Raw genomic sequence first — 112,608 nt, forward strand, 5'->3', positions numbered from 1 at the left:
GCGTTGCATCCACCCATCCCTGTCTGTGGACGACGGCCTGTCCGTTTGGCTACGATCGCCTTGCTGAAGTTTACAAAGCGCTGGAAGGTCTAGAACCGCCTCCTCGCCGAGGCCGCGCCGCCCTCCGCAGGGTGCACGCCCAACGCTGACCGACCACCTGGGCGCACCGGCGCTCACCGCCAGCCGCACACTGTCCAGCTGCGCGAAGCCAGACGGCGGTGCCGCGACCCCGACCGGCCCACCCGCGCCCGCAGCCCTGCCCCGGGCTCCCGCCTTCCCGCCCTCCCGCGCCGCCGCCGCGCCCGCCGCCGGAGGAAGCGTGTCCCGCGCCGCCCGCCGCCCGGGGAAGCGTGTCCCGCGCCGCCCGCCGCCCGCGGAAGCGTGTCCCTCGCCGACCGCCGTAGCCCGGCGCTGGCCGGCCGCCGTCTCCAAGATGGCCGCGGCGCGAGCGGCTCCCGCGGCGGGCTAGCGCGGCGGGGGCGGAGCCGAGCCCCTCCCGCACCCCCGGGGCGCCCCGGGCCCCCCGCGCCCGCCTGCCGCTCGCTGCCCGCCGCGGCCATGCGGGGCCCCGCGCACGGATGAGAGAAGCCGCCGCCGCGCCGGTGCCGCCGCCCGCCTGCGCCGTCACCTCAGCCGCCATGGAGGAGCCGCCGCCGCCGCCGCCGCCAGAGCCCGAGCCCGAGCGCTGCCGGGCGGCGAGGTGAGCGCGGCGGGCCCGGCGCCCAGAGCGGGGCGCGCCCTGGCCCGAGGGGGCGTGGGGTGTCGGGGTGTTTTTTAGGGGGTCCTCCGCTTCCCGCCAGGTGCTGCAGGAGCATCCAAGGGGCCGCCGGCGCGCAGCCCGGGGCGGTACCCCGGGCGGCCGAGTCGCGCGGCCGCGGCGCCGCGGGGTCCGCGGGAGCGCCCAGCCCGCCGGCCTCGCTGCGGCTTCCCATGCTCGCGGGGGGCGCCCTGGGAGACCCCCACCCCCTGCCCCGCGCTGCAGCCGCGACCCTCGTCTCCAGCGAAAACGCTGCCTCCCCTGCGCCCCTCTCCGAGGCAGGGTGGACGCGAAGCATATACACGCTGCTCGTGTCCGTTCTCCTCCTGCCGTCCGTTTTTGTCCACCGCCCCCTCCTATCCCCGAGGGTGCCTGCTGAGAAACTGCACTTAAGCTCTGCAAACAGGTTGCTTTCTTTTTCCGAGGGTACCCCCCCCGCCTTTCCCGGCCGTCGGTAGGAGCCCGGTGCAGACGGTTGCTCGCACGTGCATATCAAGTAAAGGACCGATTTGTGCACAACTTGGCTCCCCCCTCACCACCCCCGCGGGAAAGCTCTAAGATGGAACTTTGGTACCCAAAGCGTGCATGTGGCGTTCGGTTCCCCTAGAGACTGTTCCGCAATGATTATGCCGTTTTAGTGACTGGGAGACGGAAACGCACCATAACCCTGGAGCACTCCGCTCCTCTTGCGTGCCTCTGTTTGTCTATTCAAATGCCCTCTTACCCCTGTCCTCTGCATCGCCCCGTATAAACTTGCAGACTGCTGCCCCCTGTCCCCGTAAGGAAAATAACTTCCACATCTGCTCCTGCATCTTAACTGTCTTGCTGTGTAGTTGCAGGAATAAGGGAGTTAAGTGTCCTTTTTCCTCCTTAAAGAAGTTTTAAAAGTTGGTAGCTGTAGTTTGAACCGAATACAGGAACCACATTCGTGCCTGTTACGACCCAGTCGGCCCAGATTTGTTTTTTAATAAGCTGTGAAGAAAGTCGTTCTTCATTTTCCTTCATTCCAAACTCCTGAGATCCTCTGGTGAACTTTTAGGAAACAGCTTCTCTAAGTCATGGTACGTGGTGCAATGAGAATTCGTTTTGGTCCTTTGGAATGTAACTAACATTTTTAGAGCTTTTGTCAGGAAGTTTGTGGATTTGTTAGTAGAGTCATTCTTGATTATTTTGACCCCTGTAAGGTTCTCTTTAAAAATAATAATAGTGAGCACTTATCCCTTAAAACGTGCCGTTTATTTTGCTTATGTTAACTGTTTAATCTTGACCAACAGCATTATAGGTATGTCCTATTACTGTCTCTTTTCAAGATGAGGAAACTGAGGCACAGTGTTAATTGTTTTATCCAGGCTTTCACAGCTAGTGCTGAGCTCAGGTCTGGCTGCACTTTCCCTGTGTCTGATCCCCATAAAAAAGAGATGTGATTTCATGATACAAATGAGCAGATCAGAAGTTGTAAGTCTGTACAGCTGTACTCTGGGAAAAAATGGATATGAGCATTCTTAGGTAAAAGTAAAAGGAACAGAGAGAATTGAAAGTGTGCTGTTAAAAATGACTTTCGCTAATGATGAAACCTTGCGTTTTCAGCCAGGTCTCTGTCTCTGTTATAGTAGAAATAGGTCAGGATAATGGGCTTCATCCAACTTCAAGTGAGCAGCAGTGCACGGAACAAGCAGATCTTAGAAATATTTTTCTTAGCAACATCGCAGTTCATTTTACAATAGCAGGTCTGTAGAACACTGCTTGACAGAGCTGGTATTTTCTCTTCTGTGCATCCTCACTGTTACCACCGCCTCTTCACTGTGCAGAGCTGACCTCTGACCAGTTGACTGTACATCATTAGAAGAAGATGTTTCAGGGCTTCTGCAGTTGTGTGTTTGAATCTCTCCTGTTTGTGTTTTTAACCATTTCAGAGAAGCTTGGTGTGCATTTTCAAATAATGCTGGATGCCACACTTGGCCACACTGGGGACCAGTATCGTGCCTTGTGCTACTAGGTTAACTGGTTTGGGGGCAGACCAGAGTGAAGCTCCCCGTCTGCCATCTTTGTTCACGTCCTTCATGGCGATGTGTCATTGATCAGGAAGGCTGATCTAATGCACAGGTCTTTGGTGGAAAGCAGGCCTGCACACGTTGGCCAGGGCTGCAGGGTGGCAGGTGCCAGCCCAGCACATCTGCTCAGCGGCTGCTGACGTGAGAGTTATGCAATGACCGGGGAGCACAGGACAGGTTGAGAGGCAATCTTGCACTTAGAGTCTCACTGCCTGTTGTCATTCGTGGATGCCTCTTGTCCTTGTTTTTGATAAATAATTCACGATAAGGATAGAGCACTTGTTATTGTTAGTGATTAAACTTAGGAATAAATAAGCATTTCTTAACAATTTCTTTTTTAAGCTTCTGGGTCAGTTGTAGGAGGATCCCGAAACTATCAGGAGAGCTATTAAAACTGATCTGGAACAGTTTACTTTTGTGATTTCTTGAATCGGCACTTTAAAAAGCACTGATCTTAGCTGCTAAAGCTGATTGGAGACTGTGCCTATCTTCTGTAAGCTTTCATAAAAATATTTATGTTAAAAATAGCCCCATTGTTCTTGTTTATTGACTGTGTAAAGTACAGGTTACTTCAAATAACTTTTTGAAACCACTGACTTTATTATTTACTGTAATATAGTTCTTACAAGTTTATTTGAAGAAAATAGGTCGCGCTGCTAAAAAAGAAGTTCTTGGCTATCCTGTCGCTCCTAGGTGATTTGACCCCTGTCTCTCTACCTCACTGTGCCCTTGCAGCCTGCTTGTCTCAGTCCTGACATGGGATGTCTCTCCCTATGTATTCTCCCTGGTGGAACCCACCTTGTTTAGCTGCAGGCTCTCCGGGCCACATCAGTGATGGGCGTGGCGTGAGACCCTTAAGGGGGCGCTAACCACTGACCGGGGTGGCTTTGGGCAGAGAAGCAGTGACCACAAGCAGTTAACAAAGGGCTCCAGGGATGCAGAAGCTCCCCCTTCATGTTCTAAAATGGGGACGGCTGTCTCTCAGGAAGGACTTTGTGGTTCCCTTTAATTGTTATGTTGTCAGAAGTCGCTTCTGCTTCATTCATCTGTGTTCTCTGGGTGTCTTGTAAATCTAGTTCTGAGCCCTGCTGAAATGCCGGTATATAAAGCCTTGGTTGCTTACTGGATGCATTTGCCTTAATAACTTCCTGTTACTTCATAATTCCTCATTCCTCAGAGATTATCCTTTTTCACTCATAGCAGTCTGTTGTTCAGCCTTCTCGTTTGACCAGGTGGTTTGTATTCTTTCTAAAGACACTTTGATGCCACCAGTGGGTAGGCCATTGGAAATGATTTCTTTAAGGAGTGGAGGAGATGTTAGAAAGGGAGGTTGGCCAGAGACTGCTGTGGGTCTTTATGTGTTTTTTTTATTTTTTTATTTTTGGCTGTGCTGGGTCTTCGTCGCTGCATGTTGGGCTTTCTCTAGTGCTTGGCCTTCTCATTGTGGTGGCTTCTCTCATTGTGAAGCACAGACTCTAGGCTCTCGGGCTTTAGCAGTTGCAGCTCCCGGGTTCTAGAGCTCGGGCTCAGAACTTGCGGTACAGAGGTTTAGTTGCCCCAAGTCATGTGGAATCTTCCCAGATCGGGTTGAACCCATGTTCCCTGCATTGCAGGGCAGATTCTTAAACCACTGGACCACCGGGGAAGTCCCTGCTGTGGGTCTTTAAAAGGTGGCATTCCCTGGGCAGGATAAGGTAAGCAAGGTCCAGGCATGGAGCTTCAGCTCTCACTTGGCTTCTTCTGTGGCTGGTGGGTCAGTGTACCCTCTTGCCAAAGTAGAGTTGAGATTGATTGGTCAGCGTGATGTCAGCAAGGGAGATTAGTGGAATGATCTTAGACTGATGTTGGCTTGCACCCCTGTTGGGCATTCCCCCTGCTCCCAGGATGAGAGGCGTGTGACAGAGTCTTACTCTCAGGCTTTCGTTTCCCTAGACTTCACACGCGCTGCTTATTTCCCCCCATCGGTCACTTGTTACTCAGTCACTGAGTTGTGTCCGACCCTGCGACCCCATGGACTGCAGCACTCCAGGCTCCTCTGTGCTCCACTGTCTCCTGGAGTTTGCTAAACTCATGTCCATTGAGTCTGTGATGCTATCCGACCATCTCATCCTCTGTCGTCCCCTTCTCCTGCCTTCAATCTTTCCCAGCATCAGGGTCTTTTCCAGTGAGTCGGCTCTTCACATCAGGTGGCCAAAGTATTGGAGATTCAGCATCAGCATCAGTCCTTCCAATGAATATTCAGGGGTGATTTCCTTTAGAATTGACTGGTTTGATCTCATTGCAGTCCAGGGGACTCATTGATCACTAACTTCCCTCAGTTGGTTAAGTTATAGTGTGTTTATTTTTAACCTTTAATCTTCCTTTAATTAGATCATGACAAACCTTGCTTTTCCTGCTTTACTTTGAGGTATATTGTATCCTTGTCCCTTAAAGACAACGGTTTTAAAAAACCGTCAGTGGTAGATTTTTGCTAATGGTAAGCCTCAGAGGATCACCTACCTTTTCCACCCCCCCCCATAATCCACTCCTCTGACACCGCCCCCCCACAAAGAGTCCTTTGGCTGGTTTCTGAAAAGGTGTGGCAAAGATGTTGGTGATTGTTGGTACTTTCTTAAAATGCTTTTTGTCTCTTGTGAGTATTGTGTTCAAAAAAGATCATGATGGCATGTGGTTTTTCTGGATTTAAGCCATAAAATTAAATGTAAAAAACTTAGACCCACATAAAAAAATTCTGTGTAGCTATTACTAAAAAACCATGCTTTTAAGGTGTATTCAGTGAGATGGGCAAATGCTTGTGATCTATTTCCTCCTAGATAAGTCTACACACCAGTGGGACCTGTTGTTAAAAAGATTCCCTGGGCACTTCTGGTTTATCCATAGCCACCGCTGTGCTCACTGAGAGGGCAGAGCACACAGCCCCATGCGTGGGGTGTGGCAGCCAGCCCATGAGGTGTCTGCTCGGGTCACACGCATTGCCCCGCCAGCTCGGCCTGTCCGCCCTGTCTGGCCTCCCCGTGTGGCCGCCCCTCTCGTGACCCCGTGGCAGAGACGGAGCTGCCCTTGTTCTCCACTTGCCTGGCTGTAGGGGTGGCACTTGAGGAGGGCGAGGCCCCTGGAGCTCTTTCTTAGGATCTTTCAGATGGGAGCCGCAGGACAGAAAAGCGCTTTATAGTAACTGAAACGTATTCTGTGCGGTCCTGAGCCTAGAGGTAGCTCCCTGGGACTCTAGTCACCATCTCACAGAGAGAAGCAGTGTGGTTTCAGACAGTGACCAAGAGAAGTCATTGGCCGCTGTCCGCTTCTGCTGCATTCATTCCCATTTTTCTCGACTCAACATGTGAAATAATAAATCCCTTTATTTTTGTTTAAACTGTTAATAATTTGAATTAAAACGCTTATACTTAGTGTGATCCTATTAAAACAAAAAAGTGTGTATGTGTTTAGAAAATAGGTCGAAGGGATACATGCTACTTTTTTCTAAAATTTTTCATAAGGAATGTTTCATGCTTTTATTTTACAATAAAAAGAAAACCTAACCTATTGTACATTTAGAATTTTAAGTCTCTCTACTTTGCATTGTCCCTAAAATTGAAATTGATGAGATTCTATTTGCTATACAAAGGGAGTGCTGTTGCCAGACTTTAAATTAATTTAAATGTTCTTTTTAAGAATTTTGAATGTATGAACTATCTGAGCTGACTGTATCCAGTTGATTTTCTTTAAGTATTAATGGCATAGGCAGTATGAAAATTTGTTTTTGACCTCTAAGATCATTTGGTGTATTTTGCAGACATTGATAGACTTAGTAGTCTCATGGATCATGTGGATGCCAAATGTTTATAAGGTAGCAGGGAAAGCTATTAAGAATATATTAGGCATTCTTTTAAAAGCATTTTATAAGTGGAGTTCATTTCAGCATAATTTCAGAAGAACTAAGCCTTCTGTGGAAAAAAGTGGCTACTAACCTTTGTTTTCAGTGGAACTTTTTTTTTTTTCCTTTTTGTATATGAGCAGGCTATTTGAGGATACTGCTGACCTGTAGAATGTTCTGAACAGGGCTTATTAGAGGACAGCTAGTTTAGAGATGTAAAATTAACAAATTGTCAACCTTTTCAGTCTTTCAGAAATATTTTGGAAGAAAATTGAATACATGCGTTATTTTTATTGTACCATTAAACATTCTGAAGTCTTTTTATGTGGGAACATAAAAATGTAGGTATAACTTGGTTTTCTCACTAAGTGGTTAGAGTTAGTGTTTTGAATGTTTAAGTGTTTAGTTCTTATTCCAATGCGGAATTGAGCACTTAGTGTTTTATTGCAAGTCTTACAGATGGTGGGACTCTTAGTGTGCGTTTAGTCTTGCTTTGCATTGCTTGTAGACTTTCAGGAGGTCGGAGCCGGAAGGGAGCTTGGGGATCATCTGGGCAGCGCCCCTTGTTTTAGAGGTGGGAAAGCCAGCCCGGAGAGGCTGCGGCTTCCCCGAGGTCTCCGGCTCTTGCTCCCCTTTCCTTCTGTCATACTGTGCTCCCTTTCAGGTCCAAAGCTCAAGGTGCTGTTCAGCTCAGACCCACACACCAAACAGTGGAATACCGTGTTTTCTGGATTAACTGGACTTTACAGGATGGAACAGTGATGAAGGATTTTTAGGGAAAAAAAGCAAAAAAAAAAAAAAAAGAAACAAACCCTACCCTGAAATCTCCCCCAGACTCACTGTACACAACTTTTTTTTTACCCCATGAAACTTTCCTTCAGTCTTTCAGGCACCCAGAATAAAGAGCAGCCAGTGCTCAGGCCTTTCTAGAGATCTCGTTCTTCTTTCCAGTACTCGTCTTTAGGCCAAGGCGGCGGTAAGATTGTAGTTTCTGTCTTGGGGTGGTGATACTGAAATTCTGGCTGCAGTTGTGACCTGTAGGAGGAAATATATTTTACAACAGTGTGTGGATGCTGTGTAACTGAAATAAGAATTTATGGAACAGCTCTTGGCCTTACACAGTATACTCCAGTAACTCTTGTTTTTGTTCTCTTCTGTTAAAAAAGACTGTTCATCATGACTCATTAAATTGATTTTATCATCCACAAGTGGGTTGTGACTCTCCCTTTGAAAAGCATGGCTCCACCGAAATTAAGGGAAGATGCTGTTATACCTTGTCCCTTGAGACTGAGTCAGGAGAACAGCACAGTGTTTGCCCACTAAATGATCTGAAGGCATTTTGAAGAAGCCAGGCATGATTAGGATCTGGCTGTTTTCTTCCTTGGAAACAGTGTTGTTTCCCACGGGCAAGAATAAGAATTCATCTTAATCTTTGTCTCCCAAGGTCGTTCTCTTGGTTGGTTATCCTTAAACATAAGACTTGTAAAGATGAGTTTAAAATTTAGTATAAATTTTGGAGTAATATTGGGATTGGAATATATGAATACTTTAGATAATTTGTTCATTTTTCTCTGAAACACTAATATTTATTTATTTTCCAATGGAGTAGTCTTCAAGGAAAGGTAAAAAAGAAACTCATTCTCTCCTGGTGTGTGTGTGTGTGTGTGTGCGTGCGTGCGTGCGTGCGTGCGTGCGTTAGGGTACAGCAGTTTTCACTAGTGAAGCATATTCTCTCCGTGTGTGTGTGTGTGTGTGCGTGCGTGCATGTGTGCGTGCGTGCGTGCGTTAGGGTACAGCAGTTTTCACTGCAGTGAAGCATATTTTTAAGAAAATGATGACCTGGGGTGTTATCTCTACCCAGTTAAGTCTTCCTCCTGTTCTTGGTCTTCTCTGAGGCATTGCTCACCTCAGGGTCAGGCTTTCCTTGACCTTGTACCCTTTCACCAGTGCCTGTGTGCCTGCCCAGGCCTGTCCGACTCTTTGTGACCCTTTGAAGTGTAGCCTGCCGGACTCCTCTGTCTCTTTGAGATTTTCCAGGCAAGAAAACTGGAGTGGGTTGCCATTTCTTTCTCCAGGGGATCTTCCCAACCCAGGGATCGAACCCAGGTCTCCTGTGTCTCCTGCATTGCAGACAGGATTGTTGGCCTCTTGAGGCATTGGTTAGATTAAGTCCTTCGGTTAAAAGTCTTCCTGGTCTCCATGGTTTTCCGCCACGTTCTTGTGTCTCAGCATTGGTGATTATCCATTTGTGTGAATGTTTTTTTATTGTCTGTCAGCCTCAGTAGACATCAGACTCCAGAAGGGCAGAGGCATGGTTGTTTGGCTCACTCTCGGGTCCCAGTTCCTGGCATAGTGTCATAGTGATCAGTGGCCCCTCTTTTCGGGGGGAGGAGGCTGTGGCTATAGTGGGGAGAGCACATGGGTGTTGGTACTAGAGTGAGTGCCTGTTAGTCTAGACAGACAGGCTTTGAATCTTACCTTCTGAGTACCAGCCTGTTAAATACTGGGGAATTATTTAACTTCTTTCTGACTCAGTTTCCTTATTTGAAAAGCAGATAATAATAGCACCTACTTCCTAGGTTGTTACTAAATTAGATGAGCCAATCACCTTTTACAAAAAGTACCCTGTAATTTTTAGCTATCATTATTACATTTCTTTTCTTCTTTTAATTTTTTTCTTTTAAAGTGATAAGGGGGGGAAGTCCATTGTAATTAATTTTCATAAAAGGCCATCAAGTATGCTTTGAGTCTACATACATTTTAAAACAGTTGGAATAATCTTTATCCAAGAAACATTTGTTTTTCTGTGTCTGTGGAAGTCATAAACGAGGATTTGGGGACCCGGCTTTTCCAAATTCCCTCCTTTGCTTCAGCTATAATTATTTTGCATATCATTCCCAAAGGTATTTAGAATTCTGACCCAAGGATCATAAATCACTCTACTAAAATCAGAAGTGTAATACTGTAGGTTGAATGACTCCTTTAGGTCGTTAGGTATAGCTCAGTCTTTTTTCTCTAGCACTTCTTTTTAGTTTTTTGGTTTAACTTGACATGTCTTTACGACTTAGGTTAGTACTGTTTTCATTTTTTAAAATGTTGTGCATTATGTTTAAAAGTATTGCTTTCCAGATTGGTCTAGCTGTTATTGCCTTAGAAAAGTGAGTGAGATTACTTTTCTTAATCAGTTAGAAATCTCTGATTATAAAAGCAACACATGTCAATTGTAGAAAAGTCTGAGAAGTATAAAGAAGAAAATAGTCATAATCCTACTGTCTAAAAATAGTCACCGTTAACATTTTGGCCTATTTCTTTCCTGGGCTTTATGTCTTATCTGTGTGTGTGTGTGTGAGAGAGAGAGATTTATACATATAAGCTTATACGTGTAAGTTCTTGCTCCATACAGTTTATCTTGGCGTGCTTAGTTGCTTAGGTGTGTATGACTCTCTGCGACCCTGTGGACTGTATGTAGCCCACCAGGCTCCTCTGTCCATGGGATTCTCCAGGCAAGAATACTGGAGTGGGTCGCCCTTGCCTTTTCCAGGGGATCTTCCCAACCCAGGGGTCAAACCCAGGTCTCCTGGATGGCAGGTAGATTCTTTACCATCTGAGCCACCATTAGTAGCTAGCATATCATGAACACTTTCCCATGTTGTGAACTATTTAATAACAAACACTATTCCTTATTTATCAGTATGCTGTAATTTAATTGCTTTTGAATTACTTTCTCAACAGTTTTGTCAGTCCTGACTCAACCCACTGGTATGATCTCAGAGTGGTTTAAACAGGCCATCGGGAGCCTGTCCCTGAAAGTACATGGGAGAGTCCTTCTCCTCAGGCCCAGAGGTGGCCCTTCTTGGCAGGAGACAGGCACCATGGCCTGGAGCTGATGCCCTGCTCTCGAGGAAGCAGCTCAGTGAAAGAAGCCCCTCTCTGTGGATGATGGAAAACTTAAGAGAAGGACGCAGCGATCCTTACTACAGGGAGCTTGGTGTGGTCTTGGTCTGCCAGGGGCAACCCCTGTTGCTGCCGCCTGACTCCCCTCAAGGGTTCCGGCACGGCTCTGTTCCCGGAAGTGCTTGTGACCTCAGTTAATCTAACCAGTCTCTTGTCCGGCTTTTTGAGGTGTTTCCATTTCTTTTGCTGTTATAAGCAGCAATATTATGAATGCTCTTTTGGGCTCAGTCTTTGTCTATACCCAAGATACTTTATTAGAATAAAATCCTGGAAATGGAATCGTATTACTAAAGAGTATGCATATATTTATGTTAGGTATAATCTGTTCCTAAGTACAGAATTTTACATATTGAATTTTATATAAAATAGAGGCAACTATATAGGCTGTTGGCAGAATTTTATAATACAAGGATAAAAGAGAAAGAGAGGCTAGTGACCAATTAGGTTCCCTCGGGTTTTTTTTTTTTTAATTTTAGATTTTTGTGCAATGTTTGTTTTTATATTGTGTAAGGCAGACGTTTGATACATACGACACGTGTAGCAGGATTTGGCATCTAGAAGTGAGTGTGCTTGTGGAGATGAGCTCTGTGAAGAGAGTAGCACCTACAGACCCCTTCTGCCCGGCCGCTGCCCCTCCTCTCCTCATCGCCCTGACACCTAGCAACGTTTTACATCTTTCAAGAGACGTGATGTTCGTGAGAGTCATCTGTGTTTTCTGGGTGCTGTGCTGTGCTCAGTCACTCAGTCGTGTCTGACTCTTTGTGACATTGTGTCTGACTGTAGCCTGCCAACTCCTCTGTCCATGGGATCCTCTAGGCAAGAATACGTGAGTGGGTTGCCATGTCCTTCTCCAGGGGATCTTTGCAACCCAGGGATTGAACCCAGGTCTCCCGCATTGCAGACAGATTCTTTATGGTCTGAGCCATCAGGGAAGCCAAAGAATACTGGATTGGGTAGCCTATCCCTTCTCCAGGGGGTCTTCCTGACACAGGAGTGGAACCAGGGTCTCCTGCATTGCAGGTGGATTCTGAGCTACTGTATTTTTGTTGCTTTAAAGTATTTCATTGTGTAAATGTGTCACAGTGTATTTTATTCACTCAGGGTTTTGGGGAGGGTTGTTTTTGTTTTTGTTTTTTTTCCCCCACCATTGTAATCATTTCTAAGTGTTCAGCTCAGTAGTGTTTAAGTATATTCATTCAGGCTGTTGCGTGGCAAGTCTCTAGAACTGTTCCTCTTTGAAAGGAGACTCTGTGCCCAGTAATTAACAACTCCCATCTCCTCTGCCCCAAGCCCTGATGCAGGAAGCTTTCTGAGGTGGACAACTCCCCAGACTCAGATTTGGCTACAATGAGGGAGGCCCTGAATTTCAATTCAAGTCACTTTGTGAGAAGACCTGTGAATATATCCCTGCACAAAGTTGCCACTCAGGGGTAGCTAAATTTGAGACTCCTTTTAACCTGAGGTGCAGGCGTCCCTGGTGGGTCAGTGGTAAAGAACCTGTCGGCTAATGGAGGAGACTGGAGTTCAATCCCTGGGTCGGGAAGATCCCCTGGAGAAGGAAATGGCAACCCATTCCAGTATTCTTGCCTGGAGAATCCCACGGTCAGAGGAGCCTGGTGGGTTACAGTTCTTGGGGTCGCAAAGAGTCAGAGACAACTTAGTGACTAAACAACTACTAATAATAGACCCCGGGAGACACTTGCATCTTAGAATTTAGTCTCCACTCACAATGGACATTTTCCCATTCCCGAACATGACGTCTTTCTCAGCTTCTCGCCTGTGAGTGGACTGGTCTCTGGGAGCTTCTCGCCTGTGAGTGGACTGGTCTCTGGGAGCTTCTCGCCTGTGAGTGGACTGGTCTCTGGGAGCTTCTCGCCTGTGAGTGGACTGGTCTCTGGGAGCTTCTCGCCTGTGAGTGGACTGGTCTCTGGGAGCTTCTCGCCTGTGAGTGGACTGGTCTCTGGGAGCTTCTCGCCTGTGAGTGGACTGGTCTCTGGGAGCTTCTCGCCTGTGAGTGGACTGGTCTCTGGGCATCGGCTGCCCTTTTTGTCTCTTTTCTCCTGCAGTGTTCTCTCACTCCCCTGCTGCTAAGTCGCTTCAGTCGTGTCTGACTCTGTGCGACCCCATGGATGGCAGCCCACCAGGCTCTGCCGTCCCTGGGATTCTCCAGGCAAGAATACTGGAATGGGGTGCCATTGCCTTCTCCAGTGCATGAAAGTGAAAAGGGAAAGTGAAGTCGCTCAGTCGTGTCCGACTCTTCGCGACCCTATGGACTGCAGCCCACCAGGCTCCTCCGTCTGTGGGATTTTCCAGGCAAGAGTCCTGGAGTGGGGTGCCATCGCCCTCTCCTCTCACTTCCTTAGGCCGGTAATACTTGTATTGTGTAGGAGTGTAACATAAAACATGCCCTGTCTTCAGGGAATTTATAATCTAGTTGAGAGAGATAAGGTAAATGGAAACTTTATAATTCATGGTTTGCTGTGGAAATGGTAATAAACTTGCATCTGTCATCTGCCTGTGTGCCATCATTCAAGTAGTATCACATGTTTTCTGTAATGAGGCTGCAAACTAGAAGTGTATTTTTCAGATGGAGAAAGTGAGCCTTTAAGAGACGTGTCAATGTGAGTTCAGAATCCCTGGACTCAGGGCTCATTCAGCTTCGTTATACTTCAGAGCCTGTGGTCCTCTGTTTTATGTACTGTCTCTTTAGTCATCAATGTGAAAGGATGTGATGAATGATTTAAATAGTGGTTTGCTGTAGCAATAAGAGTTCTCACAAAAATGAATAATTCCCAAGTAAACTATACAGGGGTGATAGGAGGTCCCTCTCGACAGAGGTGGGCATGATATATTGTCCGAACATACTGTGAGCATTTGCCATCTTAGTAACAATATTTAACTGTCATTTAAAACTGGCTCTCTCATTCCATTTTGTGGTTCTGCCATAAACCATTTAAGTTATTACCAGTTTCTTTCTGTTCCAGAGAGCACTGTAGTGAACCTCCTGATAATGCACCTCTGTTGGCTCTTCTGGGGGCTTTTGTGAAATCATTTTCTGAATGCAGAATTAGAAAGGAGTTTGAACACATTTAAGAGTTGTAATATCTATCGTTAAATATTTTCTTCTGAAAGATTATAAAAATGTACAGGCCACAAATAGTGGTTAACTTACGAGCTTTCTAGTTTTGAGGATTTTTTAAAGCCTTTGCTAATTTATGTAGCCCAGAAAGAGCTATCTTGTTTAAAGTGTCTGGTAACTAATAATAGGTGGAGCTGCTTTCATGTTTTATTGGTAATTAAGCTTATTTTGTGAATTATCTTTTTTTGTATTTTTTCATTATTTTCCTGTTGGTATCAGGATTTTTCTTTCCAGTTTTAATGAATCTTTTATAAATTAAGGACAGTGTTTTTTTTTTTCTCCAGGTTAACTTTTTAAGTGACTGTTATTATTTTTTATATTTTTAAATGTTCACATAGTTAAATATTTTCTTTTTAGTTTCCTTCCATTTCTTTAAAGCTAGGAAGACCAACACATGTCACTAAGGGAAAATAATTTCAGACCCATTTTTCTGGAAAAATGCAATAAGTACCATTTTCTATGATATTTTGTGGGGAAAAAACACCATAAGCTATAAAAGAGCTTATAATACTGGTTTCTGTATTTTTACATCACTGTAAATCTTGTTCTAATAGCCATGTGCCTAGTATTACTGAATAAGTATCTGTTGATGGAATAAGAGTTAATTCAATGAATTATCGCTGGCAAGACTTTAATAGTGTACTGATTCTTGGCACCTCTTCCTTTGCACTCTCTTTGTGTTCTGGTTTCCTGAGAACTGTGAATAAAAGACAAAGGCGTGTCCTTGCTTTCATACTCCTTATGCAGGATGTCGACTCCTCTCTGCATCTCTAGGTTCTGCATCTTACATACCTGGGAAGAGCTCTCCTCTTGGAATTGCTCTCTGAGCGAGAGCTGACCTAGAACCTATCATAAGATCCCCATTCCCATGTTTTAGTAAAAGTAAGGTTGCGTTCTGTTCAAATCCTGCTTGTCCCTGGTTCATATTGAGGTGTCCCGTTGGAAAAAAAAGTAAAACAACCTTTGTGGTTCAGTCGCTCAGTCATATCTGACTCTTTGCAACACCCATAGACTGCACCACATCAGACTTTCCTGTGCTTCACCATCTCCCCGAGTTTGCTCAAACTCATGTGCATCAAATCGGTGGTGCCATCCAGCCATCTCATCCTCTGTTGCCACCTTCACCTCCCGCCGTCACATCTTTCCCAGCATCAGGGTCTTTTCCAATGAGTTGGCCCTTCACATCAGGTGGTCAAACTAGTGGAGCTCCAGCTTCAGCATCAGTCCTTCCAATGAATGTTCGGGACTGATTTCCTTTAGGATGGACTGGTTTGATCTCCTGTTAGTCCAGGGGACTGTCAAGAGTGTTCTCTAGCACCACAGTTTGAAAGCATCACTTCTTAGGTGCTCTGCCTTCTTTATGGTCCATCTCTCACAGTTGTACATGACTACTGGAAAAAGCATAGCTTTGACTCAACCTTTGTCGGCAAAGTGATGTTTCTGCTTTTTAGTATCATGTCTAGGATTGTCATAGATTTTCTTCCAAGGAGCAAGCGTCTTTTAATTTCATGGCCGCAGTCACCATCTGCAGTGATTTTGGAGCCCAAGAAAATAAAGTCTGACACTTACTGTTGTTTCCCCATTTTTTGCCATGAAGTGATGGGACTGGAGGCCATGATCTTCCTTTTTTGCATGTTGAGTTTTAAGCCAGCTTTTTCACTCTCCTCTTTCACCTTCATCAAGAGGCTCTTTAGTTTCTCTCTGCCGCTAGTGTGGTATCACCTGCATATCTGAGGTTATTGATATTTCTCCCCTTGAAAGTAAAAGTGGCTCAGTTATGTTCGACTTTGCGACCCCATGGACTATACAGTCCATGGAATTCTCCAGGCCAGAATACTGGAGTGGATAGCCTTTCTCTTCTCCAGAGGATCTTCCCAACTCAGGGATCGAACCCAGGTCTCCCACATTGCAGGCAGATGGATTCTTTACCAGCTGAGTCACCAGGGAAGCCCATTTTTCCCCTTATTGAGATACAATTCATGTATCATACAATTCACCCATTTAAAGTAGAAATCAGTTGTTTTAGTGTGTGCAAAGATATGTGTAGCCATCACCAGGTCAATTTTAGAACACTGTGATCACCTCGGGAAGATCCCCTGTGCCTGTTAGCTGCTTCTGTCTGCAAGCCTCATGCCTCCCAGTTCTAAGTGACCATTAATCTACTTTTGTCTCTGTTCTGAGCATGTTATACAAATCGAATCATGTGATATGTGGTCTGTTAGGACTGACTTCTTTCATTTAACCTAATGTTAGCAAGTTTCATTCCTCTTGTACGATGTATCAGTCCTTCATTCCTTTCTTTGGCTGAATAGTGGTCCACTGAATGCACGTGTCAATACTGCACTCTGCTTATCCACTTGTCACTTGATAGACATCGGCTTGTTTCCACCTTCTGACTGTTTTAAGTAGTGATGCTGTAAGTGTTCAAATATGTATAGAGGTGTTTGTCTGGACATATGTTTTCATTTTTCTTGCATATATACTTAGGAGTCTAATTGCTGGATCATAGATTTTTCAACTTGGCTGTACCATTTGACATTCCCACCAGCTATGTATGAGAGTTTTGATTTCTTCACATCCTTGCTCATGCTTATTATTATCTGCCTTTGTGAGGATAGCCATCCTTTTGGATGTAAAGTCCTGTCTCATGGTTGGGATGTGCATTTTCCTAGTGATGGTAAGCATCTTTTCAGATGCTTGTTGGCCCTTTGTATATCTTCTTTGGAGAACTGTGTATTCAGATCCTTTGTCCATTTTTAATTGGCTTGTCTTTTTATTATTGAATTATGTTCAGGTATTTAAATGAGAACATGAACATTGAAGAAAAAATAGAAGACATTAAAAAAAACCCTCAAATTGACCATCTGAAGATGAAAAAATACAGTATCTGAAATGACAAATATATTGGGTGGGATTATCAACAGAGTAGACACAAGAAAAACGTGACCGTAAAGAAACAGCCTGCCAGTGCAAAGGATGCCAGAGATGCGAGTTCAGTCCCTGGGTTGGAAGATCTCCTGGAGAAGGAAATGACGACGCACTCCAGTTTTCTTGCCTGGAAAATACCATGGACAGAGGAGCCTGACAGGCTACTGGACTGAGCAACTGATCAACTTACACACAGGCACTGTAGGGAAAAAAATTGGACTTGTGAACATAGCAATAGAAAGCACGCACAGTTCAGTCCAGGGAGTGTGCAGGCCAGAAAAACCGTGTAGAAGAGCAGCGACAGGCGATCCTGTCCAGCGCTCAGCCGATCTGTGAGTGGAGCTCTTGGAAGAGGAAAACCAGAAAAAAGATTTTAAGAAATAAGGCTTAAAATGAACAGACACTGTAAGCCTGTAGATTCAAACAGTTCATTGAACCCCAAGAAAGGTAAACACAAAGTTATCACTGGAAAATCACTTATTAAATCCCTTGTTCTTCCATGGTCTCTAGTCTTGTGTGTCAGTCTTACAAATAACTATTCTTGTAATATTTTTTTCTTCTGCTTTCACATTTCTGTTACTGTATTATGTGGAACATTCTCCATTTATCTCTTTCACCAAATCATTGTGTTCCATATTTGCTTGATTTTACCCTGCAAAGGCTTTGGCTTTATTGTATTCAGTTGTAGCCTTGATTATGAACCGTTTAAGGATTTCTCTAATTATTCCTAAATTAACTGTGCTATTCAGTTTAATGTTAATTTATTTTAATTGACCGCTTTTACAAGGAGTATGGAGAATAGTGTCCTTCTAAACAGAAAACAACAGAGCGTCACAAAAGATTGAAAACCGCTGCTTTATTTGGTTAACTTCTTGACATGTATGTGATTTAAAAGTCAGCTTTGTGCAAAGCCGGCTTGTGTGGTCGGGAAGGCATTGTTCTTACCTAATGTGGAAGCACCCTTGTAGCTCAAATACTGATTTGAATTCGTTAATGCATCTGATACCTTTATCCTTTGAGTGTCTGTCTAATATATGTCGGAATGAGACATTTTGAAAGAAGAACCCTGCTAAATGTTTGGTAAATATTGTCTAGGTCAGTGCATCTTAACCCTTTTGGGTGAGAGACTCCATCTGACAATCTGATAAAACTATGGACTCTTGACTCCAAAAATGCGTGTAAATTAAAATCTACATTCAGTTTCAGGGGACTCGTAGTCCCCACAATTGAGACACAAAGTATAATAACATAGTTCTGATACTTTATTTTTTACATTCACTATATTTCGTACATGTTGCATGTAATTACACACTGTGAGATCGGTTTCCTTTCTGAAACTGTGAGTGGTGTTTATCTTTGGAATACACTGGACTTCAGGCCTCACATTTCCAGCAAATTTCACATTAGCCTACGTATTCAACCACAGTTACCAATTATGTTCTCCTTAGTGAAGGGAGCTATAAAATTAGAAATAGCTTTTTTCTAAAAGTTTTTAGATCCAATAAAAGTTTTCTCCCAGTTTACATCGTTCTTAATTAGAAGGTAGTTATATTTTTCACAAGACAGACTTTTTGTTTATCTCTAAGTGCATCTTTGATGTTGCATAGTGTTTTATTTCTTAGCTGTTAACTTGCCATTTTTAAGAATTTCACAACTCCTACAGGCATCGTGCCTCTCAAGTGAACAATTGTTTTTTTCTCTATTGACTCCTTGCAGGTGAACTGTTCTTGTTTGTTCGACTAGTGTAGACAGAATAGCTGTTTAGGTTGACTTTAAGACTGAATAGTTGAACTTTATGTGTGGAAAAGTCAAAGTAGTGTTAGAAAAATGGGTGTATCTTGGTTCCTGTCTGCTCGTGTAAGGAGACGAGGGAAATATTTTGAAGAAAAAGGTAGGTTCACCCCTGCCTTGCCCCTGCTTAGTGCCCTCTGCAGCTGCGCCTTTCTGTTAGGTCTGATGCCTGCCGGCTCCTTTGTGTGCTCTGCTTGCTTTGCCCTCAGCCCAGGCTCGCGTGGCCTGTGGCTTTCTCGGAGGAGCTGTGGGCTCTTCTGTCTTGGCCGCTTTCCCCCTCCCTCTCCTGGTCAGTGCCTTCAGCCGTCCTTCTTTGGAGATGTCTTCCTTGTTATCACCCTAAGGGATCTCCAGGCTAGATCCTGTCTGCTGGTATGCTTTGTAGTTTTCCTTCACAACATAATGAGGAACTGTTCTTGAAGCACTTTGTGTGTAGTTAAGCTATAGGCAAAGGAGAAAAGGAAAGATAAACCTATCTGAATGCAGAGTTCCAAAGAATAGCAAGGAGAGATAAAAAAGCCTTCTTCAGTGATCAATGCAAAGAAATAGAGGAAAACAGTAGAATGGGAAAGACTAGAGATCTCTTCAAGAAATTAGAGAATCCAAGGGAACATTTCATGCAAAGATGAGTACAGTAAAGGACAGAAATGGTATGGACCTAACAGAAGCAGAAGATATTAAGAAGAGGTGGCAAGAATACACAGAGCTATACAAAAAAGATCTAATGATCCAGATAACCACAATGGTGTGATCACTCACCTAGAGCCAGACATCCTGGAATGTGAAGTAAAGTGGGCCTTAGGAAGCATCACTAGAAACAAAGCTAGTGGAGGTGATGGAATCCCAGTTGAGCTATTTCAAATCCTAAAAGATGATGCTGTGAAAGTGTTGCACTCAATATGCCAGCAAATTTGGAAAACTCAGCAGTGGCCACAGGACTGGAAAAGATAAGTTTTCATTCCAATCCCAAAGAAAGGTAATGCCAAAGAATATTCAAACTGCTGCACAATTACGCTCATCTCACACGCTAGCAAAGTAATGCTCAAAATTCCCGAAACAAGGCTTCAACAGTACATGAACTGAGAACTTCCACATGTTTAAGCTGGATTTAGAAAAGGCAGAGGAACCAGAGATCAAATTGTCAACATCCATTGGATCATCGAAAAAGCAGGAGAGTTCCAGAAAAACATCTATTTCTGCTTTATTGACTATGCCAAAGCCTTTGATTGTGTGGATCACAACAAACTGGAAAATTCTTAAAGAGATGAGAATACCAGATTACCTTACCTGCCTCCTGAGAAATCTGTATGCAGGTCAGGAAGCAACAGTTAGAACTGGACATGGAACAGCAGACTGGTTCCAAATTGGGAAAGGAGTACGTCAAGGCTGTGTATTGTCACCCCGCTTATTTAACTTATATGCAGAGTACATTATGAGAAACGCTGGGCTGTATGAAGCACAAGCTGCAATCAGGATTGCCAGGAAAAATATCAATAACCTCAGATATGCAGATGATACCACCCTTATGGCAGAAAGCAAAGAGGAACTAAAGAGCCCCTTGATGAAAGTGAAAGAGGAGAATGAAAAAAACTGCCTTAAAAGTCAACATACAAAAAACGAAGATCATGGCATCTGGTCCCATCACTTTGTGGCAAATAGATGGGGAAATGATGAAACCAGTGAGAGACTATTTTCTTGGGCTCCAAAATCACTGCAGATGGTAACTGCAGCGATGAAATTAAAAGATGCTTGCTCCTTGGAAGAAAAGTTATGACCAACCTATATAGCAGATTCAAAAGCAGAGATATTACTTTGCAACAAAGGTCTGTCTAGTCAAAGCTATGGTTTTTCCAGTAGTCATGTATGGATGTGAGAGTTGGACTATAAAGAAAGCTGAGTGCTGAAGAATTGATACTTTTCAACTGTGGTGCTGAAGAGTCTTGAGAGTTGCTTGGACTGCAAGGAGATCAATCCCGTCAATCCTAAAGGAAATCAGTCCTGAAAATTCATTGGAAGGACTGATGCTGAAGCTGAAGCTCCAATACTTTGGCCGCCTGATACGAAGAACTGACTCATTGGAAAAGACCCTGACACTGGGAAAGATTGAAGGCAGGAGAAGGGGACAACAGAGGATGAAATAGATGGTTGGATGGCATCACCTATTTGATGAACGTTGAGTTTGAGCCAGCTCCGGGAGTTGGTGAAGCAGAGAAGCCTGGCGTGCTGCAGTCCATGGGGTTGCAAAGAGACGGACACGACTGAGCAACTGGACTGACCTGCTAAATACCTAGTTCTCTGTGTAGATTGAAAAGTTTAGGAGGGCAGGCATGGTGAGTCTCTTGTTCAGTAATGTGTGTTTCCTCAACTGCTAGCACAGCCCTTGTCCAGTTGAGCCGATGTTGAGTGAACTGAGGGTCTGATGGTGTAGTTAACACACTACAGTGTGCAGCAGTTTATGTGCAGTTTTCAACTGTAAATAAATCATTGGAATAGAGACCCTAAGAAACAAAAAGCCTAAAGGGAATGAAATCACATACATTTAAAATTTTATTTCTTCTTCTATCTCAGCTCTTACAGAGAATCCCATTCTCAAAGTTAATTGTTGATTTCAAATAACTGGTCTCTAATTTAAAAGGCTTGTATTTCCTGTCCCTCCAGGGGGTGGTTTTACACTCTTTTTTAGACATAAACACACAGATTTACATGAAAGTGAAACCCCAGCCTGATCTGTTGCGTGCTCTCAGTTAGGGGAACCGATTGTTTGGTGTTCAGAGAAGACGGGATGTGACTCCTGTACTTGGTAGGGGAGGTAGGCAGCTACCTGAAGGAGAGTGGAGTTGAGTTACACCTTATATTTGACATGCAGAAATAAGATGAAATTCTCATCTCCCTGTCCCCCCCTCCGCCTTCCATTTATATTTAGCCATGCAGTGTCTACCCAGGGTGGAGTTAATAATACTCAAGGAGGTAGGCAGCTACCTGAAGGAGAGTGGAGTTGAGTTACAGCTTATTTTTGACACGCAGAAGTAGGACGAAATTCTCATGTCCCCCCCCCACCCCCCATCTATATCGTAGCCACACTCTGTCTCCCCAGGGCGGAGTTCAGACTCAGCGTCTTACCCATGCCAGTAAGTGAGGAATGTAGACGTAGAATAGCTAAGAGGCTTCACCAAAGGAGGGAACCCCAGCACTGGCCAGACAGCTCGGTCCCTGAACTCTCCCCGCAAGCACTCTCCCCGCAAGCACTCTCCCCGCAAGCACTCTCTCCAGCGACAGGGACCTCCTTCCCCAGGGGTGCAGGGCTCTGTCTGCCTTTCGGAGGAGGTGGACACCCCAGGGACCTGGGACAGAGAGGTGGGCCCAAGGTGGGAGAGTCCTCGGCTTTGAGGTCGGACCAGGGCTCCTGTTCTGCCCAGACCCATTCCAGGGAGCAGGCGAGTTACCTTTGCATCTGCTTTGCCTCTTCGGCAGCGCAGGGATTGGGAGAGGGCTGTTGGGAGGCCGAGATGGCATAGCATCTGTCGATTGCCCAACTGAGTTACCTGCTATGTGATAGGTATTTGATAATGAGAGTATGATAATTTCCATAATCAACAAGAATGGGCCTTGTGGGCAAGGTATCCTTTCCGAAAATGGCGCCAGAAAGCTCTGTGGAGGATTAAATGAGCTCCTGTGGGGTGTTAAGCATAGTGCCTGACAGATAGATGCTTGGTGTTCAGTATGTAAGGCAGCAGTTAAGCTGTTAGTTACACTGTTACAGGGCAAGTTGTTTATCACTGTGTGATGCATTCTGTAGCTGATGCAAAACATAGAAATCTGATGCATGTCCCAGTTTTGGAAGTCACTGTTTTAAGTGGAATTTCCTTGCCTACTGTTTAAAAATTGCTTTATAACTACAGTTATCAGTTAAAGTGATACAGAATGTCTTAATTTTATAATTATGTTAACATTTTTCATTTCGTCCTAGCTTGTAGTCTTTTATACCTGTATAGTAAATTTCTTAAGCGTTGTCATGGAATCCCATGGCATGCCACGTCATGTCCCAGATCCCAGCCAGGACACCCCTTTATATTTAGTTATCATGTCTCCTCGTCCGTGTCTTGGCTGTTACTGTTCCTCAGACTCTGTTTTTGATGACTGTCGCAGTTTTAAGGAGGGCCAGTCAGGTACTGTGTATACATCCCTCAGTTTGGGTTTGACTGTTTTTCATGGTTTGATTCGGAGAAGGCAATGGCACCCCACTCCAGTACTCTTGCCTGGAAAGTCCCATGGACAGAGGAGCCTGGTAGGCTACAGTTCATGGGGTCGCTAAGAGTCGGACACGACTGAGTGACTTCCCTTTCACTTTTCACTTTCCTGCATTGGAGAAGGAAATGGCAACCCACTCCAGTGTTCTTGCTTGGAGAATCCCAGGGACGGGGGAGCCTGGTGGGCTGCCGTCTATGGGGTTGCACAGAGTCGGACACGACTGAAGCGACTTAGCAGCAGCAGCAGCGTGGTTTGATTGGAGTTTGGGACTGCGACCCCAGAGGGGAAGTGCCCTTGTCATTTGAAAGCTCATGTTCTCAACCTGGCTCATTACTGATAATGCTGATTTATTTGATCATTTGTCTATGTAAATTTCTTTGATCTTCCCCGTAAAGGTCTGTCTCTCCTCTTGTTTATTTATATAGTAATTACTTATGTCAGTGTGGGCTCATGGGTCCATGGTAAAATCCAGTGCTTTGACATTTATTTTGTTGCTCAGATTGTTCCAGCTTTGGCCAGTGGGGATTCTTTCAGTTGCTCCTGTGGTCATTTTAAGACGCTCCTGTTGGTTTTTTGTTTTTTCAACACTTCCTCAGCGTGCTGCACGTACAAGATATGCCCAGCTCATATTATGTCTTCCTCAGTCCAGTCAGTCCAGGAATTGGCCGTTTCGCCAAGAAGTCCTGGTTCTTTTGTTGGAGCATGGTGTTGGAAACCAAGATCTGGTCTCCAAGTAAATGAGCTCTCTCTGTGCTAATGTCAAAGCCAAGGTCAGAGGTTTAATGTCCAAATTGTCCTTATTCCATTTCCCACTTGTCTTTCCATTTTTCTTCACTGGAAACCCTGGGAGAGCATCTCATATGTTTGTATTTCCTCAGTTCATCCCCTCAACAGTTGGAGTTCATCTTTTGAAAGTGTATGTGTGTCATAGAGCATATTTATAGTTAACAGTTTTTAAAATTTTACTTAGAAAAATGCTAACTTGAGTTAAGGCGATTGAGACAGCTCATCTGTTTGCTACAGAAAGCAGCTCTGTAGTTAACTTGATTTCTGAGAATTACATGGGAAGTAATTTATGATAACACTTTTTCCGCATATAAATTCGGATTAGAATAAGGGGATTTTGAAAATGTCCTCACTTATAAGGAAGAGAGTAAGTAGAAGAAGGTCGCAGTTCTTTGTTGCTGTCTTTACAGTTTTAAACATTGGTCTTGTTTCTCTTCAAACTCTTAAATGTCTTGTGTGCTCCTAGTGTGGTGTGGGCCACTTGGCTTTTCCTCCCAGCTTTGGCACAGCTTTCTTCTTTCCAATTTCCCTGCCTTAGCCCCAGAATTCTCGTCACTTAAGCCTGAAACAGTTTGCACGAATCGTTGGTTTTATGGTGCTTTTCTTTAGATACGTCTGTGGTCGGCATTAATTGTAAATTGCACCTGTAAGGAGAAGGACAGCTGCTTATTTTCACCTCTTGTGTGTAGAGACATGGTTCCTACTGATAGCACCACCGGCACAAGCGGGTGCACCTCAGAAAAGGTTTTCTTCCCTTTTGATTGTTTGCTTGTTAATCTGTACACATACAGTCAGGGATCGATTTGCAAAACTTTGGATAAAGATATAGATACGCTCACATTTTTTTTTGGAGATGTTAGAACTGGCAAAAATAAGAAGGCACACTTGAAAATGTCTTTTTCTTTGTCTCATTGTTTTAAAGTACTCAACTGTTTGCAGTAAAATTGCCGAAATTATGGAAATAATCATATTTATCTTTTATCTGTATCACGACTCATATGTTTTTAACTACCTAAAACTTCTCTCTCTTTTTTTTTTTTTTTTTTGGTTCTGGTTCTTTTTGGTTAGTCTTCTGGTTAGCCAGAAGTGAAGAATAATAACATGAACTATTTAAAGCATTTTGTTATATGATTGTATGATTTTTTTCTGAAAGCCTTCATATGACAGTATTTTTAAAATAGCTTATAATTATGTTTATTTCTAATGATGAGTAAACTTTATCCATATGGGGTAGTTTTTCTTCATATATTTGTTTTCCATCTTTGTGTCCTTTTTTATTCTATGTACTTCAGGACTGATAAAGTATACTTTGCACAAATCTAATTCCCTGGTGGCTCACACGGTGAAGAATCTGCTTGCAGTGCAAGAGACCTGGGTTAAATCCATGGGTCAGGAAGATCCCCTGGAGAAGGGAATGACTACCCATTCCAGCATTCTTGCCTGGAGAATTTCATGGACAGAGGAGCCTGGTGGGGGACAGTCCCTGAAGTTGCAAAGAGTCAGACACAACTGAACAACTAATGCTTCACTTTTTTCATGAGTGAAATAAGACTTCTAGAAGATCTAAGCCAGCCAGACCTGCACACTCATCCGCCTAACCCTTCCCAAGACCTCCCCCTCCCTGTTTCTTCTGTAAAACGTATCAGCTGATGCTCACAGCATCATGAATGATTGTGACTAATAGACTGCTCTCTAAAATTCCTGTGATTTTCTGTTCCCACCAGTTGTACCTATATATTTATCAAGAGTTCCTCATCTGTTCCTAAATCTTTTTAGGTCTCTTGTACGTTTTAATTGTAATTGCAGAATTTAGTAAACAATTATATAAATATATGAGATGTGATTGCAAAAGGGAATTGCCGTTTCTGTATGAACTAATTTGGACTGCCTGGGAAAGTCTGAAGATAGGTCACCAAAAGAAAATCAGCCCTAAGTTAGGGAGCGGAAAGCACTGTTGAGGTTTAGTTGATCCAGAAAAATTACCCTATGAAAACCTTTAAATTTTTGTTGCATTTTAAAGAACCAGAGCGTGGAGATGGCAGATGCTGTCCTTTGGTTGTGGTGTATTTGATGAAGTGGACTCCTGGCTTCTCTCGGGGACCCACACTAAAAGACAAGGCTGTGGCTTCATCAAAGTCTTAACTAATTTAAACCCATTATTGGGCTTCAAGCAAAAATAAAGTGTTTAAGTATTGTATGTGTGTCAGTTCTCTATTGTAATTTAACAAACCATACCAAAGCTCAATGACTTAAAAACCATTTATTATCTGTTGTGGTATTGAATGTTTCTTCTGCTTTTCATGGTGTTGGCTTGGTCTCAAGGACAGCTGGAAGGTCTGAAATAGCCTCACACACAGGCTGGTAAGTTGGCACTGGCCGTCAGCTGGGGTGGGACCTCAGAGGCCTCTGGCCTAGCTGGCTTCTCCTTCATGCAGCCTTTCCATCTGGCTTATGAGGCTTTGAAGACCCTGGCAGTCTCAGGGTGGCTGGGCTTCTTACCTGGTGGCTAGTGTGCCCTTGGAGAAGGCAACGGCAACCCACTCTTGCCTGGAAAATCCCACGGATGGAGGAGCCTGGTAGGCTGCAGTCCATGGCGTCGCTGAGTCAGGCATGACTGAGCGACTTCACTTTCACTTTTCACTTTCATGCATTGGAGAAGGAAATGGCAACCCACTCCAGTGTCCTTGCCTGGAGAATCCCAGGGACAGAGGAGCCTGGTGGGCTACCGTCTATGGGGTCGCACAGAGTCGGACACGACTGAAGCGACTTAGCAGCAGCAGCAGCAGCGTGCTCTGGATACAAGGGTGGTTGGTGTTCATAAGGCTGAGGCCCAGAACTGGCCCAGAGTCACTTCCACTACATTCCGATGACTAAAAAGCTCACAGGGTCAGTCCACATTCAAGTCGTCATTGTTCAGTTTGCTGAGTCATGTCTGACTCTTTGTGACCCCATGGACTGCAGCACACCAGGCTTCCCTGTCCTTCACTATCTCCTGGAGCTTGCTCAAACTCATGTCCATTGAGTTGGTGATACCGTCCAACCATCTCATCCTCTGTCACCCACTTTTCCTCCTGCCTTCAGTCTTTCCCAGCATCAGGGTCTTTTCCAATGAATCGGCCCTTCACATCAAGTGGTCAAAGTGGTGGAGCTTCAGCTTCAGCATCAGTCCTTCAGTGAATATTCAGGGTTGATTTCCTTTAGGATGGACTGGTTTGATTTCCTTGCAGTCCAAGGAACTCTTAAGAGTCTTCTCTAGCACCACAGTTCAAAAACATCAATTCTTCAGTGCTCAGCCTTCTTTATAGTCCGGCTCTCACATCCAAACGTGACTACTGGAAAAAACCATAGCTTTGACTGTGGACCTTTGTGAGCAAAGTGCTATCTCTGTTTTTTAATATGCTAAGTTTGTCATAGCTATTCTTCCAAGGAGCAAGAGTCTTTTAATTTCATGGCTGCAGTCACTGTCCGCCGTGATTTTTGGAGCCCAAGGAAATAAAATCTGCCACTGTTTTCATTGTTTGCCCATCTATTTGCCATGAAGTGATGGGACTGGATGCCATGATCTTAGTTTTTTACATGGTGAGTTTTAAGCCAGCTTTTTTCACTTTCCTCTTTGACCTTCATCAAGAGGAGATGATTATTCAAGGATGTAAATACTGGGAGGCCACCAGAGTAACAGCCACCACAGGCGTTTCAGGGTTTTTTACCTGCATATCTCATTGTTAATGCTTTTAGTATATATTTAAAAGTATAAAAGTATATTTTTAAAAATTAACTGACTCACCAATATCACTTACCCAGTGATACTGGATAGAAGACTTCAAATAAGTGAAAGTGTAAGCAAGCATAATAATTTGTTTACTTGTGTTCTTACTAATAAGTGTGGGGACCCAGGGATTTGAGCCCATGGTATTCTGACTCCAGAACCGTGATTCCTTACCCCATACTCCACTGCCATTGTGTTGGTCAGTAGATGGTCCTCTTGGCACCTAGGGGAACAGTATCACTTAAACAACATTGTCAGAAGTCAACAGTCTTTAATTCTTACAGCCTTTAAAAATTTCATTCTTCAAAGTATTAAATGTGATTTTATTAAAATAGAATTTAGATAATTAAGTCTAAAGTATCAGAAGATAAAATTATTAACCTCGCAAATCCATTTACTCAGCAGATAGTAATGGCCATGTAATCTACCCCGGGCACTGTTCTCCACCCTGGACAAACAGTGGACAGATGAGGTCCCTGCCCTCATGAAGCTTTGAGTCTAGTTGGGGGGATAGTTTCTTACTCATTTCCATAGGAAAGCTTGTTTTAAAATGTCTGCTCGTGTTTAAAAAGTGAATTATAGTTAAAAGAGTTTGAATACCTATACTGAAAAATAATGAAGGCTTGCTGGTTTTGCACAGAGCTATACTCTCGAGTCAGTGCAAAAGTAAAGTCATGAATGTTGGGCAAACTTGAGATAGACGTTCAACCTCAAGCCGATTGATTGGTCAGCTAACTTTTAATTGGCGCTTACGGTACATGCTAACCATGCCACCTCAAACTTATCTCCTTTTGATTTATAGTACAGGCCAAGCAAACTATGTAAGGTATCTGAAAAAGAAATCTAGAAAATCTAGCCCCTTTGCCAACAGTAGTAAAAGCCCTCCTTTAATTATTATTTCATAGAGAATAGGTCAGAGAAGATGTGGAGAGAAACTCACACAGGTGAGAACTGTACTAATATGGAATAAAATATTTTATGTTTAAGGACTTTCCTAAAGAACTTTCAATGAAGTTAATTTTTTTTTAAGGGCTTTTGGAAAACCACAGATGTTTTCAAGCTCATCTAATCCAGCTCCATCATTTTATAGATGAGCTATTTCAGGCACCATGTGGTTTTACCTATGATGTCAGAGCAGAACTATTTAACCCCAAGTTATTTGAATTTTTGTCTTTCACATACTTCATTTAAAAACTACACCCTTTGGGTTGAGTTTAAGCGGACCTTTCTTAGACCGGATTCCAGGTCAACCTGAATGGTACTTGAGCAAGGTTTCATGTTAAAAGAATGCAACATTGTTTTATGTGACTGTCAGAGGTTTAGTACCAGAAAGACATTTCACATTTGTATGTTTTAAACACAAGGAAGAAAAATGTTTCAGGGCAGCTGATGCAGACCTTGTACTACTTTCCTTATCCAAAATAATTGGTATCCATGGAAACATTCTAAACCAGTCAGCTGGCCACATGAGCTCATCTCACATGAGCTAATACCAAGTGAGGTTTTGGGTGCTTTTGGTCAGTTACTTGAAGTGATGCAAGTTCTTTTGAACTTACCACTAGTATTTATTTTCCTAGATTTTGTCTACATGATTTTTTTTTAAAGGAAAAAAGAATGAACTTTTGCTCAATTTCTCCTCCTACCCCACCCCGCATTGTATTCTTAGCTAAAACTTCCAAACTAAGTTGTTTTTCTCTGGCTGCTCTTCAGATTTTTCTCTTCATGACTTTTTTTTTTTTTTTTTAACCAATTTGATTATGATACTCATAATCAAAACCTGGTAGTTTTCTTATAATTCTTCTGCTTGGAGTTTGCTGAGATTCTTATATCTTTGAGCTGCTGCGTTTTTTTGTTTGTTTGTTTGTTTTTTTCCCCTCAGATTTGGAAAAATTCCAGGCCTTATTTCTTCAGAGAATGTTTTCTGTTCCTCGCTTTTCTTGTTTTGAGCTCCAGTAACACGTTACACTGGTGGTGGTTTCGTCACTAAGTTGTGTCCGACTTTTACCAAATGGAATAGAATTTTTAGAAATTGGATTTTTTTTTCTGATTAGTAACCACATTAGCTAGTTTTAGAGTATTAATTTTACTGTACTGGTATCAATTTTAAAGTGAAAGTGAAAGGGTCAGTCAGTCATGTCCGACTCTGCAGCCCCGTGGACTGTATAGCCCACCAGGCTCCCCTGTCCATGGGATTCTCCAGGCAAGAATACTGGAGTGGGTTTCCTTCTCCAGGGGATCTTCCCGACCCAGGGATTCAAGCCGGGTCTCCTGCACTGCAGGTGGTTCTTTACCAGCTGAACCACCAGGGAAGCCCGTGTGTGTTACCCTGCTTGATGTTTGTCCTGCGGATTGCTGATGGCTCTGGTCTTTCTCTTTTTCTTCCCTTTTTTTCTCTCAATCTTTTTCACTCTGGTTAACCTTGAGTAGTTTTTAGTGCTGTATCTTCAAGTTTACTGATCTTTTTTTCTGTCGTAGCTCATCTGCTTTTATCTTTTCTAGAGTATTTTTCATCTCACGTGTGTTTCATCTCTGCAGGATCCACCTGAGCCGTTTCTGGTTTGTCTCTATTGATTTTTCTCCTGGTTTGGGTTACACCTTCCTGTTTCTTTGTAAATTTGCATAGGATGGCAGATGTTGCGAATTTTACTTAATGGGTGTTAGACTTAAAATTCTTTTAGGTAACATTGGACTTTGTTCTAACGTTTAATTAAATTACAAAGTTATTTGAATGGAATGTAAACCAATAACATTTCTGACAGGTGTGACCACCTTCTCAACAGAGTTAAGTAAACCTTAAGAAAGTATTAAATGCATAGCTTCATCTTTGTATAATGCTTCTCCTAAGATTTATTTTAGTTATGAATAAATATAGTAACTGGCAGTGCATGGCATTTTTCTTACCTCATTTTCTATGGTGCATAACGAATAAGGAGGGATAAACTGTATTATGTTTGATTGATTTTAATATAGTGTTTATGACAGTATTCATCTTCACTTCCTTGTCATTCTGTATGTTTGCTGCTAGGATAATTAAAGTTTGGAAGTGCTTTGAAATTAGTAGTTTATTGTGACCTTTTGTTTGGTAATAGATGTAGATTTGAAAACAAGAGATATTCAACTTCTGTAGAATTATTTCAGGGACTTAGTCTTCCACTCTGATTTGGAAAGTGCAGCCAAATGAATTTTTCCGTCTGTAGAGAAATACAGTTGGAGAACAGTACAACACAGATACCTTTTTCTGTTTCCCCAAATTAAATTTTTCATGAAAGTTAACATTTTCAAAATACATGCTTTCTTAGCGGAGAAGGAAATGGCAACCCACTCCAGTGTTCTTGCCTAGAGAATCCTGGGGACAGAGGAGCCTGGTGGGCTGCTGTCCATAGGGTCGCACAGAGTCAGACACGACTGAAGCGACTTAGCATGCATGCGTGCATTGGAGAAGGAAATGGCAGCCCACTCCAGTTTTCTTACCTGGAGGGTCCCAGGGACAGAGGAGCCTGGTGGGCTGCCGTCTATGGGGTCGCACAGAGTCGGACACGACTGAAGTGACACTTAGCAGCAGCAGCAGCAGCAGTGCTTTCTTAGATTGTTCTTACCTGCTAAAAGCACTGGACCTTGTAGATAAGACAATGAACTCTGCTGTCTTGAGTTTATGACTCTGTGCTCAGGGCTGGGGCCTTGCCTTTGGAGACTTGGCTTAGTGAAGTGTGGCCATTTTTAGTCCCTCTTCAAAAATTCCTCTTCTACTTGCGCGTTACATTGCGTCAGTTCATTCATCCACATAATACTGCTGAATACGAGTAAAACATTCCATTTTTTTTATGCCTGTCTGATGATTTAGTATTTTCTGCATAGCCTTTTATTACCATTATTTTGTTTTGTTTTTTGAGTCTTCACAACTGAATTTCCTGAAATATTTTAGACTATTGACCTTACAAATTCTGAATTACTCTGTTTCTTCTTAGTCTGAGATTAAGTTGTGTGCAGTCTCCCGTCCAGTAAGGCTGGGACTCAGCCTTGTTCTTCTGCCTCCCAGGTTCATGCTGTCCACCACAGAGGGGGTGTTCTGAGCCTGGTCTGATTTGCTCTTTCATAACTGACTCTGTTCAGTAACATATGAGATGTATTATCGCGGAAAAACAATGAATGGTTTTGAACATTGTGCTGAAAACTACTGGAGATACAAAAGTACTAAAATACAAAGTCCTTCCTTACCACTGACTTTATCTTAAGTAAAGTTGCTCAGTCGTGTCCGACTCCTTGCGACCCCATGGACTGTAGCCTACCAGGCTCCTCTGTCCGTGGGATTTTCCAGGCAATAGCACTGGAGTGGATTGCCATTTCCCTCTTTATCTTAATGGAGGAAAAGTAGAGTTATAATATTGAATCTGAAAGGAGTTAGAAGATGTTAAAGGGGCTTCCCGGATGGCTCAGAGTTTAAAGCATCTGCCTGTAATGTGGGAGGCCTGGGTTCAATCCCTGGGTCGGGAAGATCCCCTGGAGAAGGAAATGACAACTCACTCTAGTATTCTTGCCTGGAGAATCCCATGGACAGAGGAGCCTGGAGAGCCACAGTCCATGGAGTTGCAGAGTTGGACATGGCTGAGTGAATTCACTGTCGCTTTCAGAAGATGTTAAAATGTTAAAGGTGTTTCTGGTGGTGTTCATGCTGAAGTCAAAGGCAGATTCTCTTTCCAAGTGGAGCAGATGCATGCTGAGTGATGTCCGTCGTTTAGTGACGCTTCTCATACTGTTCCTGTTGAGCGTGCTTTATGGGGTTTAGGCCTTACAGGTATGGAGTTTAAATACTTGTTATCCTTATTTTATATATGTGCATTGCGGAGATTTTAAATAATTTGGCTGAGGCCCACACAGCTAGTAACTGGCAGAGTCAGGATTTGAACATAAGTCCCTTGTATGAGAAAGCCTATGTTACTCTATCGAAAGCTTGTGCTAGTAACCACAAAACCAGATGGGAATGAAATCAGCAACCTTGTCATTGTTTTTTTTTTTTATCAGTTGAATCAACTATTTTGCAGTGAGTGTAGAAGAATAGGAAATTTCAAAATAATTTATGTCCATGTTACTCACTTCAGTCGTATCTGACTCTTTGCGACCCTATGAACTAGCCCGTCAGGCTCTTCTGTCCATGGGATTCTCCGGGCGTGAATCCTGGGGTGGGTTGCCATGCCCTCCTCCAGGGGATCTTCCTGACCCAGGGATGGAACTTGCATCTCTTATGTCTCCTGCACTGGCAGGCGGTTTCTCTACCCCTAGTGCCACCTGGGAAGCCCACATGGTTATTTGCTATGTGACTTTGTGAGTCTTAAATAATAAAGGTACATTTAAAACTTACGTCTAAATTTGCTTATGGGTTTAATTGGATTCAGTTGGCTTTTCGAATATTCTGCTTGTGTGTCTGATAGTGTGGGTCTGTATGTGTGGAGGGCGTGTGCACTCACAGTACCTAGAATGGTCTTGTCTGGTTTAAAAATCGGTTTTTGACCTGTCTCAGGGATTCTTTAAATATTTCAGTGCTGTAAATTTGAATAATTCTGCAGCATTTTTATTTTTGAAAGATAAGGATCTTTTGTCCGTCCGTTCAATAATAATGTTATCATACATTTTAGGGTGGGATATTTTTTTTTCCCCTCATGACTTTGAAATAGCTTCGATTTTATAACAGGATGTGTAAATCTCCAGAGAGAAAACTGATTGTATCTTGAATTTAGTTTAGAGTTTTATTTTTGAAGTATGAAGTATATTTTATAAAGAAGATTCAGAATAGGTTAGATTGTAAGGGTCCTTATTTGGGAGGAACTTCATGATTGCGTCTTTCCGGTTTGCTGTTTGGGAACTGTATCTGTTCTCAGTTCATACATTAAATTTTATTTTCATTAGCATTGCAAAAAATAGAACTTTGTCCAAGAAGTGGTATTGTTGAGGAAGTCTCCTGGGAACGGAGAATTGGCAGGAAGTTTCCAGAGACCAGGTTAAGGAGGAACTGCTGTTTGGAGGTCAGGAGAAAGTCGTTCCCTTCTCTCCTGCACAGCATCTTCCCCGCACATCCCTCCCCGGCACTACGCTGCAGTCCCCTGCCACACGTCACCAGCGCTCTCTGCTCGGCTCCTGCTCTCTGTTCTGTGTGTGCCTCACAAAGGAAGGAGCGGGCCTCCGAAGTCAGGGCAGGACTTGCCCACTCAGGGTTAGCTTGTCCCCGCCTAGCATGTGAGCGATGCTCAGTTCAGTCGGATTTGTATCTTTCAGTTCTTTGCCCTTTTTTCCCCCAATCCTCAAGTATTTAGTTTCAAACTTCATTTATGTTGTAAAGAATTCTCCAAACAACAGAAACTGCACATCAGTTCTCTCTGTGCATGCTGAGAGCAGGAACACAGTGGCTGCGTTCAGGAACACAGTGGCTTCGTTCTCCTTGTGAGTTTCCGCAGCTACAATAGAAGAGCAAGATACATCAGGCTAAGGAGATGACAGAGCCATGGAAAAGTGTTACAGAGAGTTCTTAAAAGGAGCTTGGAGTGGTTTAAGTTTGAATTCACTTCCTCTGTCACTGAGCATTTTCTCCACTTGTTGTCTTTATCAGGCAAGAGTGCACATTGGGAGACTCAGCTTGCAAGAATTCCGAATCTGATCCTGAGGACTTTTCAGATGAAGCCAACACAGAGAACCTTTATGGCACCTCTCCTCCCAGCACGCCTCGGCAGATGAAACGCATGTCCTCCAAGCACCAGAGGAATAGTGTCGGGAGGCCCGCCGGCCGCGCGAATCTGAAAGGTCAGTCTTGCACTGGAGAAGATACACATGCGAGGGCGTGGCGCGGTTCAGCATCTGTGCTGCAGGGCGCTGTGATGCCCACCTTCTACAATAATAGTGTTTGCTCCCCTTCCTTTGAGTTTGATTTTATGCTGCCTGAAAGTTTTATTTTGACACTTCTGAGTTATTATCATTAGCAACATTGTTAGTAAAGGAGAAACTGACTCTCCAGAGGTGGAAAGGCTTGTCCTGAGTGTTCATTCAGGTCAGCGTGTGAGGCATTTGCGTTCCTTCTGGGATGTGGAGGAGGCCGTGGGGATGCTGTCGGCGTGCACGTCCCGGACGGCTGGCTGCGGGTGTGCGGATCTGTGGCCTTCTTTCCTTCTTTGTATCTCTTGGGCGGGACCGCCTAGGTTCTGTCTCCTGGGCATGACATCCTAGGCAGGTGGGGAGAGGCAGGGCCCAGCCGTCTCCTCCAGGGTTCTCTGGGCGGCCTGAGCCCCGTGCGCTCTGCCCTCGTGTGGGGGGCCCTCCTGCGCCCTAAGCACAGCGCCAGATGGTGCCTTGTCACCAGGCTCAGAACCTCTGTCTCGCCTTTCTCTGTGTTTGCCATCCCAAAGCCCAGATAGTGTCCTGCTCCTGGAGATGGAGATTGTTCTCTGCTTTCTTTTCTCGGAGCACGTCACCGCTGTTCATTTCTGAGCTGGAAGAATTGAAGCGTGCAGACCTGGCTTCCTTGTACATACTTTCTAACGCGGAACCTTGGGTCACCGAGGCCTTACAGTTTTAGAAACTGCCTTGATTTCAGCAAATCATTTGTCCTAAAGCTGATCTCTTAGCTTTGTAGAATTCATCCACCTATTACTTGCAAGGTCGAGGTTTCATTCCTTGTCTCCTCTGAGAAATTTCCCCTGTCACATGTTCTCCTTACTGGAAAGCCTCATTCCCCGTTCTCCCTTTCTGTAGCCCACGTCCTTCTGCTCTTTTTTTTGGTCAGCTTCCCTTTCCCACACCTTTCTTCCGTACACTGATCTCTCATGGTTGATATCTGCAAGTCCATTCTGGGTCCCTGTCATATATAACTTCTCCCAGAAAGAAGAGAGGCGGGAGAGGTGGGCTTTATTGTATTTGTTTCCTTGAACGACTTCTTATCTAAGGAGGAATTCCTAGGTAGTAAATAGCCTTTCTTTCCTATGAGGAAGAAGTTTTTTTTTTTTTTTTTACTTTGTTTTAAAACTTTACTTGTAGTAGAATATTAACCTATGGCCTGTATTTACCCCGTTTGGAAAGTAATAGCTTTCTATTGCAGTATAGTATCTTTACAATCAGTCCTTATCCATTTTCTCAAAAGAATTTCTCAGGTGCCTACAGAAGCGCCTTATCTAAAGTAGTATCAGTGCAGCAGCGCCTCCTGAGTCAGCATTGTTGATGACTTACTTGCCTTGTGGTGCTAAACGTGGCAAGGCCAGCAAGACGTCTGCTTTTTCTTCACTGGTTGGTTCATACAGTTCTGGAGGCATCGCCCTGGTCGCTCAGCAGTAAAGAATCTGCCTGCAGTGCAGGAGACACGAGTTCTATCTCTGAGCGGGGACGATTCCCCTGGAGGAGGAAATGGCAGCCCGCTCCAGTGTTCTTGCCTAGAGAATCTCATGGATCCGTAGGGTCGCAAAAGAGTTGGACGTGACTAAGTGACTAAACAGCAGCAACAGTTTTGGAACAGGAGTTGAGAACACAGTTCCCGCCTTTACAGATTGAGAAAGTGGGGCCCAGGGTTTCAAAGCAACTTCTTAGCGGCCAGAAGGCTTGAGATAGCGGCAGGACTAATTTTAGGTACTTTTTCTTTTTGACCACGCTGTGCAGCTTGTGGGATCTTCGTTCCCTGACGAGGTATTGAACCCAAGTCCTCGGCAGTGAGAACCCACTGGCGCCGAGGAGTCTCCAGGACTGACTTCAGCACTAGCTCTCCTCGGCCTCGGTTTGGGCTTCATCCCCAGTTCGAGCAGCAGGGGTTAAGCTCTGACTGCGGAGCCTGAGACGACTCTCTGTGCTGAGTCACTTAGTCGTGTCCAGCTCTTTGCCACCCTGTGGACTGTAGCCCACCAGGCTCCTCTGTCCACGCGATTCTCCAGGCAAGAATATTGGAGCGGGTTGCCATTTCCTCTTCCAGGGGCGCTTCCTGACCCAGGGATTGAACCCACGTCTTTTGCATCTCTTGCCTGGGCAGGCAGATTCTTGACCACGGAATCACCTGGGAAGCACATTGAGATGACTGTGCATCGTCACTTATCAGTCAGAAAACCACTCACTGGATACTTGTTGAGCTCCTGCTGTTGTCCTGGGCTGTGGCAGAGATAGAAGGTGGAGGAGAGATTGTCTGTCTTCCTCCTCAACTTCTTTCAACTATTTATTTCATGAAATGATAGAATTTTAGGTCTGGAAGACATCAGCTGCTGCTGCTGCTGCTGCTAAGTCACTTCAGTCGTGTCCGACTCTGTGCGACCCCATAGACGGCAGCCCACCAGGCTCCCCCATCCCTGGGATTCTCCAAGCAAGAACACTGGAGTGGGCTGCCGTTTCCTTCTCCAATGCATGAAAGTGAAAAGTGAAAGTGAAGTCGCTCAGTCATGTCCGACCCTCAGCGACGCCATGGACTGCAGCCTTCCAGTCTCCTCTATCCATGGGATTTTCCAGGCAAGAGTCCTGGAGTGGGGTGCCATTGCCTCCTCCGGGAAGCCATCAGAGACCACTTTAATTCCTGCCGTTTTGCAGGTGAAGAGGGATGCTCGTGAACCTTTGCCTTGCAGCTACCTGAGAGCAGACCTCGGCATCAGCATTCTTATTCACTTAATGGTTTTTCTCGTTTTGAAAGATGACGTGTTTACGGAGTTTAGAAAATGCTGACAAAAAAAAACACACCCATAAACCCAACATGCAAAAATAACTTTTGCCATCTTTGCCCTGTAATCTCTTTGCTTCAGTTCAGTTCAGTCGCTCAGTTGTGTCCGACTCTGCAACCTCATGAACTGCAGCACGCCAGGCTTCCCAGTCCATCAGCAACTCCCAGCGCTTGTTCAGACTCATGTCCATTGAGTCAGTGATGCCATCCAACCATCTCATCCTCTGTTATCCCCTTCTCCTGCCTTCAGTCTTTCCCAGCATCAGGGTCTTTTCTCAGGAGTCAGTTCTTCGCATCAGGTAGCCAGAGGATTGGAGTTTGAGCTTCAGCATTAGTCCTTCCAATGAATATTCAGGACTGATTTCCTTTAGGATTAACTGGTTGAATCTCCTTGCAGTCCAAGGGACTCTCAAGAGTCTTCTCCAACACCACAGTTCAAAAGCATCAATTCTTTGACGCTCAGCTTTCTTTATGGTCCAGCTCTCACATCTATCCATGACTACTGGAAAAACCATAGCTTTGACTAGACGGACCTTTGTCAGTGAAGCAGTGTCTCTGCTTTTTAATATGCTGTCTAGGTTGGTCATAGCTTTTCTTCCAAGGAGCAAGCGTCTTTTAATTTCATGGCTGCAGTCACCATCTGCAGTGATTTTGGAGCCCAGAAAAATAAAGTCTGCCTCTGTGTCCACTGTCTCCATCATAACACAGGCTCTTTGCTCACATGTCGTAATGTCTGTGTTGCTGTACTGTATTGGTTTATAGCTGGCTTCTGTTTTCATTTCCTGTGTTGTGAACTTTCTGTGTCATAGAGTAATCCATGCTGAGTAACCCATGTAAATGGCTGCTGAATCATTTGTGGAAGCATCTGCCCAGTTACCACTGACAGTTCTCAGCACTGTGCTTGGCCTCTCAACAGAGTTGCCTTTTAAATATCATAATAACCCAACGAGATGTAGGTTCTCTATGTTACTATTCAGCTTACAGTTGAGGAAATGACACAGTTTCTAGGGTGTGTAGTTTTAACTGGCCCAGTCATGCATATGTTCGAAAGTAGCTAGTTTGCCATCTGGTGAACTGTTTCGGCCATGAAAACCAAAAAAAAAAAAAAAAATGGATAGGAAGCACCCATGTTGGGCGGGTGGGCCGTATTACCTTATGGTGATGAGGTGTTCAGCAGTGTTGAGCAGCAGAACAGCTTGAGAGCTCGGTTGCTTCGAGACCTTGGCTGCTTTGTGAACTTGCAGCAGCAGAGCGTGGTGGACGGGAGTACAGACTCGGTTCCTGGATTGCCTGGATTCTCATCCTAGGTCTCTCAGCTTCCCACCTCCATGTCTCATCTGAGAAATAAATGCCTTCCAGTGTGGTGAAGATTGTACGTTCAGTAAGCACTGGCTGTCATTATTATTGGGAGGTGAAGATTTCCTTTGCGCTGTTGGCCTTAAAATTTTGAAGTAGAATTGAATAACCGTAACGTTGAGTGTTTCCTCCTTAGTCGGTGCTCCCGCTTGCAGGCCAGAGCCTGAGTCACTGCTGCCGCGGCGTGGAGCTGGGCTTCTGTCTGGACTCCCCCATTCCCGTAGCTCCTCCCAGCCCCTTTCCTTCTCTTACTGCGATGTTGCCGCCGTGGGTGCCTTTTCACCGGGTCCCTCTCTCCTCCCCCGCCCTTTCTTTGTGTCTTTGCCTCTCTCTCCATTTTTCCAGCCCCTCTTCTCTTCCCCTCCCCCGCCCTGCTTCCGTTCCCCCCTTATTTCTCCCTCCTCCTTTCTTTGACCCAGAACTTCGGTGACTGCGTAGGCAGGTGCTGTGCTGGACGATGGATAAGCCCTTGCTGGTCTCCGGTCGCAGCCACGGAGACGAGCAGGCTGCCCCACCCAGTGTGGTCGAGTTGGGGTGGTGGTGAGTGAGGGGCTGCTGCGGACGCCCACAGGAGGGCCTGAGCAGACCTGGGCCTGGGAAGGCTTCAGGAACAAGTGCCTTTCGTGCTGTGACCCGAAGGCTGAGCTCGGGAGACCAGGATTTCAGACCCATTTGTCATTCATCAGGGTATATTGGCCTCTCAGTGTTTTCAGGGGCTTTTTAGAGTTAATTAGATTGGCCAGACTTATTTTCAAAGCTTCCCAAGGAAATAGGAACGGATGCATTTTCTTTCTCTCTGAGACAAGCAAAGGCTGCCTGAATCATACCCTTCACTTTGGAGCTGCGTGAAAGTGGAGCTCATCTCTTTAAAGAACGTCACCAATGGTCCTTTCACGTTTCCGGTCATCTGTCGCCATGTGACAGACCCGCCAAAGCATGGTGTTCTGAAGGAGCCCTGTTTTCTTGTGCCCACAGCCCTGTGGGCAGGTGTCCGGGCAGCGTGCAGCTCCTCTACCGGCTGATGTCTTGGGCCTTAGCTGGCACAATGCAGATGGCTGGAGGTGCCGTCATGGCCCGGCTGGGCCCCTGCGTCTTCTCCACGTGGTGTCTGCAGGGTCTCTGATGTCCGGGATGACTCCTTCTCTGACCCTGCCCCCTGGACGGAGAGCTGGTTGGCACTGTCCTTTTTTCCACGTGACCTTCCATGTGGCTGGCCTGGTCTTCACAGCACACTGGTCCCAGATAATTGGACTTCTTAAGTGACAGCTAGCTTCCTTCACTAGTTCAAGAGGTCCAGGTGAATCTGAAAGGCCTGGGAGGCCCCAGAGCATCAGGGCTGCTGCCTTCTTTTGCCCCATGGGGCCAGCCAACACCCAGAGCGGGCGGGGCGGTGCCCGGAGCTGTGGTTCCGCGGCTGTCCTGAGAGGCCCGCTCCTCCCTGCGTGTGAGGCTTTGGGCCTCACTGCCGGCTCAGTCCCACTGTCTTTGCACCTTCCGGCCCCTCCCTTGTAAACGGAAGTGCTCTCAGGAGCGCCCTCGGAGGATTGTAAGGTCGCCCAGAGGTGAATGAGGGTCCTGCGTGCCGGGAGCAGGTGCGAGGAGCCACTGACACTGCTTTCTTTAGACAGTGACCGTCGTCACGCGCTGATTATATGGATTTGATTGTTTAAATATTCTTATCGTCTGCTCAGAATAACTACTGCTGTTACAGACTGATTTGTTTTATAACTAGAAATTCCGTCCCAGGCCTGAATCATACCCACTGTTTACTACGTCTCTCAGGATAGCAAAGGAAGTAAGTCGAGTTGGTCCCGTAGTGTAAGTGGGCTAGATGAGAGTGAAGACACCAGGTCAGAGCGCTTTGCAGGGCGAGCCTGCCCTGCGACCATCGTGGGCTCCTTTTGCAGCAGTAATGTAACACTGTGAGAGCCAGGTTACAGAGATCCATGTATCAGAATTTGTACATACTGTACACACGTGTGCACATACATGTACACACATTCATCTCCTTTCCATTAGCAACTGTCTCAGGGTGTGTGTGTCTATGTATGTGTGATTTTTTGCTAACATGGTAAGATTAGCAAGTTTTTTTAAAAAAAACCATGCTGCTCTAAAATTGATCTGCTAAAATGGTTATAAATGAGGTTCAATCACTATAGTTAGTGGAATGCTCACTGTGAACCAGAGTGGGTTTGCATCTATATTTCAGCTCTTTAATCCAAATCTGGCCCAACTTTCAAAGTTCTGGTTCAGTTTTACAGTCTACCAGTGTACTTGGAGGCTCACTGTTGCAGCTACACTCTCTTCTGTGCCTTCGTGTCATTTTGCATGTTTATTGTCTGGCTTAAAATATGCTCTTGCCTTCCTTTCTGCCCTTCTTTAAGGCGACCCCGTTCTTCGAGGCCATCGGCCGGGTGAGTGCCTGGCCTTGCTCAGCTCTTCTGCAGATGAGTCCTGTAGCACCCCCCCATGTCTGTCTTTCATGGCGCTCAGCATCTTAGCCTCTCCTTGGCCGCACAGTCCAGTCCTGGGAGCAGCTCTGACAGGTGTCAAGGTGGTTGACGGCACAAACATGAGTTACAGTAGGATCCCCATCGGGACATTCGCATCTGTCTGATCGTCTGTGTGATGCAGTCCTCTCCATCATGTGGTGTTGTGAAGATGATGACAATTTCTGTAAAGCCCTTACCTTGGAAATGGGGAGATTGAATAAAGCAGTGTTTTCCCAAATGCGGTGTTGTTCTAGCCAGGCTGAATCAGAGGCTCTGGGAATGGGCCTGGGAATCTGCGTTGTAGCAAGAATCTGAGTGGTTCTTTAATGTTGACTGAAGTTTGAGAGCCTTGGATTCGGGGGGGGGGGTGTCTCTTCAGTCCCTTGGGATTGCTCATATCGACAGTCTAGCACATCACTGCCATAAATGTCGTCTCTCAGGTAAAGAGCAGGTACCTGTTTCTATGTTCTCATTGGAAAGATTGCAGAGGGCCGGTGTGTTGAATTTGACACACATAGATGAAAGAATGTAAGAATTGCAGGGGCTTGATAATACTTGTATTTTACACATATTCTAAAGAGTCATTTCTAGGTGTGAATTGCAAGGAATTCAGTTGATTGTCTTTGGTCTGTTGAAACCAGTGATTCATATTGCTTGTCATTTGTTTGCATTCGGTTTTATTATACAATTTTTTGTTGTTGTTGTTCTTTTCCTTTCATGTTTTTCTGATTTGGCAGGAGTTATTGGTAATTGGCCAAAGGAAGCAGTAACTTCTTGGAAGGCTTGTTTTAACAGTACTGCAGAATCACACCACTCAATTTATAGCCACTTGGGAGAGTGCTATTCATTAGTCTAATTTAAGTCATTATGAATTAGTTCTGTAGTACTGTAATTAGAACTTGTATAAAGCATTCTGTATACTTTTGAACCACTCTCCTTTCCAGAAACTCTGTTTGACTTTCTATTCATTACAGAGGGATTTAGCATGGGCAGAAAACTGAACAAGCAAAGATTGGTATTTTCTTTTTGCACAGTAGCTAGACTAGAGCTTGAATATATTTTCAGTTTAAATTAAGTCATTTTAATGGTATGTCAGTTTCCATTTGTGTTTTTTTTAAACAAATTTGGCTTTTTATTTTGGAAAAAAATATAGCTTCTTTGTCTTATCTTCCTCTTTTCCCAATTTACTTTCCTTTATACACATTGTAGATCCAAAAACTGAACCATTCCTTGCTTTTTGTAAGTACAAAATTACAAAAAAAATGTTTAATATACCATTTGTATGCTGTAAGATAGACTTCACAAGATGTGCATATGATCTGCAAAACTTACGTTTCTAGGCTTGCTAAAATTTGATTCTGTATTTACAGAAAAGTGGGATTATAGCATTTCCCTTCTTAAGTCCTTTTAATTGTTAGAATAAAGATCAAGGCTGAGAAGCTTCATCTCTTGATATTGTCATGCTTTGACTGTTAGCTCTGTGGTAAGTTTAGCATAGATTTGGGCTTAAAGTTCATGATGCAGTCTTCTGTGTTGTTAGATTATCGCAGCTACCAGGTGGCTCAGTGGTAAATCCACCTGCAGTGCAGGAGCCATGGGTCCAGTCCCTGGGTTGGGAAGGTCCCCTGGAGAAGGAGATGGCAACCTGCTCCAGGATTCTTCCCTGGGGAATCTCATGGACAGAGGACTTAGCAATTAAACAGCAGCAACTCCCAGTTAACTCTTTGTTTCCCTTCAGTTAAGTGCAGTTCAGTTGCTTAGTCGTTTCCGACTCTTTGCGACCCCATGAATCGCAGCACGCCAGGCCTCCCTGTCCATCACCAACTCCTGGAGTTCACTCAGACTCACATCCATCAAGTCAGTGATGCCATCCAGCCATCTCATCCTCGGTCGTCCCCTTCTCCTCCTGCCCCCAATCCCTCCCAGCATCACAGTCTTTTCCAATGAGTCAACTCTTCGCATGAGGTGGCCAGAGTACTGGAGTTTCAGCTTTAGCATCATTCCTTCCAAAGAACACAGGGCTGATCTCCTTCAGAATGGACTGGTTGGATCTCCTTGCAGTCCAAGGGACCCTCAAGAGTCTTCTCCAGCACCACAGTTCAAAAGCATCAATTCTTCGGCGCTCAGCCTTCTTCACAGTCCAACTCTCACATCCATACATGACCACTGGAAAAACCATTGCCTTAACTAGACGGACCTTTGCTGGCAAAGTAATGTCTCTGCTTTTGAATATGCTCTCTAGGTTGGTCATAACTTTCCTTCCAAGGAGTAAGTGTCTTTTAATTTCATGGCTGCAATCACCATCTGCAGTGATTTTGGAGCCCCCAAAAATGAACTCTGACACTGTTTCCACTGTTTCCCCATCTTTTTCCCATGAAGTGATGGGACCGGATGCCATGATCTTAGTTTTCTGAATGTTGAGTAGTTTTAAGCCAACTTTTTCACTCTCCTCTTTCACTTTCACCAAGAGGCTTTTTAGTTCTCTTCACTTTCTGCCATAAGGGTGATGTCATCTGCATATCTGAGGTTATTGATATTTCTCCCAGCAATCTTAATTCCAGCTTGTGCTTCTTCCAGCCCAGCGTTTCTCATGATGTACTCTGCATAGAAGTTAAATAAGCAGGGTGACAATATACAGCCTTGATGTACTCCTTTTCCTATTTGGAACCAGTCTGTTGTTCCATGTCCAGTACTAACTGTTGCTTCCTGACCTGCATGTAGGTTTCTCAAGAGGCAGGTCAGGTGGTCTGGTATGCCCATCTCTTTCAGAATTTTCCACAGTTTATTGTGATGCACACAGTCGAAGGCTTTGGCATAATCAATAAAGCAGAAATAGATGTTTTTCTGGAACTCTCTTGCTTTTTCAATGATCCAGCGGATGTTGGCAATTTGATCTCTGGTTCCTCTGCCTTTTCTAAAACCAGCTTGAACATCTGGAAGTTCATGGTTCACGTATTGCTGAAGCCTGTCTTGGAGAATTTTGAGCATTACTTCTAGCGTGTGAGATGAGTGCAGTTGTTTCCCTTAGAATCTTTAAATCATGGATTAGAAGAACATTTATAATTTCTGTGGAATTACTGAGTCAGGTGGTAGTTCTGATTTTAGTTTTTTTGAGAAAACATCTACAGTGACTGCACCAGTTCAGATTCCCACCAGCAGTGTATGAGGATTCCTTTTTCTCCACATCTTTGCCAACATTTGTTATTTGTGTTGTTTTGATGATAGCCATTCTGAGTGAAGAAATTTCTTGAATGGACTGTATAAGAAGTTTTAAGACATGTAGAGTAAAGTAGATTAAAATAACATAAGATAAATTTTCCATTGTTTAAAAGTATTGCTAATTTAAAATGTAATAATAGTTTTATGTTAAAATATAACACAAATCCTTATAGACAGATAAAATTCTTTTTGATGGATTGTAAAATAAATTGAATATAAGTAAATTAAATTGGAAGTCCTTTTAGAAATACTTGTTTGAAAAATCCTTACTTTAAAACTAAGTTAAATTGATTTGGAGATATATTGGTTTTGAACAAATTTTCTTTGTTAAATTAACTTTAACAAAGTTATATTAGTCTGGGTATATTAGTCGGTAAATTGATTTTGGGTATTTTAGTCTGTAATCATATAAATACACTCTATTTCATAAAATCTATAGGCATACTGTGCTGTTATATACTAAGAAAAAATGCTTATAATTGATTCCCAATATATTCTTACACTTAGAATTTTTAATTATCTAAAGAACTCTTTTATACTTTCTGATATTTAGATATAAATTTTTAAAAGTCATTTATTACTTTTGTGCATATGTATATAAAGGAAAATATAAATGAAATATATTAGTGAATATTTTCCTGAAAGTTGTTTATATTGCCATTAATTATAAAGCATATTCTAATTTCAAAGAAGTTGAAATACAAAATGTGTGTCCTAGATTCAAGGAGACAAACTACCTTGAGTGTAGAGGGGAAATGGGGGTGGTGCTGTAGGCTTGGGCGTTGTCAGTGTGTGAAGGGCACGTGAAGGTCACCCAGGGAGAAGGCAGGTGAGGCAGGAGAGACCCAAGAGGAGGACTTTGAGAAACATGCACTTTTCATGGAGTGAGCCGAGGTCCCCGGGGGGACTTTGGAAGGGGTGACTTCAGAAGCAGAAGACTGCCCTGAGACTCCTGCGTCTAGAAAATGAGAGAATGGAGGGGTTTCTGTGAGGTAGAGATGGTTCAGAGGGTCAGAGAGCCCAACAGGAGAGAAGACGGGTGTTCGTTTCAAAGCTTGGGAACTCCGTTAATAGAACTGTTCACAGTTCTTTGAAGGCGAAGTGTGATGTTTGCTTTCTTTGCATAAATTCTGAATGATTTTTACGTGCCAGTATAATAGACTAGGCAAATTTGACTAAATTAGGCTGTATGTCTTCAGTTTCCTTAATGTTAAATTAAGAAGTGTTACTGCTCACTTGGTTGTGGCAAAGAAGGAATCAAGGAGCAGAAATTAAGGTAAGCATTTTTGCTTATGTGTCTTTCAGTGTTTCATGAGAGTAATCTTAAGGTGCCTTAAGGGTTCTTTCCTCCATCTGCTTGATTTTACAAATGACAGGAGTAACCCAGCAAACTTAACCGATTTGCTCTAAGTTGATGCTTCGGTTCGTGGCCACGGCAGGAAACGGATGTGTTCTCAGTTGGGTGGTATTTCTTTATTCTAAGTCCAAGGTGATAACTCATGAAGATTTGATTTACCTGGATGACTGCACTCTGTGGTAGACAAGTAAACAGCTGCTTTTAGGTTAGTAGTGGAGGACTTTAGAGAATATAGCAAGTATTATGTAACAGGAAAAATGGGTAAAACCTTTTAGAAGTTAAATGTTTTGGTGTTGTATTCTCTTAATTTTCAGCACATGGTATGATTATTTTCTCCAGTGGCAGTCTGCAACTATAAATACATGTGGATATCAGTCTTATTAAAAATATTGAGAACAGCTTGATCATTTAGAGTAATGTTAATGTTCTTTTTTTTTTAATAGAAAAAATGAATGTATCAAACCAGCCTCCACACAAAGACACTGGAAAAACTGTGGAGAACGTGGAAGAATACAGCTATAAGCAGGAGAAAAAGATCCGAGCGGCTCTCAGGTCCACAGAGCGGGATCATAAGAAGAACGTGCAGTGCTCCTTCATGCTGGACTCAGTGGGGGGCTCTCTGCCCAAAAAGTCCATCCCGGATGTGGATCTCAATAAGCCTTACCTCAGTCTCGGCTGCAGCAATGCTAAGCTTCCGGTCTCTGTGCCCATGCCGATAGCCAGAACCGCCCGCCAGACTTCCAGGACTGACTGTCCAGCAGATCGCTTAAAATTTTTTGAAACTCTCCGACTTCTGCTAAAGCTTACCTCAGTCTCAAAGAAGAAGGACAGGGAGCAAAGAGGGCAGGAAAGCACGTCCGCGTTCTGGTTTAACCGATCTAACGAACTGATCTGGTTAGAGCTGCAAGCCTGGCACGCCGGCCGGACCATTAACGACCAGGACCTCTTTTTATACACAGCCCGCCAGGCCATCCCAGACATTATCAACGAAATCCTTACCTTCAAAGTTAACTATGGGAGCTTCGCCTTTGTTAGAAACGGAGCTAGTCTTAACGGTACTTCAGTAGAAGGGCAGTTCGGAGCCCCTCCCGGGACACAGCCTGCGGGTTACTCAACCTATCACGAGCACCTCCAACGCCAGAGGGTGTCCTTCGAGCAGGTCAAACGGATAATGGAGCTGCTGGAGTACATAGAGGCACTTTATCCATCGCTGCAGGCTCTTCAAAAGGATTATGAGAAGTACGCTGCAAAGGACTTCCAGGACAGGGTGCAGGCGCTCTGTTTGTGGTTAAACATCACAAAAGACTTAAATCAGAAACTAAGGATTATGGGCACCGTGTTGGGCATCAAGAATTTATCAGACATTGGCTGGCCGGTGTTTGAAATCCCCTCCCCACGATCGTCCAGGGGCAACGAGCCCGAGGATGAGGCCGAGGACACAGAAGGAGAACTGAAGGAGCTGGACAGCAGCACAGAGGAGAGTGAGGAAGAGCAGAGCTGCGGCCCGCGGGCACTGGAGCCCAGGCCGCCCGCCGACCACAGCATCCACATCCAGTCGCCCCCGGATTGCGTCCTGAAGAAGCTCGAGAGGCTGGAGTCCGAGGACGAGTCTGTCGGCTGGGGAGCCCCAGACTGCAGCACCGAGGCAGGCTTTAGTAGACACTGTCTGACTTCTATTTATAGACCCTTTGTAGACAAAGCACTGAAGCAAATGGGGTTAAGGAAGTTGATTTTAAGGCTTCACAAGCTGATGGACGGTTCCTTGCAGCGGGCACGTATAGCTCTAGTAAAGAGCGACGGTCCAGTGGAGGTAGGTTTCCAGAAGGCAGTGAGCTTCGTTCCGCTGTTACTTGTAAATTACAGTGTATGTTGTGTTATATATGTACTTTCATAGCCTGGATTTTTTGTTGTTGTTAATTGAAGCATAGTGGATTTACAGTATTGTGTTCGCAGTCTTGATATTTTTAAGGCGTAAAACGGTAGTTATTATAAACTGCAGATGTAAACATTTCTATAAAGTGTTGTGATAAATTGGAAAATGGATCTATGAAAACTGTATGAAACTGGGTGAAATTAAGTGTGTGGAAGGGAAAAAAAAAATTCAACGATTTAAGTATAGGATGGAGAAGGACAGACTGGGTATAAATAAAGAGGGAAGAAAGCCACAATTCAGCCCATGGGTGACCACAGGCTGAATATGAGTCAGTAAAGCAGTCAACATGATGCTGAACTATTTTTAAATGAGCGTGGCATCCAGGGTCACAGGTGCAGTCCCTTCTCTGTTCTTTGCAGTAGCTTACTTCCTTGTGAGTCGCGTGTCCCATGTTGATCGCTGGATTTTAAAGAGAGATGAATTATAGAGAAGGCTAAGAATGATCATAGGGAAACAGTATACCCTGTTGGGTAAGCTGAAGCATAGATGGTCAGCATAGATGGTAGAAGTTTAATGAAAGTATTACCAAATGTATGTTTTGGCATGTGAAGATTTTTGTGAGCAGAAAATGCCTACTAGAGGAAGTGGCTTGAAAATGGTACAGATTTGGTTTTATTAGCTTGATATCTTAGAAATTCTTTACAGTTAAAAAGTGGCAGAGCTAGCAGGGGGTATATTGTTGGATATTGTTCTTGGGAGTGAAAAAGTATAAGCAGTTCTTCTGTTGTGGTGAGTGTGCATGTTCGTCTGTCTAAAAGCAAAAGCACCCAGCTCTTTGAGGTCCCTAATTACCAGAGTTAGGCTGTGATTCTAAATTTTAATAGCTATATACATATATATATGTGTGTGTGTGTGTGTATGCATCTATTTTTTAAAAAAGCCTAATTACACCATCTGGCTTGCTTTGGAGTCAGAGATGATAAAACAGAAGATATTCTTTATTTGTTAAGATGGGAAGTATTGGAAGAGAACTGCAATTTGCAGAATTCTAAGTTTTAATCTGATGGCCAAATTGTGAGCCCTTAGGAGAAGGGCTCAGGCAGTCACATAATATAGCAAGATGTTTGCAGAATGAATCAATTCTGTTGCTCTAAGAGGTTAGTGTCCTTTGAGTATTATTTTGATGAAGTGAAGTCGCTCAGTCGTGTCCGACTCTTTGCCACCCCATGGACTGTAGTCTGTCAGAATCCTCCATCCATGGGATTTCCCAGGCAAGAATACTGGAGTGGGTTGCCATTTCCTTCTCCAGGGATTATTTTGATTAGAAATCTCAAAAATGAATTTTCTTTGAGCAGTATGTTGACTCTGTGAATGAGTTTTTATGTATATCTTTTTATTAGGGCAAATGATGTTTTTCCCTTTTAGTCCATGAATAACTGTTTTATAATAATAATTTATTGTAGTAGAAGTTTCAAAGTCAGTAGAGCAAAACTAGATCCATAATGAAGAATTGATGCATTTGAACTGTGGTGTTGGAGAAGACTCTTGAGAGTCCCTTGGACTGCAAGGAGATCCAGCCAGTCCATTCTGAAGGAGATCAGCCCTGGGATTTCTTTGGAAGGAATGATGCTGAAGCTGAAACTCCAGTACTTTGGCCACCTCATGAGAAGAGTTGACTCATTGGAAAAGACTGTGATGCTGGGAGGGATTGGGGGCAGGAGGAGAAGGGGACGACAGAGGATGAGATGGCTGGATGGCATCACTGACTCGATGGACGTGAGTTTGAGTGAACTCCGGGAGTTGGTGATGGACAGGGGGGCCTGGTGTGCTGCAGTTCGTGGGGTCGCAAAGAGTCGGACACAACTGAGTGACTGAACTGAACTGAACTGCATAAAGATTTGGCATATGCTTCAACTAGTGAGCAGCTTATTTTGGTTTGGGTGTTTGGCTGGAGTTCAGTTCCAGCGAGGACACCTATGGGATGATGGGCCTGCAGCTTCGAGAGTTGCAGCTCGCTGGCTCAGTGAGGTGTAGCTCCCGGGCTCTGGAGCACAGGCTCAGAAGCTGGCGCACGGGTTAGTCACCCTGCAGCCTCTGCGAGCTTCCCAGACCAAGGATCAGACCCGTGTCTTCTGCGTTGGCAAGCGATCTCCTCGCCACTGGGCCACCAGGGAAGCCCGGTTAATGTTTTTTCAGGAAGCACTATTTTTGAAGTGATACCAGTGAAAGAGTCCTGGCATTGTTACCTCACCTTTGATTCATTAGCTCTCATAGGAGAGAAGAGTTCATGTTGGGGCTTCTTAAAACTGCTTTGCGTTCCCTCCCGCAGACTGACTTCCTCCCTGCCCTGGAAGCTCTGTGGCATCGAATCCCTGCTGCTTCTGGCACAGCTTTGCATCACTTAGATGCGTTGGAACAAGAAAAAGATTGTGAATGAGTGCATTTTCTATTAGAACACTTACTGAAAAAAGACAGTAGTAGGTAGCTCGTAGTTTTGAAGTCTAAGTTGTATGCCTTTGGTGTGACCAGTTGAGATTTAACTGAATAAAAAGGTTATCTTTATTATAGAAAAGAGATACATACAAATTCAAAGTATAGTAATTAAAAATTTTAGTTTATTAGAATTATTTGGGATTGTTTGCTTTTCAAAAAGAGAAGTACAGAAACACCTCTTGTTTTAAATTTTGGTTTAATCAGTTGTTGTGTCTATTAAATAATGAAAGAAGAAATAACCAAGAGCCAAAATTCTGTGTTGGAGATTACTCCAAACTGATAAAAGATAAGTCTCCAAAATGATAGTCAACTCAATGGGAAAGTAAAACTTTATTTTTATTCCTATTTCAGAGACATAATTTCCATAAAGGAAGTGCACATTTATATGTATATATATATATATATATATATAAGAATATGTACACTCCCCTTTTTTAGTTTTTTTACTAAGTATGTCTGGGAAACAGCCACAGTTTTAAAATCAAATAACTGGATTCCATTTCTCGATGCAACACTTTCTCGCTACACAATTTTGTAAATGACTTAATCTTCCTGATCCCAAGTCTTCACATCTGTAAAATGGATATAATAATACTTTCCTACCTTACAGGGTTGTTATGAGGCTTTAAAAGATTTTTGTGTAAATAGTAAAATGCTATAGAAATTAAATATAGACTATTTTTTTAGAAGTTTTGTTAACATTTTTCCCCCTTGAAGCTGACTGTACGCTAGTAGGGGCTAGACAAGTCTATATTTTTACTTTTTAAGTGTATTTTTAGCTTTTCAGTTCAGGTCAGTTCAGTTGCTTAGTTGTGTCCCATTCCTTGCAACCCCATGAACACAGCACGCCAGGCCTCCCTGTCCATCACCAAGTCCCAGAGTTTACCCAGACTCATGTCCATTGAGTTGGTGATGCCATCGACCCATCTCATCCTCTGTCATCCCCTTCTCCTCGTGGCCCCAATCCCTCCCAGCATCAGGGTATTTTCAAATGAGTCACTTCTTCCCATCACGTGGCCAAAGTATTGGAGTTTCAGCTTCAGCATCAGTCCTTCCAATGAACGCCCAGGACTGATCTCCTTTAGGATGGACTGGTTGGATCTCCTTGCAGTCCAAGGGACTCTCAAGAGTCTTCTCCAACACCACAGTTCAAAAGCATCAATTCTTTGACACTCAGCTTTCTTTATGGTCCAACTCTCACATCCATACATGACCACTGGAAAAACCATAGCCTTGACTAGACAGACCTTTGTTGACAAAGTAATGTCTTTGCTTTTTAATATGCTGTCTAGGTTGGTCATAACTTTGCTTCCAAGCAGTAAGCGTCTTTTAATTTTAGCTTTTAATCTCTTTCAAATAATCATACATTTTTAAGGGCATACATTTTAAGTAATGGATAACCTTTTAGGTTTGAGGACAGTTCTACTTTCATTCCTAATTGTTAGAAACATCTTGCCCGACTTGTGCTGCAGACTGCGCCCACTATATTGCTTCTGTTCTGTGCAGTTTCTATGGCTTATGTGATAATAGCAATGAGTACAGCGGGAGGAGTTTGTAGAAAAGAATTATGATATTTGATTGTTCTCATATATGACTGTATTTTTATTTCTCATTACGTTACTTGCAACCTGTGTTTGTAAATAGCGTCTAATATTTAATTCTCATTGGCTTGTAAACATGCTTTATTTATAAAACAGCTTTCCCTAAAAAGAAACATACTTCAGTACCCTGAAGTTTAAAAAATGTAACTAGTGATACTAAAAAATCTATTTGCAAATTGTTTTAATAATACGGATATCATACATAGCCTTAATGGTTTGTTAAAAATCAAGTAACGTTGCAGCTCCCTGTTGTGGTGCTGTTGGGGCTCAGTTGCTCAGTCCTGCTGACTCTTTTGCGATCCCAGGGACTGTGGCCCACCAGGCCCCTCTGTCCACGGGATTTCCCAGGCAAGAATACTGGGGTGGGTTGCCGTTTCCTACTCCAGGGGCCCTTCCTCACCCAGAGATTGAACCCACATCTCTTGCATCTCCTGCATTGTCAGACAGATTCTTTATCGCTGAGCCACCTGGGAGGCCCCTGTAGCTCCCCAGTTCCATAAATTCATTTTCTCAGGACGTGTTTCTAATTACATATGCAGCCTCTGGTTAACAAATGAGTTCGTATCTGAAGTTCAGTTTTTAAGACAGTTGTTTCAATCTCGAAAATAATTATTCAGATAAATTGCCATAAATGAGTTTCAGGCCTTCAAATAAAACTTAGGAAAATCTAAGTAACTGAACTAACGAGGCCAGCTAAAATTTTACTCCTGGCAGCAAGGTCAACATAATGTCAGAATCAAAAATGAGAGAAAACATCCGCCCCGCCCCCACCTTTGTTTGTGGACCTAGAGGTGAACCTAGTTCTTTCTCACGCTTACTGATTCGTTTTCTGGTTTTCCTTTTTTCTGGATATTTAGACCATCCCAGGAGCTCAGTCCTGCTTAACTCCCCGCTTTGCTGCAGTGTAAGCGCCTCTAATCTCAGTGTGGTTGATCTCAAGTCTTAGGAATAAGTGTCCTGATGGCCATTTCACAGCAGTGTGTGCTGCTGTCCTTTTATGATAGAGATTGTTTAGCCTCCGATGTCTGCTCCTTCTCCATCAGATGCTGCTTGGAGAGCATCCCTCCCAGCTTTCCCTAAAAATTAATAGGAATCATCTCAGTCCAATAGTTCCTACGTGCCTTTCCAACAGTTACTCTAGCTGTAGGTTTTGTTGTGTTGTTTATAATTCAGTTTTAGCTTAAAGAGTAAAACAAGAAACTATGTAAACATATATAAAAGATTGATCCTTGATTTCAAAATTGCCTACGTGCAATTGCATTTTTTTTTTTTTTTAGTACGCTTGTAATCGTGAATACTTTGAGATTTTTAGGGAACTTACAAAGATAGTACACAGTTTTCATATGCTCTTCATCCAGTTTCCTCTGATATTGACATCATCATCAACTGTGGTCCACTTGTCAAAATTAATATACTAACATTGGTGCAAAATGCCGTTAACTCAGTTACAGACATTCTTTGCGTTTTTGTCCTACTGCTAATGCCCCTTGCCTGTTCCAGGACCCAGTCGAGGCCGCCCCACTGCGTTTAGTCAGTGTGTCTCCTTAGTCCCTTCCGATCTGTGGCAGCTTCTTGACGTTCCTTAGTTTCCATGACCTGGCTGGCTTGTAGGACACTCTCGAATTTGGGTCTTTCTGATGTTTTCTCATGGTTAGACTGCGTGAGCGTCTGTATGTAACGGGCTTCCGTATGAGCATCACAAAGGCGAATTGCCCTCATGCTGATGTCGACCTTGACCGCTTGGTTCGCGTCGTGTCTGCAAGGTTCTTCCACAAGTGACCAGTTTTCCCTCTCCGTGCTCTGTTCTTTGGAAGTAAGTCAGTAAGCGCAAGCCACACTCAAGGGGCCGGGAATTAAGCTCCGCCTCCAGGAGTGGGGAGTATGGGCACGTGTACTTGGAGTTCTTCTGCAAAGAAGCTTTGCCTCTTCTGTCCCATTGTTTCCGTTATGTATTTATCTCAGTATGGACTCATGAATCTTTATTTTCTACTTTGGGTTGTAATTCAGTGGTGGTGTTGCTTACTTTCTTGCTCAAGTTGTTCCTGCTTCGGCCATTGGAGCTCCTTCAGGCGGCTTCTGTGTCCTTGTCATACGTTCTCCTTTTTGTGTGTGTGGTTTTGCTTTTTGCGCAGTTTCTTGCTTTTTGGCATCATCTTGTATTTTTCCTGTTCCAGTCCTGAAATCAGCCTTTTCTCTAAGGAGCTCTTGTTCCTTTTATTGGAGAATGGGATTTAGGAATGGAGCCCTGGGCCCCAGATGTGTTCATTACTACTGGGGTATCATTGCTTCTAGGCGCTCTGTGATAGAGTTAGAAAATATAGATCTGTCTTCTAATCCATGTACACACAGAGCTATAGTTACTTCCATATGTGTCTTTCTGCCTGTCCATCTGTTAAAAGTGACCATGAGCTCATCCTGATGTCTCAGGCGCGAATCCAGCCGCACTGCCTCCCACCTTGCCTTGTTGTAACTTCTCTTGCAGCGAGAAACCTGGCTCCCATTACCGCAGTGGATGTATTACATTTGTGCAACCCTAGTTGACATGTAAGGTAGTCTTAGAATTGCTAACTAGGACCCCTCTGAGGACAAAATTACCAGCTGGAGGAGTGTTTACCTGTAAGCACAGTTCTCTGTGTCTTTAGCCTCAGAGCATGTAGATGAAACATCGTTTTCCACAGTTAGGTGAGCACCTTTCCCTTCACTTCTCCAGGGCGGTTATAGCGTGCATGTGTAATACAGTTATCTCAGTCTGTCCCGGGGTCCCCTGGTTTCCTAGCTGATGTTTTTTAAGTTGCATGCTATAAAGTTCATTCTTTGTGTTATATAACTCTCTGGGTTCTGTGCATTTAATTTGTTGAACACCTATAAAATGTCTAAGCTCTGGACTGTGAGACAGTTATTTTATGCTCCTCTGTTTTTGCTCTACCTTATGAAACTTAAGAACGATAAAATGAAAAACTGTATTTTAATGTAATGTACAAAAAAAAAATTAGCTGACTTTGACTATGTAGAACCATGCATATTACTTTAAATTCCAGGAAGATTTTTGGTTACTTTATTACTTTTTTGTATTAGGAATGGATCATGTAATTATTATAAGCTTAGTGACGAACGAAATATTATTTGTCTTTGAATCTGGCTATAATAATGCTCTTTTTTTTCCCATAAGCACAAGAAACCCTGAAGAGGTTTTCTTTTATGTTCAGAATGGGCAGAATACTGTAGAAACTAGGGAAGTGTTAGTCACTCAGTCGTGTTCAACTCTTTGCAACCCCGCGGTCTGTAGCCAGCCAGGCTCCTCTGTCCATGGGATTCTGCAGGCAAGAATACTGGAATGGGTTGCCATTTCCTCCTCCAGGGGATCTTCCCGACTCAAGGATCGAAGCTGGGTCTTCTGCATTGCAGGCAGATTCTTTACCGTCTGAGCCAGCAGGGAAGTCCAACTCTTTAACTAGAAACTAGGATATATATAAGCTTTTATCATTTATTGAGTCTTACCATGTGCTAGATACAACAACCAAATGAAGCGGCGTTGTTATTTTTCAGAGAAGGAGTGGGGGGATAAGTTGCCCCAAAGCACAGAAGCCGTATATTGTGGGAGGGCTTCACACCCAGGATTTGGGGATACCGGACTTTAAACTCTGCCGATGGTTTCTAAGCCTGGCTACACAGTAGCTATACATCAGGAGCTTTTAAAAACACTTGCCTTTGCCCTCCTGGGCTAGAGGGCAGGTCAGACTCTTTCATGGTAGGACATATGCACTGATATTCATAACCTCAAGTGAACTTTATATGAATCCAGACCAGCACCAGTGCAGCTGAGAGTCAGCCCCTTGGAAACACCCTAAGTAGACCACAGTAGTCCCTTACCCCATCTCCAAGGTCAGTGTTCAGTAAAACTGTTGTCATAGCTAATGTTTTATTTGCTGTAATCATCACCTGTCTGACTTTGTCAGTAAAGTTATAGGAACTTTTGAAGAAAAGCTGCCCTAACCCATTTAAAAAATAATTTTTATTGGAGTATACTTGCTTTGAAAAACAGTTTTTTATTCTTATCGTTTCTGACTTATTATTTATTTTTCTGCGGTATGTGGAGGAGATTGTTTTTTATTGAAGAATACCTGATGTGCATATTATCTGTTGCACATGTACAGTGTAGTGGTTTACAGTGTTTGAACTCCATTCACAGTTATAAAATACTGTCTGTATTCCCTGTTGTGCGACGCAGCCTTGTGGCTTGTTTATTTTATACGTGGTAGTTCATATCTCTCCGTCCCTTCCCCACGTCGCCCCTCCCCGCTTCATCCTCCCCGCTGGTAACCACTGTGTAGGTTGTCTTCTGTGTCTGTAAGTCTGCTTTTTTTGTTATAGTCACTAGTTTCTTGTATATTTTAGATTCTTTTGTGTGACATCATACAGTATGTGTCTTTCTCTGTCTGACTGTTTCACTTAGCATAATGCCCTTCATGTCCATTCATGTTGCTGCAGATGGCAAGACTTCCTTCTCTTTTTATGGCCGGATGCCATTCTGGGAGGACAGGGGAGCCCGGTGGGCTGCAGTCCGTGGGGTCGCAGAACCAGACCCGACTTCGTGACTGAGCAACAGCAACAAGTATTCTCTTGTCTGTATGTAGCACATCTTCTTTATCCGTTCACCTGTTGACGGACACTTAGATTGCTTCTGTGTCTCGGCAGTTGTAAGTAATGCTGCTATGAACATTGGAGCGTGTGTGTCTTTTCAAATTGCTTCCCTGGTAGCTTAGCAGTAAAGAATCCACCTGCCAGTATAGGAGATGTGGGTTAGATCCCTGAGTCAGGAAGATCCCCTGGAGAAGGAAGTGGCAACCCATTCCAGTGTTCTTGCTTGAGAAATCCCATGGGCAGAGGAACCTGGCGGGCTACTGTCCATGGGGAGCAAAAGAGTCAGACACGACTTAGCGACTAAAGAACAGAAAAGAAACATCTTTTCAAATTAGTGTTTTTGTCCCTGGATATTTCACTTTCATGCATTGGAGAAGGAAATGGCAACCCACTCCAGTGTTCTTGCCTGGAGAATCCCGGGGACGGGGGAGCCTGGTGGGCTTCCATCTGTGGGGTCGCACAGAGTCGGACACGACTGGAGCGACTTAGCAGCAGTAGCAGCAGCATGTACCCAGGAGTGGAATTCCTGGGTTGTACGGTGGTTCTGTTTTTAGTTTTTTGAGAAACCTCCATACTGTTTTCCATGGTGGCTGTACCCCACCCACATACATGGATTTTCTAACCGAATAGCTGGAAAGATAATAAGCACAATGCTTGCTTATTTGCCTATAGGGTTTTTTGTTTTGTTTTCTTAAAGGAAGCACACTTATGAGACAGAATAGGAGGTTGAGATGTATTATTTCTGACTGCCGTGAGCCAGCTGAATCAAACTCGATGTAAGATGAAAAAGATGAAAGAACAGAACTCATCAGCTTGCGGTGGAGAACTGAATCTGTGCTGACAGTGACTAGACTAGTAGCAGGTCCCGAATACTCATTTTACGGAAGGGGATTGGTCGAGTAGCTTGGTCAGGGTTGCAAGACCAGGAAGCGGTGGGGTCCAGGTGTGAAGCCAGAGCTCCCTGCTCCTCACTGTTACTGTGTACTGCCTCCCCAGGTTATGCTTGGCCCCACACAGTGCCTTAAATGTTTTTCCTAATGCTTGTGTATCTGGCGGATTCGGGTCTTAGCTGCTGCACGGGGAGTCTTCGCTGTGTCCTGTGGGACCTGTCCTGGTGGTGCACGGGCCCTCTGGCCGTGGCCTGCAGGCTCCGGAGCGCACTGGCCCGAGGTCGCAGCACTCAGGCTTAGCTGCCCCGCGGGACATGGGACTTAGTTCCCCAACCAGGAATTGAACTTGCATCCCTTGGATCGCAAGGCAGATTCTTAACTCCTGGAGCACCAGGAATGTCCCTTTAAATATTTTCTGACTTAGTGGCAAGTGTTTTAAAAAAAAAGAGAGAGAATTTCACATGAAAATCTGGATTTTTTGTTTGCCTTGCAATCCCGGGCGGTCTGTCAGCACCGGCCCTGTCCACGTGGCCTGCTCGTCCCTCTTTGCACGCGCCCATCGTTGGGGAGTCGGGCCTGTCTCATGTGTTTGGTGGGCCTGTCTCTCTGGCCTCCTGTCGTGGCCTGTAGGGTCTTCAGCCCCTTCTCTCTCAGCTTACAGTAACCGTGCGTTGGATTCCAACCCGATCCTTTTCTGTTCTTCATTTTTAAACATGATGTTTGTTTTCAGAACTTTAGGGAAAGAGAAATAGGAAAGGGTTTAGGCTGTTCTGGCACCTTACTGCCCTTTCCCCTCCCTGTGTTTTATTACAATTGTGAATTTAAGATCTAAGTTTTCCCTTATAGTATGCTTTTACAATTTTTTGCAGTTTCCAGTATTCCTTGCTGATACTTGACTTGGAGTCCTTGGCCAAGTCACCTTTGTGGAGTTGTATCTGCCTCTGTGCTTCCTTTCCTTTGAGATTCACGGCTTCTCATTTCCTTGGGCATCCATTCTTACCAATTTTGATTTGACTCAAATCTCCCATTCTTCCTTGGTAGTTTTTTAGAGAAGGTAAATGAGTTGTACTTGAGTTCTTCCCTGTGCAGAGGCTGTTTTCCTTTTTCCTCACAAATCAGGGATAGCTTGACTCTGCAGAAATCTCTCATCCACCTCTTCCTTTCGATCTTTCTGGAACTCCCCTTATTCTGCTGTTACAGCTTCTAGACCTGCCCTCCAGGTATCTTATTTGTCACTCAAAACTTCTATTCCTTTTCCTTTTGCCCTAGGTTGTAGTGGTCATTTCTGCAGTTAATTTCTGAATTATTTCAAATTTGTATATTCAGATTTCAACATCATTCCTTCTGTTTTCACTGCCATCATGGATTTTCTTTAAGGAATCTTGGTTGGTTGTTTTTTTTCTCCCCCCCAGAGGGGTTTAGTGAGATTTGCATTAGGAGTATTTTTGCCCTTCTCTCCTGTGTCCTACACTATTAAATCAGTGTCAGCTCTTCTGATTCTTTTACCTCGGTCTCTTCCATGATCAGCAGCTTTGTGATGTCTCTTCCTCCCTGGATGGGTTGGTGCAGCGGGCAGCGCCAGCAGGAATGTGTCTCCTCGAGCTGGGTGGGCCTGGCCGCTGAATCTCTGGGCTGTCTTACAGTTGTTGAGAAGGAGGGATTGTCCCTTCCCAGTGAGCCTGAAGCAGATGAATCAGCAGGCTGGAACTACAGAGAATGCCAAAACTGTTCTTCAGAATTTTATCCTAGAAAGTTTGCCGAGTTTTGTAGAGCTCTAAATAAACATTTTATCTGATGTCATTGTCCACACCAGAAGAAACGAGCACTTATACCGCCAAAAGCGTTCACACAGACGTGTCTTAACCCTGACCACATTTATCACAAGTAATCATTTTTTAAAATTATGCAGCTATTTTAGAAATCGTTGCCTGTTACGGGAAACTAAAAGTATGTATTAATTTAGATGCAAAAATATGTGTGGACAATAAAAGAATGTGAGTTGGGAGACCAGTTAAGAGGAGCAGCTGCGATTAGTGAGTGATGTTATAAGTTGAAGAAAAGTTGAGATTTTCGAATTTTGATGGCTTCAGTTTTCTCAGTAAAAGGAGAAGGCAAGTTCTTGGAGTGCTTGGTCAGGATGGTATTGCCAGAGGTTTAAGAACACTGGGAGAGCTTCAGATCTGCTGTTTCAAGGGGAGAGCATGAGGAATCTGATGGGTAACTGCGTGAACGGTGAGCAACAGTAGGATTCCTGGGAAACATCAGATAGACAGATTAGACTGACCAGGTTAATTTTATGATTTTTTTTTTTTAGCCTTTGTTTAATGTAACTCAGGAGAACAGATGGACAAAAGACTTGATCGAACCCACAGTTTTTATGTTTCACAAATGGCTATCTGGTTTTGTCATCTTCTCTCAGATTTAATCATTCTCCGGTTTTCTCAGTCTAGAGATAGCTGTAGATAATACTGTGTGTAACCTCAGAACCAAATGCTCCAGTTAAGTATGATAAAAAATGTATGATGAAAACGATGAGCTTGATTCTTTTCCTACTACGCTTTTTTGATAAAGGTATCACACAGCTTTATTTTTAGTTCTTGCGTGTGTGTGTGCTAAGTTTCTTCAGTCGTACCTGACTCTTTGCGACCCTACGGACCACAGCTCACCAGGCTCCTCTGTCCATGGGATTCTCCAGGCAAGAATGCTGCGGTGGATTGCCCTGCCCTCCTCCAGGGGGCCAGGGGTGGAGCTCGTGCCCCTTAGGCCTCCTGCGTTAGTTCTTGTTATCCTTTTTCCTAGAGCTTTTTAGGTCTGTATTGAAAATGGTGAATTATTCTAAAGATTATTTCTCCTGTAAAACGACGATTTCTGTGGGTTTCTCAGCAATTCTGGAGAACGGTAGTTTGTAACTGCAGTGTTGGGAAGTGCTCCTGGGTGCTCTCACGCTTTGTTGCCTTTGTGTTGCAGTTTTCTGAGTTCCCAGACCCCATGTGGGGTTCAGACTATGTCCAGCTGTCCAGGACGCCGCCTTCCTCGGAGCAGGAGTGCAGCACCGTGTCCTGGGAGGAGCTGAGGGCCATGGATCTACCCTCCTTCGAGCCTGCCTTCCTAGTCCTCTGCCGAGTCCTTCTGAACGTCATTCACGAATGTCTCAAGTTAAGGCTGGAGCAGAGGCCTGCTGGAGAGCCATCCCTCTTGAGTATTAAGCAGGTTTGTCTCAAGGACTTTCAGAAAATGCCGAGTTCTTACTATATTTTTTTCTATAGACTCGAATTTTTCTTTTTAGGATTTTCCGCCCCCTTAATTATTGCAAGTAGTGGAAATTAGTGTATGTTAGTGTTTCTAAGCTGCTCTCTGTTGGGTAATTGAAATGTTCTTTTTCCATGCAGTCTTTAAAAATGAGGTGGTGGTTCCACCCTTTCTGTCTTCCGCTTCCTCATTCTAAAAGGGGTGCACACCCTGGTATGACCCTCTGTATCCTGTTACCATCAGTCTTTGAAGACTGGAAACTTAAGATTCATTCATAAGAGAGACTTTCAGTTCTTTATCGTTTTGTTCTTTTTGAAGCTTTGTATAGACAGGTGAAGGCCTCTGGTATGCGGGGGGGTGGGGAGGGAAGTGTGTGGCTATTTTCTTGCTTAGGCACTTGTACCGTTTAAGCAGCAATGACAGCTTCTGCTTTCTCAGTTACTGTTCACGTGGGTGGGATTTTCAGGGAGTTGGCTACTCCACAGGTAATAGAGGAATGGCTGGAAGCAGTTGCATCTACCAGACTGAGCGTTTATATTTGTGCCTCGCAATGTTCCCATATTGACGTTCATTGTATGAAATAACCACACTGGATTTTGATTCTGTGTGTGTGTGGCCTGCGATTGTCCATCCCCAGGGAGTTAGGTCTGGGAGCTCATTGGCCCTGAATGTCAGACGGGCAGCGGGGGCGAGTGCCGATTGAAGGACAGGCGGGGCGGGACGCACAGAACAGGCCTGGTGTGGTTTGTTCTGTGGCGTGAAGCCCGGTGACTGACGGGACTGGAGGGCTGGGCCTGCACCTCATCACCTCTCTTCCTGTCCAGCACCAGCCCGAGCTCTGTGCCCACCTTGGCGCTTTTTCCTTCTCACCAGATATCTTGGTTCTGGTCACTGGCTGCCGTCCACGTGGGCTGTACTTTTCACTTGTCCCCCATATCACCGCCATTACTTAGAGCGTTTGGTTAAAATACCTTACCTCCCCTCCCCACGGAGCAAATACATACTTTGGGAACATAACCAGGTGAAACAAGGGGGAGTTGACCTTTTACTAATGGGGCTGTGGTGAGGATTAAACAGTCATTTATGTTAAAACATTTTGGAAAGTAGAAAACCAATACTTGGATTGATGTAGCTTTGTTGTGGTTGCTTAGTTGCTAGGTCATGTCAGATCTTTTGCAACCCTATGGACTATAGCCGGCCAGGCTCTCTGTCCCTGGGATTTCCCAGGCAAGAATACTGGAGTGGGTTGCCCTTTCCTCCTCCAGGGGTCTTCCCAATCCATGGATCAAACTTGTGTCTTCTTCACTGGCAGGCGGGTTCTTTACTGCTGAACCACCTGGGAAGCCCAGTGAAGCGTTATTAGAGTAAAAATAAAATAGAAATTTTGTCTATAATGTATTCAGATTGAGTTGTAAGCACCTAAATGACATCCTTAACAGAAATTTATGTTAATACTTTTTCATAGATTTAATTCTAGCCATTGCTCTCCTATTGTGAGTAATTAATTTAAAAACATTTTGAAGGGGATCTTGTTACAAAGCAATCCATGTTTATTTTAGAAAATCTGAAAAATACAGAAAATTTCAAAAGTACAGAGAAAAATTAAAGCTATCTTCTTCTGCTATTCAGAGATAACTGCTATAACATTTTGGTATAGTTCTCTCCATTTGTTTTCCTATATGTACATGCTTTCTGCACATGTAATGATTTTAAAAAGAAAAGAATATGCGTTTTCACCCTTAAATGTTTTTCCGAAATTAGGTTTTAAATGACTGCACTAGTACTTTACTGTATCAGTGCATCATAATTTATCTAATCTTCATTGTTTTGAATAATATTGTGATAAATATATTTGTGTATCGGTTTTAGCCCGGATCTCTGATTACTGTTTGCGTATAAAATGTGACAATTAACTAGTGAGTCACACATGTTTGGATTCTAGTAAGTTTGCACCAGTTTGCTTTCGCGACCAGCATGTTGTTAATGGAAGGACTGTACAGGTCCTGTCATTCCGTCTCACCTCCATGCTCACGGCGCCTCCCCGGGGCCTGCGCACGGCAGTGAGTCTCACTCATCCTTTTGTTTTCCTTACAACTCCCCACCTCCCCCCACCCCAGCTTCTATTTAATTCCATCAGATTTATCTTAGGTTCTTTTGTTTTGTTTTGTTTTTATGATGATAGAGGTTTTTTTGATGGTAAAAGCCACAAATCACAATAGTTAAGTATGCTAAATTATTACAAAGGCCCCCAGGCTCTGTGGTCTGTGAGTACATTTGAATCTTTATTAATGTTTTGTTGTTGTTGTTAAAAAGGACCAGTCTCATGAGGAATTTTTTTTTGTCTTATATTCCTTGTCTTATAATGTGAGCTAGAATAAACATAGATCTTTTTCTGTAGAATTTATTTTCTGTAAAACTTTTATTTGTAGAAGAATATATTTTAGCATATCAGTTTTCTGTGTACATATTTTTTTTGTGTACCCATGCTGTAATATTAAATACTTTTAATTTCACTGATTTGTTTCAATTATTCACTTGAGGTTACTAAGTTATTTATGTGAATGAATGGATAAAGAACTTGGAAAGTATTTTAGGGTTCTCAGAGGCACCGCTCAGTTTTCCTGAGTGTTTTGAGGATTTGCGCGGGAACTGTGTGAAAAGCAGCCAGTTGTCTGGTGGCACGTGTGTGATGGTGGAACTGTGCCTTCTGTCTTGCAGCTGGTGAGAGAGTGTAAGGAGGTGCTGAAGGGCGGCCTCCTGATGAAGCAGTACTACCAGTTCATGCTGCACGGGGTCCTAGACCACCCCGAGAAGACCGGCTGCAACATCGACGCCTTCGAGGAGGACCTGCACAAAATGCTGATGGTCAGGGCGGGGCCGGGGGCGCGGGAGATGTCCGACTCGCGTGTGTCTTCTCCTGGCTCTCCTGAGCTCTCTGCTTGTGCTGCTGGTATTCCTTCCTGCTCTGCGTGTCTCCTCGCCTCCTCATCCTTCCATTCAGGATTCATTTCCGAGCGTTAGCTGACAGTTTTCACCTCGAGCGTGCGTCTCTGCATGTCTTCTCTGGACCCCTCTGGTGGTTCTGATCGTAACTGTCTGACACTTAGTGATGTACTGCTCGTCTGTCCTCGGGTTTCCCCGGTTTAGGCTGAAAGCTGCACAAGCCAGGGGCTGTGACTCGAGTTCTTTTGCTTTGTGTAGTGTTTGGTGGAGTGCTGGCATACAGAAAGCCCATGTTAGCGCTGCTTGAGTAGGTGCCCAGATGGTTACGTGATGTGGCAGGTTGATGGAACAGGATAGAAAACAGGAAGGCTTGTCGTCATGCTGTTTTGGGAGAGCCGTCACCCTTGCTTGACACCTCTCTGTATCCTGCCTCAGGATGGCTGCAGCACCTCCAGACACACCACCCTCACTTTCTAGGCTGGAAGGGACGGGAAGGGGGCAGAGGGACAAGTCTCCTGGTCAGCTAGGTCCAGAAGAGCAGAAGCTCCCCTGGCAGCCCCCAGCATCCTCCTGACGAGGCCTGCTGTGTGGCCGCCTCGCTCTAGGGGAGGCTGGGCCTCAAGGATTCAGGTTTTCAGCCTCTAGCAGAAGGAGAAAAGAAAGGGTATGGCTGGGGAGGACTGATTACATCTGGTGTCTTGCGAGAAATAATTTTGACTATAAAGTGACTTTTTTTATTGTTTGGGAGAATACAGAAAATGAATGAAATGTGGCCGCGTTTTGAAATACTGTATATATTTCTTGTGTCAGAAAAGCCTGTCATTGAACAGTTTACAATAAAAACAACAGGCAAATTAGTTTTTCTCTCTGTGAGTAGTTAAACCAGAAGTTTAAAAAGACAAAAAGTGCCTTGCTTTCCAAATTGTCTGTGATGGCCTCACAAAGACAAACGCCACATCTTTTACGGGATGTTCACTGAGGCAGGAAGGGTGCGGGTTAGGCAGGTGAGCTGTGCCGTCCAGGTCTTCCACCTGCAGCGCCCTCGTGTACCTGGGAGAGGTCGACATCCTAGGTTCAGGGAAGTCCCGAGACTCTCCGCTGGTTAGAGGACCTTAGCAGTGCTGAGAAGTTAGTTTTGACTTTGCTTCTAGTTTTCTGTGTGAGTCATCATGTCCCTTAGTTCATCACCGTAATCTCACAGATGAAGGACTAGAAATTATCAGTGATTTTAAAAATCGTGTCCCAGAGTGTCCTAGATGAAGTAGTGTGGGGCATAACTTGAGAACTGGTGGAACCCAAAGAAAACCAGTGTTTCGTCAAGAAGGAAGGAGACCGTGGCCTTTGGAGAGGCGAGCATGTCGTTTAGTGCACCATGCCGCCCTCCCTTCCACGCGGAGGGCTCATACAGCGATGAATTAGAGCTGTGGAACCTTGGGGGTGTGACGGGGCTGCAGGGTGTGGCCCCAGGAGGACAGCCTGAAGACCGAAGGCGTGTGGTATGCAGAGACCGTCGTGTTGTCTGCAGCGTATCCTGTCCTGTGAGCCTGGAGAGAGACCAGGCAGGGTCTGGTCTGGTGGTGCGCACACTAGTCCCTGGGTTACAGAGGAATAGCATAGATTCAGGGAGAGGCACGGGGGTTCTTTGAATCCTTCGAAAGGAAGGAAGTGAAACTGGCAGGACTCAGGGATGGGTTGGGTACGGAGCAGGTATATAGAGAGATTGCTGGGTATCCAGTTCGTGCAGCCGGATGAGTACTGGAGATGTTGGATCCAGTGAGATTTTTAAATTGAAGATACGAGACCATTTGAAAGCCTTTGGGATTGATTTTGTTAAATCATGAGAGGGAAGGGGGCACTGGGAGTGCAGGGTTCCTTGGGTTCCACAAGGAAATGGGCCTCAAAACACAAGTGCTGGGCTTAGCAGGAGGCCCAGTTCCTCTACTGTTAAAAAGGGAAGAATGGTAATTTAACAGTATGTACGTTCATGTTATTTGTCTCAGGACGATAAGAGCTTTTATATCTAGTAACAGAGGTTTTTTTTTTTCTGTGAAGAGAGCTGACATCACCTGTGAGAATGGGTTGCAATGGATTTTGGCCATGTGAGGAAAATGGAGAAATTTCAAACTTGTGTTTGTAGAGAGAAAGTGAATGGGCTGAGCAGAGGTTCAGGTATTACCAGGAACGTGTGCTCTGTGCCTGGCGGATGCGACTGTGTAGCAGAGTGGCCCCTCCCCGTGGTGTGGCTCTTGGAGGCCTCAGCTTCTGGAGGACGGTGGGCATGGGGAAGGGCGCTGGGCTTGTCTCGCTCCGGGGTTGTGACAGGCACATGAAGAGGCGTTGCGGGCTGGCAGAGCGTGGGGAGGTAGCAGGTGCCGACAGGAGCGCTGCGGGAGGACGGGGGGTCGAGGGGGAGAGGGGTGAGTCTGAAGGAGAAGAGGCACCAGGGCGCCGGAGCTCCTGATGGAGTGAGGAGAGAGTGTAGTCGGGGAGCTGGGCAAGCAGCCTGCAGCGAGAAGGGGGGTTTAGCATCAGCACGTTTGAACTGGGTTTTGGGCGGTTCTGGTAAATGCCAGGATCAGAAAGGAAACCTCGTCAGAGAGGAGGAAAGGTGCTTGGAACCGGAGGCAGTCGGAGAATGGACCTGAATCGGTGTGGGGGTCGGGGGGTGCACCAGATGTTAAAGTCACACAGCTGAGCCTGGGACGGAGAGAAGGCTGAGGCACAGGCTGCTGTGTGATGACTGCCTCTGGGCCGTGGAAAATCAGTAGATGATGGTGCAGAGCCGGGGCGTCCAGGGCACACCTGATCACGGAAACCTTAAAGGGGCAGAGTGTTTCTTTTGTTTTTAAATAAGGCTGTGTGAGGATGATGGTTTGAAAGTAGCAATGGGATACACAAAGATGCGGCCGTTGGCAGCCCTTGTGGTGTGCTGTAAGGCAGCCGCCCCTTGAGAGGGCTCTCAGGACAGCACAGTTTGAGGGAAGCCAGGGAGATGAAGCTGCCCTCCAGGAGTGGAAAGGGAGGTCCCGAGCCTGATGTGCAAAAGACCTGTTTTGTTGGGATGAGATGGGCATAGACCTTTGAAGTCGCAGGTTCCACTACACAGCTGTGTTCATAATGGACCCGTGACTGGAGATTCATGCCACATGCCTGGGTGGAGGAGGACCCAGAAACTCCAGAGATACAACAGAAGATAGTTTTCTTTAAGTGAACAATTCCAGAGTTTTTGCCTACTGAAAGTTATTATTGGATCTCAGAAAACGCTCATTTCAGAGAACCCTAAGGTGTAGCCTGCTAAGGTCCTTGAGATCCAGGCCTGGAGAAAGGAGCCTGTAAACCTCCAGGCCAGGAAAGGAAGCCGCCTTCAGGGGGTGGGGAGGGTGGTGATCAGTCTCTCAGCAGTTTCGTTGATTCTAACATGACTCACGGTGTTAGGAGCTACCAGAGTAAAGTCTTCAAGGCTCCGAGGGAGAGGATGTGTAATTCAAACATTTTATACCCAGTCAAGGTATCCTTTCAGTAAAAGAATCCACAGACAGTGATGTTTTATAAAATAACAATTGTGAGCCTGTCTTGAGAAAAAGTACATCATAGTAAAACCCTGCTAAGCAGCAGATAAAACAAGAATTTTAGCACTGTGAAAGCTGTTGGAAGATGAACTGTGGTGGACATAAACAACTCCTTTTAACAATCAAGTATTTTGGTTATAGAGCATAATTTATATGTCATAAACCTTGAAAAATTATGTCATGAGAATCTGGATGCTGGGAACATAATAGTGGGAAGAAGGGTGCTCATTGCCTCCTCTTAACATGTAAGAAACCATCTAAAGCTTAAATAATTAAATAAATAAAGGTCCCAAGCTCTTAAAGGAATATTATTCACAGTATATTAAACATGAAAATTTCTGTGTTATTATTTTGATTTTTTTTTTTACTTCACTGTATTCTGTACAGTGTGAATGTTTTATTTTCTTAGTAACTTGCAGCAGTTGTGAATAATATGTTCAGTTGCTAGGGAGCTGAGTTATACAATTAAAGAAAAATCCTGTTTAGACCTCAGTTAATGATGGAGAATCTCCTTCCCTCAGAGCTTCATGCCTCAGTGGTCCTTCTTCCTCTTGTCTGACTTACAGTTTTCATGTTAACAGGGATGAAAGTTGTGAGTTGTTGAATCCTGTTCTCAAATATCTCCTTTTGCGTTTTTTTGTCTCTTAAGGTATATTTTGATTACATGAGAAGCTGGATCCAAATGCTACAGCAGTTACCTCAAGCATCACATAGTTTAAAAAATCTGCTAGAAGAAGAATGGAATTTCACCAAAGAAATAACCCATTACATCCGGGGAGGAGAAGCACAGGCTGGAAAACTTTTCTGGTAGGAATCCTCGTGTGGCTGCCTTCCTTTCTCGCTCCTGGTTTGCTCCCGGGTTCTGTTCTCCACGTGCAAGGGTCTAATTATGTGAAAACGACAAACGTCCGTACCTCCCGTGTGCCCCTCTCCTGGGCTTTGTCATCCTTAGAGTGGTGGTTCTCTGCCAGGGGTGACTTGCCCCCCGGGATGTGTGGTGGGGTCTGGAAACAGTTCTGATTGTATTCACTGGGTGAAGGCTAGGGATGCTGGTAAACGTCCTACTATGCACAGGACCGTGCACCACCACCCCCCCCATCCACCCAGTGTGCCAATTTTGAAGTAGAGAAATCCTGCCATGGGGGTGCACCCTCTTGGTTATATAAAAGGAGGAGAATTTAAGGCCTCTTGCCGAGTGGAGTAGGCCTGCAAGCATCAGTCTTTGTATCCGTCTTGGTGGGCACTTCTGCAGCCTACCAAGCAGATGTTTTCACTGACACTGTTTTGGGAATGTAATGCCAGTCACAGTTCTGTATAAGCCGGGTGTTTATATATGGTGAAGGAACCGAACTGTAAACAGCGGACAAGCATGAAGCAGCAGGGAGTGCTCACTGGTCTGTCTGTTCTAGGACACAAATGTGTCTTCTCAAGTGCAGGCACCTGAGAGTTGAGAGCGAGGTGTGAGGTATGTGGTCTTGGCTGGGGGCTGCTTCCCTGCTGAGGGGCTGGGGACTGGGCCTCCTCCCTGGCTCTGACCCCGTGGCCGCCCCGTGGTGCCGCCTTCTCTCACATGCCGCGTCGGCAGTTTAGTCTGTTACCTTTTCAGGAGCTCTTTTATACCCAGCTCTCGTTTCCTCCCCCGCCCCCACCCGGCTGTGTGCGCCCTCCAGGACTTCAGCTGTTGCAGAGTTCTCTTCTCCCTGCAGAGAGTCACTGTCCTCACCCCGCAGGTCTCTGTGTATCTCAGAATGTTGTGTTGACTCTTCCGCCCTGACCACCTGGTCTTTACGCGTTCCTCCGTCTCTGAGTGAACAGTGAACTTGCTCTTGCTCAGCTGGCCTCAGGCCAGGGCTCCCAGTCTGTCCTGGTTTCCTGTTCGGATTGGTTTCCACAGCCAGCCTTACGGAAGCGCGTTTTCACTGCCATTTTTGACGCTTCCTGCCCCTCTTAATTTCCGTTGTTCTGTTTCATCTGTAATTTCTTCTGTTTGCATCTTCTATTCTCAGTCAAGCTTTGCTGAAAAAAAAAAGATGTTTGAAAAGGTTACTGTTTCATTTCACTACCAATTCTTGTTATTTAATTTCTTTGTAGGCTCATTATGTACCTGTCAGTGTGCCTTTTTATCTTTGGCTTGTCCTTCGGATTCCTTTTCAGCGCAGCCTGTGGCCTTCAGCTTCACGTCCCGTGTTCTGAGAAGCTCCGGAGCCTCGTCGCTGCCTGTGCTGAGGGGCTGCCCACCTGCACGGTTTTAGTTCTGGGTGTTTGTTGTGTTGCGGCAGTGTTCCTTCGAGCCGTCTTGACGTTAACCCTGACCCCATTCTTTCTCTCACACACCGTCTCTAATTCCCCGTGGCTATCCCTCTGGGGTATAACCAGCATCTCACCTCCGCTCAGCACTGCTCATTTCCCCACTTCCCAGCCTGTTATTTCTCCCTTGTATTGCTGTAGCAGCTCCCTCAGGAGTCTGCTTCTGCCCTGCATCCTCTAAGGTTTATTCTCAGTGATCCTGTTAAACTGTACACCAGACCATTTTTTGTTACTGTTGTTCAGTTGCCCAGTCATGTCTGACTCTTTGTGACCCCACGGACTACAGCACGCCAGGCTTCCCTGTCCTTCACCATCTCCCAGAGTTTGCTCAAACTCACATCCATCGACTCGGTGATGCCATCCAACCATCTCATCCTCTGTCGTCCCCTTCTCCTCCTGCCTTCTCTCTTTCCCGGCATCAGGGTCTTTTCCAATGAGTATGCCCTTCACATCAGGTGGCCAGAGTATTGGAGCTTCAGCTTCAACATCAGTCCTTCCAGTGAATATTCAGAATTGATTTCCTTTAGGATGGACTGATTTGATCTCCTTGCAGACCATTTTTACCTCTGTTCAAAAATACACCAGTGGTTCTCCGTGCTTAAGTAAGAGCACCTAAACAGTGGCCCGTGAGACCAGGCACAGTCTGACTTTTCACGAGCTCCGTATCCTCCTTTCCTGGGCTCTCCTGCGCGTCCTCTGTGGTCGCAGTGGCTTCCTGCCTTTTCTGTAGGCCCGGCCTGCGCCTGCCTCAGGCTCTTTGCGCTTGCCCATCCCTGTGCTCGGACTGTTTTCTACGACTTACTTCCCCACTTCCTGCAGGTCTTTGGCCAGATGTTATCTTCTCCACGTTTAAAGTTGAAACTCCTGCAAGAGCACCTTAGTGTTCTTCCTTAATTTTTCATCTCCAGAGCACTTGTCAATAGTTGAAGCACTCTGTATTCTTCTTTTCTGTTTGATTTATTGCTTCTTTTTTCCCTCCATTTACTGAAGAAGTTTTATCTCTTTTGTTTGCTGCTCGTTACTCCATAACAGATACTGATTAGTTGCTGAATAATTTATCCTGAATTTCCTTGTACACTACTGCCCTTTACAGGCATGTTTTTAGTCAGGCCGTTCTCCCACTTGGTCCCTGTTACAGCCCACCCTCTCTGCCTACCAGAGGACGATCACACAGTCGCTGGATGCCCGAGGCCTCCCCTGGCACGGCTGGGTCACCGTCCTGGTCTCACTCCCCTCTGCTCTGCTGTTTCCAGCTTGGCAGCTTCTCTTCACGGACCCGCCTCCTGCTTAACACACCCTCGTGCGCTTCGATCACCCTTCCTTCTCTTCCTCGACTTGCCCTCCCCCTCCTCCCGGTCCGTGCTCCTCCTGACAGAGCCCCGCTGCCCTCTGCTGTTCTAGTTCCTGCCTGCAGGGCCTGTTGAGCCCACACCCTCAGAGAGCTCCCCTGGTAGTTACCTTCTGCCCCATCTGATGCTGGTTGTGGGCTTACCTGCTCTGTTTCACTAGGCTCTAAGCTCCTCTCATCATAGAAGTCAGTAAGCTGCTGCTGAATTTTCGCTGGACTCATTTAGATTTGCTTTATGCATTTGGGTTTGCATTTTAACCCTAGTATTTAGACTGTATACTTGATGAGAAGCATCAGTGATTACAGTAGTTTATGTTCATTGACTATGAAAATTGTGATGGAAGTTTTTAAAAGCAACTGCATTTAAGGAATTCACTTTGTTTCTTATGCTATCATTTAGTTTATTGAGCCTTTAAAAATATTTTGTCATAGATACATATTTGAGTCCACTTTATACCATTTTGAACATTTAAGATGAAAGTAGCCTGTGGCAATGACATAGCTACTGTGAATGTAATTTAAGATTTTAAGGTTTATAATGGAAAACTGGTAGTAGAACAAAGGTAGATACATTCCACGATCGCGATTTCTGCTTTTTTTCATGTTAATCATGATTTTATGTTAAAGGAGAAGTCTCACTGTCATTGATTTTGAACTGTCGACACACCAGCTCAATCTTTCAGGTTCTCATTCCAGAGTTAGGCTGAGGGGGGACGGTTTTTCTTCTCTGGTTTACGTCTGTTGCTTCTGTTCCCTTAGTGACATTGCAGGAATGCTGCTGAAATCGACAGGAAGTTTTCTAGAAGCTGGCTTACAGGAGAGCTGTACAGAATTCTGGAACAGCGCCGACGACAGCAGTGCTTCCGATGAAATAAGGTTGGGGCTGCGTTTCCTTTCCTCTCCCATTTCTGATCTCATGTAGTTTTACCCTTGGCAGTGAGCCTATAATATGCCCCTTGTTGAAGCCAGATCATGTTGGACTCGAAGAATGTGGGTTGTAGATCTAAAGGGATTTATGTGTGACTGCTGTATCATCTTTTCGTGTGATCTCTTAGTTATGGTTTTATGTGAAATTGTCCTCGGAGGTGACTGTTATTTAAGCTAATCCTTAGAGACGACGTAGTTTAAGTTGACTAAGAACTGCTAGGGTAGAATTCATTCACATGTTCCGGTCTCTCTTTAGTTAACTAGCTTCTGTCCTTTAAAGCCTCTGCAGTGGTCCATGAATACATTAACTGACATTTGGTGCATTTTTGTTGTTTTTACACTTACCTTACCCCTTCTGTTGAACTTTAAGCTTGAGTAGGTGAAACCGTGGCTGGTTCATCTGTGTTTCCTTCAGTTGTGTGCATACAGTATTGAGGGTGAGCCATGTTAAAGTGCTGTTTTTGTGGCTTATGTGCCACTCATAGAGCTATTTTGTGGCCAGTTATCAACAGTACCCTGTGAGTCAACGTTAGGAAGTGCTAAGGCGGAACTAACTTCTCTAGAGGTGTTTTCTCTCACCTTCCAGAATTTGATAGAAAACACATTTTGGGGTTTCAGAACACTGGAATGTCTTTATACCAGGATTAAAGAAAGAAGTTACTACATAGGCTCTCACCTGGGAAAATGCTGAATTATTGAGAAATGGAATGAATCAGTTCATAGAAGGTCTTGCAGTTTTGGGCGCTGACATGGTAGACTCAGAATAAGCGAGTTCAGTCATTGGGGTGGTGAAGCAGAGGATGGCTCTTACAGTGCTTTGATCGTTTACTGGGGGTGGATCGAGAAAGGGGGTTCACACACAGTGATGTGTGGGGCTGGCTGTCCTGGCTCCAGGGCACCCCTGTGGGTCCTGCACACCCCCAAGTCACAGCTCAGTGATGTCCTTTTGGTGGATTGAAAGCCTCTATGATGGGTGTATCCACACCAAGAAAATTGGCAAGTACCACACAAGATAATAGTTTAGGGGGAGCTGGTGTTAAATATTCCCTGGCTCACTGCTCCTTTTTAGTTAGATTATGAGCCGAGAGTCAAGAGCCTAATTCCTACTCCAAGAGTTATCCTGATGTTGTTGTTCAGTCGCTAAGTCGTGTCTGACTCTTTGTGACCCCATGGACTGCAGCACGCCAGGCTTCCCTGTCCTTAACTATCTCCTGGAATTTGCTCAAATTCATGTCCATTGAATTGGTGATGCCATACAACTGTCTAATCCTCTGTCATCCCCTTCTCCTCCTCTCAGTCTTTCTTAGCATCAGGGTCTTTTCCAGTGAGTCAGCTCTCAGTTGCATCAGGTGGCAAAAGTATTTTATGTATCCTAATGAAATCCTAATGAAATGCCAGCAAAGGTCCATCTAGTCAAAGCTGTGGTTTTTCCAGTAGTCATGTATGGATGTGAGAGTGGGACTATAAAGAAAGCTGAGCACCAAAGAATTGTTAATTTTGAACTGTGGTGTTGGAGAAGACTCTTGAAGAGTCCCTTGGACTGCAAGGAGATCCAACCAGTCCATCCTAAAGGTGATCAGTCCTGGGTGTTCATTGGAAGGACTGATGCTAAAGCTGAAACTCCAATACTTTGGCCCACCTGATGCGAAGAGCTGACTCACTGGAAAAGACCCTAATGCTGGGAAAGATTGAAGGTGGGAGGAGAAGGGGATGACAGAGGATGAGATGGCTGGATGGCATCACCAACTCGACAGACATGAGTTTGAGTAAACTCCAGGAGTTGGTGATGGACAGGGAGGCCTGGCGTGCTGCAGTCCATGGGGTCACGCAGAGTTGGACACGACTGAGCTGAACTGAGTGAAACTTTTAGGAAATGGAGTGCACTGCCCTTTGACGGTTGCTCAGTGTACCTGATATCTGCAAGTACTTTCCAGAAAACTGTGGGAGTAAGCTACAGCATATTTCGAGTGCATTCGTAATAATTGCTTGTTTCTAAAATTTTTAGTCTTTATTAACGTGAGTTGGAATCTGCTCTGTCTTTATTGTGTATTTCTTGGTGTCCCCTCATGCATTCTAACTGGGTTTCTGTCTGCCTGGCAGGAGGTCGGTTATAGAGGTCAGCCGAGCACTGAAGGAGCTCTTCCACGAGGCCAGGGAACGAGCCTCCAAGGCACTGGGGTTTGCCAAGATGCTGAGAAAGGTGCATTCACAGTCCTGACCTGTTACTTATTTTTTTCCTTTTATCTTATTTTTTAAATTAATTAATTTTTTAATTGAAGGGTAATTGTTTACAGCATTTTGTTGTTTTCCATCAAAGTCTGTTTATTTTTTAAAAAGCTAACCCTAAAGAAGTTTCTCTGTAACTGTGATCCTAGGACCTGGAAATAGCTGCAGAGTTCATACTGTCGGCCCCAGTTAGAGACCTTCTGGACGTTCTGAAAGCAAAGCAGTACGTTAAGGTGCGTAGTTAAGGTGGTAGAATTATTTTACCTTTCTTACTCTAAACAGAAATTTGTCTTAAAGATGTAGGTAGTAAACATTTAGGGCTTTACAGTCGATATGTGGACCCCCGTTTTAAGACTGACCCATAATTTCCTGATACTATAACTAGAGAAGCCGAGTTCTTTGTGCTTACTAACTTGTGTTGGATGTAGATGAAAAACCCGAAGCATGCGCAGTAACATTTCTGTAATAGATGGTGTTCTTTAATTCAGGATTTTGGATCGTTTCTCTTCCAGGTACAAATTCCTGGCTTAGAAAACTTGCAGGTGTTTGTTCCAGACGCTCTTGCTGAGGAGAAGAGCATTATTTTGCAGTTACTCAACGCAGCTGCAGGGAAGGACTGCTCCAAAGACTCAGACGAGGCACTGATTGACGACTATCTACTCTTGACCAAGTGTGACCGCGCTCCAGACTCCGAGGACGGCTGGGCCGCCTGGGAGGCGCAGCCTGTCAAGATCGTGCCTGCGGTGGAGACAGTTGACACCCTGAGAAGCATGCAGGTCCGTTCCCCGCCCTGCCTGGAGGCAGTGTTGTTATTGTTACCGTTGTTGTTGTTTAATTCCTTCAGTCATGTCCCAGACTCTTTTTGACTCCATGGACTGTAGTCCCCAGGCTCCTCTGTCCACGGGATTTTCCAGGCCAGAATACTGGATTGGGTTTCCATTCCCTTCTCCAAGGGATCTTCCCAGTCCAGAGACTGAAGCCAGGTCTCCCGCAGCGCAGGCAGATCCTTTACCCCTGAGCCCCTGGGGAAGCCGCAGAAACATGTACTGCTTGGACTTTGCTGTTTTGACGAGTTTGTTTCCCTACTGTCCTAAAATATTCTGGGAGATTCTTTAGTTGTACTGAAGTATTTGAAATGTTTTATATCTTTCCTCACTTCAGCCACGTCCATCAGTTAGAGGCACCCACTCGTGACCCAGAAGGAATTGTGTCCCTCGTTTAGTTTGTCGTGGCAGACATCTCAGCTCTCAAAGTGTTGATTTCGCGGCTAATCACTCTATAAACAAAACAAACTTTTTACCTTCTCACCAGCTACTTGACTCCCTTCTGCGTAGTCAGCTTGTCAGCTGCCTACCTGGCAGTGATCCTCTGACAGTCTGTGTGCCTCAGTAACTAGGACTGTAAGAAGCCGCTCAGGCCGCTGTGTTCAGAGAGTGTAGCACTGACATACGTTTGCTTCCGTGTGCAAGTCAGACAGCTAGTGGGGAGCCGCTGCGTAGCCGCTGTGTTCAGAGAGCGTAGCACTGATGTACATACTCGACCGTGTGTAGGACAGACAGCTAGTGGGGAGCTGCTGTGCAGCCGCTGTGTTCAGAGAGTCTTGCACCAATATGCATACTCTACCGTGTGTAGGACAGACAGCTAGTAGGGAGCTGCTGTGTAGCCGCTGTATTTAGAGAGCCTTGCACTGATATACATACTCGACCGTGTGTAAGACAGACAGCTAGTGGGGAGCTGCTGTGTAGCCCAGGGAGCTCAGCTCGGTGCTCCGTGATGACCTAGAGGGTGGGATGAGGGCACGGAGATCCCGGAGGGAGGGGATGTGTGCGTACATGTAGCTGTTCACACTGTCGAGCAGCGGAAGCATGCCGTCCAGCATTGTACAGGAGTTCTGCTCCAGGTAACAAACACACACAAACTGTAAGAAGCCTCCTCCCACCTCTGTGCTCAGCTCTGGAGTGGCGGTGAGTGCGCACCTGCACCTCGAACTCAGCTGGACAGCCCAGCCGCCTGCCCCCAGCGCTAGGAGCCCGCCTGTCCTCGTGTACTCCCTGTCTCAGTGACTGGCGCTCCGTCCACTCTGGTGTTTAAGCCAGGATGTGGCTGTTCATAAACGTCCAATCCCTGCCTTCCTCCACTTAAACAGCTCCCCCCACCTGAAGCCTTTCCAGTCAGGGAGCCTTCCTCTGCATCCCTGGGGCCGCTCCCGGGTCGGAGCTGATCGCCCCTTTCCTGTGGCAGGGCCTCACTTCTAGTTTCCCTGCTTCAAGCCTCACCTTTCCTCCCTCTCATCCGGTGCTCGTTTTGGTACTTCAGAGTGATCCTTACAATTCATACATCTCATCACAGGTCTACTCAGAATACTGTGGTGACCGTCACTTAAAGAGCACAAGTAATACAGTCTTGGCTTCTGTTTTATGCAAGGCCCCTCGTCTCCTCCCATTCTTACTCCTGCATTTTCATCCTCACACGCTGCTCCAGTGCACACGCACTCTCAGTCCCCGCTCCAGGAGGATTGTGTCTTGGAGTTCTAGCATACTCCAGACACTGCCTGCCCACACCATCCCGTGGGGTTTCTCCCCGCTGTGCTGGAGAGTGTAGCCATCGGCGCCCGCTGCAGTGCTCCAGGGGAGCAGCTGTAGTCCAAAGATGCGCTTTCTCATCCAGTGCTTGCTGGCCGGGGGGCCCTGGGGTCGGTGGTGCTTTGAGACTGGGGGTTGAACTAGAGAGGACAGCTAACTGGGTCTGCGTTTAAGCCCTGTGCTTGCTTTTCTTCCCAGGTGGACAATCTTTTACTAGTTGTCATGCACTCCGCGCAGCTCATAATCCATAGAAAAGCTTTCCAGCAGTCCATCGAAGGACTCATGACGCTACGCCAGGAGCAGACTTCCAGTCAGCCCGTCACCGCCAGAGCTTTGCAGCAGCTGAAGGTATTCCGTCGTCACCTCAGTCTTCGCTACGCTTTATTTGCATTTGGTGCAATGCAAGGGAAGAGCTGGTGTGCTATAGCCTAAGTATTCCAGGGACCTGAACTCTTCAATTGTGCTCCCCATTCTCTGTCTCCCCACGTTTCCCGTGTCTAAGTTAGAATTTTCCCTGCATCTTCCTTGGAACTGTGGAACGTTAGAGTTGGAAAGGGTGAAAGTTTAAATAGTTGCGTGGCTTCTTAAGGTCACATGTTTGGTTAGTATTGGACCTTAGGTCTCTTCCTTCCTAACCCAGTTTATTTCTCCTTTAGAAATTACCAGTATTTACTAGAGGTACTGTCAGTCAAAAATGTGTAATTTACAAAAAAAAGATTTATTGTTTCACTTAATAGATGATTCAGTCAAATTGATTATAATAGAGAAAGCCAGCTGTGGCTTGTGGACAGGCAGAAAGGCTTTCAGAGTTCATGACAAGCTAGAGCCTTGCCTTTTATTCCCATTTCCCCCCACTTTTTATTTGGTACTCCATTCATCACTGTCCCACAAGCCATCAGTTTTCTGTCACATCATGGCTTTGCTTCCTGAAGAAGCACTTAAAATTACAAGTAGTTTGATAAATGCTTGTTTTTGTTCTGCCAGTCTGATTTGCCTTGTTTAGCTGTAAACATTCTCCATTATAGATTGTGAAGTAAAAGTCGCTCAGTCGTGTCTGACTCTTTGCGACCCCATGGACTATACAGTCCATAGAATTCTCCAGGCTAGAATAGTAGTGGGTAGCTGTTCCCTTCTCCAGGGGATCTTCCCTACCCAGGGATTAAACCCAGGTCTCCCACATTTCAGGCAGATTCTTTACCTACTGAGCTACCAGGGAAGGCCCCTTTATAGATTGTCACCCCATTCTAATACCAGGGCAGGGGACTTTTGTTTTTTCTTTTAGTTTGAGTTAATGAATTCTGGAGAGTACAGAATTGTATAGGATGTTGATTGTTCGTGAGCTTGAAAAGTTTGTAGCCTTAAGGACCTGACCTGTCACACTGCAGCAGAGAGGATGGGAGACCAGGTCCTCCCAGTAGCAGCTGGGGATTGCTGCCGTGGAGGCACTGCAGCTGGGGAGGGTTTCTGAAGGTGTAGGTTGGGAAGGGACCAGTGAGAGAAACACTGGGGCGTGGCGTCCATGGATCAGGGTCATGGGAACGCTCACAGAGCACCCGTCTGGTTTGGTTGGATCCTGGTACATCCAGTGGGAAGGAGTGGGGGATGCGGCTGTAAAAAATCAGGTGGGCAAAAATCAGACTGTTGGGAGATCCTGAATTTCACATTCTAAGCCCCAGAGAGTCATCAAAGATTTTGGAAGAATATTTTGGAATAGAGTATAGGGGACTCGCTTGAGTAGTGAAAGTGAACGCTGCTCAGCCATGTCCGACTCTTTGCGACCCCATGGACTATACAGTCCATGGAATTCTCCAGGCCAGAATACTGGAGTGGGCAGCCTTTCCCTTCTCCAGGGGATCTTCCCAACCCAGGATCGAACCCAGGTCTCCTGCATTGCAGGCGGATTCTTTACCTGTTGAGCCACAAGGGAAGCCCAAGAATACTGGAGTGGATAGCATATCCCTTCTCCAGGGGATCTTCCCAGCCTAGGAATCAAACCAGGGTCTCCTGCATTGCAGGTGGATTCTTTACCAGCTGAACCACAAGGGAAGCCCAAGAATACTGGAGTGGGTAGCGTATCCCTTCTTCAGTGAATCTTCCGCTCCCAGGAATCGAACCAGGGTCTCCTGCATTGCAGGCAGATTCTTTACCAGCTGAGCTACCAGGGAAGCCCTCTAAAAGTTTGGCCTGCTTTAATTTAAGGTTCCAGTTCTCACATAATCCAGTGAATACATCCCATTCACTAGCTAACGAGCAATAATATGAATCATCCCATCTGGGAATAAAAACTTCAAGCTTAATCTCTTTTTTCTTAAAGAGTGGCATTTGGTCTCACAAATCCTGCTCACAGCGCTCACTAATTAACGTTTTGCTGAAAGCTTTCACTTTTCGTCTCAAGTTCAAAGGATTAGTTAACAAAATAAGCTGCTCGTTATATACAAATAAATGATACAGATATTCATTAGAGAGTAATCTAGCTTACTTTCAATATGCTGACGTTAAAGGAAAAGAGAAAGAGCAGAGAGTACATCACCAAATTGGGTTTTGACCAACATCCAGACTTAAACAGCGCTGGGAAATCCTGTGTCACAGCACATCTGGAGTCCCAGTTGGAAAAGGGTTATTATATTTGTGTGTGTTGAAGGGTGAGTGGAAAGAGAACCGAGTTTGGAGCTGTTGTACTGTTGATGAGGGAAGACAACAAAACTCGTGCTAGGGCAGGGCTTTCCACCCCCTGTACTGTTGACACTTTGGGCCAGTCAGTAATTGTTTGGGGAACTGTCCTGTGGCTCAGGTGGTAAAGAATCCACCTGCAATGCAGGAGACATGGGTTCCATCTCTGGGTTGGGAAGATCCTCTGGAGGAGGACAGGGCAACCCGCTCCAGTATTTTTTCCTGGAGAATCGCCATGCACAGAGGAGCCTGGAGGGCCAGAGTTCACGGGGTCACAGAGTGAGACACGACTGAGTGGCTAAGCACAGCACACACCTGTGTGTTGTAGGGTGTCTGGCAGCATCCCAGACCTCTGCACAGTGGATGCCAGCCAGTTTCACAAGTCTCTGCCCACCCCTCCCCACACCGGACAGCCAGAACTATCTCCAGCATCGCCCGTGTCCCTGGGGTGGCAAAATTGGCCCCAGCTGAGAACCACCCTGAGGGGGACGAGGACAGTGTGACTAGTAACACTGTAGAGGTCTCTTAGAAACATGTCATTAGTTTACTCTGTGGCACTGAAATCCTGCTAACATTTGAGCAAGCACCAAGTGGAGACACACCTGTGGTTGATGTGTAGAAATGTTGAGGCTGTAAGCATCTATTCAAAGACCACCATGTAATCAGGCATGGTATTTCAAATAGGTTGTTTTCCTCTTGTATTTCATCAGGTCTTAAGAATACCTAATACAAATAAAAATACCAAACTTTTCTTCTTTTGTCATTACTTTTGAATAACCAAAATAAATATGACTGTACTGTATTACAGTGGTCAGTGTCTCTATGATGATGAGAGGAATCTTCCTCTAAAATAGGATAGACGTTGTGTGTTCCGTTCCGTTTCGGATTAATCATGGTTTGGGCTTCTTTAGAATGATGCCTTAGAGCTCTGCAACAGAATAAGTGATGCCATTGACCGAGTGGACCACATGTTCACTTCAGAATTCGATGCTGAAGTTGATGAATCTGAGTCTGCTACGCTGCAGCAGTATTACCGAGAAGCCATGATCCAAGGGTACAATTTCGGGTTCGAGGTAGGTGCAAAATACAAGGCAAAGCACGGCACAGTTTTGCCATAGCTTTGTAACTTACTGACAAAAAGCGTTAGGAATCTTGCACGGCACATCTCATGATTCCATTATTGTAATCACAGCCGAGTCCAGAATGTCATCTTCCACCCTTGCTGGATGTCAGAAATGTTGCGTTGCTTTTAAACTGTCAGAGAGATACCCAGCTTTTAGATTTAAGCTTATGAGTAAGACCTTTGTGAAACTGCATTTGAAGACATTATTTTCTCTGTAACTCTTCACACTCTTTTACAACATGTAAAGTTCACTGGCTTTTGCTTCTTGTTTTTAGAAAAATGACGTTTAAACAGCATTATACAGTGTGTTAAATATTTGTGTAGTTGTTTTCTTCTTAATTTTGATATACATGAAATCTTTTTACAGTATCATAAAGAAGTTGTTCGTTTGATGTCTGGCGAGTTTAAACAGAAGATAGGAGACAAGTATATAAGCTTTGCCCGGAAATGGATGAATTACGTGCTGACTAAGTGCGAGAGCGGCAGAGGGACGAGACCCAGGTAATGACCACGCAGGACGGCTCCTCCCTGAGCCCCGTATGGGCTGGAGACACCCCATTCTGGTGTTTTTGGGGATTTCTGAGCAGATGATGGGAAAGCATTTGGAAGTCTTTAACAATAATTTTTTTGTGTATGTGTGAACCTATCCACATAAAAACTGCAATAACTCTTGAAATACTTTTCTTTTGTAATCATTCCAAAATGAGTTATCTTTGAGCAGTTCACATTCTTCCTGGACAGGTCTTCCTAATTGCTAATCTTCTTTCCTGGTAAAGTTTACACCCATTATTTAGTGTTGAATGGAAAAGAAATCAGTCGCCAGTTCCTTTACTAAGAAGCCTTTCTCAAAATGCCCTATAATCGTACTGAACACGAGGCAGATAGAGACACAAATGTGTTTTGTCCTAGGTAATAATTTTCCAGTCGAATTGCTTTTCAGCGTTGAGTAGACTAAAACGGCTGTGGCGCTTGCTCGGTTGTTTTGTGACTGTTGAACTTTTCTGCCTGACAGGTGGGCAACTCAAGGTTTCGACTTCCTGCAAGCCATTGAGCCTTCGTTCATCTCTGCTCTGCCAGAAGACGACTTCCTGGTATGGGATATTCTAAAGCATTTTTCCTTAAAGAGCAAGTTGATCGTTCTCTATTTCTGATTGTGTGTTTTTTTTTATTAATATAGAAAGTGGTTCTTCAATATTTTCACCTAATCGTAATATTAATGCTGAGACGTTACTGTACCCTGCTCTTTTTGTTAACAGTGCTGTTGAGCTGACCAAGTCAGTATACAGTTGTTTATGCAGCCTGGCACCTACAAAATATGTGTCAGTTTTGTATTTTATAAAGTGCTGCTGCTTTTTTTTAGCAGCTTAATGAAGAGGAGGAATAGCTATTTCAGTTGAGTGTGTGTCTTTTTTTTGTTTTGATTGCCATGCATTACTCTGAGATCTTGGTTCCCTGAAAGTGAAAGTGTTAGTTGCCCAGTCGTGTCCAACTCTTTGTGACCCCATGGACTGTAACCCGCCAGGCATCTCTGTCTGTGGAATTCTCCAGGCAAGAATACTGGAGTGGGTGGCCATTTCCTTCTCCAGGGTATCTTTTTGACCCAGGGGTCGAACCCAGCTCACCTGCATTACACGCAGATTCTTTACTGTCTGAGCCACCAGGCTGCCCACTGGTTCCCTGACCAGGGCTCAGACCCACGTCCCCTGCAGTGGAAGTGGCCCACTACGAACATCCAGTGTGGGGTGTTTAGAGCATCATGCCACATGGTAAATATTATTACCAGTATTCAAATAAATTCTATCAGATCAAGATGTTCAGATTCGTTCATTTCAACCTCCAGATAGAATGATCACAGGAGAAGCCTTTTGCTTCTGCTTGTCATTGCACTATGGGGATTTGAATGCCAGTTTGCTTTCCCTTATAAAAATGGAATTGTATATTGTGTTATCTTAAATTATGTTCAGTGTGTGTTTAATTTTTGTTCATACCTGTTTTCTCTTAAACTAACTTTGAAAATATTTAACTTGAGGGAAGCATGTTTCTTTTAAATATGCTGAAAGCTTAATTTGTGCTCTAAACTTATATGATTGAGAAAGTGTACGTTTTTTCTCTTCTTTCCCATTTCCTTCGGTTTCTAGAGTTTGCAAGCCCTGATGAATGAGTGCATCGGCCATGTGATAGGAAAGCCGCACAGCCCTATTACAGGTTTGTACCTTGGTAAGAAAGCAGGAAAAGCGCCTCTCCTGGGACGAGCACATTGTCCGGATACTGCAGCCATTTAAAATGCTTCGGAGACTGAGAACATTCAGGAAAATGACAGTGAAAGTTACAGCAATGAGGTGTATACATATAAAACTCCACAGTAGCTTTTCTGAATTTAACAAGGACATTAAAATGTGAACCCAAGGTGGTCCGTGCTTGCAGCGGTATTAAATAATTTTTTTTTTTTTTTACATCACCACTCATTCCATTCTCCCTGTTCAACTCTTTCCTTCTGGGGAGGAGAGACTTGGAGAAACACTTCCTGTTGAGAAGCAAGGCGTTTCTTGCCGCAGGTGGTGAGTGTGAGTGTTCTGCCCCTGCTTCCTCACCTTTGGAAGGAGGATGAGTTTATTTTCTTAACAGCTTTCCCAGGTACCCACATTCTTCACCCATCTTCCCAACTAGAAGATTCCTAATTGCTGCCCCACCCCTCCCCACTCCTGTTTGGTTTTATTTTAAAAAAGAAAAAAAATTATCATGTATAGTATACTCAAATTACAGTTTCCAGTTATAGTTAATATATAGTTTTGCAGTGTATGTTAAAACTTTAAAGGAGAATATCAGTAAAAAGCTATCTTACCCCATTCTCGAGATAGTAAACAAAAGCAAAACTATGTTTATGTGTAATAACCAGAAAAGAAAACTTAGACATTTTTAACAATTTTGATTACACAAAATAAAATAATTCATAAATGGTAAATTTATTAAGCAGCGGCATTATCTTAAAGGGTACTTGCTAGCTACTAAAAGTTAGTAGACTAGGTTTTAATGCTTGATTTCTGTGTCTTTAAAATTCACCCAGTTTGTACCGCTTTTTCTCATTTCTGTGAAATGAATTACCATTTGTAAAACTATTTGAACATTTTATATAAAATGTTCCATATTCTCATCAAATTTTTCATTAAGCATATTATCATAAATACTTTGAGTTTCTCATTTCCTAAAACATTTCCATAAGAATACATGATCAGCAATTCAGTAAAAATTGTTGTTGTTCAGTCACTCAGTCGTGTCCAGCTCTTTGCGACCCCATGGTCTGCAGCATGCCAGGCTTCCCGGTCCTTCACTATCTCCCAGAGTTTGCTCAAAAGTAAAAATTACCTCTCTAAAATATTTTAATCAGATTTATTGAAGTAAAAATTACTTCTTCAAAATATTTTATTGCATGAGGAATCATTTATAGAAGAAGAAAACTGCAGTGCAAAAAAAGCACGTAGAAAATGAACGTGTGGAAGAACGTTACAAGAGAGGAAAGCTCCTCCCTGTGGAGCAGGGCCTGTCAGTGTGCGTCACCGCCGCGCTGCCCCCACGCCGCTGGTGGGACAGTCGGTTCGTGGCTCTGTCTGTGGACACAAGGTGTGCTTCGTCCTCCCTGCCCCGCGCTGGCCTGAGAGCCAGGTTGCCCCAGGGTCACGGGAGTCGAGCGACCTGGGGCTGCTTTTGAACATCTTTGAGCCTCCCCTTCCAGTGCTTAAGATCGGATGCTGAGGAGGGTTCGGCGAGGCGCCGGCGTCCCGTGAACTGAAGTGTCTGCACACGGCAGGACTCACCCTTCGCTTGTGTGCTCTGCCTCACAAGCAATGAATGAGTGTGAGAGCGCATCACTGCCATCATCCCTTGCTTTCTGCTCCCCCTCGACTCTGTCACCAGGAGAATGGCCGGATGCTCTGTCATGGCAACCAGATGATAGCAGTCTGGTGTAGAACCTTGTGTTTTTCTCTCTCTACTCATGTAAGTACACAGATGCATTCCGCCACACCTTTCTTTATCGCTCATATAATCACATGAGCATGCACACTGTTGCTTTCTTCCCGCTCCCGTTTACTGTATAAAAATTGGATCACTTTGGATATTAATCTCTGACAGCTGTAGAAATCCCTGCATGTCAGCACATGTAGGTCCCACTCACTCTCTTCAGTGGCCTTGTATCCATCGTGTATCTACTACAAGTCTTTCCATTATTCCCTTACATGTTTTGTTTGTTTTGCCATGAAGAGCATCTCTATCATAAATGTCCACCACTCATGAAATCTGAGCATCTCTCTTATGTTTATTGGCCATTTGAATTTTCTTTTCAATGAAATAGCAGCTTTATAGCAGTTAGATACACATACTCTTAAAAGAAATGTTTTGTTTTATGCACGAAGAATGTTAGACTTGTCTGTGTTTTAACGATGTCTTTTTTATACCTTCATGGGAAATTGTTGTAGTAATTTTTGACTCAGTGGTTCTCAGTATGTCTGCTGAATTAAAGACATCACCATTCTTACCAGATCTGTTTTTTTGTTTTTCTTTTTGTCTTTGAATTTGCCTAGAGTTTCTTCCATCTAGGGTTATAATAGTTGAGATAGTGAGCCATAGATACAAATTGCTTCTGAACATTTCCTTGATTTTTGTTTTTCAAATTTTCCCTTTAGATGTCTCCAATTTGGGTACTTCTCTTTCCTATGTAATGTTATTAAAAGTAAACAGAAACCATGAGAAAGGAAGTCATGTCATTTAGGGTAAAACATACTTAGAATAAAACATTGTTGTTCCATTACTAAGTTGTGTCTGACTCTTTGGACTGCAGAGCTCCAGGCTTCTCTGTCCTTCACTGTCTCCCAGGGTTTGCTCAAACTCAAGTCCATTGAGTCAGTGATGCCATCCAGCCATCTCATCCTCTTTCTCTTCTCGTCTTCTCTTCCAGCCCTCAGTCTTTCCCGGCATCAAAGTCTTTTCCCGTGAATCGGCTCTTCACTTCAGGTGGCCAAAGTATTGGAGCTCAGCAGCAGTCTTTCCAGTGAATATTTGGGATTGATTTCCTTTAGGATTGATGAGTTTGATCTCCTTGCTGTCCAAGGGACTCTCAGGAGTCTTCTCTAGCACTACAATTCAAAAGCATCAATATTTTAGCACTCAGCCTTCTTTAAGATCCAACTTGCACATCTGTACACGACTGCTGGAATAAAACATATGTAGACTAAAATCGTTAGCATATGAAGAGAAAACACGGTGTTTCTAAAAGCTAATGGGGAAGGAAATGGCGACCCACTCCAGTATCCTTGCCTGGAAAATCTCATGGACAGAGGAGCCTGGTGGGCTGCAGTCCACGGGGTCGCAGAGTCGGGCACGACTGAGCAGCTAAGACACTCACACTTAAAAACTAAGGAAGGTTAAAACAAAGGTAAAAGTCAAAAGAAAACCTGTTAGGGACAAGCAGACAAAATATATCATATTCATGACTAGTTACATGCAGTTATTGGGAAAATAAAACTGTCAGCATTTTTGTAGTTACTAGGTAAGGTGTGTTTTAAATTGTGTTTAAAATTTTATCCCCATTTACCCTCTACCAGAATATTTAAAAGAAGAAAAGAATAGTCAGTTTAAACCAGTGCCCATCCTCCTGGTTTGGTTTAAAGGAATTAAACTCCCTGTCTTCAGGAAAATGACAGTGACCTGTCCTCAGCTCAGAACCTATTGAAGAGTCACCCCTGACCAGACTCTCTTTAAAAGTGGGGACGACATGACTCCTTTTTAGTAAAGGAATGGTACCTAAACCACATTTTCATCTGTCTCCTCAATGGTTCGCATGTCATACATTTCATATATTTCACTCCAGGATTTAAAAAATGTTTTTGGTGGAGAAAAGTTTGAATGTGTAATATAACTTTATTAGCTTCCAAAGAGTAACATTCTCCCAGCATTTGTATGAGTAATATGATTTTCCTACTTACATCAACGGTTCTGTTTTGGTTACCAGCAAAAGTAAGCCGCCTCCTGTCTCCCCTGAATTGCCTGCTCTGACAGATTTCTGCTGGTTCCTTTAACAAGTTGTTTTTGTCACTCTTTTCACTGACAGCCATTCATCGGAACAGCCCCCGTCCTGTGAAGGTACCTCGATGCCATAGCGACCCTCCTAACCCACATCTGATTATCCCAACTCCAGAGGGATTCAGGTATTTGGTGCCTGTGTAGTTGTTTGCTTCACAGATTCTTCTCTGATGTACATCTGATCTGAGAGCTGCTGATGCTTGCTCTGATACCAAATACTGTTTTCTGTGTTGTTTATACATTTTTGAAAGCTCTTATTTTCGTTGTCTTGAAGACACACCACTCTGCCTTAGTTACAAAAGGAGACGTGCACATTTAAAGCACTCTTGTACCTTTCAGGATAACTTTGTTTCTCCGCTTATTTTTAACTGCCAGCTACTAAATGCTTTCCAGCTTCAGAATAATTCTTTCTTTTCCTTTCTTTGAAAAATAACTTGAGGAAAACAAATTTGAGTGTGCATAGCATGGTAAACATTTGAAAAGCAGAACTAAATGTCATTTTAAAAGCTGGAGATAAAAACTGGAGCGACACTTCCAGTCTTGACTTCTATGTGTGTATGAAGCAACTTAAATTTTGAGTGAGTTGGAAACTCTCATACATTCAAAACACTTCCCCTGAATGTGGTGGCATTTCTGCATGTGGAAGTGGTGAGCGTTGCTCTCCCCTTGAAAGTCAAGCAGTTCCTAAGTTAGTTTTATTTTTCACAGTGCTTGGCTAGGAAAGGACAGTTACTGTTAACAATAGCTAGCTTGAGATTAGTTACTTTTTTTACGTGCGTGCGTGCTCAGTTGCCTCAGTCGTGTCCGACTCTTTGCGACCCCAGGGACTGTAGCCCACCAGGCTCTTCGGTCCGTGGGATTCTCCAGGCAAGAAGACTGGAGTGGGGTGCCATGCCTACCCGACCCAGGGATGGAACCTGCGTTCCCTGCGTTGGCAGGCCGATTCTTCACCACTGGGCCACCTGGCCTGAATCTCAGAGAGCACTCTGCATTTTCTGTCTGAAGATGGTCCTTTGCTTCCTCACCCTGTGTTACCTTTTCCTGAAACCACGCAAGAGCCCGTCCCCTTCCTCGCCTGTGTTCCTGAAGCTCTTCTTCTCCTCCCAGCGCCCGGAGCGTGCCCGCGGACGTGCGGAGCCTCGGCAGCCCCGCGCCCGCGCCCGCCGCCGCTCGTCCTGGCCCCTCGGGCAGCGACCCGGCACCACCCAAGCCCATCAGCGGTGCCCATGAGACCAGGTAGTCTGCCCTGCCCCTCACCCCGGTGCGGTGCCCATGAGACCGGGTGTTCTCCACGCCCCTCGCCCCGGGTGCAGTGTCCATGAGACCAGGTGGTCTGCCCCACCCCTTGCCCCGATGTGGTGCCCGTGAGACCAGGGGGTCTGCCCTGCCTCTTGCCCCCGACACGGTGCCCATGAGACCAGGGGGTCTCCCCGCCCCTCGCCCCCACCCCCGCACTCCTGCGGTGACCTCGGCTCTGGGATGTGTCCCAGGGCTCATGGGGCTGCTTTTGTATGGCCGGGCGATGCTCAGGGGCCCTCCTTGGGGTGTCGTGGCCCCAGAGCTCCAGCACGAGATCATCTGCCCGAGTTTTATATTTCTTTGGCACAAACATTAACCCAAATGACTCGAGTTTCTGCTGATAATAACCGTGCAGGGAGGGTCAGTCAACAGAACCTCGTCCAATGGTAGGAGAATTCTTGCAAGTACAGTGCCTTTCCTGCGGAGTTTCTCAGGGGCCCTCGAAGGCGGCTTCTGTCTAGGTCATACCTAGAAGTGGTGGTGGTGATTTATGTTCTTTTTTAATCTTTTTTTAAAGTCACTTTTCAAACTCAGTTTCCTGGTTTACACAGTTGCTGATCAGAAGTAGTTTATAGTGGTGTGGGAGACCATTTCATGAGGTTTGCATCTCGTACGGAGACTAGATCGTTACTGGAGAGAGCTGTCAGACGCTTGGCAAGCTCCAGACAAACGGGAGCCTCTTGCCGGACATCTGCTGTGTCAGTACTGAGGCCGTGGCAGCTTCTCTCATTTTGGCCGAGTTATTTGGTGGTGGGGCAGCGGGGGTGCTTGTAGGGGATCTCATCAAGGTCTCAGATGCTTAAAGGAGAAAGGACATTTGGTGTCTCTTAATCAACCCTTGTGCCTGGTGACAGAATGGACACTGTCAGCCTTCTCATCTTCCCGTAAGCATGCTGACAGAGTCAAACAAAATTGAACAAAAACGATGAAACTGGGAAAGAACTCGGTGCTCTTTATCCTGCTCCCAAGAAGAAATATTAGCATGTTGGCAGAAAGGTGACACGTGGTTTTAGAATTTAACATAGACTAAAGTATTTTTAATTAACTTATTTTTAATGGAAGGATAATTGCTTTACAATATTGTGTTGGTTTCTGCCATACATCAACATGAAGACGAAGATATTTTTAGACTTAGTCTATAGCAGTGTAAAATGTCTACAGATATTTCCCATTTTCTCATGCATTAAAATAATTAATATTCCCTAATTTTTAGTAACAAATGTTTGTCTATAACCTAAAAAAAAAAAAAAAGCCCAAGTATTTTACAGCTTAAGCAGTCAACTAAAAAAAAATTAACAATTAACATTGAATAAATTCCCATTGACCCTCTCTTTTTCCTGTGTAGAACATTTCACGGCAGACATTTCCACGTGCGCTTCATGGCTGTGTGGGGGGGTTGCCGCTGTCTTTTTTGTTAGTTCCGTTCAGGAAGTGATGAGCCCTGAAACACAGCCACAGTTGAGAACACTCAGCCTGCACTGTGGTTCCCACGCGATTTCTCTAGAACTGAAAGTCTCGTGAACTCTTGGTTCAGGCTTTTGTCAGTCGGGGGTGCGTACCTTGAAACAGATTGCTGTGCAGGCGGTCTGTGCCCACCCTTGGTCTCAGGCCCTGCCCAGGTGGTTTCTCAAGCATGTTTTGAGCAGCGTTTCAGAAGTGTTCTTCGTTTATCCTTTAGGACAGTCCTTGAGATCTAGACACTTTACTTCCGTCATAACGTGCCATCCTAAAGGCTTTTCCTCACCGAGGAGTGAGGTGGTCTGTACTTCCTGGCGGTGTGTGTGACGGGAGGTAGGGGGCCGCGGGGCCAGCCCCCTGTGGCCCTCCAACCTGAACCTCTGTTGCAGCCTCCCAGGCTTCCGTGCAGGGGCCACATGGTGCCCCCAGACGGGCTCTCCGCGCTGCCCCTGGCTGGGATGGGCTGAGGGAGGCAGGGTGGTTCCCGGGCTCCCTGACCTCGGCAGCCTGCCTTAGAGAGACGTCAGCCACAGGGAAATTTTTACTTTGCCCTACGGCATCCGATCAGCACTTTGATTTGAAATGGTTTGCCTTAGGAAATGGGCTTCCGTGATCTTAGCATTGTCAAGAAAATAATCTTCCAGTGTTCTGCTTGCTGGAGTAGCTCTTAACTGGTTTGCGAGACCCGGTTGCTTATTTTTCAGGAATTGTGCAAGTCAGTTGTTAGACCACGAAAACTGTTGAAGTCTGCAGACGCCCGCTCCCCCTGCAGCGAGCGGTTAGGCTTTCACTCATACACCACTTGGTTGAAGCGTGTTTTGCCTGTTGCCCTGGGAGAATCTGAGGATGTGGAGTTGGCTAACCTCCTCTCTGGGAAAGCAGGAAGACAGGGATGTTGGTGGCTTCTCCGTGGTCCCAGGCTTGGCGCAGCTTAGGAGGAGGGTGTTTTCCTTCACTTCAGCATCAGTGATGTTTTTCCGTGAAACGATACCAAGACTTCTCGATGAGCTGCGTAGCAGATGTCCTCCCCACTCCAGACTTAACACAGACTGCACTAGATTTGAGAGTGTAGGGAGATAAAAAATAAGCCTTGCACACTTCATAATTTGTGAATGTCTGTCCAGTAGACCATGTTTCTTTAAACCTGCTCAGTCTGTAATTAAAAAACAAAAGAGCATAAAAGCTACCATACTTCATTATATCATTCGTTTAAAAAAATATGCACTAAACTGGTTAATAAACTAACACCGTGTTTATTTCCGATGATTTGAATTATAATTTAACGCTTGCCCTTATTTAATTCTGGGCTTTATTTACCCTTTTGTGGACTCATTCTGGATTGCTGAACACTTCTGGAAAAGCCGCAACTTAGCTTGGCCCTTTACATGTTAAGCTTCCTGCTCTTCTGCCCTTTTGCTTGGCTACTGCTTAAGAAATGGTTAGGCATTCCCTTCCACTTGCTCCTGAAGGGACCTGAGGTCTTGTGAGTCATGTAACGATTTGAGCACTTTAAATAGAATTAAGTACTTGAATATAATGTGATGATCATCTTAAATATCAGCCAGATTTGGCTCCTAATTTTAATCCATCCCGGGCTTAAATTAGAGAGCTGTCCACACACGTCAGCAGTACTTCAGTAACTACTGTTTTGTTTTTATTTTTGTTGCTGTCTTTAACATGAAGCCATGTATTGTGCAGCCAGTTCTCCTGTGTTCTCCTTCCACACCCCAGAGACAGGTGTCTCGGTTGGGGGCGCTGTCACTTGGGGTGAATCAGGCAGTCTTGGTTTGGGGGCTGTCCTTCATGTAGGCCTTGACCCACGGATGCCTGATGTTCTTGGGGGCAGAGTCACCCCCAGTTGAGAATCGCTGCTCTAGAAGACTCGGACATATCTTTCAAGGTCTATCAAATTGATAGCTTAATTTTCAAAATGTTAAAACAGGGGTTCCAGCGTCCCTGAAAATGACCGCCTGGCTTCCATCGCAGCTGAATTGCAGTTCAGGTCGCTGAGCCGCCACTCCAGCCCCACCGAGGAGCGCGAGGGTGAGTGTGAGCTGTCCCCTGCGTCCCCCGCCAGCCTCACCGCTGGTCCCGGACCACTGGCTCCCGCTGAGAACAGGAGTGACAGAGCCTTGGGAGAGGTTCAGTGCTAGGCACGTTGGCCTTTTAATCCAGATGCCTTTCTACGTGTGCGTTTTCTCCCTCTGTTGCTAAATAATTTTTGAAAATTATTGTTCCTGATGTTTTAATTGTTGAGCACTCTTAATCCGCTTTAAAAATACAAAGTGGCACTGTGCTTGTGGATGACAGGTTTTATTAGAGTGCAGAGCTAGGAGTCTTTGCCCAGAAACCACACCGTTGCTCCTGTAGTTCTACTGTCCTCTTGGGTAGGACCCTGGGAAGGGGGGACCCCCTCCCAGCCATTCCCAACCCCCCCACAAAAATCCAGTTTTTGCTCAGTATTCTGTTGTCTGTTACTTGTGGAAGCTTAATGTAGTTAACGTCCTGTAACCCCATTAACAGCTCCTTAGTTTGGTGCCGTTTGCTCTGAATGATTGTAGGGACAGCTTTTCACACTCACAGCAAACAAATCAATCACTGGGAATGACAGGCTGGTGGTTCGCTAATCATCACTATCACCTGCATTTCATTCTGGCTCTGAATCAAATATGCCTGTTTGTTTTATAAGTCTTCTTAGTTTGTATGAAAAAAATACTTTCTGCAGAACCAGCATATCCGAAAGGTGATTCAAGTGGGTCAACTCGAAGAAGTTGGGAACTTCGGACGCTTATCAGTCAGACCAAGGGTAAGAGAAAGAATGTTGAATGTTTAAGCAGAAAGCAAACAGTTTCAGCTAAAACGTGCTTCAGCTTATGACTTACTCGACCTTCTACATTAATGTTTTATGGTCCCTTTTGTGCCTCTGGCGTCACTTCCTGTCTGTGCTGTGTGTGTGCAATTCCTGTTTCTTATCATTATAAGTTCCTTTGGAGCAGGAATGTGTTTCTCTCAGTTTTCTATTCTTTAAACAGGGTGATGTTCATTTTATGTGATATTCATTTTATGGGTGGGCCCTTCACGTAATTGTTTGTACATGGTGTGTGTGTTAAGTCGCTTTAGTCATGTCCAACTCTTTGCCATCTTATGGACTGTAGCCCACCAGGCTCCTCTGTCCGTGGGATTCTCCAGGCAAGAATACTGGAGTGGGCTGCCATGCCCTCCTCCAGGGGATCTTCCTGATCCAGGGATCGACCTCGCATCTCTTATGTCTCCAGCATTGGCAGGCGGGTTCTTTACCACTAGTGCCACCTGGGAAGCCCTTTGTACATGGTCAGTTAGTCAGTTCAGTCGCTCAGTCCTGTCCGACTCTTTGTGACCCATGAATCGCAGCACACCAGGCCTCCCTGTCCATCACCAACTCTCGGAGTTCACTCAAACTCGTGTCCATCGAGTCGGTGATGCCATCCAGCCATCTCATCCTCTGTCGTCCCCTTCTCCTCCTGGCCCCAATCCCTCCCAGCATCAGAGTCTTTTCCAATGAGTCAACTCTTCGCATGAGGTGGCCAAAGTACTGGAGTTTCAGCTCTGGCATCATTCCTTCCAAAGAACACCCAGGACCAATCTCCTTTAGAATGGACTGGTTGGATCTCCTTGCAGTCCAAGGGACTCTCAAGAGTCTTCTCTAACACTACAGTTCAAAAGCATCAATTCTTCAGCACTCAGCTTTCTTTATAGTCCAACTCTCACATCCATACATGACCACTGGAAAAACCATAGCCTTGACTAGACGGACCTTTGTTGGCAAAGTAATGTCTCTGCTTTTGAATATGCCTTCTAGGGTGGTCATAACTTTCCTTCCAAGGAGTAAGCATCTTTTAATTTCATGGCTGCAGTCATCATCTGGAGTGATTTTGGAGCCCCCAAAAATAAAGTCTGACACTGTTTCCACTGTTCCATACATGTAGGAATATAATAAATACTTGTGAAATGAATAACCACTTATTTATTATGTTAAGAAGCTGAGAGAAAGCATTTGTCGTACACAGCAGGTGATTGGTCCGTATGACCCAGAATAATAAATACCAGAAAGGGCCCTGGTCTAGCACAAAATGCTTTCGCGTATTCTTCGTCAGAACAGTCTTGAGCCATACCTAGGCAGAACGGATCCTGTTCTCTTTTCGTAAATGATCTGAGTTTCTGAGAGGCCAGACGTTTGGCCGAGGTCGCCTGTGCTTGCCCCCACAGCACCCCTTTGGAACATGTGTGACTGAGCAGGAGGGTTGTCACCAGGCCCGGAGCAGTCACGAAGGGCTTCAGGGAAGGTCAAGGCTTGGGCTGGTCCCTGAAGGAGAAGGAGGTCTGTGTCCAGCCAGAATGGAAAGTACAGAAAGAGAAACATATCTGGAGGCCCAGTGACTTAAGAGCAGCCCAGCGTGCCCGGCCCAGCCTGGCGAGCGCGGGTGTGAGTGGAGGCGGAGCTGAAAGGGTGCGGGGAGGTCTCGGCACAGCCAGTCTTCAGCTGTGGGCTCGGTGGTCCAGGCCCTGCGTGCAGACCGCGGGCAGCCCCTGAGCCTCTGCAGCATGCAAGCCTCCCATGTTCAGGGAGTCGGGCGTGGGGGGTGAGGAGGACGGCGGGGCAGGCCTGGGTCGTGGGGGAGGTGGGAAGCAGGCCCGAGCGCCATCACGGGCAGTGTGGACGAAGATGCTGACCACGGGGCAGTCGCGAAGCCGCATTCGCCAGGCCAGGCAGGTGAGGTGCCTGTAGGGTTTGGGGGTCGAGGGGCATTCATCAGCTCGAGCCCAGTGGCATGGAAGGGGTTCTCCGCAGGGCCTCTTACGTCATCAGCAGTTCCCACGGATACCAGGTCTTTGTGATAATTTTCAAAACAAATACTTTGTGGTCAAGTAAACTTGGGAACTCTTGGAAGAGTTACAGTTTGCACAGACATCTTAAAAGACTAGGAAATCTTGAGAAATGTTTACTGTAAAAGAAAAGACGATTTCCCAGAAGCATTTAACAGTGGAGCCCCCGGCCTGACAGCCGTGAACCTTGATCAGTGCCAGGCAGGCGCGATGTGCCACGTAGTGGGGGAAGGGAACCAGGGATCCCTGCTTTTAGGAAGTGATTGTAGTTGGAACTTCATAAATCTCTGGGAATTTCTCTTCTCAGAGTAACCTTTCAGTCGTCCCAGTCCCCATTGATCGCTTTGATAGAACATTCAGGTTCTTAGATGCCGCCTTAGGGTACTGCATGTGAGAACCGCAGAGGTTGAGAGCTTTTCACATTATGGATTGTGACCTGTTAGTGGGTTGTTGTAAAATCAGCACGCGCACACACACACATACAGATTGACCCAGTCACATGTAGAAAGAGTAATCGTGTTTCATGAAACGGTTATTTTAGATATCCATGTAAAAGATACTTCTTTCTATAAATCATGATAAAGTAAGTTGGAGAAATAGAGGTGGCTAGATGGAAAAATAAGGAAAGATAATAACAAAAGCTAAAATTTACCCAGTATTTTCATGTTCCAGGCACTGGGCTAAATGCTTTATGTGTGTGATTTCATTGAGTTCTCATAGTATCTCTGAATGAGGTGTTTTTTTTTTTGGGATTTGATGGCTAAAGAAGGTAATTCACTTGTTGATTTTCAAACACCTAGAGAAAGGTGAAGCCTGGGTTTTGTTCCAACCATTCTGACTCTAGAGAAAGGAAAGCTTTACTCCCTTCCCAGCAGAGAGCAGAGACAGCTTCCTGGAGGGGAACAGAGCTCTGACAGCTGAAAGACAGGGAGGCGTGGGCACGGGCGAGGAGCGAGGCTCGGTGTGGTGTGCTCCGTGGAGGCTCTGCAGTCAGGCTGGTCCAGAGACTGCGGTGGGGCCAGGGGCAGTGGCCAGGAGAAGCGAGCCTGGAAGGACCCTGCGTGATGGCCTTGGACTGTTGGTCAGCAAGTTGGGATAAACCATGAAATAAATTATGTGGGTAAACAATGTGATCAGATTTTACGTTTGAGTAAGAGAATTCTGGGGGACTCCTTTGTCGCTCAGTGGTAAAGAATCCGCCCACAACACAGGAGACCTAGGACACACGAGCTCGATCCCTCAGTGGGGGATTTTGCCTGGAGAAGGAAGTTACAGCCCACTCCAGTATTCCCGCCTGGGAAATCCCACAAACAGAGGAACCTGGTGGGCTCCAGTCCATGGGGTCGCAAAGAGTCAGACACGACTGAGCGGCTAAACAGTAAGAAAATTCTGAGCAGTGAGAGCAAGTGGAGGGGAGAGACTAGAGGCAGACAGGTGGTGACTGCAGAGTCTAACCAGTTGGGAGAGGAAACCGTTGATTCTGTGTGCTGCTGCTGCTAAGTCGCTTCCATCGTGTCCGACTCTGTGCGACCCCCTGCAGCCCCCCAGGCTCCCCCGTCCCTGGGATTCTCCAGGCAAGAACACTGCAGTGGGCTGCCGTGTCCTTCTCCAAGATTCTGTCTGAGGAGCTTCTATTCTGTACTTCCCTGTAGTGGGTTGTATGCTCTGAAGATGTTGGCTTTTGGGGACTTGAATTCAGGTGCTGCGTGGCTGAACAGATGATGCTCGATGGAGTGCTAATGTCCGTGGCTCTGTTTTTATGATTGTTTGCTGGAAGTCGACTTGATTGTGGTTGTTGGGATGACTGAGTTTACACTTCGGCCCGCAGATACCGCTTCTAAGCAAGGACCCATAGAAGCCATTCAGAAGTCAGTCCGACTGTTTGAAGAGAAGCGGTATCGAGAAATGAGGAGAAAAAACATCATTGGCCAAGTCTGTGACACCCCCAAGTCTTACGACAACGTCATGCACGTTGGCTTGAGGAAGGTGACTTTTAAGTGGCAAAGAGGAAACAAAATCGGTAAGGAAACTCAAGAACACGACACAAAGATGGCCCCTGTTAGAAATAACAACAGTCACACTTTTTTAGGCTAAGTCTCCTATGGTCGGTCTTTCTCTCTGACAGGCGTGGCAAATATACATCCTCTCTTTTGCACAGGGTTCTGATTTTTCGGTTTCACTTGTAAGATATGTTCTAAGAACAGTGTAAAAGAGATTTTTAAATGATTCATTGAGTGGAATAGTTCTGCTTGACAGCTCCAGAAATTGCCAGTGGAGAACTCCGTAACTCTTACTGCTTTGGCCTAGCCTGTATTCTTTACATCTTATTCCCACACGATCCTTACTGAAGCGAGACTGAATACAAATGCCCGTGGGGCCGTGTCTTCAAAAACGTTAATTAATTTCCAGATGGAACAGTTTCCTGTTACATAACTAGTGACAGACTGTGTGGAGAAGGAGCTGATTAAGTTTCAGACCTTTCCCCCTTTCAAACGCATTTATCAGTTGAGCATTTAGGTCTGAAGACACAAACGCAGTGGTAATATAGGACTCTGTGAGCCTCAGGAAGTTTTTGTAGAGCTGTCAGGACAGAAGACACTGAACAGAATCAGACCCTTTATAAATGGTGTGAATTCTCATTGTCAGTCTTATGTAGCCATATATCCCCTTAGTTTAATGTTTCAGAAGGTGTCTTAGTAGAATACCCCACTGACATCCCACACACCTGGACGGGACAGCAGGGAGGCCCATTGGGATGGCAGCCAGGCCTTACCCCGGCCGCGCCCCTGCCCCCGGCCCAGACCTCCCTCAGGGCCATAAGGGGCTCCAGAGTATGCACCAGGGGCTCAGCGCCGCCTTCAGGCCCCTTCTGGGATTTGCCGGTCACTTCTATTCTGTTTACAGGTATTTACAGGTAAGACATAGTGAAAAGATTGCCCGAGACGTAGGTTATCAGGGAGCATTCAGAAATAGTTTGGCTCTTGCAGTAGTAGACTGTGGTAAGCCCGATCCTGGATATGGGAACGTGGAGTCGGGGTGGGAAGACACCGTTGTACGTTGGAGTGAGTTAGCGTGGCCTGGCCTTGGTGGCTGAGAGCCGCGCGTCTGTCCCTGTTCACAGGGGAAGGGCAGTACGGGAAGGTGTACACCTGCATCAACGTTGACACCGGCGAGCTGATGGCCATGAAGGAGGTGGGTGCCCGGCCCTGCGGCCTCTGTGTGCGGGACACTCGGAACGAGGCTTGTGTTCCTGAGCTGAGGGCTGGCCCGAGTGCTCCCAGGGCACCGTTTCAGACGTCTCAAACGCTGACGTTTCCCACAGTCTAGGCACTTATACCTTTGGGGCCGTGGGGCACTTGGTCGGGGGGTTTGGGGGACATTTGTGACAAGGTTCGGAAATGAGCAGCCTGTTAACTGCTGGAGATAGAATGGCAGGAGCCAGGGACGCCCAAGGAAGGCCCCCTGGGAGACACCGAGGGCTGTGGCAGGCGAGGCCAGTGCCCCGAGAGCCATCGTGGGGCGCCGGGCACGTGTGGCCCCGCCCGTCAACCCCTGCAGCGTCTCCTCATCCTCGCCAAGGGGCACTTAGGTCAGTTAATTCAGTCTGCAGTTAGGAAAGTGATCCGCTGGCTGCTGTCTGAGCGTGTACTCTAAAGCAGGCGGGCTTAACTCATCAGCAAGGGCAAGAGAGCCCGCCCGGAAGTCAGGTGGGCGCATTTCTAGTTTGTGCCGGTTTCCTTTTCCAGATTCGGTTTCAACCCAACGACCATAAAACCATCAAGGAAACTGCAGACGAGCTGAAAATCTTTGAAGGCATCAAGCACCCCAATCTGGTTCGGTATTTTGGTGTGGAGCTCCATAGAGTAAGCCAACTTTGATCACACTGTGCGGTGTGAGCGGTCAGTGAGGGCGCAGGTGGAGTCCTGTCCTACATCACAGGTCTTCTCATTTCAGAGCACAGTAACTTTGCCTAATTATCAGGAAATCTCCATGAGTTACACCATTTCTGCCTTCTCTCTGAAACTAGAGGAGTCCTTCCTGAAATGTAAGTTGTAGACCGTAGTCATTAACCCGACATTATAAAGCACTGAAACCCATCCTGCCAATCGGAAGATTTCTCTAGTGCCCCCCGACGCTGCTGTCGCTTGCTTTTTTCTTTTTCCCCTTTGGTTTTTTGCCGAGCCACTGTTGAACACACTGTTCAGTCATTTTTCTTTTTTCCTTTTGTTTGTATTTAAAGAACCATTGTAAAATGAGAGAAAGCGAAGACCTCAGCTTATTTTCCCCTGTGTGTTTAGCAGTAAACACTTGGAGGGAAAGAGGATCACCTGGAGCTTCTTGGTGGAATAGGAGCTTCTGGGGAAGTTGGATACTGGCGATTTTTAATGTTTTTCATGGAAAAATTCATATCTGAAAAGGATGTGTTTCAGTCCTTAATAATACATTTATAGGGACAGTCCTGTTGGTCCCTGTCTGAGATTATATAGCAGACTGAAATTTCAGAGGGTTACAGACATTTATCACCTGTGATTCGGCGATGGTCTTATCCCAACAAGCTGTATAATTCCAGACAGAGGAGGCAGGCAGAGACACCACTTTTTATAGAGGAGTTAGAAATGACCGTTTTGAGACGAATTCAGACTTCAGGATGACCAGTGTAGCTGACCCTTAGAAGGAAGCGTCCCCGGGGGCGTGGCCAGTGGAGCGTTCCAGGCTCTGCACTCAGCGCCCAGGTGGACATGGGGCCCTGTGTGGTTGCTCCCGCAGGAGGAGATGTACATTTTCATGGAGTACTGTGATGAGGGCACCTTGGAAGAGGTGTCGCGGCTGGGACTCCAGGAGCACGTCATCAGGCTGTATTCGAAGCAGATCACCGTGGCCATCAACGTCCTCCACGAGCATGGCATAGTTCACCGTGACATTAAAGGTGATCCCCACACTCCCCTGCCCACCAGGGCGTCAGCTGTGCTCGGCACGGGGTGGCTGCCCTCACTTCTCCAGAAAGAAACAGCTTTACTTTAAATATTCTTCTGTAAAGAACCCAGCATTGAGAAACTGTACAGGCCACACATCTCCTTCCAGGAGCACGTAGCTCTGCTCTTTCTACTCAGCACTACATTTAGCCAGATCTGTGCCCCAAAATGAAACCTGCTGCTGTATAGGCTAATTTGGCTTGTGATCAGAACATCCTTTCTTTCCCTTCTGAATTTGAATGTGAACATGTAAAGTGACGGTGAATCAGGAAGGCTGGTGTAAGTTACGATTTACAGCTGAGTTTGCAGAGAGGGCAGTTTATTTGGGTTTCCCTGGTGGCTCAGATGGCAAAGAATCTGCCTGCAATGCAGGAGACCCGGGTTTGATCCCTGGGTTGGGAAGATCCCCTGGAGGAGGGCGTGGCAGCCCACTCCAGTGTTCTTGCCTGGAGAATCCCGTGGACAGAGGAGCCTGGTGGGCTACAGTCCATGGGGTCACAAACTGTGGAATATGACCTAGCGACGAACACCTTGGCTTCAGGGTTTATTTACACCACCCTCCTCCAGTGTAGAGTTCTGCTCGAGGTCAGCTTGGTCACACTGACTGAAGGACAGTGCTAGCCCTTCTGTTGTGAGGGGAGCAGCCATGCTTATCCCAGAACTGCCTCCCTGTTTACCTGACCCACACCATGCCCCTGATCTGTGTATTTGGGAGTCTCAGGGATAGTTAGAATGACAGATTAGGTTGGTCTCTAGCTGACCCCAGACTGAAGGATTTCATTCTCTCCCTTGACCTGAGGCCAACCTACACAGGTCCACTGTAGATGGCTGGACTTGCGACCAGGCCTTAGCCTCCGTGGGGCTGGGCCACCCTCGGGCCTGCTTCGCACACTCTGTCCTGGCTCCTGCGTGCCCGGCGTACCCGTCTCACTGCCCGCCCACCCTGTCCACCACATTACTTTGTTGTCTGGGCATTTGCTTCAGCTCTGGGTGAGGCCATGGGGTAGCCCATTTCCAGTTGTTCTGACACAAACACTTAGGAAGTGGTACCTTCGTGTCGTTGGCCGTGGCCATAAAGAGAATCCCTCAGAGTCCTTGAATCAAGTCCGTCCCTGTGCATCCATGTGCTGATCTTTAGAGCTCAGTGTGGCTGAGAGAGAGGGCCTGTGAGTCAGCTCTGGAACCCTGCATTAGCGCAGTATGCACCAGGGGACCGCCTGCCCTGGGAGCGGGGAGGGTCTGCAGCTCATTGTGCAGCTGGCTGTCTAACATGAGGGCTCTATATGGCCTTTGGAGGGAGGTACCTTGGACAGAAGGCTGAGCCGTGTGGCTGGGTCAGAGGGGTTCAGGCCTTGTAGCCTGCAGGAGGCGGGGCCACCCCGGGAGATGAGCAGTGACCCCAGGTTCCAACTGGAGTACGAGCCAGGTGTGTGCGCTACTCCTGAGATAGGAGACGTGCGCAGAACGTTCTTTCCAACAGCCTGGACTCAGTCTGATGGCAGCTTCGGATGCATCTCTGCAGACCAGCAGAGAAAGAGAGAGAGTGTGTGTGTGTGTGTGTGTGTGAGAGAGAGAGAGAGAGAGAGTGTGTGTGTGTGTGTGTGTGTGTGTGTGTGTGTGAGAGCGTGTGTGTGTGTGTCAAGTCTCAATTACACTTGCTTCCTGCTATGGCCACTGCTGAGCCTACACCAGCTCTCACCTTCAGAACTGCTGCCACAGGCATTTGTGATTTATAGGTCATTTCTCTTTTACGTATCTCCCTGGGTTTTTAAAAAATTAATTATTTCATATTTGGCTATAGTGGGTCTTCGTAGCTGCACACGGACGTTCTCTGGCGGTGGTGAGCAGGGGCTGCCCGTCCTTGCGGTGCGCGGGCTCCTCGTGGATGTGGCTTCTCTCTGTGCAGAGTGCAGGCTCCGGGTGCACGGGCTTCAGCAGTGGCAGCGCTCGGACCTGGCAGTTGTGCTCAGCTGCCCTGCAGCAGGCGGAACCTTCCCAGACCAAGGATCATACCCACGTCCCCTGAATTGGCAGGTGGATTCTTATCCACTGTACCACTAAGGAAGTCCCTCTCCCTGCATTTTTAATGTTGGAATTTATGCGTGTGTTTCAGTTCAGAATTTGTTAAAGCTGTCTGCACTGATATTAAAATTTCTTTACTTTGTATTACCATTTGTGAATGAGGCTTAAAATCGTTCTAATGATAACCCTTTGCAAGTAAAGTATCATAAATCTTTATAATGTTGCGAATTAAGTTCCTGATAGTTCAGATTACCACTTAAGCTTCAAAACGCCTGTGTTGTGTTTCAGAGGCTCAACACTGCTCATTTCTCGTTAGGTGCCAACATCTTCCTGACCTCGTCTGGACTAATCAAGCTGGGGGATTTTGGATGCTCAGTAAAGCTTAAGAACAATGCGCAGACCATGCCTGGTGAAGTGAACAGCACGCTGGGGACAGCAGGTGGGTCTGGCGAGGTTGGGCTCTGCCCTGGGGCTCCCTCCAGCATGCTGGGATCCTGCCTGTCTGCCTCCTCCTGGTTGGCAGACATGGGGAGTGGTCAGGGCTTCTCGCCAGGCTGGGAGGAGCCACGCCTGAAAGTGCTCATCAGATTGGGAAGTCACATATCTCCCTTAAACTTACAGCGGGGAAGAAAGGCCTCATTTCCCTTCCCAGAAAAGCCTTGTGTTTCACACTGGGTTTATTAAAACTATTCTAGTCAAAACAGTATTATGTTTAAACGGTGATTATTTGTTTTGATCATTTAGAAACATATCATAAAACTTCACATTCTCTTTTGCAGGTTAAATTTCATACTTTTTGTCACAAATAGAATTTATCTGAATATTTGCCCATTCAGAATTGTCTTTTAGGAGATTAATTTGGCTCCTAAAATATCCATTCAAGAAATTATTTTGAAATATTTATTTTGAAGTCTTGATATTTTTTATTATGTAATTGAGAGAAAGTTTCCCCTGAACAAACCAGTTGCTTCTTCTCTGTGGAATATTAGATAATATTAATGTTTTGCTTGGCTCTTTAAATTCACGATGCTGTATTTGTAACCCGTTCCTCTCGTATCTGTGGCTTTTAAAGCGTACATGGCTCCGGAAGTCATCACTCGCGCCAAAGGAGAAGGCCACGGGCGTGCGGCTGACATCTGGAGCCTGGGGTGTGTTGTCATAGAGATGGTGACTGGCAAGGTGAGCAGAGCCCAGGCCTGGTGGAAAGCCTTGAGGGGGCCACTTGGCATTAACAGAGCAGTCATGTGGCTTCACTCCCATTATGAAGACCAGGAACACGTTTCCTGCAAAATAGAGAACATGACCTGTCAAAAGATATGGTAAGTTAACACGAGGGACAAACTAGGAACCAAGTGTTCATCGGATGCATGACTTGGAGGAGTCCTCCAAGGAAAAGAAAAAGCACAAAACTCCAATTAAAACATAGAAAAGTAAGCAGATACGAGAAGAAACAGAAGTTGAAACCCTCCTGTCCACACAAAGACTGGCATGTGAATGCCTGTATCTGTTTTATCCATAATTGAATAAATGGATAAACTGTGATAATCCACATCACGGAATGTTATGCAGTGACAAAAAGAAACTGGCCGTGAAACGACAGGGAGGAACCTGAAAACACATACTCACTGCCGAGTGAACGAACCCAGTCTGAAAACGCCACATCCTGTATGACTCTCAGCCTTCTGCCATTCCGGAAGAGGCAGAACAGGCGCGTCAGAGAAGATCGGAGGCTGCCCGGGCTTCCCAGGTGGTGCTCGTGGTAGAGAGCCTGCCTGCCGGTGCAGGAATTGCTGGTTCGATCCCCGAGTCGGGAAGATCCCCTGGAAGAGGGCATGGCAACCCACTCCAGTGTTCTTGCCTGGAGAATCCCATGGACAGAGGAGCCTGGCGGGCTACAGTCCATGGGGTCACAAAGAGTCAAACACGACTGAGCGACTTAGCAGTGGGAGATGGAAGGAAGGACAGAGCATATCGATTTTAAGGGCAGTGAAACTGTCACATGTGACGTAGTATCTGAAAATCCTCAAAATTGATCTTCTGATGTAGATACTGCTGATGAACAATTGTACAAATGTATGAAAGTCGTGTGTTTGGCAGGGGAGGTTTATAGCATTAGTTGTAAAGCAAGAAAGTTACAAACCTCAAGTATTATTACTAGGAAATTAAATTGATATACAGCTCGACTTGCAGTGGCTGAGAATAAGTGCTCAATAAATATTAGCTAGTATTATTTCTGTTAGCATTAACATAGATGCCCAAATATCAAGCCATACGTTGGAAAAAGAGCGAGTTCTCACACTGAAGAATATACATCCCAGTAGGTAAACAGTGGTACGTAAATTGGGAGGCTATGTTCTTTCCCCATGAATCTCATTTCCCTGTAACTGTAATAAAATAAGCTTGGCATTAGTAAAATTTAATGTTGATTATTCAACAAGGTAGCATATTAACCATCCCAGTAAGATAACTGTTGGGTTTTGTTTTATTGACATTTTTATATTATTTTACGTATTAGATGACGATGACATCTAGGTAATGCTGGACGATAGGACACCTCAGGCTAGGCAGACTATGCCCACCGCCTGATTTTGTAAATAAAGTTTTATTGGAATGCAGCTATACCCATTCATTTATACATTGTAGCCTAAGCCTGCTTTTATGTTATAATGGGAAAATTGAATAGTTGTGACAGAGACCGCCTGGCTTGCAAGCTTATGTAAAAGTTTGCTGGCCTTGGTACGTATCGATACTGAGATGTCTAAAAAGAGACAGGGCAGCTGCTTTTTCTTTATGGTCACGTAGTGTCGAAACCTGATTTTTTCCCTGTTTTTAGAGACCTTGGCATGAGTATGAACACAACTTTCAGATTATGTACAAAGTGGGGATGGGGCACAAGCCGCCGATCCCTGAACGATTAAGCCCCGAAGGGAAGGACTTCCTTTCTCACTGCCTGGAGAGCGAGCCCAGGATGCGGTGGACAGCCAGCCAGCTCCTCGACCATTCCTTCGTCAAGGTTTGGCAGAGTGCTGAATAAATGTTTGTGTTCTGTTCGCATCTGGCACTTTAATGAAATTTGGAGGCTTAAATCTGTACCTGAAATGGAAAGGAGCTAAAATGTCCAGTGCCAGGGAATTCTGTATGTTTTTTGTCCTTTGGGCAGATGTTCGTTGCGGTTCTCCGTGACCCATGTTGGTGCTTTGAGGGGCCCTTGGGACCGTGAAATGGGATTTTCAGGGGGACGGGGTGAGAGACAGTTTCCCGTCAGAGCGTGCAGTCTGCTTGAGTGCAGGGTTGGTAGCAGCCAGTCTCTACTGAGGGAGCAGAGACGGACTGAGTACCGAGCAAGGGCCGTGTTAGAGCCGTGGCGGTGGAACGGGTGCCAGGTTGCAGCGTCACCGAGGAGAGGACTTCCATCCCGTCAGGTGACCCCAGCTCCTGCTTCCTTCCGAGCGAGATGCCAGAGCCGTTGGGGAGGGATTAGCCAGCTCAGGGAGCGGAGGCAGGAGTCGGGGGGACAGAGTGGAAGGGAGTCCGCCTCCCGAGAGGGTGAAGCCGGGTGTCAGTGAGAGCTGACGGTGCACAGGGTGAGGCTGGCGGCCAGCGATAGCGCCCGAGGGTAGGCAGGAGCCGTGAGAAGGGGTGTCGGTTTTACTGTCAAGCACGACACGATGGTTGTGCTGTTGAGTGATAACTGTGGAGGCAGGAGGCTAGGTAGGAAGCTGGTAACACGGCCAAAAGGGTGGGAAGGGAGGTCAGGGGTGAGGGATCAGCCATGCAGTCCATCCTAAAGGAGATCAGTCCTGGGTGTTGGTCGGAAGGACTGATGTTGAAACTGAATCTCCAGTACTTTGGTCACCTGATGCAAAGAACTGACTCATTGGAAAAGACTCTGATGCTGGGAAAGATTGAGGGCGGGAGGAGAAGGGGACGACAGAGAATGAGATGGTTGGATGGCATCACTGACTCAATGGACATGGGTTTGGGTGGACTCCAGGAGTTGGTGATGGACAGGGAGGCCTGGCGTGCTGCGGTTCATGGGGTCGCAAAGAGTCGGACACGACTGAGCAACTGAACTGAACTGAGAGGTTACGGTGGCTGCGAGTGTGTGACTGACCGGGTGTGGAAGAAGGTGTGCAGGGGCAGGAGCCCAGAACGGCTCCAGCCCCTGCTGGCGTCACCAGCTATTGGGTTCCGCTCACCAGGACAGGTCAGGAGGGCCTCTGGCTGAGGGGGTGATCTGAGAGTGGTGGTTTTCTCTTTGGTAGATGGAGTTTGAGGTATGTCTGGGACACCTGCTGGGGCATGTGAATACTTTGGACTGGCACTCAGGAGAAAATTGGGGTAGGAGATAGGCTTGCAGACAGAGATACTGCTGGGACAGTATTTGGAGAAGAAATGGAAAGAGAGCGGAACCCTGGAGAAAACATTGACAGGTCCTGATTAGGGGAGATGAGGCTGGGGGGATGGTGATGTTATTCCTGGGGGAGTGAAATCAAGGAGCCAGTAGCTGTTTGCTGCATAGATACTAGGGATTTGTAACTAAATAAAAATGTGTTTATTGTTTATAAGGTGTATAAACAATTTTTGGTGACTTGTACAGATATATCCTGACAGATGCTGTCAATAGTCAGTCCGTAAAGCCGGAGCTTGGCAGTGACACCCCACTGCCCCGATCACGCCTCTGCCCTGGGCCAGGCTCACTGCGGTAGCATCAGGGGGCACCCGTGAGGACTCACCCGTAAACCTGGCGCGTGGCACGCGTGAGTGGCACTCAGCACTGTCCTGCCTTCCTCACAGGTCTGCACGGATGAAGAGTGAAGCTGACGGGCCTGGGGCCTGGCAGAGTGCCTGTACTCGGAGAGTCCCCTCGATCACTACTGTATGCAACGTTTCCACGAAGACTGCGCCGAGAAGCGGCATCGCCCTCGCTGACCCTCCGAGACGGCCGGCTGCCCGGTGACGAGCGTCCGCCTCCTGCTGCTCCCGTCTGCGCCCCATGGCCCGGGCCCCCCTGAGAGCTGGCGTCCGCGAGGTGGAGAAGCTGCGTGCCAAGTGCCATTACTACTGTACATGGACCCCCGCCTCCGTGCCCGCCGTATCCCGGCCGACAGAGAACCGTGGCATCAGGGTAACACCGTCGACCTCTCTAGGTCCAGAAGCAGTTGTAGTGTTATCAGGCGCCCTGGGCCTTGCTGTTAATCTCCTGTTTTGTCGAGTGCACTGACTGTGAAACCTTACCTTTTTTGTTGTTGTTGGCAAGCCACAGATTTGTTCTGCAAAAGGCCGATTAATGAAATTTTAAGAAAAAAGGTTCTTTTTTCAATAAATGGTTTATTTTAGGAAAGCTGTTATATTGTCTCTCAATGGTCATCAGCTTCAGAGCCGACACGTTATCCATACAGGCGTCTGCCCTTGTCACTGCGTGTCCCTCAAGAGAAGGCACTGTCAGGCCTTCAGGGTCCAGGGTCGCCTCGCCACAGAGCGGGAGAGAGACGAAGCAAAGCTGAGGACATCGGAGGCCCTTTCAAGGCTTTGGATGTTCCCTGCAAGTTCAGAGTAGATAAAAGTTCAAGCCTTATTGTCACATGTTGAGGGCTCAGTTTTATTTTTAAATCAAGATGTGTAGGTGCCGGGTCACTGTACATACTGCTGAATAATATCTTGAAAGCGTCTTTTTTCAGAATGTAAATATTTCAGCAGTTAGTTTTCTAAAATAGCCCAAATTATCTGTTGTTGATGGTATTCTTTTATTTCTTTTTGCTATTAAATGGTTTTAAAAGATTGACCTTAAAGCTTCCTGAAATCTTTCTAGAGGGCATCTGACACAGTCCTGACACGTGGCAGCTGACTCTGGGCAAGGGCTGGCTCAAGCGTGTTCTGTCTATGTTCGCCTTCCCTCCAGGGCGCTGATCCCCTCAGCACAGAAATTAATGTCCTTGAGTTGGCATAACAGAATGATTTGTAATTTCATTGTTTTAAAATAGCTATCGGAGGGATGATTTATGTAACATTTAAAGTGTACAGTTCAGTGGTTTTTAACATAGGTACGTAGTTGTACAGCCGTCATTATAATCCATCTTAGAATAATTCCGTTTCCCCGAAAGAAAGCTCATGTCCATTTGCAGTCAGCCCTCCCCCAGCCGTAGGCAGCCACCGAGCCACCTACCGATTCTGTAGATGAGCCTGTTCTAGACGTGTGGTGTAAGTGGGATTTCAGACTGCGCTCCTCTGTGTCGGCCTCTGTCACTTAGCCCGATTCCAAGGTTTGTGCGGTCGTAACATTGTGTTAATTGCACCGTCCCTTTTTATTGCTGAGTATTGATCCACTGTATGGATATACCACGTGATTGATTGATTGATTCATTGACTGCTTTCACTTTTTGGCTGCAGTGAATGATGCTGCTGCGAACAGTTGCGTACAGGTCTCTGCGTGGATCTGTATTTTCATTTCTCTTGAGAGTGGAACCGCTGGCTTATAGGGTAAATGCATGTTCAGTTTCTTAACAAACTGTCAGACTGACAAAGTGGCTGCTGCATTGGCTTAACTTCCCAACCAGCAACACAGAAGGTTCTAGCTTTTCCCAGCCCTTGCCAACTCTCGATACTGTCTTTTTACATAGTAGCCGTCCCAGAATATGTCAGGCGGTGTCCATTATGGTTCTGATCTGCGTTTTTCTGACCATGGTGAGCGTTTCTGGTGTGTGTTGGGTGCTTATCTGTCTTTAGTGAGGTGTCTGTGTGAATTTTTGCCCAATTTTGTATCGGGTCACTTGTCTTCTTACTAAATTGTGAGAGAGTTTTATACATTCTGGATACAAATGCTTTCCCAGATACTTGATTTGCAAATGTTTTACCCCACAGTCTGTGGCTTATCTCTTCACACTTTAACGGTTTCTTTTGAAGTACAGAAGTCTTGAATTTTGAAGTCTGGTGTGCAGGCTGCTTCTTCATTGCAGGTGCTCTTGATATCATGACGACTCAAGGTCAGGAAGTATTTATACCTATATTTTCTTCTAAGACTTGTATAGTTTTAGCTCTCATGTTTAGCTCTATCGTCTATTTTTAATGTTTACATATCGTATCAGATAAAGGTCTAAGTTCACCGTTCTGCATGTCAATATTTATTAGACCTTGCATTCATTTATTAAAAAGACTCTCTTTTCTCTGTTGAATTGTTTTGGCATCCTTGTTGAAATCACTTGAACACAAATCTAGGGGTTTATCCCTGGACTCTCGGTTCTGTTCCATTGATCTGCACGGCTGTCTTATGTAGAACCCCACTGTCTGGATTAGTGTAGCTTTGTAAAGGAAGTTTTGAAGTTGGAAAGTGTGAGCTCTTCAACTTCGTTCTGCTTCCTCAAGATTGTTTTGGTTATTCTGGGTTGTTTGTGTTTCTCTAAGAATTTTAGGATCAGCTTGTTAAATTGTGGCCCCCACTGCCCCCCGCCCCAGCCCCCAGCCAGAAAACAGATCTGCTCTGGTGAGAATCATGTTTTTGTCATGATTTTCACCTTAGCTGGCAACAGTCATTCTTTTAATTTATGGTGTCCTTGTGGGCTTTTCATAAATGCCGTGTATGAGGTTGAAGATGTTTCCTTGTTTTCCTGGTTTATTGAGTTTCTATCACGACTAGATGTTTGACTTTGCCTGATGTTCCTTCTGCACCTACTGAGATGATCAGTTGGTTTTTGTGATGGAAACGTCTATGCTGTTTGGACTACTTTGCCGTCCCTGTAGCCCAACAGCCTCCTAAGTACCCAGCCTCATCCTGACTTACTGTTAAAGGGCCGCCAGTCCCCTGTTCTGGGGTGGCCCCTGTCACTCGCTCCAGCGACCTGCTGTCTCCTCACTCCACTTGCTCTCTTCTTGAGTCAACTATTATAAATTTTAGAAGCACAGTTCTTTTCCTACATTAGGTGAGTTTTTTTTTTCTTGGTCCATTCAAATCATTCCTGTTTGAGTGACTTCCTCACACGTGTACAGCCCTAGTGGTTTCTGACCCACCTTCTGAACGGATTGTTTTTCAGCATCCCAAACTTTGTATTCATGCCACTTACTTCATTAAAACTCAAGGGAACATGGATGCTAGAAATTTCAGAACTCTCTAGTCACTCCAACATGTGAAACGAGACTGTATACAAAAAAATAAAGGTAAAAATTGTACGAGTCTTGCTTGGTGAAAAGCTTTACCAGCAGTCCTAGGAAATATTTTCTAAATACTGAAAAGGTCTGAAGTAAATGCTATTATTTTTTAATTAATCCATAACCCTAATATTAAAATAGGACAAGGCTACAGGGACTGGGGAATGCCTCATTTGTAGCTACTTACCCTTTACTGGAGAAACCCTTTGCTTTTTTCCCCCACTGAGAACTGAAATTCACAGTGGGGACCAATTTCACTTTGGCCTCACTGTGCTCCAGAAAGGTTTCTATTTTTACTTTAGAAAAAGGGCATCAAAAGAAGACAGTTGAAATTCAGTTATCAAAGCCTCTAAATCAGTGTCCCTTCGTGGCTGGCTGCTCGCTGTGGCACTGCAGCGGGTGGGGGGTGGATAGGGAGGAGGCGGGAGCCGGCCTGCCCCCTGCAAAGGGGACAGCATGCCAGCTGTTGAGGTGAAGCTGGGTATTCTGCTGTTTCTGCCCAGAAGAACGGTCATCTCCAACAGCCAAGCGTCATAAACAGATGCCAGGTGGTGGCAGGTGCTGTGAGTGGGTTTCAGCTGTCCCAGGTCAAGAGATCCAGGACTGTGCACCGAGCCTGCTCTCGGGGGTGCCCGCTGCCCCAGACGCGTGGGTGGCAGGCGGGACAGGAAGCCCGGGGGCGTCTGCTGCACTCGGTCTCCGTGTCACGTGCCCGGAAGCTCTGGGACGCTGACGCCAAGGATGCAGGCAGCTGAGACGCAGCCTCGGAGCTTGGGACGCCTGCTCGTGCATCGTTGCCGGGTCCCTGCTGCAGCTCAGGTGATTGGCTGAGAGCCGAGCCCCCCGGCTTTCTGTGCAGGGTGAGGGTCGTCTCGGAGGGCAGAGGGACCGGTCCCGGGAGGCTTGCCCACCTGTGTGTGTGGAGAAAGACCAGCTGTGTGTAACCTGCGGCTCCTGGAGGCAGGGCCGGCGAGTCAGGGAACATGTGTGTCCCAGCTGCTTAATCTGGTGCTCTGTAAACAGCAGGAGGGGCTGCACGGTTAAGGCATCGGGAGCACAGCTGCTGAAGGAGGTGACGCTGACGCGGAACAGGTCAGCCTGAGTGATCGGCATGCAGTCAGTGGGACAGTCACGCCAGTGGCCGCCCTCCCGAGCATCCCCGGAGCAGGAGGGGAGGTCAGCAGCTGCAGGTGGAACCCCGTCCCCCTTGGGCCTCCCGTGTGGCCCCAGAGGATGCGCTCCTCCTGCTCGGACCCGGCAGCATGTCAGACAAACGCTGGACGGAACGTCCTCTTGTGAGTGGGGAACGGGTCCCTCCAGTCTGCCTTCCCACGTCCGTCCACAGTTACAAGTGAGTTCTTACAGCCTCTGAAAAGCCTCATCTGTTTGGCTTGGGGACCAGCCAGGACGCTGCTCTGCTTCTCCAGGAGGAAAACCAGAAACCGCCGGGGCCCTGTCTGTGTCTGTCACAGCTGTTTCTACATTGCGGCTGGACAGTTGCTCGATTGTACATCTCCATCGCTGTCTTTCAGATCCATTTAGTGTCTGTTAGAAAAGCACATCTAAAAATCTTTAAACATCCTTAGCCGCTTTTATCGGCTCTCTTTAGAGGACCTGTGATCCTACGAAAGAGGCAAACCACATGTGTTTCCTCGACGAATGGTAAAGAGGTAGTCGGCCAGCTCAGAACGTGCATCCACTCTTTCTCCACGTCAGTCAGAATGGTCCACGTCCCTTAAACTCATCTCACAAGCTTGGTGTTGTTTTAATCAGGTCCCTTTGTGGGCTTGGTTTCCTGGAAGAAGTACATTCAGTGCCCCCTGCCTCAAAGCTGCAGGCCTAGGATGTGGCTCCTAACACCCGGGAGGACCCTGCACCAACCTCCAATGTGAAGCGAACTTGGCATTTTCTCTTCCATGTTGGGTCTCAGAGCAGGCTCTGAGCAAGGCTGACCTCAGCCACCACGGAGACGTCAGACTGGACGTGACCTTGCACTCCGTCGTCCACTGCTCCGGGGACAGAGGGGAGGCTTCACACCCACAGGTTTTTCATTCTTAGAAAAGTGACACTCTGGGAACCAGCACCGCTCCCTGCTGAAGAGGCCATGGCACCTGGGAGACCCTGAACGCAGGTTAAGGGACTGGGGAAGGGGTGATGCGTCTCTCCGTGGCTGTCTCTGCCATCATGGGACCGGAGAGGAGGAATAGCTAGGTCCCCGTCCCGCCAGACAGAATGTCCCCTCACGGAAGAGTGAGCCTCTGAAGCCCGGTTCAGGGTCCCTGCCAGCTCCCCACACTCTGGCCCTAAGGCAGTGTCAGAAGGAGCGCCCGTCAGCCCTGCCCTGGGAGAACGTTCTGCCGCCCTCCCCTAACCCGGACCCTGAGGTCTGCACTGTCCGCAGCCTTGTTCATTTGCTCATTGTTTTGTGTTTGGTCCCAGAGACAAGTTCAGAAGAACGTTAAGTGCCTGTGGGTCCCTTTCACGTTCCAGGGAGGTGTGGGTGAATACTGTTAGGACTCAGATTAGTGCTACCGAATGGGAAGATGACAGTGAGGAAAACAATATTTTTGGACACCCCAAGGTAGTTTCTGAGCGTTTTGTTGAGACACAGCAGCATGGAGGCAACTTTCTAATCATTATAGTGCTGTGGGTTCTTAAAGTGTGTTCATATGTACAGCCTCATTTCCCCCTTGAGGCAACCCAAGAGGTGAGCGTTATCACCCCCATTTGCCAGTTGGGAAAACAGGGTCTTGGGGCAAATGAGCTGCAGGGTTTGAGCTGTGCAGCCTGGAGGGTGGCTGGTGCTCCTGACAGCTCTCCTCTCTCCCAGGGTGCTGGGAGGGCCTGGGGCAGGACCGCCCCATCCAGGTGGGGGGTGACAGGTGGATACCAGAGCATCTCTGCTCCTGGGGGAGGCTGCACTTGTGACCCCCACACGTGGCCTGACGCAGGGTGGGAAAGGCACAGGGGTATCCTGCCCTGCCCTTGGGGACGCCAGGAAGAGTCAACCCTGGTGGGGGCCTCCCGGACCCTCCCTTCCCACGACCACACCAGAGTGTCCCCTTTTCACCTCTGCGGTCTTGTCCCAATGGTGCCCTGCCCTCCCTTAAGCATAAAGTGCCTCTTAAACCCTCTCGCAACGTCACTTGTGCCCGGTGAGCACTCTGTGACTTAGGAGCAAACCTAGGACATGATTCAGAACAGAATAAGCCTTTACATAGTGTCTGGCCACCGTCTACACGGGACAGCTCATCCCGTTACAGAGCTTCTGCAGGACAGCAGTGAGGACCGGGCTGCATGGAGCGGCCCTCCCTCCGCTCCGTGCACGGACCCGGCAGACCCGGCAGACCCGGCGCCGGGGGCGGCGTCTCAGCCTGAGGTCATGTAGCATCGGGTTTGCCCTCGTCCTCCTCCGGAAATATCACTGCTTTTCTCCGCTCTTCTTTTGCACCTGGCGTCTGGCGGCTGGCAGCAGTTTGCCGGAGCCCTGTACGTGGACTGTTACTCCAAACGCGGCCTTAGGTGCCACGGCGCGGAGCTCCTCCAAGTCAGGGGAGTCTGCGCTTCCAGAAGGAAGGCGGAAGCGAGGCGCGGGGCGGGGACCAGGTACCCACGTCCGCTCAGTCCGAGCCTGCGCAGAGGGGCACCTGGGCTCCTGTGTATGGCCCTCTAGTAAAAATGAGCCTGCACTGGTTTAGGGGACCCAATTTCTGCTTGCTACGAGGATAAACAGAGGATGCCAAGCCATCTCTCACATCCCTGCAGGACTGCCAGCCATCATCTCAGTGTTCAAGACGGGTCTGCTCCTCGATGAGAGTCTTCAGGGAGTGGGCGCATCGTCATGACTAAGGCCAGACAGACCACCGCAAGGTGGCCCGGGGAACCAGGGCTGCCTCCGGGGCGTCCCTGGGTCCCGCACGCGTGCCCGGCTAGCCTCCTGGCACCCGCCGTCTCC

At 45.8% G+C, this 112,608-nt stretch overlaps 1 protein-coding gene across 1 annotated transcript; it reads left to right on the forward strand.

Moving 5' to 3' along the window:
• The first annotated feature begins 578 nt into the window (after positions 1–578).
• Positions 579–106,132, forward strand: MAP3K4 (mitogen-activated protein kinase kinase kinase 4). Its single transcript, XM_068984976.1, has 28 exons — positions 579–700; positions 801–1,040; positions 33,890–34,080; positions 45,823–47,189; positions 59,845–60,087; positions 62,845–62,991; positions 67,288–67,445; positions 71,053–71,169; positions 73,321–73,420; positions 73,596–73,679; positions 73,959–74,222; positions 76,227–76,376; positions 79,610–79,771; positions 80,189–80,322; positions 80,834–80,912; positions 81,960–82,026; positions 85,925–86,021; positions 87,004–87,132; positions 90,596–90,696; positions 91,379–91,459; positions 95,345–95,536; positions 96,638–96,708; positions 97,263–97,379; positions 98,284–98,443; positions 100,828–100,950; positions 101,584–101,690; positions 103,345–103,524; positions 105,309–106,132. Exons 1-28 carry the CDS (start codon positions 579–581, stop codon positions 105,327–105,329), a joined length of 5,004 nt encoding a protein of 1,667 aa, XP_068841077.1. The 3' UTR covers positions 105,330–106,132.
• The last annotated feature ends 6,476 nt before the right edge of the window (positions 106,133–112,608 follow it).

This window comes from Capricornis sumatraensis, chromosome 13 (assembly GCF_032405125.1).
Source record: "Capricornis sumatraensis isolate serow.1 chromosome 13, serow.2, whole genome shotgun sequence".
Classification (NCBI taxonomy): domain Eukaryota; kingdom Metazoa; phylum Chordata; class Mammalia; order Artiodactyla; family Bovidae; genus Capricornis; species Capricornis sumatraensis.

Bases quoted from the DNA above. Each gene is read 5' to 3' on its own strand.
- MAP3K4 (XM_068984976.1), top strand. From the start codon at position 579: ATGAGAGAAGCCGCCGCCGCGCCGGTGCCGCCGCCCGCCTGCGCCGTC. The intron at 47,190-59,844 runs GTAGGTTTCCAG...TTTGTGTTGCAG, and splicing joins AGAGCGACGGTCCAGTGGAG to TTTTCTGAGTTCCCAGACCC. The intron at 95,537-96,637 runs GTAAGGAAACTC...CCCTGTTCACAG, and splicing joins GCAAAGAGGAAACAAAATCG to GGGAAGGGCAGTACGGGAAG.